General features: G+C 40.8%; 3 protein-coding genes across 5 annotated transcripts; all 3 read right to left on the reverse strand.

The window, feature by feature from the left end:
• Positions 1-6,943: 6,943 nt before the first annotated feature.
• GYG2 (glycogenin 2) lies at positions 6,944-22,269 on the reverse strand. Its single transcript, XM_086740526.1, has 9 exons — positions 22,248-22,269; positions 16,365-16,506; positions 14,134-14,308; positions 13,324-13,486; positions 12,632-12,758; positions 11,590-11,812; positions 10,317-10,457; positions 8,470-8,580; positions 6,944-7,105 (listed from the first exon to the last, which is right to left on the reverse strand). Exons 1-9 carry the CDS (start codon positions 22,252-22,254, stop codon positions 6,944-6,946), a joined length of 1,251 nt encoding a protein of 416 aa, XP_086596652.1. The 5' UTR covers positions 22,255-22,269.
• A 4,594-nt stretch (positions 22,270-26,863) lies between these two features.
• On the reverse strand, positions 26,864-39,966 carry XG (Xg glycoprotein (Xg blood group)). Its single transcript, XM_086754197.1, has 9 exons — positions 39,951-39,966; positions 36,367-36,408; positions 35,971-36,027; positions 32,575-32,610; positions 30,099-30,164; positions 29,136-29,192; positions 28,432-28,470; positions 28,025-28,144; positions 26,864-26,880 (listed from the first exon to the last, which is right to left on the reverse strand). Exons 1-9 carry the CDS (start codon positions 39,964-39,966, stop codon positions 26,864-26,866), a joined length of 450 nt encoding a protein of 149 aa, XP_086610323.1.
• A 13,340-nt stretch (positions 39,967-53,306) lies between these two features.
• LOC147602296 (CD99 antigen-like) lies at positions 53,307-88,118 on the reverse strand. Of its 3 annotated transcripts, none has more exons than XM_086768526.1 (11): positions 87,954-88,118; positions 64,260-64,295; positions 63,847-63,897; positions 63,324-63,356; positions 61,782-61,823; positions 61,592-61,633; positions 60,047-60,118; positions 58,732-58,773; positions 58,058-58,168; positions 57,168-57,221; positions 53,307-55,193 (listed from the first exon to the last, which is right to left on the reverse strand). In XM_086768526.1, the coding sequence occupies exons 1-11, from the start codon at positions 88,012-88,014 to the stop codon at positions 55,168-55,170; spliced, it is 570 nt and encodes a 189-aa protein (XP_086624652.1). In that variant the 5' UTR covers positions 88,015-88,118; the 3' UTR covers positions 53,307-55,167. The 3 variants fall into 3 exon arrangements, with proteins under 3 accessions (XP_086624652.1, XP_086624642.1, XP_086624661.1); XM_086768516.1 differs by having other exon boundaries at positions 57,168-57,224; positions 87,954-88,114; XM_086768535.1 differs by having other exon boundaries at positions 57,168-57,224; positions 64,229-64,295; positions 87,954-88,061.
• Positions 88,119-125,743: the final 37,625 nt, after the last annotated feature.

Here is a 125,743-nt window from a genome sequence, read left to right on the forward strand (position 1 = left end):
CCACCTGGCCACCCCGTTTATACACAAGAACACGCCCAGTTCCAGACTAGGCCACACTAGAGCGTTTACCAGGGGATGGTAAGGTGTTCAAGCACGCATGCAGCGCGTAAGCATAGGTCCAAGCTCCTGCTGACAGAGTGGGAAGCCCAGTATACCAGGAAAAACCCTGAAGTCTAACTCCAAACATAGCATGAATGCTTTCAACACAAGTTTAAAGTCAAACTAAGAGCTAGAAACATGAGCAGAGTGTTTTTGCAAGCCTGCCCTTCACCTCACAGGAAAAAAAAAAAATCATCCCGTATAAAATTAAACACTAAATGTCTGTGCAACACCTCACTCCTCCGAAAGATAAATCTTCTAAACTGCCGTACAGAATCATATGCTAAGGACTCACATGAATTTATTTGCTGCCTTCTTTATATCCAACCCAGATTTTTTTTTTTTTTTTTTTTGGCTGGCATCTGTGGAAAGCCAGAGGAGCTTTCAGGCAGGAGGAGGAGGAAACAGGCCTGGCAGAGTAGAGTAACCATGTTTTGTCATGTAACTCTTGGAGACCTCAACCAGGCACAGGAAAATGGGCATCTTCCACACAGTGAGGGCAAAAGAGGGCAGACAGTAATTACAGAGGTAATCTGTAGAAGACAAGGAGAACAAAGTAACAGGAAATCACTGAATAGGTTGTCACTTAAAAAAAAAAAAAAACAAAACAACACAAAAACCACTGGGGAGAGATAGAGAAGAAAGAATGCCCTAAGCAGACTATTTTCACTCCTAAATTCCTTCCACTGTCTAAAGCTAAATGTATCTTAGAAAATGCAGATTTTGAGGAGACAGTGGAAAGCAGGGAAAGGAGGTAAGCTATTTCACCTGTTTTCAGCAGATTCTTACCATGGAGTGGTTGCTGATCTCTTCATCTGTATACACTCTAGCCAGAGCACGCAAGCTCTGCACAAGCTATTGTTCTGATCTCCTGGGAAATGTATATTCCCCATAAAGCATGTGAACCCAACATCATAGTGCAGAGTTGTCCTTGTGCACATTTCCACATAAAATACATTAATAGGTAAAAAGCTGTTACAAAAATGGTTTGCATTTGAGTAATACTGAAAGAAATAAACCCTTAAGTCAGTTACCTAGGTTTGCTTGAAAAATCATCTATAACGATCTCTTGCAAAATATATGAATATAAGAATAAAAGCTAAATTATATGCTTTCTCCCGTCTTTTCTTGTGGGCTCTCCTTTCGTAGAAGGGAGCAAGCACCACATAAAACATCCTGTTGAGAAAATCTGAGACAACTGACAAATGTCCAAGCCACTGTTAACCACAGGAGAATGTGCCTATGTATGGAGAGGGAAGCATTACTCTGTAACAAATGAAGTTGTTTTTTAGTGAAAGAGCAGTGGCTGAACTGTGTAAAGTTTGCCAGTCATGTTGTATGAAGATAACTTCCATATAAATAGTTTGATCATTATTAAATAACATTTGGAATCGCTGCATTAGACTGACTCAAGAAAGTAATCATCAAGTCTCACAGTAGTGAGACAATAAGCTTCTAAGAGACCTCGCTTCACCGTGTTTAAATATCAGACACGTTGCTTCACGCTCTGCCAGGACCCAGGAGAGTGCCAGCGCATGGATCATAAGATGCCATTATTTGAGGATGCAAAATAGTGGTGTAACAGGTACACTGAAAAAAATCAATTTGAGCTCAAAGTTTATCCAGCTTGAAATTCCTGGGGACTCTTGAGTATGTTTGAGAAGCATTTACACAAATGACCAAAACCAAAGAGTAAATATCAAACAACTTTTGCTCACTGTCAGATTGTAGGTTAAAATACACACACACATATATAGTGTTAATAAAATATTGGAGGTTTTTTGTAGAAAGTTCTGATTGTAATGTTACATCTAAACAACTCTGTAAAAATCAAATTTATTAAAAACCTAGTTTCTCTTTGCATTACCATACTACTACATTACTAAGGTTTTTTGAAAAAGTTAAAAAAAAAATAGATTTATAAAACCCAACCCCACATTTCTGAGGTAAATGGAGTTATTACAGGTTCCAAATGACCCTGGCTTCTGTTCTGCCATTTGTCTAAAAGCTGTAAGTAAAAGGGCTGGAAACATAAAGAATTTAAGGAGATTTAAAAAAAAAAGTCTGACAAATAAACAAAACACAAAAGTGTACCCATCCATCATATGCAATCAGTTTTGTTCCAAGCACTTAATACTATGAGAAGGCTTTGAAAATCATAGTTCTCTAAAATGAAATGAATCGCCCGTGTCTGATATTACACATCTAAAGGAATATCACCTATATTTATCATGGTTCAGAACCCTGTACTGTATCATAAAAGGGAACAAATGCTTTTCCAAGGCAGTTAACATCATGCCATCCTGAAGTGGGAAAAATATTAAAATAATCACATGTCAGAGACTGGCTCTCTTGGAATTTTAATTTTTTTTCCCTCCAGTTTGTAGAAGTTGAAAGGGTTCTGAAAACAGTCAAAGTAAAATTCAGGAAAAATGCTTGCAACTGTGTTTTTTTTTGTTCTCCTGTATTCATAATATATCATTGACAGTCTTCCAACAATTAGTTTTTATAATGTTTTAAAATAAATTATATATCAATGAATTTTTTTTAACTACCTTTGCTACGATTATGGTATGCTGTTATTACAACAGGTTGAAGGTTTACACAAGGATGCAACATATTGCTTGAGTGTCACTCCTTTTAACTGTCAGCACCGAATAAACTATTATTTATAAGCCAGTCAACTCAGGATGAACAGAATTTCAGCTGAAGCGTTTTGCAACCAATAGACCGAAAATGCAGACTATTTCAATGACTACTATTAACTGACATGTATTTTTGCAGGCTATTTAAGAATTGACTGCTATTCATTTCATCTCATTTACAGGGCTGATTTAAAAAAAAAAAAAAAAAAAAAAAGAAGAAGAAGAAGAAAAGATAAAAACCACAACCACAGAAATAAAATCCCAAAATGATGAAGAGAAAATGGGGAGGAAAAAGCAATCCAATATATAAAACATTTTTTCCATATAATGACCTAAATACCTTTACACAAAGGTAAAAATATTAGAGATGTGACTTAAGAGAACAGGCCCGTCTCATGTTATTTTCAAAGTTGTATGTATCAAAACAGTTTAGATATTAGCAAAACAAGACAATCAGACCCATTAAGGAATGAATCGACATGCTGCAGACTTGTTTCTGTTGAACAAGTAGACAACCAAATGTGTAAAGTCACCTTCTACTAACCCAGCCTCCCATTCATAAACAGAAAAAACAAGGTTAAAAAAAAAAAAAAAAGAAATCTAAGCATTTTTTTCAAGTACCAGCCTTACAAAACAACTGATGTGAGCTTACTGAACTAGAGATACAAAGAAAATTTCTTCTTTCCCAAGAACAACCATGTTGGAAAGGTCCTCACAAGACACCAGGCAATAAGTAAATTGGTATTTCAAAAACAACAATCTCCTTTTCCTGTAGGCTAGGAAAACGCATTAACCCACATGTCTAAAATTCTCAAGAATTTTCCTTGTGGCACACCCACCACCTCCTGTTTATACATGAGGAGCACCCAATAAAATTGTTTTATGGCAAATGTACATAAGTTTAAGTCTAGCTGTAAATAACTCTAAGCAAATGACAGAAAAAAAAGAATCAGCATGTTTTGTTTTAAAGACAAGCTGTCCTCTTTAAATACAGTCTGCCACACAGCAGTAGGTCAGAGTCTGACCTTTCAAAATCCTTACAGCTGCTTCTCAGGTCACTACAGCTTAAACAATACTGACAAAACTCTCAGTCACACACTTGCACAGACCAGCTAGTAAAAAGATCTTCAGTGGTTCTCATTTCACCATGCCGTTTTTCCCCCATTTCATTGAGGTTATTATTCTACAGTCCCTTTCCAAATTGCCAAAGTGAAAATATGTCTTGTTTAAGGAGGAATGGTGCTGCCAGAAAGCTATATTTCTAAACTTTCTTCAACCCAAGAATACCTGTGGTCACTTTAACCACACTTTAACATGGAAGAAATTCTAGGTGACGATTGGTAAGGTTTTTTTTCTAAGTCACATTTCAACTTAGCAAACCTCAGCCCTGTGGTTCACGGCAACATGCTGTCTTTAACACCCCCAGACCTGCTTGTTGCCACAAGTTTTCAGAATTATGTCTGTAAGAGCAAAGAATACTGCCCAAAGCACAGCACTTGTAAATTCCGGATTCACTCACAAGATTCTCCCTTCTCACACCCCGGTGACAACAGTACTGTGCAAGAATCCACTACAGCACTACATTACTTGTAACTAGTTAAACATTCTTTGTATGAAGACAGTACACAAAAACTGAGGTAGGGTTTTAAGCATAGCTATACTTTTCCATGAAATACATTAAACCAACTACTCTTGTGCTAATTCAAGAGACCCTAAAGCTTAGGATTATGTATGTATGTAGCAATAATTATAACTCACACCTTTTAATTCTGCTCAGCTGGTAGTGCTAATGTCTCAAAAGCCATTTAATAAATTTTTTTAAAACATATTAAAGTAACCAGTCAGTCACAAATAATACTGGCACAACATAAACAACCCGTAACCCCACATCATCTGATAAGCACGACTTCATACATCCTTTCCGTTTCTATTTTATTTCCATGACATTAGTGTACTACATCTCTTTGCAAAACATTGTATAATCCACACATAGTACCATTTTACATTTCAGCACTTTCAATTGCATTCCATGACAGCTCCTTTTACTTCATTCACATGCCCATTTTAAAATTTTTCAGTTACTGACACCATGTCAGTAATTTTTCTCCCATAATCTAATTACTGTGCCCAGTAAGATATAGTAGTTACTGTAAAAACTACAGCTGTACGAAGCATGAGTTCACATTGTTGACTACTGTTTTATATAGTCTTCAAAAACTGTTTGAATTATATTAGCAATAATACTTATAAAATAGAGAACCTTCTCAGAAGGGCACAAGTTCTCTAAGAAACAGGGATAATCTGCAGATCAAATGCCACATGAGTAAGGGTACACTGCAGCTGCTATAATCTCCACATAGTGCTGCACTGGGCCGTACACAACAAGAGGTAGAATGCACCTACCTGTGTTAACAAGCAAAGGTTACCCACCCAGGAGAGGCAGGCTGTCGAGGGTCCCTTTATGATCAACAGAGAAACTGAGAAGAATCATCTTCTGGGCATCTCTCTCTTCGACTTCAGAGCCCCTAAACATCTAACTTGAACTAGAAGCTTGAATTCAGCAGACCCACCAAAGAGATTCCCACTTTATGAGTGCTTGGAATAAATGAGAAATAAAGAACTAGATAAAATCAGAAATATTTCACAAAAGTAAAAGCAAATCCACTACTGTGAATATTAGAAAGCTATTCTAAAATAAAGATAATTTTTCTTCCTTTAAGGGACCTTTTGACTCTCATTGTTTTCCTAATTTGTACAAATTATCCCCCCTCTCCTTCCTTTTTGATGGAGGAAAAAGAAACAAAAATCCTTCTCTCCTACTCTGCCTTTTTCTCCACTAGCATCTATGGCAATCCCTCTGATGCACAGTGTTACATCATTGCTTTTTACACAGAATTCCCAAGTTATTTCACTAGGTATTTCTGTACCAAAATTGGTGACATATTAAGACTGAAATGTGTTTCAAGTCCTGCATCAGCACTGCAGAATTCTTATTCTAATATTAAGTGGCATTATGAATAACTGTGTCAAATCTGATGTCATATTAGCATGCCTGTCAAGCTTCTTTGTTGCAAAGTGTTTCTTTTTCCTTGTTTTTTAAGATAAACTTGCTGAGATTTGTCAAATATAAATACCCAAATTCACCAAGCAATCCCCAATAAGTATGCTTAATATAATGGAGTCTGATCAGTAGATTTTTCTGGAGCTACCTTCACAGATTTATTAGTTCCCACACACAGCTATTGTTTAAAAGATCTTCAAAGGGCCTGTTTACTAAAACAAGTGCCAATTGTGTTTTCAGTTGCACTCAAACTGCCTGCCGATGGGGCAACCATGTTAAACGAGAAGAATGCCTTTGTCAACTGCAGTTTGGGATACTGTAAACAAATATATATATAAAGCACCAGAAGGTTTACACCATAGCGTCAGCATTTCTTCCTCTGACTACACAACTCTGAATATGCAAGTAAAGCTAACAATATTTTAAAAAAACAACAGTGTCCTGTAGCAATATAAAAGGTTAACATGCATCATCAGTCTATCTGGAGACTTTTACACCATTCTTCATCACGCTAGTGATGAAGCTGAGCAGCTTCCAATAAATTGGGAGAACATCCACTAGTGATCTCAGACAAATTCTGAATTTCTTCTAATCCTAAGTATACTTAAATTTAAAAGTTTTGTTGTGGACTCCTGTGAGGTCAGGATTTAGTCTTCTCACTTTTTTCTCATATTGAAGCCTACACTATGGTTGCTCTTGAAAGTGTTAACTTGGTTTCAAGAACAAGGTTTTCATTTAAATAGTTTTATAGTGTCTTCTAAAGGTACTTTTGAAACTTGTGAAATAATCTCAACTTCCAATATGTTTCACACTCACAACTGTTTTTGCAGAATGCTACGGGGAGAAGCAAGGAAGAGTGATAAATATGAGAGTTCAAACTCAGAGAGTACCATTCATTATACTTCAGAAGGCACTATGGGAGAATAATGAAGATGAGACACATATAACAGTAAAGATGAGGCACATGTAACAGTTAAAAAACAAGAGTCTGTATCTGTTAATCTTCCCCCAAAATATATGAAGATCCGTATCTACCTCTAACTTTGGTGTCAAATAAACTATAAAGATAGCCAAGTATTCAAGGACTGCATTTATAGAAGAAACATAGATCGTGATGGCCATTACAGTACACTCCATCTTAAAGTAAAAATGTATCCAATTTCTTTTTGATATGTTCAAAAGCATCTTTCCCCATGTAGTCCATGCGCCCTTCCTCCCATTTTCTCCTTTCATCTTCTGGACTTGGTTCTTCTGGTTTGAAGTGAATAGACAGCTCTGAAACATAATGTGTGACCTCATTCTGTGGGAAGAAGCAGAACAGTGGGAAAATAGTCATTTGACTGTTCTCATTTTAGTGCTATGAAGTTAAACCTTAAGTGTCAAACTTCTGCTTCGTATAGTCACAGCCTCTAAGAGGCTTCAAGCAAACAATTCATCTGATGTTATAAACAAAATTGAAATAAACCAGAATGACCTTCCAGTGAAGCTTTCACAAATTCAGTATAAGAATATTTCAGAACAGAACTTAATGGGTAGGAATCAGTGGCTTAAACTACCTAAATGCCCTGGAAGATCCATTACATCTGCTGATTTGGGGCGGATAAGGCACAGGACTTGTGCAAGACCTGCACCTGCAGACCAGGTAAGGTACTTCAAACAGCCAACGTGACACTACATACCTAGGCAACTGCGTCCTTCCATCTCTATCCCCACCTGGGTCCCACTGCGTACATGACTTCAAACATTAATATACACACTGAAGAGCATGCTTGCTCCATATATATGCAAATATGCAACAATACTTGGTATTTAATTTTCAGGCTTTGTATACACATAACTTCAGTAATGCATGATGATTCCTTTCTTTACCATTGGCAAGACTTATCACCAGCTTTGGATGCCATTAACAAGAAGACAGGAATCATCATGTTTTTATAAACAAAAAATTTTAGCTAGGGCCCAAACACCCCTGGCTGCATAGGAGCTACAGCTTCACCTACAGTTTTGTTTCTCAGTCTTAAAAGTATTACACTGTGGTACTTCACAATCATACAAAAGGTCTCATTAGGAAAATGGCTGTGTTGTGTACCTTACAAGGTGCGAGTCCTTGACACCCTGTCACCTATATCAGCCCCAAGTCTGGCACTGCTGTCACACTGCCCACAGATAAATGCAGCACAAGCTCACAAAGGAAAGCCTAGTAGCTTAAGCTCCATACCTGGCTCACTCTACATTCATATTTTACTTGCTTGGAAACGTCACCTCAGCAGGTTAAAACAAAACAAAACAAAAAAAAAACAACAAAAAAAAAAAACCCCGAAACAAAAAAAAAACCCACCAAACCAAAAAAACCCCACTGAAACAAAAAGGAGCCAACTCTATCCACCCCACCAAAACAGAACCAAAAAAAACCTGAAGAGCTTTGCTTTTATTAGTATTGGAGAGCTAAAATTAACACCATGCTTTTGTTACTTGGGGGCTAGCACAGGAAAACAGACACGTGAAAACTAGAAAGGGATCATACCACAGTACCGGAAGCAGTTACGGAATTACATAGCTAAAAGATTAATTGCATCATAATTAGTTGAGATTTCCCAAAATTATGTTGGCAGCAGACATACATGCAATTACCAACAGATGTACAATACAGAAAGCTACATATACCAGATCTGAGGTTTCCTGAAACGCAGGATGAAATACAAGTTGTTCTGAAGGTCTGTCAGGCTCAGCGAGATGGACGTTAGAACCACTTTGTTCAACTTCACATACAGGTTGCTAAAATACAGCCACTGAGGTTTTATTAAGAGAAATTTTTGTCATAGTTTCCTTATCATCAGAATTCATACAATACAAATTGATTTCAGTCTTGGGGTAGGGGAAAGCAGTGGATGGGAGGAAAAGGAATAAAACATGTTATCACCAAGGACAAAATTCATCTCACCCAGCTTTAGCTACCAAAATGGCATTGAATTTAAGCTCCTACTATAATCAATCTAGGATAAGTACCTCCAGAGGACAGCTCATCTCATCCTAAAGTAGGTTCAAGTGTGGCTGTCATTCTTCAGTGACTACAGAAACAGCCTGGAAAGGTAGCTTACAGTAGATGCCTACCATTCATGAGGCCAAACTTCAGTAAGAAAAATCTCATTTTAGGACAATAGTTTGCTCTGTAAGTCATGAGCTTTTATATGTATAGAACGAGAGCAGAACAATGTATTCCAAAACAGAGGAAAAACAGATTGCTCAAAAAATACTGCCCAAAATATTTGCCTTTCCCAGATATTAAAACATAAATGAGTAGACAGACGCCATTGTGAAGTTTCTTCCCACTAAAACCAAAACAATCCCACAAGACTGCTGAAGCTAAGCAACAAGAAGTGGAATTATGGTGTTCCTAAGTAAGAAAAGAATCAGGCTATTTATTTCTAGTTAATATGATCTTCTGATAAACCAATCCTACTGTACTGTAATTAAGAAATAATTTTAAAAAAATGGAATAATACTACTTTAAGTGAACATTATTATTTTTTTTAACTCCACACAAACATCTTGAAAATGTGTCCCTATTTGGTTTGGGCTTTTCCAATGGAGTGAGATGCATGAGGCGCACAAGATAACACATCCTTTGCAAATAAATTATTCTTGTGTTATATAGCTGGAAAGTCTGCAATTTTCCTTCAGCCCTTCCACACTCAGGGTGGAAAAGAAAGGAAGGAAGGCTACAGTTTTACTTTATGGACTAACTATAGTCTAAAGGGATGAAACACTGAACATAATAAAAACTGACTTCATCTTACTAGAGAGTAGTCCACAACAATTTACAAGAGTAGATGACATCAGAATATTAATTCTATTTTCTCCCAATTGTGCCTCGCTGTAGAATGCTTTATCGTATAACACGTAATGTCTTACACCTGCCGAAAACTTGTGCTATTATGTCCAACTTAATTCCTGCATAAAATAAGAGGAGTCAGTGCAACAAAAACACCTAAATACAAACACATAAATACAAGAAGAGTGACAAAATGATTAGGACCCCTGCAGTGCTCATCAGTGGATTGTTTTAAGACACTTCTTGTGACCCAGATCACAGAAATTTGGGGAACAGTTTTCCAAGTCAATACTTTCAGGAAAAGCGACAGTAATTTCTACAGAGGAGTGATAGAAAGGATTCTAGTTTTAAATATATTAATCCACAAGAGTATTGATATCCAAAAGATTACTCTGGTAACATATTTTTTTTTTGTTCTACACTTTATTAAGTACCTAACAGCTTTCAATAAGCAATCTTCGTAAAATTCAATGAAAACTCTTTCAATCTCCAGTGACATCACACAGGCGTGACTAATGATTAAAGAAAATAAAATCTTTAGACTATTTCTGATGCTAGCAAGAAAATTAAATAGCTACAGCTAAACTGAAGAACATACAATCTCAGTATAATTTTAAAATCTCCTTTTAGTATACCATTTAACTTTTTTACTGCATATAGTAAAATACAACATACTTACAGCTTTGAGAGTGAGTTCCTCAGGTGAATGCGCTGTGGGATATACTTCATACGTCTGTTCTGGAAGCACAGGCATTTGCAGCGAATTGGCCACAAAAGGACTGACCTTTTTCAGAGTAATTTCAACTCCATTGAAAGTGTGCTAAGAAAAAAAAAATTAACATCTCACCACTGAAATACAATTTTGCAGGAAATTAGTATCTTATTTACAACAGTTTAAATTACTTACAGGGATTTTACCATTAAAGGAATACATTAATAAATGCAAAAAAAAGTTTGTGATCCCATATTCAGAGCATGTTGCAGTTTAGATGTTTGCAATCATGAGTATGCCAGCATCATCAGGAGGTAATTCCACCTTCATGTTAGCATAGCTGAAATATTTATTTACTGCACCATTTCTTAAAAATTAAAACATGTTAAAGCATGAGATCAAAAACTCATTCCTTTCTTTGCTTTCTAGTTTGTCATGAGGTTAACAAATCAAATTCCTCTCTGGGGCTTTGATGGTAATTGTCCAACTGATCTTATGGGACTATGCAATTAGTTCAATGATGGTAATAGTCTAATACTAAAAAAAAAGTGAAAGTGATCTAAGTTCTCATCTCTAGATAAAAAATTTAAAATCATACTTCTCCTAATCATTACTTTTTGCTGCTAGTCTCCAAAAAAATCATTTATTTATCAACAGATTTTTTAATTCTAGTCATGGAAATCATACCTTGCTGTACTTCCTTTGAAGGAAAAAATAAAAGCTCAGTAAATGCTTGATGATGTATTAGTACTGTATATAACATCCTAAATGTAATTAACACTGCCTTTACAAATCTGATTTATTTACTATGACCCTCATAAAACCAGTTATAATGCAGTTCTGAAAAGGTAAATTTTACTATAGTTCAAGGGTTATTTTGACAGTTTACATCAACTTAGCTTCCAAAAGTCAAACGTCTGCTTGTTTCAGAGCCAGATTATCACCTTCTCTAACTAATATGTATCATACTTTGTGTTTAATTTGCAGAATCCATACGCATATATTCCCATACAAACTCTTCATCAAATAAGAAGGCAGCTGGAGGTAAAATCTTTGGAAAGCCAGAAGTATTAAAAATCCTTCCTAAACTGCTAGTTTTGATGTTTCTGGAAGCAATCACTGCTACTACCAATCAACAGATATTATGTTTTTCCATGTAATTCCTTCCTCTAGCAAACACATAATTTTCAGAATTTTTGTTGTGATTCCAGCATATTCCTCCTAGCTCCTTATTAGTTACCTTGCATTCCTCAGATTCTGATTCTTCCATCTTTTGAAGTTTTTCTAACAAAGGCAATATACTGGCACTGTATATATTCCACCAGAGGGCAAGAAATGACAGCTGATGAAAAGATGCAGAGGTGGTGCCATCCTGCATAACTCTCTTTGTTTGAAGGTTGTATTTGTAGTTCCAGGGCTTTGTTGCTCCCAAGAAGTGAACAACTTTGGCGTCTCTACCAAAACTATAGAGATTAAACATACAGGTCTATACATTAAATATTTTTTTAGCCCATATAAACTGCTAAAGAAACATGCTTACTCTCACTAGTGAACTAATTTTGACATTTGACAACAGCAACACATTCAATATGAGTATCTATATTAATATTTTTTCTATCTCATTAGATACTTTAAGGTATCTTGTTTAGCATACAGAAAACAAAAGGCTGCATTGCCATTTGCTTCCAGCTGCTGATTTTAGTAGCAAAAGTTCATGAAGGAAACTGACAGGCTCATGCACTACCTTTTCCAGTCCTCCTGCATGCTCTTTTCACAAACAAATAAAAACCACTTAAAACACTGAATCAACCAAATTGGTTATTACTGATGCCATATTAAAAATTACTAATAATTACATTGTCCTAATTTCACCTTCCAGTAAGAATGTTTTGTGCAACTGGAACAGTAATTTATAACACCCTAAATCCAGCTTGCCTTCTGACAGAAAAGTTTCTCTGCTAACAGCATTGTCCAAAGTCATATAATTACTAGCACAAATTTTGTGCCATGGAAGAACCTAAGAAATGGTTTAAAAATTAAAAACAACAACAACTGTTTTCCAACATATTGGACAGTGCAGATAACTCTGGGATTCACTCTGTGTCAAAGTGCAAGAGATTCATACTGTAGTTAAGCTTCTACTGCATGATTTTTACATAACACCGCTTGTGACTACTGTAATTTATAATCAACACAATATGCCATTATTATTATCTCTTATAATAGGATGTTTGTTAACAAACTACAGAGGTTTGCAGTCAGTCAGAAGCGTTACTACTTACTGATTGAAAGCAGGAACATAGGTGTATACAGCACTGCTGCTTAAGTTATAGAGGAAAGGTAAGTGTTTGCCAATATCTGCTGTTGCCCAGTTGCTGAAGAAGCTATTCAACAAGCCTTGATCACCCCCTAAAGAATATATAAAATAATATTAGCATACTTATGTGTACACTCAAATTTATGTCAAAATTTCACATCCAAGGATGGGAGTGAGACTGGTGTATTCACAGGACTGAAACTTGGACTTGACAAAATGGTAATGTGAGCAGGCAGAAGCAAATAACACCTGAACCACTCCGGGGCAAGTTCAGGGTAAATGGAGTCCTACTGTAACATATGAGGAAAGGAGTAGGAAAGGGGTTTGGTCTCCCTCAGAGCAGAAGACTGAAGATCAGCTGTATTTCCCTCTCCTAAACCAGACAGCAAAATTAAAACTTACTGAGCAAGACTCAGACACAATGTCCCTTCACTGCCCTTTTCTGGGAGGCACAGCCAAAAATAAGTCAATAGGTCTTAACTATAGTGTAAGAGGCAAAGGTCTGCACCTTCAATTTTTGTGAGGGCACAACTACGTAAAGCCCAGACAACTCCTGCCTTCCTCCATTCTGCCAGACAGCATGGAAGCTATGGACAAACAGCTTACTGAGAAGGAATTGAATGTCTTGCACTTCATCCCTTACGCCTCGCCCCTTACCATCAAAGCTGCCATGTTCGGCAGCAAACCGGAGCAGTAGGTTGTAAGTTTTCAAAGAAGGTCGGAACACAAATACACCACTATTAAAGCAGTCAGGCCAGCCAGAATCAGGAGCTGCTGAAAACTCTTCTCGATCAAACAATTCATCAACATTGCAAAGCACCTTAGAGAAAGCAGGAAAAAAAGAAAAATTGTTAGAGCAAATGTTTTTCTGGAACAAGAACAGCTAAATCAGTACTAATGGAGTAAATTGCTAGTTGGGCCAAGCATATGGCTTGCAGAGCATGAAAGAAGTGGCAATGAAATTATGCTAGGGGTAAGAACCTCTATTTTTAATATAAATAAGATAACATTAATTGTGGTTCTCCATGATTTCTCTGATAAAAGCACGAATCCTGTGAAATTACTTCATGAGCCTCAGAGACCCTGCAGAAGGTCCCTTTAGATATTATAACACACCATACTTCCATGTTAAAACTGTCCTGCCTTCCTGACCAGAATAAGTCCAAATGAAGGGATATGACAGAGATCTATTTTAAACATGTCAGAAGCCCATTTGCATAGAGCATGTTTGTGACCTTTCGAGGACAGTCCTGAGGCTACTCTCAAAATAGGAGTTACTTCTATGCAGCCAGCAAAACTGTGAGCATTGCCAAAACATGCCAGCTGGAGCTCCTGCGACCTTGTGACCACCAAGCAGCAAAATCTGGTCACTTCATAGGCCAGTAGGCTGCCTAATGAGGAAGCATCCCACACCCAGAGTAGCTCTAAGACAGATGCAAATGTTTCCACGGTTCTCACTCTACTCACCAATGTGTCTGCATCCATGAAGACACATTTGCTATAATGAGTAAGAGTCCAACAGTGAAGCTTAGTGAAGGTTACACCCAGTTCTGGCCTCTGCATCAGAGCCAAATGGACTGAGTCAGCACTGTCAAGCGTATCCACCTCGATTACTTCGTCAAACACGCTGCGGAGAACAGACCTCCCAGAGCAAGCAGTGGAGAGAAAGAAGGGAATTTAGAGACGTTCATCAGAGTTCACTTCTGGCATGAAAACAGTGACACATTTTTTATTACAACATTTTTTAATGACCATAACAAAGGCTAGATTGATTTATTAGAATGAGAAGTCAAAAGTGAAATGTTCTTGTAAACAGTCTACTGAAGTGGCCGCTATCAATCAGGCCATAAACCACTGCCTCTTCCACTATGGGGCCAGCACATCTCAAAAGCGACAGGTGATGTCTGGCGGAGAAACCGATCCTTATTTTAGTTACTTAATCATAGAATAGTTTGGGTTGGAAGGGAACTTTAAAGGTCATCTAGTTCAAACCCCCTGTAAGGAGCAGGGACATCTTCAACTAGGTAGTGGCAATAGTTTAGCTAAAAACATACACAGGCAAGCTTATTAAACAGGTTATTCCTGCCAAGATGTGCTATTTTGCTATGGTTAAATTTACACATAAAAATCACTGCAAGGCACACAACCCAGAAGTAGATAGCTGGTGAGCTGCTCTGAGTTGTGTATTCAGTTGCAGGTGTCGCTATGCAAATGAACCAAGAATATATGCTTTTATGCACTGCCACCTATAGAAACACCAACAGAAATAAAAGCAGCTTACATTCTGCACAATTCTCTCTGAAAAACACCATCATATTGTGTTCCGTGTGCATTGCGCAGGATGCAGCATGCACTGTTAGCACAGTTACTTGCACCTACTGTGCCCAAGTAAATGCAGCTTCAAAACTGCACCTTTTAAAACAGGCAACATAGACTTGCTCACTACTACAAGTTGTCTCAAATGAGACTTAGGAAGACATATTTTTGCTATGCATGTCTTCCATGAGAATTTTATAGGTGATAACAAAGTCAGTCATTTAGCTTCAGGACACAAGACGAAAGTCTTTTAAACACAGCTTACTTGTTTACATTACACTATTAACTACAAAGTCCTGGATGTCATACAAACACAACAAAGAAGAGCTTGTGCTGATTAGCTAGATTTCAGAGTAATTAGCTTTTGCTTGACTGATCTTCAAGGGTCAGGAGTTAACTGGGAAAGAATCAAGAGTAGGTACAGCTCTTTTCGAACAATATTTCAGTGGTGTACTTTTTTAAAAATCCTCCCCTTGATTAAAAAAAATACTAGAAAGGTTTTTCCCCTCACTGAATGGAGGTGAAAAAACTGATTGACTTCATAAACACCCAGGTAACAAAAATATACAGCATTTCCTCAGGAAGGTTGCAGTGCGCTGACAAAATCAATTTTTTAAAAGCCTGTTAAAACAGATTTATGTACATCTAATTACAGAAAAAAAAATGGGAAAATATATTTCTTGAGCCAGATGCATTGCAAATACTGTCACATGGCATATAGAAAAAAAAGGAGCTTGCACACTTCCTAAGCCATAGGAGAAGAGTTTAAGTACTTATGGCATGTCGTGTTCCTTTTAATAAGCAACATAGTCATCCAAATAACAGGGCTTGTGTTCAACAGATCTAATGAGATTTCTGTACATGCAACTCTGTAGTGCCTGTAAAATCACAACTCAAATTGGAAAGCGATTAAAAAAAAAAAAAAAAAAAAGAGGAATAAATTAATTTCTCATCATGACAGCCATGCACCAATATTTTAGGAAGATCAGTCATCTGAAACTGAGCCTCTAAGGTTTTTGGAGAGTTCTGATGTGACATATCTTGCTTTTTCTAAGAAGAGAAACACTTGGGGAAAAAAAGAGTACTGCCTTTATTTTGGCTCAAAAGCAAGACAGCAAAACCTTAGTTCACAAACTTTCAGCTTATGTTCCAAATTACGGGCTTACAACGACTTCCAGCCACAAGCTGTACTTCTGCCAGTGAATTCTTATTAGGCTTACAATCTTATCACAGATATTATTTGGGACTTCTCTCAGAAATCGCTAGCCAAGGGGCAACTTCTAGACGTAATGCTGTAAAATCCACAGGAAGCCTATTAAAATCTTTCATGCTGTGGCTTATTCTTCCACAATATCAACCTCCAAAAATACATGAATCCTTACCTCATCCCGTTGGAAACCTCTGGTGTAATTAGTACTGCCAATTTTCTAGATGTCCTATGGTTCCTCAATGACTGTCCAAGAACCAGAGCACCTTGACAGTACACATCATCGGTAGCAAGGGTCACAAAGGCTTGATCCGTTACTGTGAGCAAATATTCAGAAGAGTCACTTTACAGCTTTAACATAAGCTCTTTTGGCAAGTTCCTACAATCTCCCTCCTCCAGCTAACCAACAGGCTACGGCTTATAACAACCTGCAGTTCCTGTGATAAGCTCTTGTCTTTCCCAAACTCCCCCAGAAGACACAACTGAATAGAAAATCCAGTGAAAGTGACTGCAGAATGTATGTTTCTGAATCTTGTGGGGTTTTTTTTTTGTTTGCCTGATTTACATAATAACAGGTATGAAGTTTTTAGACCAGCTTTGAACAAATAATTCCCTAAGTCTTATTACTTAAACATAATGTCAATCAAAAAAGTCGATCTGTAAGTATTTGATTTTACATTTAACTAACATAGTATAATCCAACTGATAAGGAAAATGTTCTTGTTTCTACAGTGCCAAAAGCTAAGGAAAAAAACATGCTAGCCAGAAACATCCTTCTTTCCTCAACTTCAATGAATCAACACAATAGGCATTATTCTTTGTTCTGTCCTCTTTGTACTGGGGTAACTGTTGCTGGCTGAATGAATGCAGAGGAATTGCTACTGAGATTGGTACATCTCCCAGAAGCCAAGTATCCCTACCTCAATTAACTCCAAGAAAATCAGGAGTGTTCCTCATTGTCAAGAAACATGTGGGAAAAAAGTTACAATAAAAAAGAAAGCAAGCTACGCTCCTGCACAATAGCAGATATAGCATATTTTGTAGAGATACCAGGCCTATGGCAGTATCACCAGGGGTTGGTTCTTCAGCTCTGCCCTCTGACAGAACCACCATTATTGGGGTTCCTCTGGGGAGGGTCAGAACCTACAATTCAGCAAGGTGAGCAGAAGGAACAGAAGGAAGACCTCAGCTTTCTAGGCTGCAAAATTAACCAGAACAAGATGAGCAGGTCACGCAGATGAGGGGAATTCCACTGAGCTCTACAGAGCTTCAATAAATACTTGTGTTGAACTACTTGTTTAAAACCATCCTCATCTTAAGGGACAAGTAATTATGTTAAATAAATTAAAGCAACCAAACACTAACAACAACAAAAACATCCTGACATACAGTTTCCAGGCTCTGAGAGAGACGCAAGGAAAGAATCTCACAGGACGAGTTGCAGAGAACTCAACAAATGACCTCATGGCTGCCTCAGCCAGAGGCTGCCAAAATGAATGAGTTCAAACCTCTAACCTACCATCAAGATAGGCAATGAAGTATGGTTGGTGCCAGTGACAAGCTGTCAGGTACTAAATATTTTCATTTTTCTTGTCCTCCAAATCCAGAGCAAAGCACATACCCACTGGGTGTGCTATCTTCTTCCTCCCTTTTTGCCCTGCCTCCCACTCATCTCCCACCAGACCTGAATTCGAATCAATGTCTGTGGGCCTTGCAGGAGATCCCTGCACCTCAGGAGAATCCCAGTAGCATTAAGCTTGGGGAAAAAACTTGAATCATGCATCCAAACTTAAAATAGTTTGCAGGTCCCTCAGGTCAGCAAAGTCCAATAACATTTTAAATTACAATTTCCAGAAAAGGCAAATGAAAAAAAGAAGTTTTGAAATCTCCCATTATCGAAACAGCTCGAGCAAGTTCCAGAAAACAATGTATCGGGGGTAGCTTACATGGAGTGATTTAAAAGGAGAGTTTTGCACTAAACTGCTCATACTGCAATTTTTCCAAAAGGTTAAACAAATAAATACAAGCATACATAAAAAACAAAACAAAAAAAAAACACTGAAGGCTACTTCAGCAATGAAATTATTCTTGAAAAACACACAGAGTCAGCAAAGAAAAGCACTTTTGTGTTAGGCAACAGGCATCTTCAGCCAAGTAAAGGTAATAAAACAACTACTGAGAGGAACGTGGGAGGTAGATTAATACAAAAAGCAAACTGTGAAACAAGTGGGAGTTTAAATCTTGAAATACTGTCTTAAATAACAACCACAAAACTGAACACATAATCTTCTTATTGCTTCTGCAAATTCTTTTAGCAACAGAAGTTGAATCTTTATATAAGTAATACATCTAAAAATACACAAGCTACTCGTCAAACAGTTCAGCAAGTTGGTATGGCAAATTGCCACATCCTACATACACCTTCCTGCCCTGTACCACTCAGGCTAAAGTTGTGGTCAGAACCACAAGGAAGGAAACAGACAAACAAATGCAGCTTCTGAGAAACTCTTGCTAATACCTCACACTGAAAAGAAACCACTTGTCTATTTTGAGAATCAGATGTGGGATGCATATTACGGCCTTCTTAAAAGAGTGAATCATTACAGAGATAAATAAATAAATAAATAAATATTGACTGAAACCATGCAACATTAAAATATTTCTGCTACAAAGACAGAAGCGTATCCTAGCTATTTTTAAATCATACAGGGGCATCACTAACCCATTAAGGATCCATAGAGGGTTTAAAATCAAAAGGTTTTATCATTACTTGTCCTTTCATCTAATCCCTGTTTTTCAAGGAAAAAGTGTTACTTGACTTGCCTCATTTATGATGTTCTTTGGAACTCTGTCCCTATAAATAAATGTTTTATTTTTTATAACTGAAAGTTAAGGATCAGATTTTCATATAAACTTGTGAAAGTAAACAGTTTACCTGAAAATTCCCATTTAGTTGAAATCAAGGACAATGCTGCATTAAATCTAACTTACACAGGGCTTCACTCACTGACTTTAAGCTGCAAAAGAAGATTTGATCTTTTAAGTTTGAAAGCCAAAGGTGTAGGTATTTAAAATTCATTGCAATTGGATTTTTTTTAAGCATCAAGTGCAGCTTTATGCATAACTTTCAATTCTTTGTGCTGAATGACCATAGGATTTTTCATGGAAAACACCTAGTGTGAACACTATTAAGTTTTTAAGCAAATTGTTTTCAAGCTGTGGAACCCTATGGCTAGTATCATTGACTCTCAGTGAATTATGAGACAAGTAACTCTATGACTAGAATCATATCAAAGCCACGTCGTATGAATTTATAAACTTACTCATTTCCCTTGTGTGGACAGCACACGAAGATGCAAATTTAGAAATCATTCTCATCAGCAGTGGGTCCTCAGCTTTAATACCTAACAGTAGTTTCTCGGAACAAACCAACGATTTTCAAGCTAATAACTCTGGTAAGTTATTTTAGAGCCTGCTCTGCAGCTACAGAGAGCAACACAGAAAAGACAGCAAAAGTAATGTGAATCGCTACCGTCAGAGTGATTTTATGTGAAACTCGTTACAATCTTTTAGCCAAGATTACCAACTTCTTATGCTACTTACTCATAGCTGTAGTACCCCTGATGACACCACCGGAGGAAAAATTCTTCAACAGGCCTGAAAACCAATTCTAGGGCAGCTAAAAGCCTTACTTGGAATCCACACTAGCAAGCAGACAGGGTGGTGTCTCACTTTGATGTTCAAAGTGAAGAAAAAAAAAGAAAAAAAAAAGAAGAGAGGGAATGAACAAACACCAGGTACCCACTGAAAGACTCATAATAACAAGCCCTGAATGAACCACATGCACCTGACAGCTTCAAGACAAGTTTAAGTAGGGTGGTGGGGTTTTTTTTCCATAATCCACTAGACATAGCTTTTTAAACATATTTTGGTCTTTCTTCTGATAGAGAAAGGTTAGATGTGCTTTAGCTGTGGCTCCTAGAGTAACCACTCAAATTTGCCAAGTTACTCACTCCAAAATTGCAATAGGAGACCAGAGACTCATATGCCACAACTTTCCTACAAGTATTTTCTAAATAACACACTGCCATCTTAGGCGTAAAAATAAAAGTAGATAAACTAATAGCTAAAAGCCTCCAACAGGCTGGATAGGTCCCCACTGTGTACTGCCGTTCATATTAACCAACACGGTACCATTGCTTTCGTAAATTCCTCTCTGGCACCATCTGTTGCTCTTTTGTCACCTCTCCTCTTTTACTTCAGACACAATCTGCAGGATGGGCAGGCTGCAGTCTGGACCTGTACCCGCTGAGCCCAAAGCACCCGTCTGAAATCCCAAGCAACAGTGACATAACACAGCCCCCACTCACATCACATTTCCCAAAAACAATTTTGTTACTCCCCCTCCCACACATAGGTCCCTGTGCATCTTCCCCCAGAAGCATGTCTCAGTGAAGATGTGTTAGACCACTGCAAAGATAGATAGAGCTACAGGTCTTCTCACTTCTCTGACTTAGCACGACCATATCAGAAGCACTTGGAACAGAAAGCTCTGCTCCAGCTGACACCCGCAACCTTAAAAGCAGCCAAGAACTATCTTGTTATAAGTAGGTAAAATGAATAATGAATAATGATGTCAGAAAACAATAACTTACATCAGGCCACCATCAGAAATTATTATGCAAGTTTTCAGAAAAAAAAAAAAAAAAAAAGAACCAATTCCTGTCATAGTAAATAAATGACAGCTGTCAATTTTTATTCCCATGCTTCCTAAGTCTGGGTCCAACAGTAGAAACATTTACACTGCTGATGAAGATGACAAAGCCAACATCTTTACATAGACCTTTTTATAACAAATGTGAATTGACATTTGATGGCATGTAATATTTCTCTTGGTGTAATGAAGTTCTGCCTGATCCAAAACCAAATTCTCTCCTATCCTTTGTTAAAACAATTCTGAATTTTAGTAGACAGGATTTCAACTGTAAGCTTGGAAGGCTACAGAAAGAGGACTTGTTTCTCATTTTGTATAGCTTTTACTATGTATCTCTCAGTTAAGAACAGTTACATTCTGCTTCAAGACCCTGCAATTTGTTATTCAACAGACAGTACTTGATCTTTAGGAAACATCAAACGCAACTGTATTATAACATGCAAATAAGCGTAACACATAGCACCCAGAACTAGTTCCAAAACAGAAACATACCAGTTTGAAAAAAAATTAGTGATAATTGCTTAAGCCATTCAAAGACAGCACAGAGGACTTGCTATGTTAAGCTAAACGTTTCCAGTCTTTCCAAAAAAAAAAAAAAAAAAAAAAAAAAGAATCAACCCAAGCAAAACCACGATCCTCTAATCCTTTAATTTGCAGGCTCCCTTTCTGCATCTTCCTCTGTCTCTGAGGTGCCACAGACATTAACGCAAACTCGGGATACAGCAGGCCAAATACCCGAGGAAGGTACATCTGCGGCACCCTTCAAATGGTTCAGTGAACCCAGCGTCAGGGGTCTACCGCCCAAATTTCTCCCTCAGTTGTGGGAGCACGTTCGAGAAACGGAACAGCACCCGCACTCACCCCAAGTGGTTAGCCCAAAATCAGTCCCTCATAGCTTTAAGGATAACCTAATAAAACCAATACCGCTGCTACGTAAGAAAGGACGTGAGAAGGGTTTCTCTGAATTGGCCTCAGACGAAGGGAGCCCACCGCAGCCCCTCACCCTGCAGATCCCAGGGAAAGGCACGGAGGCCTGGGTAGGCCAACCTGTGCCTACAAGCAGAGCGCATCAACGCGTTTAGCTCTTTCATCCCACCGGCCAGATGGTTTAAACCCTAATCTGAGACTGCTAATTCCCCTCCAGTGCTCTGCTGATAACTAAACAGCGGAAACCCCTACCCGCGTCGGGGTGGCGTGGAGGGAAAAGGCCCTGGGGTAGGCGGGGGGCGAGAAACTGGCCTGCGCTGTCCCCGAGAGGCCGCTGCACACAAGGGAAGCGAGGCCCTGCGAAACGCGACGGCAGCCCCTCGGGCAGAGCCCGGCGGCCGGAGCCGCGGTACTCACCGGGCATCCTGCGGCAGGCGGGGGCCGGCCGGGCTGGGGCACGGCCCACGGACCAGGCCCACGGCGCCCACCTCTGCCGCCGCCGCCGCCGCCTCGCCTGCTCGCGGCGGGGCCGGTAAGTCTCGAAATGGGATTAGCCTCTTTCCTGCTGAAGACAGTCGTAGGTGAATTATACTCGCAAGGACTCCTGCGCAGCGGCAGAGTAAACGGCATTAGCGCCAGAGACCATTTGGGAGGGTTGGCACCACCCACCCCGCCCGCCGTTCCCTGCGCCGGCTTCACTGCGAGGGGGCCATCCTCCTCTCGCCCCCTTGCCCCGCCGTGCGCCCCCGCAGCGTCCCGCCCCCGAGGCAGGGCAGAGCCCGGAGCTCGGCCCCGACAGCCGCTGTCGTCTGACACAGGCCCCACACCCTGCCCGCCGCCCCGCACCCGGCGACCCCCCCCCACCCGCGGCGGCGACGGCAGCGGCACCGCAGCGCCTCCTGGCGGCGCAGCGCGCCCGCCCCATTGGCAGCCGCGGCGCCTCCGCCGAGCCTTCCCGTCGTGGCGGGGGTGAGGGGCGTCGCCTGCCCTCATCTCCTCTCTTCTTCCCTCCCGTCCCGTGCGTGCTGCTCTCGGGGGCTGTGGGTTTCAGCAGGAGCTCCAGAGAGCTTCTCTCAGGCGCCTTCCCCTCGGGCCACCCACCCGCCCGGCAGGCTGCCTGCGCCCTGCCCGGGGACGCTGGGGAAGGAGAGAGACCCCGTCACCTCCACCTCCCAAACGCCTTTGACGGTGAAGATTGTAGGGTGTGGAAAAAAAGATCTTAGAGCAGGAGTATGACGACGCCGATCTGAGTAACCCAGATCCACGGGGTTCACCACCAGGTAAGGAAATCTACCCCCAGCTTCTCCGGAGCCACCATAACCCCTGCGGATACACACAGTCTGAGAGCTTGTCACCCAGACCCATAAATAAATGCTTTCAGAAAGCTTGTGCTGTTCAGAGTGCTATCTATATTTTCAGAAACACCTATTTAAGTGCACATATATTCGCATAGCATGTTTTTGCCAGTAACTCAGGTAACCGTCCTGTAATTCCGCCGCACAATGTCTCTGCAAGGTGGTTTTAGGCTGACGTGGTTCAGCCGAGGCATTTGTGCATCGAACTGTCCTGTGAACGTCGGCAACTGCTTAGCAGAGGACAACAGTTTGAGAGAGTGTGCCACCGGAGAAAATGCACACACCACTCGACTGTTTAAACCTTTATTTCCAACAGTTTGCAGATGTTGCCACTCTGAGCTGCAGCATTTGTTCTCTCACACACTGGGAGCATCCTAAGGGAAGAGGATGTCATTTTTCCAGAGGTGGCAGACATGTTTAAGGAAGGAAGGACATAAATGCATAGGAAATCAAGTTTTACTTACCCCACCAAAACAAAATTCTCAGGAAATGCATTCATCATCTGCTTATATAGATGGGTCAACTAAACAATATGCTTATGAGTAGCAAGATCACTGTTGTAGGTAATTTTACTGGCAGATCTATTTCAGTTGTGGGACTTTATAATCAACAAAAGTAACAAAAGTAAATAAAAGCGATGTCTATATCTGGATGATTTTCTGTTTCATTTGTGTGCCAGCAACTTTTTTACAGTATAGAATAGATTTGAGATGTCACAGCCAATAATACAAGCCAAAGTTCTGATGGTCTAACAGCCAGTTTGTATTCCTTCCACCTCCCTCAGATTTAAATACGTTAGAGCTTCCCTACATAAACCTCCAATTATCTGAACAATTATACTAATTAAAAGGGAAATTAACACTGAAAAGTGTGCCCACACACTGGTGTGTGGGTTATATGTTGATGTCATTAGACCAAAGAGCTTCCGAAGGTTCAACATTTGGGGTTGAGGGGGACTGGGCAGGGTTTACCAATTTAAGTTCATGGTTTTTCCTTAAATACTTCATAACAAAATCTAGGTTTTGGCTAATAATACTAAAGCAAATAGTTTCAACTGAGCAAGAAATTATTATGAAAATACTATGAACAGATTTAAATAGATTTTTACAATATGTCAAAATAAAAAAAAAATCTTAATAATGCATATAGATTCTTCTCTGGATACTGCTCCTGGAAAAAAAAACCCAAAGATTCTTAAGCTGTTTTTTTTTTTCTTTTTTTCCTTAATGCCTTTAATTTGAATCATTTCTTTCTCATCCCTAGCAGGACACAGATGAATTTGTATATAAAAGGTATCAGCCGGCATGCTGGAAGGTAACAAACAAAACAAATACAACTCAGATAATCTTAGATAACACACAGTATGTGTTTATTAAAATTGTTCAAGAGAAAAAAACAAAGTATGTATTTTCCTTGTTAAACAAACAACTGAAGTGATAACTGCAAAACATTTTAACATTACATTAATCAAAACTTTATGTCAACTTAGCAAAATAAGTAGGAATCTGTTTCACCTATTAACATGGAAAATTAGTATTTTTAAAGAAATACCGAGTATCCTTGAAAACCATGTTAAAAATATGTTATAATTCGTAAGTTAAAAGTCATAGCCACAATGGTGTTTGTTCATTTGTGTGTTGTCAAGATGTTTCCATATTTAAGCTGATGCACTTTATAATTTCTTACTTTCAGGATCAAAATAAAGATTACAGCAATCTCTGTAGGAAATTATATATACCAATTTTGAATATAATGTAGACAGAATAGTGTTTTATTTTATGAAAAGAATACTTTCTCAGATTATGTCTTTCTCCAACAATTTAATAAACACAAAATCATGTTTGCCTACATCTACATGGAATTTCAGTAGGAAAAAGCATGCTTCACATATAAGATGAAGATAAAACCACACAGATTTCCTCTATGCTTTAAAGATTGTTGGGGGCTCCAGCTCTGGAGTCCCCAACATAAGAAGGACATGGACCAGTTGGAGAGGGTCCAGAGGAGGGCCACAAAGATGATAAGAGGGCTGGAGCACCTCTCCTGTGAGGGCAGGCTGAGAGAGTTGGGGCTGTTCAGCCTGGAGAAGAGGAGGCTCCGGGGAGACCTTATAGTGGCCTTCCAGTACCTAAAGGGGGCCTACAGGAAAGAAAGGGAGAAACTCTTCAGTAGGGCCTGTTGTGATAGGATGAGGGGTAATGGTTTTAAAATAGAGGGAGGTAGATTCAGATTAGACATTACAAATTTTTTTTTTACGATGAGAGTGTTGAAACAGGTTGCCCAGAGAGGTGGTTGATGCCCCATCAACCACCTGTGATCCCCTGGAAACATTCAAGGCCAGGCTGGATGAGGCTCTGAGCAACCTGATCTAGTTGGAGATGTCCCTGTTCCTTGCAGGGGGGGTTGGACTAGATGACCTTTGAAGTTCCCTTCCAACCCAAACTATTTTATGATTCTGTGATTTAGCTAAAATGGCTGAGTTGCAGAATTATGTCAGTAAACTACTAGTTTTGCCAGCTTTCATCTGCATTTCACTCATTTGCTAGTATTTTGATTCAGTTAGCTGAATGAAGGCAGAAAGACTGGAAAAGTGTTAGGTTTTGTTGAAAGACTTGTCTACATGAGGACCTTTGTTAGCACAGCAAGATCGATTAGGAATAAGGGGAAAAGATGAAACTGCCTTGCTAGCAAAACTGTATCAACCATACCTCTGCATACACATGAAGTTTAGAAGTTGGTGTAATGTAGATTTTATACAACAAAGTGTCAGACTCATTCTAAATTATTCTGAAAACTTTGTACTTATTTTGCCTTTACAGAAATTATGAATAATATGCTTCCTAAAAAAATGGCCTGCCAGATTAATGCCTTTAAAAGCTCCTAGAGCAGGACATAAGTTTTCAGAAGAGAAACAAAATTTACATCAAATTCCAGTTCCTGGAAACACCATTTCAGTAATAAATAAATAAATAAATAAATAAAATCAGCATGTGTTCCTCTCATTTTTATTTGTTTTTTTTTAAACAGTGGTTTGTCAATGTACATATTCCTTTAATGCTATATTTTAAAATTAATAATGAATTTTCCATCTATATCTCAGTTCACTTTGCTAGAATTCAGACATAAATACAAAGTAAAAGCATTCAAATTTTGAATCCTCTATACAACTTCAAGTTTTCCTTAAACATTATAGGCAATACCGAAATATGCTAAAGAAACCCAGTATGTATGAATGGAAACAGCAATTTCCTTATTTCTATTCTATCAGAAGGATTAAGTATTTTGGCTAATTTTGTGAACAGGAAAAAAAAGATTGTTCAGTGACTCAAATGCCCCCAAACTAAAATCTTTCCATTTTTAGCTTTTATTAAACTTGTTTTCTTTGTTGTTTAAAATAACTTACAAATCAAAATGTGTATCCCACCATTATGAATGCAGGTTGGATAGTTCAATACCATCCCCAGATATTTTAATCAAATCTTTACGACATAAAGCTCAAGGTGCAAGAGTGACCTCAGGTAAAAGAAAGCAGGATTGCAATGTCTCAACAAGACATTCATTACAGGAAGATTTTCTTTTGTCTGAATAATAAAGCAGGAAAAAAACTGTCGGATCTGTGGGCTGAATGTCACCAACCAATGGAGCCTGTCATCAGCGAGCAACTCTTCTTTCAATGGTTTACACTGTAGCCCCACCTGAAAAAGGAAGATTGAACATTCAGCATTTCCATCATGGATGTCCTTTGCCAGCTTTTCTGGGCTTTTCTCGGTCCTTTTGAGGCAGCAGGTGGGAACCTCGTATCCCCAGAGACATACAGACAGCCTTCCCCTTTTTTCTCGCTCCCTTTTTCCAGAAGGCCGCAGGATCATGGACCTGGTGCTTTAGTTACACTCCAGCCATAGAAACAGAGGAAAACAAGTGACTGTCAGACTCTGAGGGCACGAAGAGCCTTCATGGGCCTGACTGGCTTCCTCCAGGGCATCCTGGCTGGATCTCTTCTCTGTAACCCTGCCCAAACCTTCTCTGCTGGGCTGAGGCTTTCTGAAGCACCAGGGGATCCCATATCTCTCAGAAATGCCTGTGAAGCTTTTCTACACAGCTCCTGAGTTTTGCTCACGTTTTCTTAGTTGTGAGTACCATTATAGAAAAAAATAACAATAATCAGAGGTTTAAATTGACTTCTGTGGCAGCTAAGGGCCAAGGCTGGGCTGTTCCCAAGAGCTGGGAGCCAAGGGCAGCTGCAGAGGAGCCCAGGCCGTCGCCTACCCAACAGTGAACACACATAGAGGGACAGTGATGGCAAACAGGCCCCATGGATGGGCCAGCCATTGTCAGATGAAGATAAAGCAAGCAGCCCATCCAAGGCAAAGCCAGGAAATCCAGACAGCCATCCAGGCTCATGGCCAGGGCAAGTGTGCAGGGATGTGGCACAGGCTGGGGCAAGAGACCCATCCAGACCAGAGCAAAAATGGGGGCCCCGGTCAGAGGGTACATGGGGATGCCCCAGGTGAGGTTCATCTGGGCCGTGCAGACTGGTTTCCACACGCAGGGCCACAAGAGTCAGTCACCTCTGTGGTGGCAGAGACCTCGTGTCACATAATCCCCTTCATAAAGTGACATACATCCATCTTCTGGATATGTTATGGCTTCCTATAGTTGTCCTTGATGGAGAATATTAATTACCAATATCTCTTACAGACCAGTGAAGTTGTTTAGGACAAAATTTTCAAATGCCCTCATCCCTTGACCTATCTCTGCCCCCACTTAAATTGTTTCTAAAATTCTCATCTAATTTAGCATCAAATCAGCTCAGAAAGTGGGAAACTGGCTTGGTCTTACCCTGTGGTTTGAAACAAAGCTTCTTGTTCTTGTAAGCAGAGTAGGCTGCTATCGATCCAACAACTAATATTACAAAAGCGGTAATTACAGGAGATGTAACTCCAGCTATTAATCCCGAATCTGTGGAAAAAGAGAAAGGTTTTTTTCAGAGGCACTGAAATGGTTTGACTTAAGCATATTCTCTACTAAGGTGTGCTTTCGACAAACTATGGCAAGAGTTTGGTGAAACATTGGAAATTCGTTAAATAGAATTAAGCAGAAGACTAGAAATTATGTTACATTACAGCTGGTGTGAAAATAGTGTCTTAAAGTCTACTTTAGTGTAGGTACTACTTTTATAAGGCTAAGATTTTCTTACTATTTTATGGTGATCAGAAACTAATTCTAGAATAAATTATTTACTATACCCGTGTTTCCTCCATGATTGAAATGATGCTCCTCTTCACCTGGAACAGAGGGTGAAGTTTGATCAAGAAATGTCTTTCATCTTGTTTTGAGAAGAAAGTCTTTACTCAGCAAAGTGTGATTTTGTACAGAAGGTGAAACGAGGCAGCTCAGCATGACTGTGAGAGAGGAGCTCCCCTTCCAGTCCTGACCGATAGCTGTGCTGGCCAGAGGAATAACCATCCATCTTCCTGACACTTGGTTTTTGGAGAAGAATATTATCTTCTAAAAAAAGGATAATACTTAGCAGTCTACACCAAGCTGATTTCACAGGGAGTCAGAGGCCAGTATATTCTTGCTATTGTCTACTTCCAGACAATCAAATGATTTATCAATAATTTAAGTCAAGATCATAGGCCCAGTGCATCTACTTCCAGTTCTCAGCAGAAGCCACTTGCTTTGGGACCATCCTAGCTGAATTCAAAGTGATTAATTCCACAAGGTTCTGGCATATGCCAGTACACGGCAAAATATTTAGGAATATGTTTCAAGTTTGAGCTTCAGGCTCAAAGCCATAGTTTGTGGAGAAGGATAACTAATCTAAACAAAAATAGCAGAGTCTTGTCCTATACCTTCAGTGACAAAGAGATTACTGCTAAAGCAAAACCAGCCAGCTCCGAGTTACATGTATTAGGGAGAAGCTGCAAGGAGAATTGGCAAATACTACCTGCTACGTGTGGTGGTAAAGGCTTCCCGTCAAGGAGATCTGAGTCATCAAAACCTCCTGCAAGATAAAGATTAGGATTCCTGTTGGAAATGTATCTGATCAATGGTAAGCCCTTCAGCTCCCTTGTCCAGTCTTTTTGTAATGTACTAGGGAGGAGTGAGTGACCCTTGAAATCCGGCGTTTATGGCAGATAGGTCAAGTATGTTGCACTGAATGGTCACCTATTCAAGTTCCCCTGGAAGCTAGAGTGCTAAAACTGTTGGTGTCTAGCCGTTCTGCATCTGTATTGGCACCTGTGGGATTTGTAGGCTTGAGCTCTCAGTAGTACAAATCCTTGCATAATTTGGACATCTCAAATCCCAGCAGTTCCTGGAGCAGGAAGTCAGTGGATCCTTTCCAGGAAAGACTCCAGAAGAACCTGTCCACGGCTCACCACTACAATCATACCAGAAGTAAATACGGGATACATGGTGGTATGCGGGATAGATGTGCCGCTTCCACTTTATGCAAGTGGGTGTCTGGGACCACACTCAGCAGCAATATAGGCTTACATCTATCTCCCCAGTTCCACTTGTTGTACGCCCCAGGGCCATCTCAGATGCACATCTCAGTATGGATTTGAGCATAGGCTTATCCATGCCCTGTGGCTAGATGTCAAATTTGAACCTTAACATGGTTCAGTGTATACGTACTCAAAATGAAAAGGGAAACAAGGGACTGTTAGTTTCATGCCACTTAGGAGTCAACATCCCACATTTTGGGCAGATAGAAAACCTTTATGGTACCAACATTAAAATTCAGAAAATCTTTCCAAACACTGGGTCAGGAAAAATGACTACAAAAGGGAGATGGAGGGAAGGGATGAGAAAAACTATTAATAATGAAATAAGAGAGCAAACTATTCAAAATATCTGCTCTGAACAGTTCATAGTGCTACATCTTCTCAGGAGAAAATATTCTTACCAGAATTAATATGGCTTCCTGGTCGTGGTGGAAGAGGTGGGTATAAAGGCTTTCTTGGGATGTCACCTGTTGATAATTAATATTGTTAGATGGTTGGACAGGCAAACCTGAGAGCTGTAAATAAAGATTATGATAACCTGAGATTTTATATCTGTTTCTAATTTGTCTTCCAGTGAATTAGGAAAAGGACTACTTAAAAAGTCTTGAGCTCTGTATCAATAAATAGCTAGCTACTAGAATTACTTAGAAAGTGAAAAAAAAAAGAACACTTTCAAAGTGAAAATGAGAGAAGAATTCACAAAAATCTTGAAGGAAAATATTTCATGTATTTCTGGCAAGTGCGAACATCGTTTAATGCTGAGAGCTGGGAAGCACAGTGTGTTACTGTAAGTATCAGTGCTGCAGTTATGCAGAGCCGATAAAGAAGCTGGTGTTCTGGCCTGGGCAGGAGGCACCAGGTAATCTCTGTGCCATCAGCAGGTATTACTAAAATCAGGAGATTAGTTTCATCTAACAGATGCTGAATTCATCTAATGCATGATGAATTTTCTACTCTTGAATAGTGCAAAATGAACTCAGACTTCAGCTTTGTTGTTTAGGACTTTGTGCTGGTACTTGGCCTTATTTTTTTGCCAAAATATTAGGAAGAGGTGCATTGGATAGAGTGGAAGATCTGAGAACTAATAGCAGTTTCCAAACTGCATGTACACTTGCCAGAGTAGCAAGAGCTGACTCAAGTCAAAACCTGCTGAAGTTAACACTTAGGGCTGTTGCTCTGCATATGTAGAGTAGGTCTCCCTCTTGCTCTCCTTTCTCCAACCAGTTCAGCCATTTATTCAGCTGTTCTCATAGCCAGACAGTGAATTTAGCTCTGAATAAATCAAAGTTAGGTCACAGAAATAAATACCAATTTCCCTTCCTCTCCTTAAATCTTTCTTTCACCTTCAGTACATGCCAGATGTCCTTTTATCATGTTTTCTTCTTGCCTAGCTGCCAACTATAATGCTTATGTTTGTGAGTAACATTTAGGTTCTGATTCAGCAAGTTATTTAGATATATGCTTAACTTCGTGTGAGTTTAGCTTACTGCAGTCCATGGATTTTAGGCAGAATTTTAAAGCTTTGCTGAATCAGACTTTGCCCAATTAATTCTATTCAATAGAAGAAGAGACTTGCTCTGTTCCAGAACTGTGTGTAATGAACTAAGACTCACTATGGCACAGAAGCAGAAAACGACCGATCTCTATTATGACGCTGCACTCATTCAGTCTTCTCTAAGCATAATAAGATATAGTCTATGGCACAGCTAGTGAAGAAATAATGTGTTCAGAACTGTAGATAATGAGGTGCATATAGTTAATCCCAGTATACCATGTATGAATGTTAATTGAGAACCTGAACTGAAAATGGAGCAAAGAAATAAAAACTGACGGAGACATCATTTACCATGCTCTGAATGAAAAGATGAGTTTTAGTGAAGATACTTAAGCTATTCGTTAATAATTTAATCAACGTACTAAACTCATCCAGACATAAAAGTACGCATTAAAAACTTGCAGGAATGGAACAATTAGTACCGGCAGGAAGAAGTGACAGTATAAACATGGGAATTAGAAACAAAATTAGATTCAGCTTTATAAAGTGCAATATAACAATGTAATTCAAACACAGGCATAAAATGCCACAGGGGAACCCAGAAATGCAAAAAGACCTGAAAATGGGAAAAAGTAATATAGAAGTTATGATTCTCAAAGACTGAAACATAAGTAAGCCAGACCACTGCAACTGGGGTCATAATTCAGAGGTTCTGTGCAATGGGCTGAGAAGTAATTTTTCTTTTGTGTAGCCTTGATTCAAATGGAATTTTAGGCTTTGATTCAACACTGCTTGCATTGTAGATAATTTCAGTGTATAAGAACCTTTCTAGAGTACTTCACATCCTTGGTATACTTGTAAACACACTAAACAAAATGTGGTGCAAAAATTCCCGAAGTCAAGGATTTCATATGTCTACACAGCTCAACACAGTGTGGTGAGCTTCCTGTCACCTCTGCTTCCTAATCTTGGGCAGACTCATTTGATGTAGTTGAAGAAACTACTGCCATCGCCTGTTGTCTTCAGCCTTCTGCCAGAGGCCACCACCCTGAACAATCATGGCTGAAATGGGCGGTACATCCTTTTCCCAGTCATGACCATGGTAGCCTGAAATGGTAATGTAAACCGTAGCTGACTTAGTTCACGTAGGTAGGCCAGCCTGCAAGCTTCCGTAGCTGGCAACCAGACACAACCCGTTTTGCTGTCCCTGCTCTGCATGATGGCCTCTGGCAAAAAGGCTCCATGTACGTGAGTTGTAATGACTCCTATTACTACGGTTCCTCCTACAGTCTTGAAATCTCTTTCCACACGTTAGGCAGACTTCAGAAAAAGACTATGAAAAAACGCAACCATTATATTTGGGAAAAGAACAGAGTACTCACCCCCATCAAAAGCATCTCCTAAATGCAGATCATTGTCTAAAAAAGAAAAGGATGAAGATGTAGAGAAGTAAGTTACATAAAATCCTTGAGGGAAGTGAGATGTTAGTTTTAATAGAAAATGTACAACTGAATGTTTCACAAGCAACTTTTTCAGGTCAGTCCCACAAATTCAAATAAGTTATTACACTTTTTTTGAAAACACTTACAGAATTTAGTATTTGCCCACACAATAATTGACAAATGATACAGTAGTTTCTACTCAAAATATTAAAGATTTATTCCTGCTTTAAAAAAGATCAGAATAAATCTCATAATGGAATTAAGATCAATACCTCTTCAATGTATTTGCAAGTACATAAATAAAACATGCTATGTTAAGATATTAAACTGTATCTATTTTTAAAATAAACTTTTAAATTAACATTTATATCTGTGGTTAAAATTGGTATATGCATGTTTGGCTCAAGTGTAATTCACTGAACTGCAAAAAATGAATACCCATTTCAAGAACAAATACTGGGTAGTAATAAGCCTGCTTAGGGAGAGGTCATTCAATTGACTAATTTATGTAAGGGTCATGGTGACATAAAAATTTTTGCTTCAAGCCTCTTTGAGGTTGGGTGACAGCCTGTTTTTCTTTGGCTGAGCTATGAAGGTTTTTTAATATACTTAAATATCTGCATGTGCATGTTATGCAGTGAATCAACAGGCTATTGCCCTTCCCCCAGCGCTGTACATGTGTCACACTGTACCTGGGATGGAATTTTCCTTCCTGTGAACAATTTGTCAATGAGCTGCAGATGCATAAACAAGAGGAACTCCATTTCTAGCATGCAGGTGTGCATATGAGTGTGTGGGTGATATTTTAGAATGTGTATGGAATGAGAGTGAGCTCTGAAAGGTCACTGAGTAATAGGCAGAAATATGTTAGATAGATGTCATAACACCGAGGATCCCTTTCTTCCTCCTTATTAATGTGGAGTGTTGGAATGGACCAGAAGGAACAGCAAAATCTACATAAATTTTGATGCCAATGCTTATTGCCACAGAAAAATAGTTAAACATTCAATTAATTTTTTTTCTCATTATATTTGTGTCAGAATTCCCCAAACCCAGGAAAATCCTTCCAAATGCATCACTGTGCAGAAGTTTGCCTTTGTGTGTTCTTTAGATCCAGAGGGAGTGGGAAGCTGCTTTTGCACAGTATCTATTCTCGTTTGTGTAACAACTCAGAATTGCTCTGATGTCACCAGGAAACCTGGAAGGAAAATAATCAAATTCGTACTACATGACTTGGTTTGTTCATGTCAAGCCAGGTGGACACCTGGCCAGCAGAGAGCTGCATTTCAAAAATACCTTTGCATAGACTCATAAACTCATAGAATAGTTTCGGTTGGAAGGGACCTTTAAAGGTCACCTAGTCCAACCCCCCTGCAAGGAGCAGGGACATCTCCAACTAGATCAGGTTGCTCAGAACATGTCAAATGCTAACATTGTTAGAAGCAATAAATTGCAAACTGGATTATGTTTATAACTGAGATGAAGAATTCAGGTAAAAGGCAGAGTTCCACTCTGGAGCGTTCGTGCAGAGATTTGTTACAGGAATGTTAAGGTTGGTATAATGAAATACAAATGGAAATGTGTGTGTCTGTATGGACCAGAAGAAACAACAAGCAAAGAGTTAAAAGAACAGACAATAAAGGTCATCATTCCCAGCAGTAAAATTGAGAAATGTGTTGTTTCTGTCAAAACCAGCAGGCCTGTGCTCAGATAAGACGACAGCGCAGATGACTTGCCAGCAGCGGAAAAGCAGAAGGGCACTCTAAAGCCAAAGGTCACAGCATATCACCTATTCCATTACTTTTCCTGTTCGCCCACACAGAAAATAGACTGTAAACATCATCTGTGTACCCCAAACAAGCAAAACCAGACAGTAGGCAGCAACCTGGCCTAGGGTTCAGACATGCTGAACTAAGTACAATCATGAGGCAAAGGACCTCTTCATGATAGCTGATGACTCCTAAAGGGCATAAAAGTTCTATACATAAACTCGCTTGTCATTTCTGATCGAGAATAACCACAGAGACATGATAAGGACTCAGTAGCTGACTTACCCTGTCCCACGTTTCACATGACGCTCACCAGACCACCTGAGCACACACATCTTGATGCTCATTGAGTATGTGGGTTTGAGAGTGTGGCTGAGTTAAATCAATTGCAGGATGAATATGAGGGGGTAAAATTAACTTAGTTAGAGATTTTGTAAATAAACATCACCTTCTCCTTCCATTACGTTTTGTGTTGAACTTTGTTACACCAGATGGGAGGTGCCTACGGGAGAGTTTCTACTCAGGCAGAGGCTTCTATGTGGGAAGTGATGCCCAGAGGACATGACCTGTACAGTTATTGGCTCCAGCTCAACCAAAATCATCATCTCAGCCAGCATCATTTCTCAATAATACTGGCTGAATGAGACACAGAGAAAACCTTGTGGTTAAGATGAAGCATCAGGCAGATGCTAGGACATACTTTTGTATCATCTTTCTGCACATGTTTACAAATCCAGTAATAGATTTTTAACAATGTTTTTTAAAACTATATTTTTTAAAGGAAGTCAGGACAGCTAGCTAAGTAGAGGGTAGTGGTTTGGCAGTACTTTACAACGGGCATTTCTGATCTGGGCCAAACACAGATTTTCTTTGCAAAATGAAATGGGAAGGAAGAATGCAACCATTACAGGATTTAGTAGCCACCACATTTGCAAAATACTGCCTTGTTTGTTCAAAGAGGAAGCCAGAGAATTGTGCGGAAAATGTAGCTACTTCCATGTACCTAAAGAGTTATTGCAATGTTTATCCAGAAAAAGACTGAAAGTTGTTGTGTGGGCGAATTTTATCCAGCATTACCCAATTCAAGCATTTTGTTTGATAACCAGAAATTTCTTTCAGTGGAGGTTAGCTAAAAAATCTCTGTGTTATCATAACATGTTTCATCATAAATGCACGTGTGCTTTTTTTTGTTGTTTGGGGTCTGGGTTTTTCGAGAATAACAAGTGTTCATTGGAAATCATCATTTGTCATCTTCAGGACTACAGCTAAAACCTTCTGGTTCTCTCCACTGTTTAGAGCCTTTTTTCCTTTCGACACAGGTCTTTGTAGCAATCAATACTAGGTAATATTATTATATATCAGTGGTCAGTCATGTTCTAAAGCCTTACTGGAAGTAGTAAAGACATGTAATTGGCAGTTGTCCAAAAAACCCTCACAGAAAACAGCTAGTAATCACATAAATTATCTCAGCTACAGTACCTTAGCAAATATGATCAAGAATCTCATGAGAGACATTTTCTACATATCTGAAATCAGTTATGACCCATTTGTTGTCTTCATTACTTACTCAGCACTGGCCTTGTCGGTCTTCTGATCACTATAGGCTTCCTGGTGATTATGTCATCTATGGGACACCATGACATACCAATAAACAACAGCTTAAACTTTTTCAACTTATCAAAAGAAGTTATCTGCAAATCTAGAGTGCTGCATTCAGTAAATCTTTACATACCCTGACAGAAGCTAAATATGAAGGGATATGTTTTCAAAGTCATTTTTTGTTTGTTTTAAAAAAACAAAAATTAATTTTATGACAGAAACATTGAAATCTAGCATTTCTCAATTCCATATATCTTTAACTGAAGTACTAGCCACTTTATATTCCAGTCCTCAAGGAAAAGGACTTAAGATTTATTATTGAGTCTAAATGCCATGGTAGAAAAAGGACAGGAGATTTACCTACCTGGGTGATCAAGTGCATCAGCTAAATCAAAGTCACGTTGACCTAGAAGGAAGGTGACAGAAGGAAAAAGACTATTTCAGTGGGCAGATTTCCATGACCTCCATGTCGGAGGGCTCTGGACAAAGCCAGAACACCAGTAAAAGGCAAAAGAAAAATCCATGCAAACAGGAGCAAGCTGTCAGATGTTGTTCCTGTGCCATGCAGTCCTGAATGACCATATGAGACAGGCTCATTTAATTCTAAGAGGCTACTCATTCACATAGTGCAAGAAGAAGCTGCTGTCTCGTATTATCCATATCCAACTGCGGTGCAAACACGCCTTTGAAGAACACAGGTTGCCTGTTACAGGGCACAAGGGCTATTGCCAGGAGACGGCTGAAAGTAGCATTCAGCTCAGTACTTGCAAGCCAGAATCATTAGGTGAGACTTATTAATATCTTCATTAATGTTTTACTAGCTCAGCCTCAGAGAGCAGCTTTACTTGAAAGTCTGCCTTGTGATCACTTGTAAGATTAATCAACTTTTTTTTTAGTTCTTCCTGTAACATGTGCCAGCAGTAAAAGGTATAAATATGTGTTTACCTAATTTAGTTTCCACTGTACTGTAAAAAATGTGGAAGGGGAGAAAAGAACTTGTCCTGTTCTGTTTTAGGTGACAATTATGTCATTAAATGTCACAGCAGGGCAACTAGCATACTGACCTTTGAAGTTAGCAGGTAAACAAAACTGGAAAAAGTTTAAAATGTATTAAACCAAAGCATATGACTTTGAACTGAACAAACATTCATGTGAGTTTTACTTTCTACTCTGTAGAATATGCCACTTCCCTTTTAATACACAGCCTTCATGAATCACCTCTTTGCAGAGTATGTATAAATTAGTTTTCACTAATTGGTAGTCTGCACACCAAATACGAGATCAGCCTGCAAAAACCCCTAAAAAGTCCTGACATGTCATGCCTTCCGTAAGCAGAAATGTTTTACTGTGCTCTGTCAAGTAAATCTCTTTATCTGCATCTATTTATTATCCTGTCTAAAAGGCTTAATACCTAACTCTTCTATGATGTGTTTTTCTTGGTAAGTCTTGAACGCGCCACAGCAAGAAAGGCATTATTATTCAAGCAGGGAAACTGAGGAACGGAGAGAGGTCATTGGAGGTTCTCCAGAGCAACAATGCTCTGAGTTGAGCTCAGCCCTCCCTTCTTGGTAGGTGCTGTCCATTTTCATGGCACTCTTCACATTAGTCACTGCTCCTGAATAATAGCTCTTGCCTGTGTCAAAGAGCTCCTGGAAAGATTAATTATCAGTGGTAAAACACTATGCGAGCTTCAGATAAAAATCAGTGCAGGAGCATAAAGTAGAAACGTTTTGGTTCCCATGAGGATTTTCATGTAAGTCTGTGAACTTAATTATAGCTGGTGTCTGATGGAAAAATATAACAAGGTTGGAATGCAAAATAGTGAATGGCTTCTAAAGCAAAATGTCCCTATAAAATATTATGACAAACCCATGTTTGGCAAGGAAAAGCAGATAACAGCGTAAGACTTTTGCAGTCATGTTATTAGAGTAGCATTTGAACTGATCTTGGAGTGTCACCTCGTTTGACCACCTCTGCCTTCACCACACAGCCAGCCTAGCTAAGTCCAGTCACCTTTGGACTCGGTCCTTAGATGGATAATATTCCAGGACCCTGACAGGTTATTTTTGCTATACGAATCCATTAAAATACATAAATACATAACATTGACAAGTGGCTTCCTCAGAAAAATATTTCCTGCCAGAGGCCTAAGGACATCACCAGCTCTTACTGGCCTTGAGCCCCTACCTGTGAGCCATGCTGCTGCCCGGCCAGGGGACCAGTTGATCCAGATGCAGATCCCTACTTGCAGGCTGACATCCTAGTATTACCTCAACTAATATGGTCAAATTATATTTTTCTGAAACATTTATTTAGTGCCAACTAAACAACTTAAGTTTGACTGCCCTTTGGTTTTGCCCTCTGGATTAATCTTCATGCTTGATTGACATCCTGAGTGCTGAAGGAGGCTGTCTGACCTGAGCCCTGTTGCTGCAGGATACTGCTGGCAGGATTCAAATAATTTCTCATCAGAGTGAGTCATCAGAAATAATTTTGTAACACTGAAGAACTGTTGGCCAAACCAGCTCCTTTGTTACAGGTCCTGACATGCAGGAAGAGAAAAAAAGAAGCCTGAAAATCCTCTGCAGAAATTCTTCAGATTGATTTTTTAAAAATTATTTCTCATGATAAACCAAGTGATAAAATATACAGACACCAACACAGAATGACTGATTGGGAGTAAGACGGGAATCTACATTGAAATATCTTTGCTGTGTAAAGATAAACCTTGACAGATGGGCAGATTGTACATGGACATCTGTGGAGCACGGTAAATGATATTCCAGTAAACCAAAAGATTGCTTGGACTTCAATCGTGACTTCCTTCGATAATAACATCAAATGACCGCAAGGAGTAAGGTTTTGTGGAGCAGAATTTTAAATGCTCATTATCATTTCTGAGACTGCACCTAAACATTTTAAGAATCTAATTTTGGAGGATAACAGATGGTTAAATAGCTGAACAGCCCAGATTTCATCTGCAAAATTGTGAGTATAAAAACAAAAACACATTACAGACTCAGAGAATATTTAGTTCAATAGCAACTGCAGTCACTTCAGGGAACTCTAAAGATAAAAGACAATGGAAATAAATCAGTCAAACTTCTTCACAGAACAAACAAACTGAAAGAAATTCATTTTCCTCGTATAGAAATTACCTTTTTTTTTGACCAGTTTCCATAATAGTAACAGCTGGAAATATACTGATGAAGATGAGAATGAAAGAAATTTCTGTGGAGAGAATAGAGCTTTGTTCCTTGGGGTTTTTTATTTGGTTGAGGGGTTTTTTTGTGCATCGGTTTGGTGGGTTTGGTTTTTTTTTTACCTGGAAAAAGTTATGAAGAGATTTAGCTATGAAGGAGGTATTATCTCAGAGTTATCTCTGTTATTATTGTTTTTGGCTAGTACAATATTTCTTGGCACCACTTCTAGCTTTCCTTCTGGCAGTATCCCTGGCTTTACATAGAAATACAATTATTTTAATAGTGCTTTTTGTTGGGTGGTCCACAATTCATAACAGAGAATTTGAGAAAAATGCTTGTAAGCTCCTGCCTGACACCACAGAACAGTCCTTATCTACAAATAAGAAAATGCTAAACTAAGAAAGCAAGCCTTCCAGATGGATACACAGTCTGTATCACAAGAGGACCTGTGTTAATTGTGTTTATACTAGCTGCTCAAACACAATGAACTATACTAACAGCAGGACTTTTGCTGGCACTGCCAGCCTTATTTGGGAAGCAATTCCCTCATGTCCACCCAACACATGTAGTGGTGCCTGTAAAAATCTGAAGTGTAAACCTGGCTTGAACAGCTAGAAGTAGACTTCACTATAGCAGCCAGACGGGGAGAATAGACTCCATAAAGCCAAGCACTAAAATATAGTAGCTTAAATTTCAAAGTTACATCTATTTTTGCAGGTGCGATTCTTTCAATTAGTACTCTTACTTTCACTAATGCCCATACCTTCTGTGAGCCTTTTAAATATAGTGTGTGGAAGGTCGGTGATATAAAATCCTTGTTAGTCCACTTGCTCTACTATGGAGACGGTTATGGTTGCTGTTTGCCACAGAGATACTGAGCCAGCTTTTAGTAAGTTCTCTTGAATATAAGACACATCCTGCTGAAGCACCACAGAGCTGAAGTCATCTTACCCCACCAAGGCAGTCCTCTGCACAGTCCTGTCCTCAGGCACACGTGCATTTAATGTTTGCAAACTTCTGCCTATATTAGTTTTCTGAAAATGTGACCCAAATATCCAGCCACTAAAATGCTCAAAGTAGCATCTTTTGCCTATGGTTTTATTTGTGACCTCAGTGTTAAATGGATCCATCACCCTTTAGCTGTGAGCTGATTGATCACAAGGGTCTGAGGTCCCTCAGTTTTTGAGGAGGATTAGCGAGGAACAAGGCTGGATTCTCCAGGTGGATGTTACCTGTTTGTCATTACGACTGTAGAAAGAAGTTTTCTGACAAAAGACTACCATGGCATCACTCTGCAATTTTTGATCTCCATAAATAGGCTCAGTCCAGCACTGGACCCATATTAACACAGCCTGTGGCCGTTAAAATGATGCACATTTAAACAAGACACTATGACTATTACTAAATGAGAGTCAGGTTATGTGGCAAATAAAATGAACTTCTCAGGCATTTAATATGCATAGTCTAGTAATAAAAATGAAGCTAAGATCCATGAGAAAACGTGGGTATATGTGTATATACATGTGTGTGGACATATATCTTCAATGCATAAATATACATGTGTGTGAGATAAATCCTTTTGTCATTAATATGACTAAATGAATGGGCTTTAAGTGCTTTCCTAGAAGACATATGATTGGGATGAGATACCTGTATAATAAATAAATTAGAAGCAACTAACTTAGAAATGGGAGCTAGATAGAAAGGGAAAATAAGTTGATTTTACATCATTTAAAAACAAGAGCAAAAATGATTTCTTCAGTGTAATTAAATAAGAATTGTTTTGTGAATACAATGATCTTAAAACATTATGAAGCTTACTGAGACAGAGGAAGAAATGGGTGACTCAAAAATGAGAACAAAAATTTAAAAAAAACCAAATGATATGTTACCAAAATCGCTTGTGGGACCCATTTTATGTTCTTTTTAGCTGAAATGGTAAATATCTATTCTTTGTATAGATAATTCCTGAGTATTATACAATCATGAGACATATTTCCCCTGTAAGGAGAAAATAGGATGTATTCTCCCAGGTGTGTGATTCAGAACATACCTGTTTACTGGTCCAGCTTTATTCAGGAAGCAATTATGTTTGTTTAAAGGAAACTACTCATGTAAGAAAAGTTGTAGGAGAACATAAAGATTTATGCCCCAGAGCGGACACTTTGGACAAAATCTCAGTGTACGGGTACTATTTCTTTGATGTAATACTCTCATGATCCATATTTCCTGATGAGGTTACTGTAGGTTTTTCTTCCATCATGACCCTTTCGTTCCATAAACAACAATTGCCATTATAACCCCTTGATGTTGGGGTCAAAAATGAGTATACTTTAAAATCTGTAATTAAGATCTACATTCCAGTCTATAGGCCACAGCATATGGACCTGATTATTGGCTTCATGCTTTTTTTTCTAGGCCACTTCCGTTTATAGTTTGAATTCAAGGGAAAAGAAAAGGTCTCTCTGACTTATTCACACAAGAATACATTTAAATAATTACTAGCAAATAAGATGCACTAATAAAGCAGCAGTGGCAGTATTGATTTAGGTCTGTGCAGCATAGTCTCATCACACATGAAAGAAAATCTTCTAGTTCGATGGTGTTTGCTTTGCTGTGGAAAAATAAGAGCTGTTCAAAGGTAGCTGCTGTTCTTTATGATACAATACACCCTGCATACATAAACTAAAATGTATATAGTTTTCTGCGTTTTGCTTCAGAGTGAGCGCAGAAGCAGCTGGTGTGTGCTGTAAAATTGCAGGCAGAGCAAAGGAGTTGGGATCTCTGATGAAGCAGCACCATGTCTGTGCATTTTACCGAAACAGGTTTTCATCTTCATGTCACAAGGAAGAGTTTTGGCTACAGCGTGGGATGTTTAGCCAAAGCTTTTCTCTTTGTCCCTGTGTGGTTCGCAAAGCTGTCAGCCCTTCTCAGCCATTTGGTCTGAGAGTGTCAGACTTAATGCTGGTCATGTTACCTGAGAACTGTGGTGGGCTCAAACAAGAGATCTGTGTGAGTGTCCTACTGAAACCCTGCAGCGTGGCACAAGCAACATCTGCGCTGGGCTCTCTGAGTGACCACTCACTGCCTAAATACCAGCTGGCTAATCCACACTTTCCCCAGCTGGTACTTTAGAGGCAACAGAGGGAGCTGAAGATGATGCAGGAGGTCAGGGAGATGCCAGGCTTTGTTATTCCTGTTGCTCACAGAGTGTCTTCTAGTGTTCCTCCTCCCACCTTCATCCCAAGTACACTGGTAAAATACATCCAAAACACCTTTATCTCTTCATTATGGGTAGCACAGATCTCTGTAGTGTTACTGTGAAACTTAACATGAAGTTGAATTTTTTTCGGAGATTTTGTTGTACAACTTATCCTGTGCCCCCTGAAGTCACAGCAGTCCATCAGCATAATTATTTATATTGCTTCCAAGTGGATTAGTAATACTGTCAAGTCAAATTAGATGATCAGGGCGTTCTGTACACGTTCTTTTCTTGCATGTTTAAGATGTAAGACAGCAAAGAAGCAAGGCCTGCATCTTCTCTATTTCATGACACTAAGAACATGTTTTCTAGAAAATAATAATGCTGAAAAGAGTTGTTGGACATCAGCAAGTGGGTCTGTTCAGCAACAAAGTCTCTGCAGAGTCTCAGGAACTACCTCTCATCTCATTTGCAATTTTGCTTCCTTTGCAGAGATGAAGAAGCTTCTGCACATGTAGCCTGTCTGAACGACCATGGGCAAAGGCTGATGGAGCATCAGCTGGTATCTGAACTTCAAAAGCAGGAGACTCAGAAGAGGATCTGGTGGCTTAGCCTTCAGAGGGAACAGAAATCAGGTCTTGGCATGCAGAATGCTCTGCAAACCTGGGTTGGATTTCTGAACAAAGAGCCAGCCTTCTTTTTGTTACCATTGTTCTTAGGAAACAAAATAGCCTGTATGATCTTTGTGAACAGAAATATCTGGTTCATGTCTCAATTTCTGCTCCTTGCAGATGGTAACCTGCAAGGTAGAGTTGCAGTTTTGACACAATATAGTCTGGGATCTGGGAGGCTTTGTTGCTGTTAACTCAGGATTGTTCCAGGTGTGGAGTGTATGCCCCTGGTTCTTTCACCACTGTTGTTATAAGACCTGGGACTTAGGAAGGACTTTGCTTTAATTTGTCTCTAGTCTTAGTGCCTACTCTGGCCTTTGTTTTCATTTAATCTGGAGCATTGTTGCCCTTTGAAAAAATATTGCTGTGATTCAGCTTTTAAAATAAATTCCTCAGGATTTAAAAATGCACTGATGACAGGCAAAGCTGATACCGTGGAAGTGAGACTGTTATATTTTCATAACCTGTTCAAGTCCTTCCTTTCAACTGGGATGGCCTGTTTGCCTTCAGGAGATATTGTACTACAGATCTAAAAAATCTTTTAGACAGTATTTTCCCATAACAGTCATAGATGTCAGCCCCGCTGAAACGAAGAAACAAAGAAATACTCTGATCAACACAATCTGAATCTCTCTTTTCCTAACCACATGGTAAAGTGCCACAGAAAGGCATATTTTAACGGATTTTTAATCTTGAAAGAATTATGACTTTTTTTTGTTTGTTTCTTTATTACCCTCCATGGGATGGAAAGGGATTGACAATTGCTGATGTCAATGAGGGAAAAAGATATACTGAAAACAGGCAGTTTGGGCACTGCTACCAGGCTTACAACATGGCAATAATGTTTGAAAAGTGAACCCGAGAAGCTGCGTATCCACAGCAGTTGTGAGCTCTTCCCAAGCTCTGATGTTGCAACAGCTCTGCTCTTGCTAGCATTTCAACCAGTTCAGATATGTCTCTTTATCAAGGTGCCATCGCAACCTTGGATGATAGCACTGACATTCCTACAGATGAGAGCAGCTCTGGTGTTGGGAATGAAATGGTTTTGGCACCGAGCAACAAGAGAATTAATTGTCTGATACAGCCCTGCTGATATCGTGAGTGCTTCGGCACGTACACAGTGTCCTCCCACAGAGCGATAGCAAGGACTGGAGCTGGATGGAGCAGTATAAGAAAAACAGATTGTGTTTGTGTTTTTCCTCTCTTCCATTCTGTCTTTTAACTCCAGTGAAAACTACATTACTCATAAAACTAAGTCAAACAGTGTCTCAAATCCAAACAGGTCTGTAATTTTCTCCCCATAAAGTGCCTAGCTAATTAACCAAGAATACAATTAATTTTGAGTCAACATCTTTGTAAGCTTTAGCTGGAGAGTGGTACATGGTTTACTGGCTAGCAATAACTGCTCTTCCCTTTACCTGAGTAGCATGCCATATTTGATGCAGTGTAGTTAATGTGTCTTAAACATCATCAACCTTTGCACTGTCTTTGTTACTGATTAAACATGCGATCTATCAGTTGGTCTGGAAGACCATGGATATGTAGATGATCTCTATCTTGGAAGCCTGAGGAGCCTTTCTGAGCAGTCAGGTCTGAGTGAGAGTTTCAGGTGCTTCCCCACTGCGGGTACACACACAGATGTATGGCCCAAATGGGACCTGCAGTATGTTTCAAACAGGTGTATGGTCTCAGTTACTGGGGGACTAGGATCTAAGCTGTGTCTTATCACACTCTAAGTGGACAATATAGACACAGCCAACACTAAATTATGGCACGTCAGTCCACCCACAGTGGGATGTTAGCATGAACTTCAGTGGAAGAAGCTTCTATGAAGTTTCATTTGGGTTGGGCTAAAAGCTACTCGGATAATTAGTTGTTGCGGCTCAACTTATATGTGAGACCTCATGTAACCTGCATAAGCTTGGAAATAACAAAAGCCAAAGAGTGTAGATAAAAGTATGGAAGACTGCAGTGAGCATGCCAGATTCTGAACTACAGCGGGTCTCACTTCCCTCATGCAATGTGGTCCTTCATCATGCCACACTTCTGTTGAGATGTGTCCATCTCAACAGAGATGGACAGGTAGTTTAGCCAACTAACTGAAGATAGCTGGACATAAAAGAGATGTTAGATGGTAAAGGGGAGCAATGTGATCTGGCTTGGCCATGGTGGCTCAGGAGTCTCTAGAATCTACCACAGGTGGTAACAGCTTAGATAAGAATTAAGGCTGCATAGCCTAAAAAGGTGACTCATGCCATAGGCATTCTGATCATGAGGACTTAGACCAGCTTTTCACCAGCATGGACAAGCCTTTCTCATATGTTGTCTTGGTTAGAACTGAGAAGTGGTTCTTGTAAATGTCCTCTGAAACATGGTAAATACATGGATGATAAAATTTAGTGGCTGTTTCCATAGACTTAAAACAATTCATTTTGCTTTTCAAAGTGGATTAAATAGTTTACACAGTCATAAGACTGTGCCCAAAGCCCACAGCGGCTTTCAGCAATGACTTCTTCTCCAAAGCAGGGCCTGAACTGTCTCTAAATTAGCACATGTGTAAAGCAAGAATGGTTAGGCTGACTACCCTTGTAATTAAAGTGACAGAGTATATGGAAATCGGCTTGCCCATGCTCAGATTGATTGAACAGAAATATTCAACATAAGAGAGTCTTCCCGAACAAGAAAGTCTGCATGCCAGTGCTGAGAGATCATGTGAATCATCGCTGTTCACAACATACTACAGGATAAGTCAGCACAGTCCTACTGGTCTGCTGTTCCTATGCCACCTTACTTGCTGAAGACCTCCAAACAGCTCCTCATTTGTTAAAGTGGAACTATGGCACTAATTTAAGGCAAGTTTTTTTTTTCACTGCCCATCGCTGCAAAATCTCCTAGGGACTCCATTTAAATCAGGGTGGTGGGAGGATGAGCAGCAGCAGCAGCTATTTTGGGACTAGTGGTTAATGACTGATTTCTTCCTGCAGTCAAACACCATGCTACAAGTTTTTCGAGTAACACTAATACACAAAAAGAAAATGTTACAAGTACACTACATGGCAGATGCACATGGGGATGATCCTTTTTTGGTTTGATATAAAAAAAAGTTTTACACAATGTTTTGCTAAAAGAAAATTATGTGAGAATACAGAAAAACAACTCAATATGAAAGGACTACATTTTCCCAACTGCTATTCATTCGTCAAAAAAGGTATACAAAATGTATTCAATTCTTCATTCATCCTGCATGAAAAAAAAATATGTATGCTTGTGTGTGGGTTTTACATACCAGGAATATATTGCTAAATTTAATAAATTATTAATTTATAATTATGAAAGCATGAGCACCAATATGAAAGCATGAACATCTTTACACTGAATCAGAATGTGTTTTTACAGTGTAACTAATATATTTCAAAATATCAGTAAACAAGAAAAGCTCTAAAAACATGAAGTTATTATTTGACTAGGGATCTTTTTGGAAAGTTTAAGTTTCCCTCGAAGCTCTCATTTCACAGCTTCCATTTAAAAAGTTTATGTGCAAGTCCAAGCTTGTGAATAATTTTAGGGGAGCAACACTAAAGAGAAAATATAGAGAAATTATAGCAAACAAACTCCAACTAGTATGGCTATTATGAGTGATCATTCAAAAGAGATATATATCTTTAGAAACTGTAGAAGTACTTATCTAAAAACTCTTGAATGCTTCTCGTGAAACAGTAGCAACAAAAATAATGCCAGCAAGAATTTCTATATAAAAAAAAAAAAGCACATTTTTTTTCAGGAGTTGGGGTTTAGGTTTTGGGTCTTTTTTTCACTTGTAATAATCTTGCCCTAGAAATAAGTCAACTCAAATGTTACTTACCTCTTACATGAACTAGAAGAAAGCCAAGGCACAAAAGAAGGATACTTCTGAATTTCCCCATGGTCTTCTATGCAGTGCCTTGATTGCACTCGTTGTTTTCTTCCAAGCGATGACGGTAGATGTTGTAACTGCAGTGCCAGGGTTTGAGGGAGACACTTGGAATCAGCAGCTCTGTCCAAAGAGTTCCCTCAACATCACACTCAAGCACTGAGGAAGAGCGAGAAGTCCCTAAAAACCTCTTCTAGTACAAGACAGGTGAGGAAAGAAGGAGATCCCTCTACGGCCAAGCCATGAGCAGCACCGTAGGTGCCACCCACCCTCTAAGAAATGTATTTATCCCCCAGGCAGGGAGCATGGAGAGCTGGGGAACCAGCGGCAGCACCCAATGAGAAGGGAGGCAGCGCACCCTGAATCCACCTCCTCCCTGGAGGGAAGGCCAACCTGTTTGACATCCTCGCCTTCAAAGCAGGGTGTGGTGCTGCGGGAGCTCAAGTAGCTTGTGAGAGGAGATCAACTATCTGTGAAGCGTACTTGAAAAAAATCTCTCAGGTGTTCTCTGTCCCCAAAGCACTGCTTTCCCGTTCAGTTTTTGGCTGAGCAATAACTGCTGATAAAGGAAATTCTGTCAGAGTCCTAATTGCTAGCTCAAGCCACCACGTTAGGGAAGTGGAGGTCAAGAGTCTGCTTTGCAGAGACTCGGGAATTGTCTACAGAGGGATGACAAAAACCTCTAATTTTATATACTTAAAATGTGATGCTGGACTACTGAACTGAAGCATGCTCAGCTCCCCAGTGCTGGTTATCTTCACAAGGTGAATGTTCTGTGTCATGATTTTTTCCATTGGATCTAAATATATTTTTAATATAAATATCCATACCTATCCTATATGGAGAGAGATCTCAGACAGTGTCACACCACAGCCCAAGCATGAGAACACAAAGCCTTGGAAAATGAACAAAAGTCATGCATCCATCCATATATGAACAAATACTAAAGTCACTGATGCCATTTAAATCCCATTTTGTCACAGTCTCTCTCTAGCAAACACATATGACAGCACACTTGGCTCTTGAACTGGACTGGCACCGTCACACTAGTGCCAGCAAGGAGACTGGTGTGCATCCTCCTTTTTTTTTGCTGAGTAGTAAGCTGCAGGTGTTTTTGTCAGTGCTGTTTTGACCAGGGCAGCAAATAGGCTCAGGACTCTGCTACCATGAATGGCCGATCTCTATGCTCGTGGTGTTACTGGGCAATCCACTCTGATGTGGGGCACAGGCTGGCCCCAAGTGCATTTCTCTTGAGTTACCTAGAACAAGTGCACTGAACTCATGCTTTTATGTTAACTAACAGGAAAACTGACATAACAGTATAAACTAGAGTGATAAAACCCAATGATATTGGATCTCCAGGAAGCTTGAAGGTGCAAGCAGGGACTGCGAGAATGAAGAACTGCCCATTGTACTCAAACAGCAGGTTCGGGATCATCTGAGAAACCTGAAGGTGCTCAAGTCCATGGGTCCTGATGAGATCCATCCGCGGGTCCTGAGGGAACTGGCGGATGAAGTTGCCAAGCCACTGGCCATCATATTTGAGAAGTCGTGGCGGTCTGGTGAGGTCCCCAATGACTGGAAGAGAGGGAACATAACCCCAATTTTTAAAAAGGGGAATAAGGAAGACCCGGGTAACTACAGGCCGGTCAGCCTCACCTCTGTGCCTGGCAAGGTCATGGAGCAGATTCTCCTGGAAACCATGCTAAGGCACATGGAGAGCAAGGAGGTGGTTGGTGACAGCCAACATGGCTTCACCAAGGGCAGATCGTGCCTGACCAATTTGGTGGCCTTCTATGACGGGGTGACGGCATTGGTAGACAAGGGACGAACAACTGACATCATCTACCTGGACTTGTGCAAAGCTTTTGACACTGTCCCACACAACATCCTTCTCTCTAAACTAGAGAGACATGGGTTTGATGGACAGACCACTCGGTGGATAAGGAGTTGGCTGGATGGCCACACTCAGAGAGTGGTGGTCAACGGCTCGATGTCCATGTGGAGACCGGTCACGAGTGGCGTCCCTCAGGGGTCCGTGCTGGGCCCGGCCCTGTTCAACATCTTTGTCGGCGACATGGACAGTGGGATAGAGTGCACCCTCAGCAAGTTCGCCGACGACACCAAGTTGTGTGGTGCCGTTGACACACTGGAAGGGAGGGATGCCATCCAGAGGGACCTTGACAGGCTGGAGAGGTGGGCCCGTGCCAACCTCATGAAGTTCAACCAGGCCAAGTGCAAGGTCCTGCACCTGGGTCATGGCAATCCCAGGCACAAATACAGGCTGGGCGGGGAATGGATTGAGAGCAGCCCTGAGGAGAAGGACTTGGGAGTGCTGGTGGATGAGAAGCTTAACATGAGCAGGCAATGCGCCCTTGCTGCCCAGAAGGCCAACCGCATCCTGGGCTGCATCAAGAGGAGCGTGGCCAGCAGGTCGAGGGAGGTGATTCTCCCCCTCTACTCTGCGCTGGTGAGACCCCACCTGGAGTACTGTGTCCAGTTCTGGAGCCCCCAGCATAAGAAGGACATGGACCAGTTGGAGAAGGTCCAGAGGAGGGCCACGAAGATGATAAAAGGGCTGGAGCACCTCTCTTATGAGGACAGGCTGAGAGAGTTGGGGCTGTTCAGCCTGGAGAAGAGGAGGCTCCGGGGAGACCTGATAGCGGTCTTGCAGTACCTCAAGGGGGCCTACAAGAAAGATGGGGATAGGCTGTTTAGTAGGGCCTGTTGCGATAGGACGAGAGGTAATGGTTTTAAAATAGAGGGGGCTAGATTTAGATTAGAAATTAGGAAAAAATTTTTTACGATGCGGGTTATAGAACACTGGAACAGGTTGCCCAGAAAGGTGGTGGAGGCCCCATCTCTGGAAGCGTTCAAGGCCAGGCTGGATGAGGCTCTGAGCAACCTGATCTAGTCAGGGATGTCCCTGCTCCTTGCAGGGGGGTTGGACTAGATGACCTTTGAAGGTCCCTTCCAACCCTAACCATTCTATGATTCTATGATTCTATGTTCAAGCTCACCCTCAAATTTGAACCAGTAGAATGGTTTATAAAGGTCTGGCTTATTGTATCAAACAGCTTAACTATTTTTAAGCCAGTAATAGAAGCTTTAAAGCTCAATTTTTGTATCACCATTCTCCTTGTGAGGGCAAATTGCTCAATCTCAGAAGAGTTAACGACACTTAGGTTTAAAAGGTGATTTTGTCAGTCAGTTGAAACAAGGATTATACCACGACATGAGCAATCTCATAAGTCCACTGTTTATTTTTTTCCAGAATAACAAAAGCAGGCACACAAATGGTAATGTTTGCATCAATGATTAATTTACCTGAAGGGAACAGGAAAGTTAGCAAGGCTATGTACTAGTCCCAGGCAAGTCCAAGCAGCTCACAAATGTTCAGTAACTTTACTTCAAAACAATTCTTAAAAGTGAAGTTTTCCCAAAATGTGTTCTCTTGCCTGTTGGCTGATACTAGTTCACTGGGAAGATTCTTAAATCGAGTTTGAAGATGATGCACCCCTTGTCCAGTTCCTCTGAAGCCAGCTACTGCTCTGTCTAGCTAAATAAAAACAAAACAAAGGTGGCACAGGAAAGGAGAACTGAGGGAGTGGACCTAACATTGGGGTTGGGATGTCTTGAATAAGTATTCCACCTCTGTTCTTACGGCATCGCAGGGACTTCTTAATCTGAGATTCCCTCTGTTGAAGACATGCAAGTGATTGCCTGAGGTATCAAGTAAACAATATTATCTATTAAAAACATATATAACATCTGACCATAAATAGCAGTTTTATCACTTTGAAAAATCATTGACTCACCTTTTTTGATTTAAAGGGAAAACAAAGTTTTGCCTAATATTCACCTGACAAGGTGGACAACTTGCCCAATTTTTTTTACGTGCTCTTTCAAGAAAAAAAAATCAGATATTTAAGAAATAGCAAATGAGTGGAGGAATGGAGCCAGTATGTCTGCCTATTCTCTACACCATATATTTTTAGCCCATCATGCCTCCTTCAGATGAGGTGAGCTAAAAGAGAAGGACGGTCACAACTCACCACAGCTGCAGCCCCACCCTTCCTGTGGGCAGAGGAGAGACATTGTTCTTGTCGGCACAGGTGACCTGCTGTGTGAGTCTATCGGAGATGAAAGAGCCAAAGTATACACTGGAACTATTGGGAAAACCCACTAATATCCTACAGTATTCATCTTTTGTCATAAAAATGGAAGTATTTTAATTAAAATATTGAAGCATCTGGTATTATTGGACATTAATTTAAATATAAGCCAAATACACAAGAGAATTAGTGATACAACTTCTTGGCAATGGAAGGATACAATTACTACATGCTAGCTAAAATTTCAATGGTTTTTCACAAGCAGATGGAGGAACATGCATTTCAGTATTTTATCCTTGTGGTTCTTAAAGTACTCCAAATGCAGGGGCTGTATTTTTTCTCCTTTCAAGTGCTTTTCCTATCCTAATCAGCTCTTCACTTTCTTTCAAGTGTGTCTTTTATATCTGTGTAACAGAAAAGAGGAAAAAAAAGTATTTTCAGTTTATGAAAAGGTTAAGGTTTGTTCCATCTTGCTAAGTGAAAAACATACAGGGAATAGTACAGTTTAGATAGATAGTTGCCTAAAAATAATTCATGAGAAAAATACCAAAATGCACAATTGGGAGTGTAATTTAGCCCAACACACACTGAAAGCTGAGTACACTAAAACAAGTTTTCCTCAGCATTCAACATTTGGCATGGATACTGAAATGAGCTTGAATAGGAGCAACAGTAAAAAGCTGCCAAATCTTATGCTTAAGAATTGACTGCCTGTTTTCATTTCCACAGCCCAGTGAATTCGTTTGGATAAGTATTCAAAATGGACGTCACACTTGAAAACTATCAAAATATTTTTGAAGCAGCCCTTTCACTGATAGTTAGGATGAACTAAACTGCCACCTCAGCTCTCTTGTAGAAGCTACTATAACGTGTTATTCTACAAGAAGATCCTGTTTGTTTTTTTCCCTCCTATTATTGAAGGTAACTCGTCCTCTTCAAAGGAGGTAGACTGCAGAAAAAAAACAGAACTGAAGAGGGTGTGCCACAGGAACAGCATAGAGCTCTTTGTTGCCATCCATTTAAACTCAGTTTAATGGTGAAGGTATCTCACCAGGAGTGAACTTGCAGTTTGGGTCTTTCATTCCACTGTACAGTGTGATTGAAACCTGTATGAAAAGGAGAACGTTAATTCTTAAACTGGGATCTGAAAGTCACCAACAGCCCTTAAAGTTAAGATGGGCAGCAGCGGATTCATGAGAGATGTTCAGTCAGGTGACAAACAATTGTTAAGTGATAATGTTTCTTGACACAATGAATATGAGAACTAATGAATTAGGATATTCAGTTACACAATGCAAAAGCAGTTGAGCTAGGAAGGCACAAGATCCAGTCCCAATGGATAGTGAGGGAAATAGTAACATCACAATTAATACTCTGATAACTGAACAATAAGTGAACTGCTAAATTTTATCCACAGATAAATAACAAACCCTCAAAAATAGGTAGTTTCATTCTCAGGACAAGAGAACAACCTGAAATGTCAAGCCTTCTTTTTAACCTTTTCTTCCTAGGTGGCAGCAGCGAGTCTTTCTTCCTTCTCTCACAACTCCAGCCTATGAAGCCATGAACAGACAAAGCCTGAGGAGCGGTGAGCCGCTGAAATCAGCATTACCACAGCCATTCCCTCCAAATAGAATTTTGAAGTTTGTCTGCTTTGTGGAGTGTAGCTGTGCCCAAATTTCATGCAGCAATCTACACTTGTTCAGACTGAAAAAAAGGAGTAAATTTGCTACTATTCAGTCACGTGGCTACCCCTGCGTTGCCTTTTCGCTTAGTTATCATCCTCTCCCATCCAAAGGTGAGTACGTGGCCCCGCAGAAATGTCTACTCCTAAAGGCTGCAATGACAGCTGGATGAGGAACACAACACAAACACCATTAAGTTTGCCCATCCTAAACGTTCTGTACATATTTTCAGTAGATTATGTGTTACCAAATCTATGTGTTCTTCAAAATCCATGCCTGTCCTTCACAAAACTAGACATCTTCTCTGCACTTCACACTGGTAAGCACGCTATGAAAGCAGCTCACAGCTTTGTTGCTACTGGCCAACTTCCTTCTAAAATGATGAAAATGTCTGTAAGAAATAAACCTGAATTGCTGATGGAGTAGTAAGACAAACTCCCTTTGAAGACTGCTTCTCCAATAGAGCACCAAAATTTTTGTATTTCTAGGGCTATTAAAGAAGGAAAATACATAAACAATTTCTTTTTTTTTTAAATTTATTCTTAGAAAAATCACAATGTTGAGAGGAGGTTTTAGTAAGTAATTTTTAGGCTTGCAAAAGCTGAAGGAAGATTCAACAGTCTGGTTAGCTAAAAGCTAGTATGAGCTTCCCCCCTCATTCCATCCCTAACACACACTGGCTTATTTCTCTTTTCTCTACACTTGGCACTGATATGAGATACCTGTTTATTCATGCAGGTAAGTAGTACATTTCATTTCTTTGTATTTACACAGATCAAATGTTTATATAAAAATCACTTTTCCACCCTCAAACACACTTAAAGGTTTTAGCACTTTTATACTAAAAGCAGAACTGGGGCAAGAAGGTTTACGAGTTAATTCCATAACAAAATACTAAAATCTGTGTAAAGCTTTGTTGCAAGCTAAGAAACATGTACAAGAAATTCTTAAATGAATTACCCTTGGCATACATTTATATTTGAATGTACAGATATATTTACATGTTTAATATCCAAATTCATAATGACTTCTAAGATGTTCCATGAAATATCATCTTTCTATAGATCTTTACCAGATGGCTGAAGCACATTAGTAAGTCACATATTGTAGAATTGCATGAAAATTGGGAAAAAACTAGAGTGAAAGCCAACAGAACTGGTTAGACTATTCCTTCCAGACAGAACTAGTTATTATTCCAGACTTAGTCCTCTAGCTGTTATGAGTTGCATGGTTTTCCATGTTTTCACAGGTCCTTGAAACCTTCTTGTGGCTTTCAAGAGCCACAGCAACGCTCACAAGTGATTTCAGTCGAGGATGCAATCATAAGTCCTCTTCCCCATGGCAATCCTTTACAAGGGCAAAAGCATTCTTCACCAGTATGCTATTTAATCTGTTCAATGTATGCTTGTGGAGTGAGGCTGGGTTGTTCTGGTCAGTCTTCCAAGTTGTTGTACTGCTTCCATCTTGTAAGTGCATACGATAAACTTCCGGAATTCAAAGTATCACATTATTTTCTGTTAAGTTTTTGGTTACAGAAGCCTGAAGATGTTAATCCCCACTCCTCAATACTTCATCCACAACTGTTCAGACAACTGCCAAACATCAGTCTCAAAATCCAATTATGTTCTGATTTGCAAATTAAGATTTTCCACATCTGACCAGCTCAGTTCTTGCTAAGCAGGAAAAGCCAGAAAGGATGAAGGGTTTGTGTGCACTGCTTTGGGTGTTCTGAATCTGTACCAGACAGATATAATTAAAAAATGCAAAAACAAAACTCTGAATTTTTGTCTCTTGGATGCTCAAGAACAAGTATCTCTTCCTTGGTGGCTGACCCAGGCAGCTACATAGATTGTACTAGCAGCACCCACGCCCAGATCCATTATCCACAGACAGTGAGCCATTTGCTTTCAAGTGCCCACAACATACACTGAGTTGTTTGGTTGGTACACTCACTGTATACAGGATACTAAAAAAAAATGTTTGCACTGCCTGAAAGCAATGGTGTAACAAAACATTAATTGCTTATTGGTTTTGAGAGGTAAGGAAAAAGTTAAACATACTGAATGCAATTGAGACACACTCATTTGTCACAGGAGCAAAGAAAAGAAGGTAAAGGCACAATATACTTCCACACTCCTGTCATTAAGGCCATATATTGGTGTGCGACAATGCTTCACAGGGCTAACCATACAGAAGTACTCAGGTCTAAGTCACACTCCCAGAGATGTTTAAAATAAGAACTGTTTTCTCATACAACTTCAGACTCTGCTGTTTACATTATGCTTTTTTTGTTTGTTTGTTTCCTTTTGAATTTTTCAGGCAGAATGCAGGCTCTCTATCCAGTTTCAATGGTCTGTTCTTCGTCGTGTTTTCTTTAGTTTAGTTCTCCAGAAGTGTGCGCTGAACTAAAAAGTGAAAAACAAGATTAGTACTCTTATTAATATACAAGTTACAAAGTATACATTGTAACAGTATATGTGGACAACAGACTTTTTCCATAGGCATTTGAAACTGCGGGATAAATTCAGGTAAGCAGAGGCTTCTTGATTCTGTGAAGCCTGTATCCTGCATACCAAGGGATATTACATCCTAGATTTCTCACTCAAATAACCACATCCTACTAGAACCATGTAGCTATCTACATTTGCAGTATCACCCACGATACAGTTTTAGACTTGCAGTTCTACAGATGCAAAAATGAAATGGAGTACACTCTCTACAGCTGATGGAAAAAAACCAAGTTATTGAAAGAAAGTGCTAACCTAGGTCATCCACATTTTCAGGAAGTCAAAGATAAGTCTACATAAAATTTTAAAAACGTAAACCTGGTCTGCCATGCCATCTGACCTGGCTTAATGCAAGACTGAAGCCATGTGGGTACATCGACACTGGATTACCAAAAGCAGAGCTAATGTCTCCTGATTCCCAGAACTTAGGTCAGGAGTAGCACCATGCTGAGCATGGCTGCCCAGTTTCTTGGCTCTAAACATGCTCCTACTTGCCTGCAAAATATCACAGAGGCATGGAATTTGGGATTTAACACAATATCAACATGTAGGCAGGAGTAATCATTTATGATAACATCTCAGGTTTGACTTTATCAGTTAAAATAAAGTATGAAACATCTGATGCATTTCACACCTGAGTTCTGGTGAATCATGGCCAAAATTTTAGCATATCCTGATTCTAACTCATATTAACTGCCTTTGGTAGAAGTCTTTGAACAATACTGCTTGCTTCACTAAATGCATAGCTGAATTGAGGATACCTGCCTATCTCCAGTCCTGACTTAAAAGCCAGTCACAAGAAAATGTTTTCTCTTTCAGAGTTTTATATATTTAACAGCTTAAAGGAAAAATGCTTATAAAGAGGATCATGAGCCAGAGGGAAGTTTATAGCAAACTGATGAAACACCTGAAAGAAATAGGTATACAAATTTCTTTAAAACCCCAGAACTAGTTCTGTAGGTTTAAGACTAAGCTCACAGAAGAATATACTGCAAATTTGTATTGCTTTGAGATTTTAATATTCAGTGTTTCAAAGACACTCAACAAACTTCAAATGAGGTTGTACTCCTTCTTCCTTTACCGACCAGTCACAAGGGGTAGAAGCCCAAGCTTTCACCTATGCTGTTTCCTCCACATCTTTCTATGGCTTCATTGGAGTTAATCATCTGTTCCATCAGCCAAGTACCCTAGACAACCATACCTGGGAGGGTGAGGTTGTTAAGGTTTTTGTTGCTTTAAAAGAGATGCTTCCACAGCTGTCACTATTGTGGAAAGACTTATTATTTGATGATTCTTTCATACAAGTATCATTCTGTGTTCAGAACAGAGAATGTTTTAGTTACAACAACATGCTAGTAAGTTCAGTCCTCCTTGCCTCCAGAATAGTTTCATCTGTGCTCAAACACCAGTAACATTTTTAAATATGTATTCTTGCAGAGTTCCATACGGGTTTACAATCAAAAAAGGTACCAGATTCCAATCAGACACAAGATACACTAACAAAACACCTGTCAGTTAATTGCAGTTATGTATCACACTAAAGGAGCAGGCTTGAGTTTCATAATTGTCTTTAATAATACTTTTGCAGAGAAAATTCAATTGTTTACTTTCTCTAAGTTCCTGTATTTCAAGGACCCCTCAAGGCAATAAACCAATTTATTCAGAGAATAAAAAACTAGACAAGAGCGGTCATATTATCAGAACTGAAGTCTTGATTCAGTTCTAAGTTAGTTGTCATGGTAGTTACAAACATTTTTTTTAAACAAAACAAAACAGAGCAAGTAATTTTCTCCACTACATTAGATGTCAATAAAGTGCATTTAATAGGATCCCCACCAAAGACCTGATCTTCCAGCTAGATTCTTCTCTTACCAGGTGGCTCAGATTGCGCTCCTCGATTGCTTTCCATATTCACATTCTCTTCATCTGCTGGGAAACAAACAGACATTTAGCATTCAAATTCTCTTATCTTCAAAGTTGTCCATTAATAGAAATAATTTGAGAGAAGAAACAGCACTGAAGAAACTGGGCTACTGATGGTAGTTGAGTTTCCCTGGTGTTGCCTGAATGTTTATTTTAATGTGCATGGTAGACGTTACTCAGTTTCCAGTCTTCCCAAATTACAAAACAGCAGTACCTGGCTAGATTGCTGCTCTATCATCTCCCTTCACCAAGCAGTCACCATGACTAGAAAGGATAAAATGAAAGCTTCTGCTTCACCTATCACCCACAGTACTTCCCAAGTTCTCTGTCCAAGTTGTATCTTATTTAGATGGAAAGGAAGTAGAGAGCAAGCAATAGACCACTACAGGAGAGAAAATCATTTAGGGAGGAACATCTGGGTAGTTGTCAGAAATCTAACATGTAGGCAAGCATCTTATGGAGACACAAAGGCAAAATTTATAAAAGTAGAAATGACAAAGTAATTCCCAGCTTTAAAATAGTCTCTAATCCCCAATCTCCACTCAATTTTCCTTAGAGAAATGTTCTCGTGAAGTCTCTCCTGCTTACTATTTAGAAGAAAGTACTTCTAAGAAATACAAAGCCTCAAGTCTGTTTGCTTCTGAAAGCCTAAATTTTGGGCAAGGCATTCTTCAGACATCCTGTCTTAGACGACTAGTAAGAGAGGTTACTCCCTGCGAACACAAATTCACTGTGCTATTAAAACTACCTTATGCATAAGATCAATTTCTAGCCTCCATATAAATACAAAAATGTATCCCTTTAGACAGTAGAAAACCAAACTAATTTAGAACTCTTACCGCTTTGTTTGAAACAGAGTTTCTTCTTCTGGTAAGCAATGAAACTAGATACTGCTCCAATTACAGTAGCAACCACAGCACTTACAATTCCAGCTATTGCTCCCTGAGAACCTGGAAAACAAAACAAAACAAAAACCACCACCAATGTTTGTACAACATTTGTATACATGTTCAGAATCAAAAGCAATGTCAAACTTGTATCATCTCAGAGTAAACCCTGTGAACATTTCTGGAAAACAATAAACTGAAATTATTACAAGAAACTGTAGTAATCGACTCTTTCTGTTTTTGTGAATAATTAAAAGTGAATTTTCTAATTTTATAACCATTGATTTCTTAGCAATGCCTATTGTTAAGCAACTTAAACATGCCTGCTGTGAGTTCTATTTATTAAAAAAGCAACCCTTTCACAGCCAAATCTAAGTTGTATGTATGCAATCACTGCACCATCATCTCTGAGACGTTAACATTTTTTAATCATTTGCAACACAGAGATTTTAAAGAATTACGAAAGAAGATCTTGAAAGTAAGAATTCCAGATTCCGAAAAAGTTTTTAAGCTGAAACCCACTACCAGCAGCGACCATTCTCGCAGAATATTAGCAATGCAGAAAAACCCAGAAACAAAGCTTCAGACATGCAGACTCCACCATACACACAAATTTATGCATTTACCCTCAGCTTCTTGGCCGCCATTTGAACTTGGGCCCTTTCGTTCTGTAAAAATGAACAAAAAGTTTAGATTTTTACATGTCTAAGGAACAGTCATATCATAATTGACAATCTTTTTGTCAATTAATTGTGCAAAATTACAAGTCATCTATTATATGCATACAGTGCTATGCTCTGGCACTCAAAATTTCCTATTTTCAAAGCACAGCCCATGGTGATGCCAACTTCAGCCTTGGGTGCTCAGCACTTCTACAAAATGAGCGCAGCACAGCTGTGAAATCTGGTTGAAGCAACTAGCCCACCACCACCAAATACTCAGTGAAGAGGAACAGCATATAATTTCAAGGTAGCATTCAACTGTATTTCCATCTTGTCCTAAAATCTCAGCCTTGTTTACTAAATACCTTTGCAATTCTCTTAGCAAATAAGACAAAGTTCTACAAATACTATCCTTACTTGGTAACCTGCACCACTGAAGCAGGAACCTGTGCAGATGAAAATACCATACAAGTCTCAACAGATGCTTCTTGCTCCTGCCAATTTTCAAGTTACTGCCCCAAAGGAACCTCGGAAGGTGAAAGCTTCCCAGAAAATTAGCATTAGTAATCTCTGAAGAAGTCAGTAACCAGCAGCACATCTCAACATCACATCAAGATACTTAACCCGACTTGGAAACAGTAAAGTTGCAGTAATGCACACAGGGACAACTAACCCCATCCTAATGATGACCATTACTGCAGCTTGTTCCCAATGACCATCTCTGTACTGCGCTGCACCACAACAATTAGACATAGCAGACTACTCAAAACAAGTTTAGTTTTTATACTGCTCACAGTAGATACAATCTACATCACTTGGGAGTCTAAAGATCAATTCATCCTGGGACACAGATGAAATCTTTGAGAATACAAGGTGGACCCTCTTCTGGCCCATCCCTGGGCTTTTCAACCACAAGAACTACAAGAAACTGAGAGTATGTCACAGATCTGAAAGTAACAGCTGAATGCCTTTAAGAACTATGTTTGTGGTGAACTTTGAAATAAGTACCACGTTCACATCTCTGTTTTAAAACTCATCTTTCTTAGCATAACAGTGAAAATAATTGAAGGATCCTAAACGAGTTTTAAGTTTTAATTATCTTGTGGTTTTTGGAAGAGACAGAACACATTGCTTTTGAACTGGAAGGTATGCTCTTAAGCTTCAGACACCAAAACCAAAGGTGTTACAAGTTGGACCATGTTAACCAGGTTGTGAGCAAGCTTTTATCAAAAGCTCAGGTAGCCACAGGATCAATACAAAGCATAACCTACTATCTTACCATTGCTGCCACTGCCATCGCTGCCCCCCTTTGGTAAACTGCCATCATATAGATCTGAATCATCAAGGTTGCCTACAAAAAGAAAATAAAAATATTACCTTACATGTTTCAAGTTCAGTGAAAAGACACCTCAAGGCACATAATGACATGGAAGTTTTCTCTAAATCTTTCAGCTGAGTTCGTGGTGGTTTTAGGCTCAGTGTCACAGTCACAACATGTTCATGTTTCAAAAGCCCTCCCAATCTCAAGTCCCTTCAGCTGGGTGCTATATAGTTTGACAGTAGCTCTGGACTTCCTGAACAACTGAGAGAAGTCAGTGTCCAAGAGCAGGTAGTACTGCACAAGTCATTGCCAAAGCAGGCAAGAAGCCCTGTAAGCTACTTAACTGGAACAGCCCAGGTCTCACTCTCCTCCTGTTAAAGCAGAGAAAGGACACAGACAGGAAATGAGCATTTCTTCTCAAAGCTGCAGCTGTGAATGTTTCTTCAGAGTTGAGTTACTAAGTTACAACCAGTATTTTGAACCTCTACAACACAATAGCTAGGCTGGGCTGTGAGGAAAAGAGTTCAACATGCCACAGTCTGGTGGCTGCAGTATTTGCCTGACAATAGGAAGATCCAGATATAATTCCCTCTTTTGATTTATTGTGGGACATTGAACCATTCCCTCTCCATTTCAACCATACCCTGTCTCATGGGGTCTGAGTTCTCCTCCTTCCCTCTGCTGCCAAATTAATCTTTGGTTTACGCAAAGCAAATCTTGCTTCAAGCAGCAAAACTAAAAGCATTGCATCAGAAGATGTCTTAGTTGGGCAACAAAAGCACTGTACTGAAGCATGCAAGATTTGAATTCAAGTATCTGCTGCAAATGAGGTAGGAGAAGGAACAAAGACCAGGGCCTGCATTTCAGGTAAGGACTCTTTACCACCATATTCCCGGATAATGGCATCATCATAGCTGCATCCATATGAATTTGCTTTGTTCTGAGTTAGGCAAAGACAGAGAAGATCTCTAAAGCACAACAGGCAGGGAAGGACATGCATTTTAAGCCTATCTTTCAAACACAAATGAAATTTATTTCTTAACTGAGGCCTTTAAAAGAAAAAAGGAAAAAAAAACCCACCCTTTAACTTTGAGCTTTACCTTTAATTTAGATGCTTTAAGCATACAGTTCACAGGTAGTTACTGCTAACTTTTTAGCAGGGATTCAGTTAGTAAAGATGAAAGGACTCAATCCAATACACAGGTACTCCACCACAGGCAGCCAAGAACAGCACTGCCCCATGCGCACACACTCTGTCCCATCCTTCCTCCTCCCCACACGACCCTCCTTGTAAGTGAAAGGAAGGTGACTCAACAGGTTTGTTATGGAATTTCAAGACTGTTGCAAAGCTTATTTCCAAGACAATTTTTCCTCAATCCTCAGTGTTTATCCAGTGCAAAATCTGGGATCCACAGCAGCCAATTAACAAGGTGTAATTATTTTAAGTTTAACTGAGACAGAAAAATCGTGTCACGATTCAGGAGTTTGTGCTAGAAGCCTTACCACTGTCCTTAGGATTGGCAGGTGGATCGTGCTTGGGGTTATCTACACACAAAAGAGAGAATTAGGAAAAAAAAAAAAAAAAAGGTTAAGAGAGCAAAAGCAGACGACAATGCAGTAACTTTGAAAGGGACTAGGAAAGATTAACAAATACTTTTCTACTGTTCAGAAATTCCTCTTAGGTCAGTCTTACCAGTGTCTCTAGGATTTGCAGGTGGATCTGGCTTGGGGTCATCTGTAGACAGATAAGAATAAAGTGACCAAAGTTACAAGTGTGGAGAGACCAAAATCACAACAGATAGTGACCTCGAAAGACTATCTTCCCCATGACATTTTCCTTTCCTTTCATTAGCTAATGCTGTATTTGTTTGGTTATTTTAGGTTAAGCACCGCACTTCAATGCAATTAAGTGTTTCTACTATGCTAGCCTGTATATCAGACCCCTGCTATAACTGAACGCATACAGAAGAACTCACTAAGCTTTATGCAGCATTTCAGTTTGCACATCTGATTTCAAGAGCTGAACTTTAACTTCTTCTACCAGGCACAAATTACTAGGCCATTTCCTCTTTCAAAACTACCAGATTTTAACCAACAATACAGGCTAGTACCTCACTTAGAAAAAATAAAATAAAATAAAATAATAAAAAAAACCCCACATGATAGAACTAGAAATATAGTCCTAACAATGGAACTTCATTTAGCTTGCCACAAAACAAAAGAATAAGAGAACTCAGTAATTATCTCAGTTCTGTTTAGTCACAGTCTTTGCTGCCCACATCAAATTAACACACCAGCAGTGGTTTTCTAAAACTGTCTTCAGGAACAGCTGAACCAATCCAGTGGCCCATTTCTTCTGTATGTTACTTCTCCTTGATGTTGTATGGTGTTGCCTCCTCCCAGCTGTAGCACAAGTCAGATCAGGTCTTCTTAGGCTTGCTGTATATTCAAAGCGAAGAGGCAGGCACCTCCAGAGCACAGTCCTAACACTCCAACTTAGGCTTGTCATCCTATCAAGGATCCTCTCTCTTCACTTACCTGAACTATCTGATTCATTTAGCCAACTGTTTCTCCATTAGCCAATTCTGTTTTCAAAAATGTTAGCAGTTGGAAACAGACTGCTTTACGAGACAAAACCTCAAAGGGCTAAACCAAACAGGCCAGTAACCAGTGCTACTGTCCTACAACCGTATGCCCTGTATTAGGAAAGCCGTCTATACTGCAACAGGTCTACTGATGGTACTCAAAAAGTTACTGTGCATTATCTGCCTAACTGGACGCACCTTTTACCAGCTGAGTGAAAACAATACTGCAATTTCTACTGCTGCCCACACTGTAGAGCTGAAGCACATCAGAAAGGGTACCTTCCCTTAACATTATTTCAAACAGATTAGTGTTTCCCTATGCTACTAAAATTATTTCCAGAAAAGGAAGAGATTACTTCAGATTTAAACACTACTTTCATAAGTAATATTTTATGGAATTAGTGCCATCTAGTGAAAACACAGCAACGAAACAAGTAGGACTTGGCTAAGAAGTGAGTCAAATACATACAGTTTTTATGATTCAGGCCCTTAAAAATAAAGGTAAATAAACGTAACTAGACTGAAATTATTTTTACCTGCAGTCTGCTACCTTAATCGACTCAGTGCCCTTGTTACATTTAGGTAATAAAGGACGGATGGCCATTGCACAAAGTACCACTGAGCAGTATCCAGGAAAACATTACACTTACCAGGATGAAGAGCATGTTCCAAGTTTAAATCATCTACAAAGAAAGAAGCAAAGTTTTAAATGTAATGCAAAAACTGAAATAGTTTCTCAGAATATTTTTACACAAAATGCACCTCACAACGTTCTCTCCAAGAATATAATGGCATACTCATTCAACAGTGGCCCATGGAAGAGCACCACAGAGTTACCAGGCATTATCTGCCAAACTACATGGTGCTTTTGGTGATCACGGACCATGCCAAGGGCCAGCTCAAGGTGAGCAAGCTCAAAACATGCAGATTGAAAGCCAACAGAAAAGACTCTCACAGGGCCTTTAGCCTGTGAAATCACACAGCAAATTTGTGAAAGCACTAGCAGAAGACTCCAAAATACAGAAATCCTTTTGCTATTAGGGAATTGCTTTCTTTTATAGAAATATCACAACTCTGTGTGCCACTAACTTGAAAACTTCAGGCTTTCAAATTAGTATATACAACTATACTTGACTTCACAGTAAAAGGCATTACAAGACAATTAGATCTCACCAAAATCTGATGGTGCTGGCTTCCGAGATGGAAGAGGCCTCTTTGTAGTTTCTGTCAAAGATGGTTAGAAAAAAAAAAAAGTTGAAATACTATTTAATACACTGTTCAGAAGACACATGAAGGACAAATTTAAGCCTATGTTTATACAATCAAAAGCACAAGTTCAATTCTATACAGCAGGACATTTTCCCCTGAAGAAGAACCCTTGAGTGTTCCCAAAGACAAATCTCAATTCTATGCAGCCAACGTTTTGATACACTCATAGCTAAATTGTTCTACTGAGGTTTAAGTAAACCATATATGGGGAAAGCATCATGCTTGGTCATGCAGTGATACTCAGAAACAAACAAGTCAAAAGAGCAGCCACTATTTTCCCACCTACCTCCCAAAATTTGCAAGAATGTAATAATTACCAAGTGCATCTTCTAAGCTGAAGCTGTCATCATTGCCTGCAGAAGATGAAAGCAACAGTAAGAACACTGGTTTTTCTTACTCAAAACCAACACTTATTACAGTCATAAACATGTCTTTGATCTCTCTTGAGGTACGTTTCCTGCTTCCTGCGTCAGACTAGAAGAATGTTTCGAGTGAGGGCTGAAGATGGTATTCTTCTCTATTTCTCCAGACCACCATCCACACATCAATTTAGGGGGAAAAAAAGGAATAGCACTAAAAATTGTCTCCATAGAAAGGATCTGGAGGGCCAGAACACGTACTCCTACAGCCAATATAATGCACTTCATTCTTTATTCTTGCCACTGCTATTGTATGCTTTCTTAGTGCCATCCACAGCATATTCTTCCCCAGTCTTCTTTCCACTGAACCACAAATGAGAAGGGGTACAGCTCCCATTCATAAGAATTTACAAGATTCAAGTGTGAAGAGTAGCCTTGGAGCACAAAGGTCAGTATGAAAGTTATATGATGGGTAATGGATTTAATACCTTGGCATTACGAATTAATTTTCATGGGTTTACAAGACCTTCTCTTTTCCCCTAAAACAGGTTAACAGTATGAAGGTGGTTAAGTTATTAGCACAGATGATCTTGAGCAGTCTCTTTAACTTCCTAAAAGACAGCTAAACGCAGCTGTCACCACTATGGGCTCTCCACTCCAGGAAAATTAAGTTTCATTTTCAACCCTTATGAAGAGAACATTCTCTACTGCTAGATTAGGTCAGTTGCTAGAGGTACTGCTGCTTTCCCAGCCAACTGCAAACACACTAACTCAATACATTCATGATACAAACCGGTTTCACAGCATGGACATAGCAGTGTGATCTCAGCAGCAGAGGCTTGTAAGATAAATGGACAGCTAAAACAATTGCTTGGGATACTTCTGGTTGTTCATCATTCCTACGTTCATTGAAGCATGGAAAAAGGCATGAAAGTAGATACCAGCCATTCAAGAAAAAGACATCCAAATATATTGCTCCAGCCCCCCCCAAAAAATGGATGATTTTTTTTCTACCTACTGAGTATCAAGCCAGCCAGAGCAAAACTTAATTCCAGTCAGAGCTATCTTAATTCAGAAGACACACGCATAAAGCATTGATGTGTCTGGCTTTTCCTCTTGGAAGGTAGATACAGAAGAGGAATCAGAACTGGCTACTGCAAAGTCTGAAAAGAGGAGTAAAAAACAAACCTCAAAAATCAAACCACAAGCAGAATGTTCCTTCTGCTTACGTGACAGGCCAAGTTAAGACAAGGACAACTGACAATTCTAGTACCAGGAATGACGGATGCTCGTATACTTTGTGATGTCTTTCATCTCAACTGAGGTCAAAACTGAAATCACTTTTCCTTCTCAGATAAATGCACTAATAATGCCACTTTTTTTCCTAGAGAAGAAATGAGACTGAGATAGATTTTATTTTTTTTTCTTCATATGGAAGCAAGGAATGACAACTGGAACAAAAAAAAAAAAAAAAAAAAAAAAAATCAAAGGCAGGCTTGCAGTTTCCTGAAAACATTCTTCAAGCTTGTCTTGAGTTCAGCAGAAACTGAAACTTGAAGTCTAAACAGCAATTCCCATACTGTAACATTTGAACTGAGTACCACCTTGCTCACAGCCCAGCAGGGAGGCAGCATTGCCTGGTCAGTGATGGGCTCCTTCATGGAAACAGAGGCAATTCATGGCTTTATTGTGTTGCATGCGCAAAGTGCATTTAGAATCTCCCGGACGAAGTAATTAAGCACAGATCCTGGATAGAAAGCAAGAAGGTATTTTACTTGGTGCTCTTCACTCCAAGTGGAGATCATAAAGTCTTTTATATATTTAACTCATGAAAAACTGTTTCATAGAATGGAAAATATTTGCAGGTTGTTTATCTGAAGCCTACACCACCTTGCAATACAATCTTAAAAACCTCAGTAAAATAAGCAGTTGCTAAGACCCAAATCTCAGTTACCTCCAAAGTTACCCCTTTGTTTAGATTACACCAAGAAACCTCCATATTAACAGACAAAAATATCAACACACTCAAGAGAAATTTAAACAGATATTTGCACAATTGTTCCTCAAACTTGAATTCTGGTTTGTTTCCTCAAAGACATATCCCTAAGTCAATTAAGGTTACATTGGTGGGTGTATTTCAAGAGTAATTCTTCTTTTTAGATGGAGCGGTAGAGGGAAAAACAAGCACATATAGTCAACATTACGCTTTGGCGCAGCTGAAGTTTTACCTGGAACAGAAAAGAGGCTATTTGAAGAGTCTCCCACTGCCACCATGAAATTTAGTCTGAGAACTCTGAATGGTTCCAGCTGCAGTGGTTTCTCTCAAGAGGAGGAAACCAGAGCAAAAGATTGTGCATTCAGTGACATTACTATTTTAAGGCATTGTTTTCACACATTATCTTCATGGAGAAATAATTTAGGATGAGACTGCTGACTGTTCATCTCACATAAGGCATGCTTTGAGAGAGCAATAAACAAATTTGAGAGTTAATAAAAGAAAAAAAAAATCATTCTATATTGACTGGAATTACTCAATATTCTGCAACCACAATTCTGTTTTCCAAGCATGCAGCAAGACATCAGAGTTTTCAAACACGTTACTTTATCTCAATAATGGTAGCAGAAAATGACAAAACCTAGCTTATGAAACTCATTACAATAATCTGCACTCTGAAATTCTGGAAATTTGCTTTCCCAGCAAAGGCTGCATGTTTCTCCACTGTTCATGACAAATCTTCACATGTCTTTAAAGTATTTGTTTTTACAACTGTACTCGCTCAGCTTTTAGCATGGGTAGGTCCAACTAAACTAGAAGTTCAATTACTTAGCCTGAAAGGAGAGAGGCTCAGAACGAGGGATTCAGCTGGTTCCAGGGAAGAAACAATCAGACGACCGAGATAAGGCCACAGAACTAGTAGCAGGATCCAAGAAGAAAAAGTCAGCAAAAATATGCTGTACTCCCTAGAGGTTTAAGGAGCACTCAGCGTAACTGAACTTACGAGCATTTTCTTAGTCTAAGCAAAGGTAATTACAAATAAAGCAGATATTGCATTGTGTATAAAGCACAATACAGCAAGTATTTCTAGCTCCGAGGGGCATGAGCAGATTCAAAAACATTTCAGAAGTGTCCACACTATTTTCTTTCCATGTCCGTAGCTCAAAATACGAGGATCTCAACAGACAGTTCCTCAGCAGGCTGTCCCCAGTAACCTGCATAGTTGGTGTCAAATAGGGGAAAATCAGCAGGTAAAAATGACCAAACATAAGCTTCTGAAAAGCTGATGAGCTCAAGAGAGCCAAGTAACTATGCAAATGGGAGTCCTTCGCAGAGACCCATCACCACTGTCAGATACCTACTGCTATGGTATTAGGTTAGTTATATCACATTCCAATGCAGAAGCCTACATGAGCTTTGGAAAGCTCCTCCACTTGTGTATGGTGACACACCAAGAAAGGAGACTTGTGATGAATCACCACAAACATAACTTTCCAACTTGAGCAAGAGACTGCTTGAATTTTGGTTTCCAAAAAATGTTGGTGGTGGTCTCCTTCCCCCTCTCCCCAGCACCCTGCACACCACAGGGTGCCACAGAGCCTGCATGCTGCAGCTGGTCTTCCAGTTGTAGGCCTACAGACCAGGTGACAGTGGTCAGTTTGTCCCTGTCCCATTGCTGAATGCTACCTGCCACTTCATCAGCAGCCAACTAATTTACAATCATAGAATCATAGAATATCTCAAGTTGGAAGGGATCAATAAGGATTATAGTGTCCAGCTCCCTGCTCCTCACAGGACTATCTAAAACTAAACCTTATGGCTAAGAGCATCATCCAGATGCTCCTTGAACTCTGACAAGCTTGGTGCCATGACGACTTCCCTGGGGAGCCTGTTCCAGTGACAGACCACACTCTCAGTGAAGAGCCTTTTCCTAATGTCCAATCCGAACTGCCCCTGATGCAGCTTCATTCCATTTCCTGTGTCCTAGCACTGGTCAGCAGAGACAGGAGATCAGCACCTCCCTCTCTGCTGCCCCCTTTGAGGAACTGGTAGACTGCAATGAGGTCACCCCTCAGCCTTCTCTCCTCCAAACTGAACAAACCAAGTGACCTCAGCAGCTCCTCCTAAGTCTTGCCCTTGAGGCCTTTCACCATCTTGGTTGCCCTCCTCTGGACATCCTCGAATTGTCTGATGTCCTTCTTACAATGGCAGTGCCCAAAACTGCACACAGTGCTCAAGATGGCGCTGCACTAGTGGGACAATCACTTCCCTTGACCAGCTAGCTATGCTGTACTTGATGCACAGCATCAGGGGGTTTTAAAATTGAGAACCTGAAACGTGAAAACCCAGGATACAGTTGGCCCTTTTGGCTGCCGGGGCACACTGCTGACTCACAGTTAACTTGCCATTGACGGAGATTTCTTTCCACAGGGCTGCTGTCCAGCCTGTTGTATTTCAGTTTGTACGTATAACCAGGATTATCCCATCCCAGGTACTGAATCTGGCACTTGCTCTTGTTAAATTTCATACAGCTGGTGACTGTCCAGCTTGGGTCTGTCCTGCTGCTTAGCCCCTCACTTTAACGAAATCTGCAAAAATCTTGAGCTCAAGGAGGCCTCTCATCTCTGTAGAGTTTACACAAGATTGGGCAACCCTCTTGGGGTATGAGGATGCTGGTAGCAACAAAGGCATAAATTCTTGGGTAACCAGATGAAAAGCAGTCTCTCCAACTTCCAGCAGGGAAACTGAATTATATACTCCCGTGTCTTGTGCTCCTTCCCCTTGTGGGACTGAAAACATGAGGAGTAAAAATATTCAACACCTAACCGTAACACTAGCTGCAGAAAATACAGGAACATAAACATATTGAAACTTGTTCATTAAACACTTTAAATAACAGAACAAAACCATCACATCCTTCACAATTGTTTTCTAAGCTTACCAGCACTTGATTCCAATCCAGGTTTTGCCCCACCAGCATTTCTGACCTACAATAAAAGACTTCTACTCCTCAACTAAAACTCTGACAGTTATTTTCCCACATGTCCTAAGCAGGCAAAACCAAGAGGAGCAATTTAATCACACAAAAAACTAAGAGAAAGGTGACTTGGTTGTCCATACCTTGCCATAAGAACTGCCTTCCTAAGGTTTTAAATGGAGATCCTGGAACATAAAAACCACTCACTGAGGGTAGAAAAAAGTACTTAAAACTATACTCCTCCTCTCAGTCAAGGCAGAGGTTTGCAGAATAGATCCATCCATGTCAGGAAATGCAGATGGGATGTTTACTTCCACTGCCAAGCAGCAGTTTATAATTAGCCCTGCCTGGAGTCTTATGACATTAAAACCCCCAGAGTTGGTTTCAAACTCTGTACCTCCTACAAGTACCCACCTATCGATGGTGTTTTTCAAGTTTAGTTTCTCTGCAGAGCAAGACAAACCAAAAAGCTTTGCATAAAGTTCTATTCAGAAGAACGAAGTCCCTTCCTACCTAAAATAAATATGTCCCAAACACAAATAACAACTGTAAATCAGCCAAAAAACAAAGATATTTTTTACATCTGGGCAGTATCTGCTTTCTGCACATCTGGAGTGTTCACTAATGTATCTGATGGGAATAGTCAGCTAAGCCTCTGCTGCAACGAATAAAAAGATTTATTTCCTCTTCAAAAAGACGCATGACTACCCTAATAACTATCACATTTAATTTTTGTACAGTGATCCAAAAGCTACTTCCCTGATATGTTATTTTATTTGCATCAATCTTGAAAATACAGTACAGAAAAAAAGTTAGGCAATTATGTGGTCCGATCTGACTGCTAGAAAATAGTTCTTAGACTAATCTGTGATTTATTTTAATAGTTGAATTACTAAGTATTCCTTAGGGAGGAGAACCAGAGCTGGTGGCCGCTATGGCTGGGGCACTCAGCTGGGATAGATTACTAATTAGCCAACAGCTGGGATAGTTTACCCAAATTAGCCAAAGGGCCATTCCATCCCATCTGACATCATGCTCTGTATATAAGTGAGAAGGGTGATGAGGGCAGCCTAGGAAACTGGACATTGGGATTTACAGTGAGCTATTGTACTATATTTGTTTTCCATCTCTGTTTTGTTTTCTTCTGTTATCTCTCTCAAATTTATTTTTTGTTTCATCTCAACCCATGAGTTTTGCTGCCTTTTGTTGACCAATTCTTCCTTCTGTCCCACTGGAGGGTGGAGGGAGTGAGTGAGAGACTGTGTAGCTTGGTCCTAAATGAGGCTAAACTACAACACACCCAAAAATGGCAATCTAATATTTTAAGAGAGCCTATGAGGTCACATTTTGACTCAAAACTATTTTCTTAAATAACTGTAGTCATATGAGTGTTTTTAAACAGAACATGGTAAAAAAGACACTTACTGAAGAAAAAAAAAAAAAAAAACTTGCGTTTTCAAGCACAGTTTGAGAATTTTGTTTGTCTAAAAATCCCCTATGCACTGGGTAACTTCTGTTGCCCCTTTGAGCAGTAGAAAGCAGGAAAATGCAATGGTGCTCTAAACATTAGCTATAAGCCGAGCTTTCCGGGGAGGACTTGATGTAGGAATAAGAGAAGTGAATGAATAGCTCTAAATCAGCAGAAAGCACACAGAGGAACTGAGTCAACCACAAAGCTAGAGTTAACACAAAGGCAACAGCCCTGCCAAATGCTGAGCTGCTTATCCAGAAATGAGAGGAGGTAATGAGAACCACATCACAGTCCCAAAGACCTAAGAACTCCTGTGAGTCCCTTCAATGAAGCAGTGAAGATAAAAGCAAATATTTGGTACTTTAATCACAATCTGCCCAGTGACAAGTTGTCTACCACAGTCTTGTTGTTTTCTTACTATTTGTAATTCTGCAAGTCCATAACCGATGTCACCACTTCCCCTCCAAGCAATGGTTTGGATGCTTGGTGATTCTCTTCTGGTTACAACTCTTGCTGTTAAACCAACATCAAACATTGAATGGTAGAGCCACAGGTCCCAGATCTCCTCCTTAAGCTTAAAAGAGCTTCCAAAGCACTACCAGCAGCTTGGAAAGAGCTAAAGTATTTTCAGTGCTTCAGGGAAAGTTGTTTCTTGGAGAGAGTACCTCCCCCACCTATTCAAAATATTCATAACCTGGCTGGCCACGGTCATGGGGAACCTGCAGTGGCTGACCCTGCTGGAGGAAGAAGGGGTGGTATTAGAAAGTCTCCAGAGGTGTCCTCCAGCCTCAGCACCCTGTGGTTCTGTGACGTGGGCCAGTTCTAGTCAGTGGACTAAATTCCTTGTGCTACAAAACTCATACAACTACAAATAAAATAAATCACTCTGTCCCTCTGCAATTCTTTTCACAGATGAGAACTGAAATACACTGCCCTGCCCCGTAAAGTCTGTAAGTGGAAATCTAAGCTACACTAACACAGGCTGTTACAAGAACATTTGGGTGACAGAAGCATGGCACTTGCATCAAGAAATGACAAGATCCCAGTTTTGGGATCACTGGGATAGAAGTGGGAAGAGAGGAAAAAAGTTTTGCAAAATATAACAAAGGTGCTGAATCCAGATGGCAACAAGTAAAAAGATATTGGAGATATTGATTTAATTTTTGTTCATTTCTTCTTACCTGTAACTTCGAGAGGACCTGACCACGCTTCAAAACTGCAAAGACCATATACTATGCTTATTGCTGTTTCACCTAAGTACTTGGCCTTACCAAGCATAAATACGTTACTAAAATTAGTGAGTATTTTAATAAAGTATTTTCTAGGAAGCAAATACTAAGTTTACTTTTGGGTAAATTCCAGGACTAATGCAAAACACAATCGGCAGACAGAAGACTAATCTTGTCTGCATTCAAGTGCAGCACACCCTTGATGCAGGCTGCAGGTCTTTGATTAAATATTGCCTAGCCTTACATTATTTAAAGCCTGCATGTTGGTATTTGCACCTGCAAGTGCTAGGCACACTGAAACTTTCAACCTTCTAGGTAACTGCTCTTGAGTTCTTCGTACTCTTCCTTTTAGTAGTCCTAAACCACAGAGGCGTCACTCTGCGGGTGAAGCATGAAGTTACTTGGTATTAGCAACGCCAGTCACCAACTGTGCAGTGTCACCCACCGCTTGGGACCACTGCTGCCACTCTCTTCTCTTGCTTCAACACAGCATCTACATAAGGCAGGCCTGTACTGCCTTTGGTGCATGCAAGGACCATCCTCTGCCCCACTTCCCAAGTCTCAGGTGCTGGCACAATCACCATTCCCCCGGGGAGGCTCATGGAGCAGGCACAACGGGCTGCTCTCCATCACTGCCTTTTCAGAAACCTGTCCCAGGGACTGGACCAGGAGCTCTGAAGCAGTCTTAGGAAACTCTGTTCTCAAATCTCACAAAATGGAGAGGAACCACCAGCATCTTGTTTTGTCTGCATACTTACTTGCTCATACTCTGCACCTCTGGTAGCCTCTTGGATTGGGGCAGGGAGGCACAGAAGGAAAAGCAGTCCCAGAGGGGTACTCGAGGAAAGGGAAGTGCAGCAGCAAGGCTCATCTACAGAAAGGTTAGCGAGATCTGCACTAGATGAAGGATGATAAAATTTTAGCACAAGGAAAAAGGAAATATTAAGATATCAAGATTTGCGATCTGGCAGCCAGTGAAGTAAACGCTCCAAAAATTTCAGTTAGAGTGGTAAAGAATCCCACTCTGATCAAGGGAAAAGAATTTAAATTATAACTTATGATGAATAAGTACATGGAACCTGGCCTTCCATTTAGAAATCTCTTCTTTAAAATAAAATTTAGCTGAAATACACACTTGCAAAGTGCACAGAACTAAGTCAAGAATACCCTTATTTTTACAGCAGTACACCAAAATGATGGCTTGTAGTAATAAGGACTGGTTTATGTCTGCTGGTACTTGTAAGCTACCAGTTTCATTTCACAGCCTGTTTCTTTTACCTTCCTCACTAGAAGCCTTACCAGTTCAAAACAATTTGTATACTAATAGCAAAATTCAAACAAAATCTGTAATCCAGTGTAAAACATTAGCTATGGCTAAAAAAGATTTTTCAGTCTTTTAAATCTGCATACTTTTGCTAAAAGAAAGAAGAGGAAGACTTGGGGTTTTATAATGACAGTTTCCTGTAGGGAAGGCGAGGGTAGAGGAAACTAGACCCAGTACAGTGGTTTGCAATGATTCAGCTCATGTTTAATCCATTCCTCTGAGACTGAATCAGTTCTGGCATTAGTCAACTCATTTTATAACAAAACCTATTGTTCTGCTCAAACTTCAAACGTTGGCATGTTTCAGTAGCACCAAGGACACTTTTCTTCATGCAAGTATTTACCTTTAAAGGATTAACTGAGACAGAGCTGCATCAAGTGACAATTCAGTGGGCCAGGATCTCACAGCTTGTGTTCCACTGCATCACACCAGCATTGGTTTGGAAACGTGTAGGCTAGCTTCAGCCACAGGACACATGATGTAACAGCAGCCTGCTTCTCTGGGAGATGGGGAACACTGGAGAAGGCTCATTCTTTCTACTTCAACTAACTTTGCATCATGTATGCAAAATTACTACCTAAAAAAATATGTTTGAAGGACAGCCACGCACAAAGAGATACTGCATACACCCAAGTCAATGTTATTGGTTTCAGTTGCCCAAACCAAACAGATAAAAAACTAAGTAGACTAATTCAAATCCAACTAAGTGGCAGCCACAGACATATAGCAAGTCAGAAATCTGTCATAGGTTTCGTCAGATGAGGGTTTATGTTTTGTTTCTTGTTAAAAGTAGACCTGTTGGGTTTTTTTACTTTCCATCCTTCACTATTGTTACTTGAGGAACAAGATAAATCTTTCCTTTTGTACCAAGGCTATGTTCTTAGTTGTTCCAATGTGTTCATGTGCTGAGCAAAACATCTGGAACATCTTCACAGTGAAACCTTAAGCATTTCTAATTCAAGTGCATCTTGTGAAAGTACTTCTATTCTGCTATATTTAGACAAAAACTTTTATCAAGAATTCTCCATGTCCACCCTAAGAAATAGTTTCACCATCTCCACTCCGTTTCTGTATCATCTTCTTGCATAAACTGTGCATATTCCAGCGTTATCACTTGCAGGTAGCCATTACACACTGCACTATACATTTACTCATTTTGTAGAACACCACAGGAAAGCCATAGGAGTGGATGGAAAAAAAAAAAATGTCCTCAGGACAGGTAAGGAATTGCAAGCTGAAGGGAGCTGTGCCTGGATAGGACTGGCAGTGGAAACAGTGCCAAAGATGCAATAGCAACACCCAAGGGAAAGGAGTAGAAGAAGCAGTGGGCAGGGAAGAGGAAGAAGCAGACAGAGTCGGAGAGGTCTGGATGTAGTGAAGCTGTCAGCTCACTACAGCCACAAGCTTCAGAGTCACAGCTCTTGCCTGAAGTTTTGAGGAAAAAAAAGCCTACATCTCTGCTTAGTTAGCACAGTAAAGAGCTGACCTTTACAGAAGGGCAAAATAGCAAAAAGGAAAGATGGAAGTTTTTGTGAAAAGGGGAGGGGGGAAGGATGTCGTAAATCAGATTGCAAACTTTCTGGCTAAGACAAGCAGGGACAGTTCTGATACAAAGAAGTGATGTCTGTATAACCATTTGCAATGCCTGGGAGAGAGGGCAGGGAATAGTTGGTGAAGTAACCACTGAATTTGTAGTTCAATCACAGGATGCCTGGCATCCAGGATGTACCGAGAAACACAGAGGCAGAGGTTTCTGGCGTCAAATAGGGAGAACACAGACAGGCATGGACAGCTGGAGACGAGGGAAGAAACAGAAGATTCAAAAGATGAAGATAAAAATATAGAAAAAGATAGCCTTATCCAAAATCTTTCATTATAGACTTCCTCAAACTCTTCCCCCAAACCTTATACCTTATCCTGAAACTTCCTGTTTCTAAATTTAACAAGGACTTGTGTTCCTCCAGGGCTGTCTGCTTTGTCCAACAATAGCATCGGCTCTAATTAAAACTGTATACTACCTCATGCATTCGCCTCACTTATTTTTAATTCAACACATCACACTACTACTACTGTCACCACTAGCCCCTTCCCTTTTCACACAGGTTCAACACTTTCCTCCAAATCACAAGGAAGAAACGAGTCCTGGTAAAATATAAGTCCAACACTGTAATTCCATTTTTTTTCCAGATAGAAAAGGTTCAGAGTATAGTATTTTTGTGGCAGTAATAAAAACAGTAATGCTACAAATACTGCAAGGTGTAACCAGACTTGCAGAATTTGCTGTTTAACAAATTTTTCACTTTCTTTTTTCTTCAAAATATTGGACTTCTTCACAAACAGAAAAGATGCAAACAATATTTTCTGTGGTTAAGCAAAACATAGTTTTATAATTAAAATCTGAGGAGATTTTTATCAATGAAAGATTTACCAATTGACTCAATGGGCATATAATCAAACAGAATTTCTGCTTAATGGAAAGATTAACTTGTATGCTGAGTCATAACATTTACCTGATGAAAGAACAACTGCTATCCTAAAACCAAAGTTTGATTTTGCCTAGATTAAAACTCTTTGGCTCAAAGTGAAACGAGCTTTGCAGATACTTTACACATACATCAAGAGAATACCATTTCTTGTGAAAAATTTTGAAGAAACAAGAGATCCAACAGGAGTTTTACAGGACTCAGGCTATGAGGAAGAAGAGCAGAATTAGCATCCATAGTTAATTAAGAGTTACCTCAGTCAACAGGTTTTTCTTTTACAAGTACAGTTAAAGATGTAATTTCTTAAATGTTTATATGATGTGTACTCTTCACAGGAGACTGAAATATGTATAAAGGAAACCAACTGCATTTGTTATGATGTGTGATGAGATCTGACTTTAAATGTAAATGTTTTCTTTAAAACTGATCTTTTCTCCAAAACATGTGAGAATGATTCCTGCATTTGACATGTTAATTATGTATTTTAAAGGAACTGCTCTATATTTAGAAAAACTATTGTAAACAGGCCTTACACCATAAAGAACTAAGTTCTTGGACTGTCACAGGAATTTGCCTTAATGACTTTTTGGAATTCTTTGTAAAAAAATCTTCTGGATCTTATTCTTCTGGACTCACCAGTCACATCAAATATAGAGACTAAACCAGTTTAAAAGAAGTTTGGGATGAGTTCACTGCAGTAGTTTTTATTTTCAACAGGTGAAAAATGTGCTTTCCTGCAGCAAGCAGGGAAATCTTGCCCAGACTAGAATTTGCAAGCACATAGAGAAAGCAAGACTTTTTTATAAAACAAAGCAAACTAAAACTAGTTTCTATGATACCACACAACCTTCCAAACATCACCTTTTGCAAGTCTGCAGAAAAGCTGACTCAGTGCTGTTGTTGTCACTGCGCGCTTTTGCAAGGCAGCACGGAGACCTCCTGCAGCAGCTGATAAGGTACAGACAGACAGGCAAAGGGCAAGCCACACAAGTTGGAGCACTGTTTCTCTGTACTGGAAAGGGGTAGGAGTGGGTGATAACATGGTAGGACCCCTGTTGACCAAGGAATGACCTACTATGTACCGTGTTCCTTGCAGGGGGTTGGACTAGATGATCTTTAAAAGTCTCTTCCAACCCTAACTGTTCTATGATTCTACGCTGGAGGGAGCGTGCCGTAGGATTAACAGCAAGGCCAGAAATAACATCGAGATTGCAGCAGTATGGCAAATCTTGGGGAAAAATGCCTGGAAAGAATGGGAATTCTGCATGCCTCTGTCCTAGATGCTCAGACTTACACATGCTCCTGAACGGAAAAGGAGAGGGCATAACTGAGTTGAACAGAAAGCCTTTCAGAGATGCAGCATTGCTAGCTGAGGAGTTGTGAGCCCAGGGCAGAGTCAGAGCTCAGTTCGACCATTGCCTTCTGCCGCAGCCTCCAGACCACATACTGTTCTGACAACCCATCTGAATTCTCTGCACTGGGGGAGACCTGCTCCTGACCTGGCAGCAGGTGCCGATAACCGAATTTATTGAGTTGTTTGGGTAAGGTGGCCAGGTGTCACTTAACCTCATGTAGGTCATGCCCTAATGGATACTGGTGCTCAATGCATCTTACTGCCCTTGTGTAGCAGTGATGAATGAGTGGTTACTCACAGAGTAAGTGGAGAAGACACATACCTACCTTTGGTGGAAGAGAGCTGCAGTTTGAATAGATAAGACTGGTAGTCCCTACCTGTTGCCATTGCCCCTGCTCTCCTTGGGCTTGACTTTCCTGGCCACTGTAGATGGACAGATGAGACAGAAAGGCATTGGGCTTTTGGTATAGGCAGTGTGGTTTGTACAGGAGGGAACCAGCTACAGGGTTCTACTGATCCCAGCAACGTTGCATGCACTTATAGAGACCCAGTCATTCTTCCCTTCGCAACCTAAATAACTTGCTGAAAGAGCTACTGAACTGATTAAGGGGCTGCTGCTGAGATTTAGAAAATAATTAGTAACTGATTCCCTGGAAAAAAACAAGGGGAGGCGGGCTCTCAAACATATTTTCCTTACAACAGTCCTGTTCGGCCTGTCCAGAAGCATACTGGAGAATGACAGTTAGCAACAGACGTCAACAGCTTTAAATGACACAGCCTCTGCATTAGTAGTACAGCTGTAGTTCCAGGCATGCTGCAGCTCTTGCACGAGCCAGAAACCAAAAAATATACCCGGTATGTTACATCTGATGTTGCAAATGCTTTCTTTTCAATCCCTCTGAAGAAGCAGGACCCCAATTACCTTCATCTGGAATGGTATGCAGTACGTCTGGAACTGCCTGTTGCAAGGCGTGGAAACACAGTCCTACCATATGCCATGGTGTTATCCACAAAACTTGAAAGCAACATATCTCTAGAGAATTTTTCCACTGCACTGATGATCTATTGATTAGTACTCAAACTACTAAGTAATGAACAACAGCTAATCTTTACCTTTCCCAAGACCCGTGGCCAGACTGAACTCCTCTGGCTATAAAATGCCCCAGGATATGATGAGTTATATGCTGAAAATAAGCAATGGAGTTTGTTTACTTATGGATCCTGTAAAATCACAGCATGAAACAAGGCTCCAAGCAGGCTGCAGCCCCTCCACAGGGGAGGCTGCCCCCTGCAAAGGAACAAGAGGCTGCCATCAGTTTCCAGAAGTAATGGCCTTCAGAGTCGCCTTGGAGCACACTCAGGAGCATCGGTGGCCCTGAGTATACATATACAGACTCCTCAGCGATCACTAATGCGGTGCAGAAATGACTTAAAGACTGGAATCATGATAACCAGCAGCAGTGAGGAAAACCACTTTTAGTAGCAGAAGAATGGAAAGTAATACAACAGCTACTCTGAGAAACATTTCCTTGAACACATGGTGTTAATGCCCATATCTGAAATTCAAAGATAATTTGAGAAACATAATAACCAGGCTGACAAGCTAGCTCAACTTGCTGGTGTAGCTTCAGGGTGTGAGCACAGAGGAAAGCTATTTTTAGCCAGGTGTCTCAGGAAGCCATAGTGCAAGCAACTAGGCAGTGAGAGATCTGTGGAATAATACGACGCACGTGGAAAGTATGAATGATGAACCAGGATGTGCGACGGGAGAAAGGGAAGTTTGAAGAAGCCTGGCAAGAAGATCGCCCCCCTTCTCTCCAGCAACACCAGCAGGCACTGTGTTCTCGCTGTGGCAAGGCTAGAAATGGGTTTCTAGAAGCTTTTCTACTTGAAAAGAAAATGCAGGCAGCACTCTAGACGGAACAAACAAACTTATTTGTTGGCATGATGGAATGCAGCCTTGGCTAGACTTAGATAGCAGTAGTCATTTCAAAACCACAGCTGTCCAAGAATGAGGGGAAGATTGCAGAGCAGAGTGGGTGTATCATATTCCCTCTAATCTCCAGACATCTGGAAAGGTAGAACCAATACAATGGCTTACTTGAAACTGCACTCCAGGGAAAAGGAATTTCACCTCTACAAAGCTGGGGAGGAGCTAGTTAACATAAGAGTAAGAATTCATCATAGCAGCCCTGTAGAAAAACCATTTACCCCAAGTTCAGCTGGGTGACAAAGTACCAGCCAGCCCTGGGGACACCAGAATTGAGACACAGGTTCATGTCTATCCTCCTGTAACAATTGAAATCCCTAAGGAAGAAGTCCTTATCACTTGAGGACTAGGAATTACCTACTAGGTGGCCTTTGGAAAAGCGACAATTAAATTAAGTATGTGCTGTTACAGATGATAAATAATCCTATTTTACTTCATAAACTATGCCGTGTGTTTTGGACACACAAGACTTATGTCTCTACAGGCAAGATGTACGTCTAAACAGCTCCTAGGTACATGTTGCTCAAGGATGTACGGGGCCTGAACTGGGTAGGATTTCAGCAGCAGAGGGCTGCAGGGTGCCCTGTCTGAGAAGAGGCCATGAACTGCCCTGCACTGCTTACAATTGCATCCGGTTGGTACTGACACCAATGGCGCACACCAAACCTTCAACTGGTCTGAGAGTATTGCTGCTTGAACAATGTAAAAAAGAGCATCAGCCAGCAGTGATGGGAGACAAGTGAGGAGATGGTCTGAGGGACTGGCAGAGGGAGAGGCTGCAGAGGGGACACATGGCTGGAGGTGTTCCTACCAGTTCCAACAGTGTACGTCCCTGAGGAACTGCAGCTATGAGCAACATGCATCAGGGCAAGGACACCCTGAGGGATTGCATCTGTGGGCCACTCACATCAGAGCAGTGACAGCCCTGAGGGACCATAAGCGACCCTCACTGGGGCAGGGACACCAAAAAGCAAAGAGAAGCAGAGGAAAATCAGCAGGAAGCAAGGAAGAGCAGCAGAAGGAAGCCATTAAGCTTACAACCTTCCTGCTCTGCCCGTCACCTCACCGAAGGAGCAGTGGATGGGCTGAGCACAACCTGCAGCAAAAAACAGGGAAGCCAATATGGGGTGGGTAGGGGTGTTTGGCTTAAGTTGAAAGGAGGGAAAGGGGAGGACTTTAGGGTTTTGATTTTCTTTCTCTCAGTTCCCAAATTCAGGACTAGAAGTTTGTGTTAACTAACAGTAAGCTAATTTAAGTAGAAGTTCCCCAAGTTGAGACTGTTTTGCTCATAACACTCTCTCAAAATGCTTTTATTAGACTCCAGAGAGTAGACTCCCATGCCAGTGCATGGAAAAGTAATCTGGCTAAAAGAAAGAGGCTTGCCCCAAGCACGATGATCTTAACTGATGAAGATAACAATTATTACTGCATTTCACTAACACAGCTGTCGCCTGATGAAATACAAGTTGATTGCAGTGAGAGGTTCAAGACAGCAAGAGTTAAAGCAGAGTCCTTTCTCAAGCACAGACGATCCCATCACATGCATCACAGTAACATCAGGAAAATATTGAAATTGGTCTTGGCTGGATGGCAGTAGACTGAGTCACGCTTAACTCTCGCCAAGTTAAATCACTGTAACTACGGAAAGCTTAAGTGATGTCATTTTGATGCAGCAGTGCAGTGGCCATTTTATATAAATAACACGTTTTTAAAAAACCCTCTTAACCTTTTCAAATTAGACGAAATAGAAAGATGGAGAAACATGTGCTGCACTTTTCAAGTTCATGCTGCCATGTACGCACACTAGCACTGCTATTAAAATTCTTTAACTGAAAGAAAGTTGTGTGGTTGGGTTTTGTTTTGTTTGGGTAGGTTTTTTGTTGCTGTTGTTTGTTTAGTGGGTTTTAAAAAAAAAAAAAAATCAGATTTAAAAGGCAAACAACTCCAGAGCCCACAAAGCAGAGCTCAGTCTCCAGGAGTCTCTGCACTACCTCCCAGATGAAAACTCTGTCTACTAGATTACAGACAGGCTCATTTCACCATCTTTCATCCAAGTAGTCACCTTTCCCAACACTGACTTGTCTCAACAAGAAGTCAGCGGCACAACTGTTTCCTCATAGCACTGTGATTACAGCGATCTTATAAATAAGGGATCTCCACTTGTAATTCCCCTTAGGCTACTGATCTTACAACATAGATACCTCAGCTTCCAGCATGTATTTTGCTCACCTCCCTGTGTTTCTTGTGGCAATTGCGTTTTAATCAACAAGCTCTACTCAATTCTTGCAAAGGATACTCACAGCATATATTCCTGAGTCCTCAGTAAGCAGACAGCTTTGCAGGCCTTGATCTTTCTACAGTAGATAAGGGAAACTTTTGAGCCTTGTGTCTGTGTTCACCAGTTTTCTGCCACTTGTCATGTATAGATTTTTTTGTTTAATTTTCCTTCTGCTGTGCTTTTTATGTAAATTGTACAGAAGATCTGCTGTCTATATATTTTTCCTGTTGTATTTTTAAAACCAGATGCCTAAAATTAGACGCTGGGCTAACCTGGTGGTTTTGCAGATGTAAAATGGCCGAGCCAGTCTCGCACGAAGCCTCCTGCCCCCACCTCATTTCCACTGCATGATACTGGGCCCTGCCACTCCCTCGCGCTGGCTCTAGCACCCATCAAATGTGCCGCAGAGCAAACTCAATGCATCAGATTAGTCACTCGCTGCCTTATCAAGCTGAATCATCTCAGTACGGGCCCCGATGGGCACCAGACCAAACACGAGAGGAAATGGAGAGATCCCATTCCTCAGCAGGGCCAAACTGTCAGACTGCCTATGGAAACTGATGATATAAAAACTCACATTCGACCTTCCTCTGGATCCAGCCCCAATGACACCTATTTAGATATTCAGATATTTAGACAAAGCTGGAATTTTCCAACTTTGCCTGACTTGCAGAGCTCACGCTTGGCAAATGAGACAACACCTGAATACCAGTTTTGAGATTAAAACTGCAAGCTCCTTTTCTAAGCAAGCTCAAATAACAAAGTTGCTTAATAATACATTCAAATCCTCAAGATTTGAATTGCATCCAACCCATCTCATCCAGAAGTTCTCAGTCCTGAGGCACAGAGCGGTCCCACTTGAATCAGGAAAGCAAGCAGTCCCAGTGAAATTAGCCCCCTCCAAACCATCGCACAGCAGCTGAACTGCTTAGAAGGTAAGATCCTTAACTTTCTATAGCAGTTTTATAGCAAATGCAGACCACAGATAGCCTATCAACAGTGAAATTAAAATTTTCAGAAGTATGTAATTCAGAATTTGCCTTTATTTTAATTCAAGATTGCACCACCACAAATCTGAAATTCCCCTGAAGGGCCCCACCCTCCCCAGGCTGACATTCTCAGCGGTTCTTGAATTCCTACTCATTTTGTGTAAGGAAAAAAGTGTCCAGATGAGTCATAACCTACCTATTTGCTTGTATTTTCAGCATTAACCAGTACACAGATACATTAATCAGCTTTTTAAGAGCAATCTGTTAAAAATGTGGCATCCTTTTCCTTAGGATCAACACTGCCCTGAAGGCAGATTTTGTGCAACTTTACCTCCAGCAAAGCAAAAACTGGATGGACTCTTCTCACCTCCAAAGTTCCTGTCAGCAAGTTTAGAAAGACTAGTTTTGAGTGAGTCCAAATATTTCCACCTTGTAAGAGCATCACCCCAAAGATCCTGCTGTCCATGACCATGAGGATTGCTTGCAGAGGTAGAGGAGCAGGTTTTCATAGAATCACAGAATATTTAAGGTTGGAAAAGACCTCTAAGATGATCAAGTCCAACCATCAACCTAACACCACCACGTCCATTAAACCATGTCCTGCAGTGGCACATCTATGTGTTTTTTGAACACCTCCAGGGATGGTGACTCCACCACTTCCCTGGGCAGCCTGTTCCAGTGCCTGACCACTCTTTCAGTAAATAAAATTTTCCTAATATCCAACCTAAACCTCCCCAGACGCAACTTGAGGGCTTCCTGATACAAGCCAGGATGCTGTTGGCCTTCTTGGCCACCTGGCCACACTGCTGGCTCACGTTCAGCCAGCTGCCTACTAGCACCCCCAGGTCCCTTTCAGCCAGGCAGCTTTCCAGCCACTCTTCCCCAAGCCTGTAGCGTTGCAGTTATGACCACAGTGCAGGACCTGGCACTTGGCCTTGTTGAACCTCATACAAGTCACCTCGACCCATCAATCCAGCCTGTCCAGATCCCTCTGCAGAGCTTTCCTACCCTCAAGCAGATTGCTACTCCCACCCAATCTGGTGTTACCTGCAAACTTACTGAGGAAGTACTCAATCCCCCCATTCAGATCATTGATGAAAACGTTAAACAAGACTGGCCCCAAAACTGAGACCCAGGGAACATCGCTTGTGACCAGCCACCACCTGGATTTAACTCCGTTCACCACAACTCTCTGGGCTTGGACATCCAGCCAGTTTTTAACCCATCGCAGGGTACACCTGTCCAAGCCATGAGCCACCAGCTTCTTTAGGAGAATGCTGTGGGAGATGGTATCAAAGGCTTTGCTAAGTCCAGGTAGATAACATACACATATGGCTTCACTAGGTGGGTCACATGGTCATAGAAGGAGATGAGTTTGGTCAAGCAGGACCTGCGCTTTGTGAAACCATGCTGGCTGGGCCTGATCCCCTGCTTGTCCTGCACATGCCAGGCGAGCACACTCAAGATTAACTGCTCCACAATCCTTCCCAGCACTGAGATCAGGCTGACAGGCCTGCAGTTCCCCGGATCCTCCTTCCAGCCCTTCTTGTAGATGAGCGTCACACTGACAACCCTCCAGTCATCTGGGACATCCCCTGTTAACCAGGACTGCTGATAAACGATGGAGAATGGCTTGGCAAGCTCCTCCGTCAGCTCCCTCTGTACCCTCGGGTGGATCCCATCCGGTCCCATAGACTCGTGCGTGTCCTGGTGGCACAGCAGGTCACTAACTGCTTCCTCCTGGACTGTGGGGGATTCATTCTGCTCTCTGTCCCCATCTTCCAGCTTAGGGGGCTGAACACCCTGGGGATAACTGGTCTTACTGTTAAATACTGAGGCAAAGAAGGCATTAAGTATCCCAGCCTTTTCCTCATCCTTGCTGACAATGTTCCCCCCTGCATCCAGTAAAGGGTGGGGATTCTCTTTGGCTCTCTTTTTGTTGTTAATGTATTTGTAAAAACACTTATTATTCTTAACAACAGTGGCCAGGCTGAGTTCTAGCTGGGCTTTTGCCTTTCTAATTTTCTCTCTGTATGACCTAAAGAATTCCCTGTACTCTTCTTGAGTTGCCTGTCCCTTCTTCCAAGAGTGGTAGACTCTCCTTTTTTCCTTGAGTCCTAGCAAAAGCTGCCTGTTCAGCCAGGCCAGTCGTCTCCCCTGCCAGTTCGTCTTACAGAACATGGGGACATTCTGCTCCTGCGTCTTTAAGATTTCCTTCCTGAAGAAGGCCCAGCCTTCCTGGACCCCTTTGCCCTTCAGCACTGCCTCCCAAGGGACTCTATGAACAGGCCAAAGTCTACCCTCCAGAAGTCCATGCTAGTGGTTTTGCTGGCTCCTCTCCTTACTGCTCCATCAATAGAAAACTCTATAATTTCACGGTTGTTAAGCCCAAGATGGCCTCCAGCCATCACATTTCCCACCAGCCCTTCTCTGTAAACAGCAGGTCAAGCAAGGCACCTTCCCTGGTAGGCTCACTTACCAGCTGTGCCAGGAAGTTATCTTCCACACACTCCAGGAACCTCCTAGACTGTTTCCTCTCAGCTGTGTTGCATTTTCAGCAGATGACCAGTAAGGTGGACGAGAACAAGGACTAGCGATCATGAGACTTCTGCCAGCTGCTTGTAGAATGCTTCATCTACCTCTTCATCCTGGTTGGGTGGTCTATAACAGTCTCCCAGCAGGATATCTGCCTCCTTGGTCTTCCCCTCCATCCTTACCCATAAGCATTCAACCTTACCATCACCATCACTGAGGTCTATGTAATCAAAACACTCCCTGACATATAGAGCCACCTCACCGCCTCTCCTTCCTTGCCCATCCCTTCTGAAGAGCTTCTAGCCATCCATTGCAGCACTCCAGTCATGAGAGTCTTCCCACCACATTTTTGTGATGGCAACTAAGTCATAGATATCCCACTGCACAATGGCTTCCAGCTTCTCCTGCTTGTTGCCTATGCTGCATGCATTGGTGTAAATGCACTTGAGCTGGGCTATTGATTTCACCCCCAACCTTGGCACATCACCCTAAGGCTGCTCTCTAGGGAGCTCGCTTGCATCCTCTTCCCCCTTTGAGACCAGTTTAAAGCCCTCTCAGTTAGCCCCACCAGCTCATGGGTGAGAATCCTGTCAGAGACAGCCAAACTCCGTCTGTCGCTAGCAGGCCTGGTGCTGTGCAAACCTCCCCATGATAAAAAAAAAAAAAACAGAATTCTACTGATGGCACCAGCCCCTGAGCCACACATTAATCAGTTCAGTTTTCCTGTTCCTCTCAGTATACTTCCCTGCCACTGACAGGACTGAGGAAAATACAACCTGTGCTCCTGATCCCTCAACCAATCGCCCCAGTGCCCTGAAGTCCCTTTTGATAGCTCTTGAGCTGGCTTCTCTCCACAACCTCACCGCTGCCAACCTGGACAACCAATAGTGCGTAATAATCAGAGGGGCGTACCAGACTAGGAAGTTCCCTAGTAATGTCTCTGACCCGGGCCCCCGGGAGCAGCAGACTTCCCTGTGGGATGGGTCTGGTCAGCATATCAGGCCCTCTGTTCCCTTCAGAAGGGAATCACCTATGACAATTACCCTCCTTTTTTCTTAACAGTGGCAGTCACAACGCGTGGGGCTCACCCTAGGCAACCCCCTGCATAGACTTTCACCTACACCTTCATTTGCCTGGCCCTCAAGTTCCAGAGCCCATATATGTTGTGCAAGGGCAATTGGGAAAGTGAGGGAGGCCGGGAGGGGATTCGCCTGCTGCCACAAGCAGGGATCTGTTTCCATTCCCCTCCGTCTCTTAGGTCCCCTCCTTCTGCATAGCGGCAAGAGGACAGGGGATCCTCTGCTCCTCATGGAGCCTCCATCCGCTGCCGTGCCCTCAGGGATGGTAGGGTGTGGCTCCACCGATCTGCCTCCCTCTTGCACTCCCTGATACTCCTCAGCCTTTCCACTTCCTCTTTCAGCTCTGCCACGGGGCTGAGCAGATCATCCACTCAGTCGCACCAAAACCAGCTGTTATTCCAGTACGAGTGACAGGCTCAGGCACTCCCTGCAGCCGGAGGCCTGGACAACTGCGTGTTTGCACGGGAGCACTGTCTGGGTCGCCACATTCCTTCCGGCGATGGCCTTTGGGCGAGTGGAAAGCATAGCGGAGTCCCCTCCTGGGAGGGCAGTGACCACCAGTTGGGTTCTTGCTGGGGCCAGGAGAGGGGACTGCACCCTGCCCACGGGCCCTAACTGACATGCCACACCCTGTTCACCGTGTTCCTTGTGGGCTCCGGTGTGCGAGGGGGGTTTGCTACTTGGTTTGGTCACTCTTGTCCAGCTCCTCAGGGGCTCACTCTTGCCCACTTGAGGAGGGGGGAGGGGAGCGGCAGCCTGAATAATCTGTTCAGTTTAAAGGCGGTTACTGTGAAATTGTACTGTTTTTCCAAGGGCTCAGCTTTGCTAACCCAGCAGTAAAGACCGCAGTAAGGCCACAGCAGAAGAATGGAATTCAAACAGGCTCAAAGCCAAACTGCTTATCGAGCGTCCTGCATGAGAAATCTACAGCTTCCAGTCAAAGCCAGGAACAGGTATTTTTCCTTCTCTCTTACAGTGAAGAGACAGATATTTAAGTTTTGAGATGTTGCTTTTACAAAGCAGCCGAAAGAAAACACTAGGCATAGCACCACGTATGCTTATTAACATGGTAAAAAAAAAAAAAAAAAAAAAGTTTCTTAGAAATGAGTCATACAACTGACAGCTGGCACTGCATATTCCATGTGTTCCCGAGAAAAACCCGGTATTGGAAACTTTGTTACTTTTCTCCCTGCCCAGACCATTTCCTTATACCAGATACGAACGTGCTATTTACATACACACCGTTTTGGTCAGCGTTCAAGAAAATCGTTTCGGTCAGGCTTCAAGAAAATCGTCCCTGACACACAGCCCTGAGAAACTTCTCAGAAAATACACTGACGCTGCCGTGTTTTACCCTGCTGTTTTGCCACGATAATATTTTTTTTTTAAAAAAAAAAAAAAAGGCTACTGATGTGACGGCAGACTTTATGGCGAGTAACCCTCTGATGCCCTGGAATCGCCGTAACTCCGCTTTCTTTCCTAAAATGGAAGCCGAGCTCCCGCAGAGCTCCCCGCCGCCCCGAACCCCCCTCCGCGCCTCCTGCAGGGACCCCCCTGCACCCAAGGGCCCCCCCGGGGCCAGCACCGCGTATCCACCGAAGAGATTAAACACAAGACGGGGCTTCCAGCGCGGGAGGCGGGCAGAAAGCCCTGGAATACTTTTGCAGTTAGTTTTTTTTTTAAACAAACAAACAAACAAACCCCAACCAAACACCAAAACCTACAAAAATAACCCAAAGAAGGGCTGGAGGGGGAGACCGCCCTGTCCCGGCCGCGGCTCTTTTCGTCCCCGCGGCTGCTCCGCCACCCTCTCCCCCTCGCCGCGTCCGTGCCGAGCGGCAGCGCCCGGCCCCCCGTCCCAGGGACGGAGGGCAGGGGAGCGGTCCCCACCCACAACCCCGGAGGGGCGGCGGGACCTGCCGCCCACCCTTCCTCCTTCCTTCTCACCTCTGACAGGGACCAGGAGGGCGAGAAGCACCGCCAAGGGAAGGAGCCTCCACCGCGGCATAGCTGCTCGTCCCGCACACGCCGCCCGCTCCCTGACAGCCGCTCCCAGCACCGCCGCCGCTCCCGCCTGGCCGAAGGGCGGCAACGCCCCGCCCCGCCCGCCTAGGCTGGGTGTGCCGAGCTGCCGGGCTGGGCTGAGCCGAGCCGTGCCGGACCGCCCTCGCCCACCTCCTCCTTCCCCAGCGGCGACGGGGACGGCGCCCGCCCCTCCCCGCCGGGGTCGCTCCTCCCGGGCCGGAGCCGCCCCCTCCTGCCCCGCCTGACAGCGCGGCGGCAGCGCGGGGCGGGGGGCGGCGGTGGGAAGCGGGCCTGTCCTCGCGCGTGGCGGAGGTAGCGGAGCTCCTGTGGCTGTAGGTGGGGCGCGGCCGTTGGGCGGCCGTTACCCGCCATTGCCGAGGGCGGCGGCGGAGCCCCATTCCCCAGCGGGCTGGAGGCGTCGGGCGGAGGCCGGGAGCCGGCTTTTCCGTGTGGGCCGAGCCGAGTCGTCCCGGTTGCGGCGGGCTGGAGAAGGAACAGGGCTTCGGGGCGTGCGGGTTGATGCCGCTCAGCCCTGACCGCTCCTGCTCTGCCTGCCTGCAAAAAAAAAAACCAGGGGCACCGGACCAACGAGCCCCGAAAGGAGTCCCCGTTTGCTGGGCGGAATGAGCTGGGACTGGCCACAAGTTTTAATAGCGGAGACTGCACGCTCTTGCAGTGCTGCCTTCTCTTCACCCAGGCACTTTCTTTTCCTCGGGAAAAGTTGTCTGACACTGAACATGCCAGGACACTTAATAATCTTGCCCATAGCAAGCTTGATTTTCTTCCAGTAGGACAGAAAAATCAGTAAAACGGCTTTGAGTTTTGTATTTGTAAGCAATGCCACACCTGGCCCATGTCTGAAGGGTACAAATAAAACCCCGTGGGCAGCATGACACTAAGTTTTCCTGAGTAATTTTGCTGGCATGGGAAGATGAATGTCAAAGATCCTGTTTTTATAGAAATCCTTTTCTAATGGCCATTTCGTGTCCTGTATGAGACGATTTGGGAGTGCTGGTGGACAACAAGCTTAACATGAGCCGGCAATGTGCCCTTGCGGCCCAGAAGGCCAACCGCATCCTGGGCTGCATCAAGAGGAGCGTGGCCAGCAGGTCGAGGGAGGTGATTCTCCCCCTCTACTCTGCCCTGGTGAGACCCCACCTGGAATACTGTGTCCAGTTCTGGAGCCCCCAACACAAGAAGGACATGGACCAGTTGGAGAAGGTCCAGAGGAGACCCACAAAGATGATAAAAGGGCTGGAGCACCTCTCCTATGAGGACAGGCTGAGAGAGTTGGGGCTGTTCAGCCTGGAGAAGAGGAGGCTCCGGGGAGACCTGATAGCGGTCTTCCAGAACCTCAAGGGGGCCTACAAGAAAGGCAGGGAGAGGCTGTTCAGTAGGGCCTGTTGTGATAGGATGAGGGGTAATGGTTTTAAAACAGAGGCAGGTAGATTTAGATTGGATATTAGGAAAAATTTTTTTACAATGAGGGTTTAGAACACTGGAACAGGTTGCCCAGAGAGGTGGTGGATGCCCCATCCCTGGAAACCTTCAAGGCCAGGTTGGATGGGCCTCTGAGCAACCTGATCTAGTTGGGGATATCCCTGCTCCTTATAGGGGCATTGGACTAGATGACCTTTGAAGGTCCCTTCCAACCCTAACTATTCTATGATTTTATGATTTCGGCTGAGGGCCGGTCAGTCCCCCAGGTGCTGTCGTAGCAGCCTGCAGTGCTTCTGCTGCGGGTCGGGGTGGGAACCGTGTCGACACAGTTGTGCTGAGCTATGCTCAGGGGCACGTGTCACAAAAACACCTCTCCCGAATCCTGATTTTCCACTTTCCAAGCGTGTGCCAGTTATTGACTGGATAATAAATAGTTCAGTGACGCACAGGCTGGGACTGAGAAAGTAACTGGTGGTGGGCGGCTGACTTGGATTCACTGGTCGTAGGCCTAAACCTTCCTCGGAGAGGTCTATGTCTTTCCTCTAGCACTTGTAGGACCTTGCCAGCTGGAAAAGTGGAAAGTCACAGAGTCAGTGAATCACTGTCACCAGTGCATAAATTGATAGTAATATTTTTTCCTCCTTGATGGTGCCTAGTCAAGTAATTTTTAGATTTAACCTGAGGCAATGAAGAGTTTCACTGCAGTAATAAACTTAAACACACTTAATCTTAAAATTAGGCTGCATTTTAAATTAAGGATAAGCTTTTCTTTTAAAATATTTGAGTTTTGCAGTAGTACTGCAGAGCCCATTGAGAACTGTAGTCAGAAGGGCCCGAACAGCAGGAGGTCATTATCATTTAAGAAGCCAACATTACATCGTTGTTAGCAGCTTCCTTTTTTTCTGGACTTCAAGCCTAGGAGGTAAGATTGAATATATGCACATGCAGTGTGTAACGCAGCAGTATAGATCAGTCGTTAATGCTTTGTGCACATACACAGGAAATTATTAATGTTGCTGAAAGGATGTCCTTTAACAGAGTGTTTGTTTATAGCTGTTGTTAAGCATCATCTAAGAAGTTGCTCTCGTGACAAAAAGACCAAGAATCGGTCCTCAAAGTAGTGCGCACTTCTCTATTTAATCACGTCATACAAAACCACTTTTTTTTTTCAGGATTGCAGAACTAACAGAGAAATCTAGGTGTCTCACTGGAATTGCCACGTCAGATCAGGGCTCTTTAGCTTCCTGTTTCCAAAATAAGTCTTTATCAAAGTTACCATCTTCAGATGAGGTAAGAGCAACCTTATGTTAGAACAGATGTGAAATAACTGCGCTTTGCACTAGAGCTAGTCGTTTCCACTTGGCTTGATCCATGAGGCAGGGGTTTGCGAGCGTGAGCCACTTCACAGCTAATAAATTTTCCAGATTTATTAATATCAGGTAATTTTTAATCAGTGTTACTAATCTTTTGATCTGAAGATTTCACGGACCTCTTGTGAAAATTAGTTTCATTATTTGTGGTTACCGGCTCTTCTATGCATGGAACTTTCATTAGAAAAAACCCCAAGCTTTGTCATTTCAGATGTAAAACCAACTCATCTGTAAAAATAAAAATGATTTAATACTAGGGCTGCTTATCTGATTGTGTGAGTAATATGCATAATCCAAGACCTACTTCTTCCGATAGCATCTGTCTTTGGCTCACTTAGCCTTCGATGGTTGTCCTAGCAGGTCTTTCACTCTGTGCCTTTCGCCTGTAGCCTTTGCCAGGAAGCCTCTGCAAACAGCTTTGGTGTTTGCCTGATCTAAGGATGCCTCGGAAAGAGAGAAGGTTACGTCAAGACTTATTTCTAAAGAACAGGATCTTTAAAAGACATGCACAGTCTATGATTTGGTCTGGAGAAAAAGATGACTTATACAGCAGCACAGTGAGGGCTGGAACTTGTAAACCCGGATGAAACTGTTCAAACTTGAACAAACTCAGTGATGTGAGCAGCTAAAGAGCTGCCTTTGCATCTGTCTGTGAGCTATGAAGATAAATGCTCCTTCTTCTCAGTTTCTTTCAATTCCTCTTCCAAAGTAAGATTCTTGCAGCTCTTATCCTGCCTTGGCATAATATTTTGTCCCTTTTACCTATGAACTCTCAACCTTCCCAGAAACAGCATAGCTCCTCAGATGTTCAAAGAAGCAAAGGAAAGACAAATAGCTTTTTATTTACTAAAAGCAAAGTCTTCATGGAGCCATTAAAACCTTACTGTTCTGTCTGCCAAGGATGCCTTTTGGAAGAAAAGGTCCACAGCCACTGCCAGCGGATGGTGAGGCAGACAGGCAAAGAGACAGCACTAAGGAAAAAAGAAAGGAGATCGGCAGTACTGACAATAGAAAAATCTGTTCTTTGATGCAAACCTGCGTTTGGTTACTATGACAAAGTTGGTATGAATATGAAAACAAGCCTGGAAATTATGTTGCCCTTTTTTTGGTTTTACTATTCACCAGAATGTGGCAATGCTCTGTGATGATGCTTCCTCTTTCAGGTGCAATGTTTCTAACACCAAGACAACTCATATATAAGAAGTATATTTAGGTGCGTTGATGTTGTGGTTGTGGCCTCATCTAACAACATGTATTGGAAAGCTATTTGCTAGAAGCATCTGTTATTTTTTTTCATCAATTGGAAATCAAACTGAAGGGCAGAGTTTCAGTGCACCTTTCCATCATTCCATCTATTGCAGCATTGGTTCTGTTCTTTATGTTTCTTCTTGGTGTGAGGATATAAAGGTACACATTTATCTTCATTTTTAAATAAAAGTCAAACATGTGAAACCTTATTTTCTCCCAGTGTTTTCCTAGTTGAGCTGTGAGAAGGAGAAGGGGCTGGTTGCACCAGCAAAGTTTCCTGTAAATAAGTGTAGTATTTTAGCAGCAGGTTTAAGTTTTAGGGCCACAAACAAACTCATATGGTATAGTCAGTCAATAAAATAATGAAATTATTTTAAAATAATGAAATATAAAGCATGTATTGCAAACATAGTTAAGACCCATTTGATCTTTGGTTAAAGATTATAAAAACTGCATCAGGTTTGGGGTTTTTTTTTGTTGGTTTGGGGTTTGTTATTTTGTTTTGTTTTTTTTTTTAAGAAGCAGCAGTATTATTTCCAGTTCTAAGAGTATATCCAAATGAGCCAAAGAGGCTTCAGAATCTGCTGCGTAACCTCTGCTGGCTCCCCTCTTGTGTGCGATTTTCTGATGCTCTCTGCTTTGCAGGACAGAAGAGACATCGAGACATTGCAGCCTAAGGGTTTCTTCCTAAGGAAACAAACTAGATACCTCTACAACCAGCCTGCTCAGTAACAAAGATCATTTCAGAATGGAGTTTCCGTGGAAGATACATAGATCCTGAACAACCTCTGCAAAGGCCAATTAGTTAGTCTGAGTCACCCTCAGCTCTTCTATATGTAAATACTCTCTCTTTGTGGGTACCACTTGTTCCCTTCCAGTAGCAATGATTATGGCCGTATGCCTACATGACTTAAAGCACTGGCATGGATAGCAAGGCACCAAGGTCTATGGCAACTGAGAACCCATCTCCTTTAAAGCTCATTCCATTTCTACTACCCTAGAGATTTCTACTACTCTAACTATCAGCTGGGTATTGTTTTGTTTTCAGATTCTCTCCAAATAGCTTTATACTTTGTTGTGTTGTTTTTTATCTTCCAGTAACATCTATACATACTTTGACTACACTTCCTGCACACTACACAAAGACCTTTCTATGTCCAAAGACTATTGTGCTTTTTCATAGCAGTTCATAAAGGCAAACATCATTTTATAGATCATTTTTCTGCATACTAATCTATATTTGAAGAGATATTAGGCAAAAAGTTGTTTAAAAAGTAACTGTATGTTATATGACATGGATGCCATTCAAAGTTTAATTCCATAATAGAACATGCAGCTTATTGACAGATTAAATAACTTATTTCTAATATTTTTAAAGCATTATTCTATTTTATCAGAAACAGAGGGATAATTTATTTCATACATAACCCCTTTCAAGCAAATACAGCCTGCAGCAACAACTCTTAAAGTGTTCTTCCTTGGTTGTATGGAGCCTCATCTATGCTTTTATGTGTACATCAGGAGGATATAGGAAGGCTGTCAACCAGATTTGTGGTAGTTATACACAGGAGATTTAAGTGCATTAATCTTATTATTTATAATTGTAGATACTCGCTGCTAATTCTTTTCTGAGCTTCTTTTCTTAATCAATACATAGATCTTGAGAAACTAACTTTCCTACAGTTTTCTGAGCAACTTCTTTACTATTTTCCTCCTCTTCTTATTTAATATATGCAACTGCAACTCTTTTCCTTTAAAGCCAATTTCATTTTCTTCTATAATAACTCACACCTGTAGAATTGGAACAAGTAGCCTTTTATTAGGATAAGGTGTTAAAATAGCTAGCTGCCCATCATCTAGGGTGTTGAATTACTTATACATAAGCGGTGCTTTTCTTAAGATGTTCTAACAGTTCTTTCCTGTAAAAATGAGAGGAAGCAGTCGTACATGTCACTGCATGTGTTCTCCTTCCTTTCCTTGTCTTGGGAATGCAGCCTTTAGTGCCTACATCTTGCTAGGGCTTGCTCTCCTGTGTGCCCTCTGATCCATTAATCCAAAGCCTTCTGCAGTGTGAGCCACAAGACCACCTGCACGAGAGATGTGAGTTGGACCATTTGCCTTGAGGGGCAGTGAGTTTGACACTGAACTGCATGTACTTTAAGATGACTAGGCCTTACGAATTTCAGTGGTTATCCAATGAGACAACCCCAGGTTATGCGCTGTGCTCAGGGCTTGCATTAGAAACAACTGCTTTAGAGCAGAGAAGAAAGCTAAGGTTTAATGAGAGCTAATTATGCTTCAATGGGTTGTTGTCTTCTATGCCTCCACCTTTGTTATGTAGCACGGGTTATGTGACTGCTTAGTTTCATAAGCACAGTGAGGGTGTAGCTGGATTCTTGAAAGAGGCCTGCAGATCTGACAAATGTCGCAAGAATTTAGCAGCCATTTGTGAAGGCATTTTGTTCATAATGGTTTTTGTGTATGCATGCTAGATGCATCACATGAGGGCAAAATCTTTTGAGCTGCACTGATAAAACAAAAACATCTCTGTATTTCTTGCTTAGATCTTCATGTAAGAATCCTTCATTAAGACGCTATGGAAAATGCCATCTACAGCCTAGGACAAGCATAAGCTATTTTAGTTGTGTGTTGCCAAATAAAACCGGCAGCTGCTCCAGTGTGTTATGAACTGTGCTGTTGTTGCACCTGTCACTAAAGCATCTAAATGAATGCTTCAGGCCCAGGCATAGCTTGAAAGACAGTGGCCTCCATCTTTGCATGGCCTGGCTATGGACTCAGTGACCCAAAGAAGTTCAAGTCACTAAGTCATGCTTATGTATGGAAAGACACTCAATTTGGTGTTTGTGCCCCAGGACAGGTAGACACTGTCCATTCTTGAAAAGACAGAGCTATATAAATGAAGGCAAAGTCATGGCAGCAGAAAACTTGCAGTGCTTTAAATGTGGGAATACCTGGAATCAATCTCCTTTCACACACAGGAGAACTACAAGCATTGTTAGTCATGAATGGTCTTAGGAAAAAACAAATCCAAATAGGCAAATGCCTCCATAATGTTAGTGGGTGCTTTAAAAGGTGGGCAGGAAAACTTTGTTCTTATTCCCCTTTGAAAACTTTAAAATTCTTCTTTAAAGAATAACCTCCACCATTAAAGTGAGTTTCCAGCTTTAGGATCTTTCTTGTGGTTTATCTCATCTTCTGTTTAGGAGCAGATGACAGCCTGTGTCTTTGTGCTCCATGATACCTATTAGCCAGCTCACAAGGCTGCCCACTCAGCCCATAGAGCTTTTTTTGGAACATGACACAGAAATGCATTTTGTTGGTGAACAAAGTTATTTCCTGAGCTTGGTTCCCAAAAGATGACTGTTTGTATCCTTTCCCTCGCAGCTGTCTGTACAGCAGTGGCAGAGAGAAGGGTGTAACAGTTGGCAAGTTGAGATACTTGCCTGTGTTGAAAAAAAGCAAGAAGTTGAGGAGCTGCGCTGCTGATATTGATGTCATGGTCCAGCTCAGAAGAAATCAAAAGCAGTTTAAATTATTCTATGTTTCAATTTACAGTAAGTGATAATATATTTCACAAATTAATCAGTTGACTCTTTTTTTTTTTTTTAAACTTTTGATTTAAAGTCAATTGAAGGTTGGGAGTAACATTATGGTTTGTTTTTTTTTTCCCACAGTACAGAGGGAAATAGTTTTTCCTCCAATTCTCTAATAATTATTTGGTTCCTTTCCACTTCTGCCTTTTTGCCTTCACGGGAAAAAAAAACAAACATATAACAGAAAGGTATTTACTAAGACTAAATAATTCAAATTCTCCTTTATTATTTCCTTAATTGACAACTTATAAACAAAAATTTACTTATTTGTATGTGATTTTGTTGCTAATGCTGGGATCAGGGGGGCAGATCTGCACTGTAATTCTGAACAAGAACATTTGCAAAATTGCATTATTATATTTTTCTCTTATTAAATAAAGGAAACAAATAGAGAAGTGCAGCTTACTTAAGTAAACTTATAATGTTCTTGATTATCTAATTTTTTAATGCTTTGCAAAAAAAAAAAAGAAATACAAGGCAAAATGGTATGTATGTGAAAAACAAACCACACAGCTGGAACACCCCCTTTTCCTGTCTGTGTAGTTTAGGAGAAGTCATTAAGTCAAACAATACAGCATTTTCCATTTAAGAACATAAAATCTGAGTTCATAAAACAAGCTAGCATTACTATACCTGCCTTGGGAACACTATCTGTGAATAACTTCAGAGAATTTAAGAAATGTGGAAAGCAAGCGTCACTTGAGAAAAATAGCTCATGCATTTGTCATTCCCACATCCATTTTTCTGACTCATTTATTAACACTGCTCTTTTTGTAAGTGCCTAGAGTGCTTCCAGAAAGCTTAAACAAATGAGAGCAAATCCTCCTGCCTTTTTTGGTGGGGGTGGAGTGGGGAATTGGAGTGAGGTCTCACTGGTCTCGATAGGGCCAGATTTTCATATATGGGGCTTGTTATTACCAGGTTTAAAATCTCACAGCTATTACTGCTTGCCTTTCATGTTGTTGCTTCACCTTCTTTTCACAGAATCATAGAATCATAGAATGGTTAGAGTTGGAAGGGACCTTCAAAGGTCATCTAGTCCAGCCCCCCTGCAAGGAGCAGGGACATCCCCGACTAGATCAGGTTGCTCAGAGCCTCATCCAGCCTGGCCTTGAAACGTTTACAGGGATGGGGCTTCCACCACCTCTCTGGGCAACCTGTTCCAGTGTTCTACAACCCTCATTGTAAAAAATTTTTTCCTAATATCCAATCTAAATCTACCTCCCTCTGTTTTAAAAACATTACCCCTCATCCTATCACAACAGGCCCTACTGAACAGCCTCTCCCTGCCTTTCTTGTAGGCCCCCTTGAGGTTCTGGAAGACCACTATCAGGTCTCCCTGGAGCCTCCTCTTCTCCAGGCTGAACAGCCCCAACTCTCTCAGCCTGTCCTCATAAGAGAGGTGCTCCAGCCCTTTTATCACCTTTGTGGCCCTCCTCTGGACCTTCTCCAACTGGTCCATGTCCTTCTTATGCTGGGGGCTCCAGAACTGGACACAGTACTCCAGGTGGGGTCTCACCAGGGCAGAGTAGAGGGGGAGAATCACTTCCCTCGACCTGCTGGCCATGCTCCTCTTGATGCAGCCCAGGATGCGGTTGGCCTTCTGGGTAGCAAGGGCACATTGCCGGCTCATGCTGAACTTCCCATCCAGCAGTACTCCCAAGTCCTTCTCCTCAGGGCTGCTCTCAATCCATTCCCCGCCCAGCCTGTATTTATGCCTGGGATTTTCCCCATATACTCTTCCATTTTGTTGCCTTATCTCTTTCTTCTGTATCTAGGTAATTGGAAAAGTTGTTTAAGCTTGCCCTTGCTGTCTGCTGAGAGCTCTAGACAGGAGCCAGCAAAGGCATTCACCATGCCCTTAGCTTCAAGCAGCTCCAGCTATGTTTAGTGCTGTGGGGTCAGAGAAGAGACCATGTGGAGAAAAGACTTGTGTTCCTCACACTCGTTTCCTCACACCCTTGTAATGTAAAATCTGAAGCTTTATGCTTGCCAAGATTTAAAAGAAGCTAAAACTACATAGCGGTATCAGATGTGCATGTGAATGCATGCATTGATGAGGCTTTTCATTGCTACTGACTATGCTGTATCTCATTTCTTGTGAAAAAAACAGACCAAACCTTAGTGATTAAAGTAGTTTGTTATGCTTCAGTCTGCACTTTGCTGAGGGCACTGACAGACTTAAGTATTTTAAAACCAGCTAAGAAAGTGGAACATATCAATGTTGATCACATCATATCTCAGAAGAGAGGTAAATTTTATTGATATGTCCAGGACATTTCTGCCATAATTATATATTTTACTATAGACTGTCCCCAGTTCTAGTTGACAACCTCTGATATACATGCCGAGGGAACCTTTTTAAATGTACAAAATACTACAGAAATCTATAATTTCTTTCTTCCTGCTCATTAGTAAAAACTAATTGTGTGTATGCTTCTGTGCTTTGAGTGACAAATATCCGTTTGATCCCTCAGTGCCCTCTCTCCAGATGCATCCTGTTAGCATGGGTTCCTATAGGAGACTACCACGTAATGGGGCACTAGGGACAGGTGTGGCCTATGGTTTAGATTAACTTCAGCAGAAAAGCAGAGAAAGGTGCACTTAGCCTCTGTCAGTATTGTGTGAGGGACTGTGACTATGGGGAATGAGCTATCCGTTTATAATTAAACTAGCCAATGTGCCACTGCCTTTATATTAGAGTACAGAATGCACAAAATTATTTTTGGTTTGTGTAAAAGTTCAAAGGAGGACTTTCCATATTTTCAACAAAGATAGCAATTGTGTAGTGATGCAAAAAGGGAGCTTAGTTGTTTGAGATTCCTGTTTCTACTTCTGGTTTGTGATCTTGAAAATATCAGACTCTTTCTCATGTTTCTTTCTGTAGCTCTACAAGTGGACTGATACCCTTGAAACTACAAAAATTTAGCTCTAATTTTTTTTTAACAAGGTAAAATGTTCAGGCTGAGACCCTTGGATGCAGCCAACACCAATGCAGTGGATGATTTGAACAGACCACAGATGGCATGGAAGTAATTTCTGTCTTCCTGGATACAGAACCAGGAAGGCTACGTTTCAGCCTTCGCAGCTGAAGTTAGCACAGCTGAAAAACTGACTAAAACTTTATTGCAATATCCTTGCAGAGGTTGTGCGGTCAGCAGCACACTGAGCCTCCACTATGTCTTGTTATATTCTGGTGCTGGGGGGATTGGGAGGCACAAAACTGACACCAACAGAAAAAACAGATGTTTACAACATGTTGTTTCTTTGACATAGGAACAACAACAACCCATTGATTTCCAGAGGTTTAACTCTGTACAAAAGAGAAATCAGGTCTTCTGCACCCTTTACCAGCCATTCTCTACGGTACCTTTTTAGTCCACTTCCTCTTCTGTGCTGCTGAAGACAGCACAGAGAAGAAGCAGGTAGAAGAAACTCTTCTTACTGTCTTAAGCACAGCTGAAAATGTTCCGAAACACCTTTGATCCACAGTATTTTTCTCTGCTGCATTAACTCTACTCACCAGCCTTAGTGTTCGCATCCTAAAGCTGGCTAATGAGAAGGAAAGTCAAGCTTTACTCATCTATTGGTCTTATAGTAATGGATTTTCTGCTTCAGAAGTAATGCTGAGCAGGAGAGGATGCATGAGGACCGTGAAGTGCCGGACAAACATGCATCAGACCTGACAAGTTCTGTTCTGGCCCAGTGCTTTAGCAATGAACTTTTAAAACTTGACACAATGGGATTTAAAGAAAACATCAGCTCAGCACACCAGTTCTACTGTTTTATTGTTCTCACTTGGCAACAGCTGAATGTCATGGTTGTACTGTTCTTGCACATGCCTCTTTATACACAAATAATAATTTATATAACTTCCTTTAATGTTTTGTACAACTCTTGAAGATAGTTATGACTTGCAGCATTTATTTGTTTAGAAAATTAATGGCATTGTAACCTCTCCCCTCTTCATCTAGCATATTCCTAGTTCCTGTGAGTTTCCAGGTATGTTTAATTACCAGCGTAACATACAGTATACCATAAATTGTCTTCTCCCCTGCTATCAACATTCCTTTAGTGAGGCATTTGTATAATGATATAAAGGATTTTACAAGTATAAAAGGTGGAACTGATACACACAACTAACTTGATATAAAGTCAGTTATTCAGCTAATACAACGTAAGACCAGAAGACTGTAAGTTTAAGTTTACTTCCTTCTTCAAGTGTTCTAGTTTATCAAATGGGAAGGTAAAAATGAACACTTGATAACTTGTTCAGATTCTCAGCCTTGCAGACCCTTGATTTACTCAACAGCATTAATTCTGGGTGAAGCTATTTAAGAGCCCAGAAACATACCTTAGTACAGAGTGGAAGACTGGAAGAAAATCATTAACTATACATCCTCACAAGTGTGTTCTTTCAGAAGCTGAGGTACGCCTTTTTTTTTTTTTTGCAAGGAGAGGCAGATGCATTTTTGTGCAGCTATGCATGCATTACTGATTGTGTCTTTGAGTCTGTTTTTAAGGAAAAAAAAAATCGTTCATTTGTGTTGCCATCCTCATACACTATTTCTGGAGAAGTCAAGAGGAGTAGAAATGAACTGAAATCTGATCCCCTCCAAACTGTAGGAGAGGTTGCCACTGCTTTTCCACAGAAAGGTGTTTCCAAACTGCAATCACTGTATTGGTGATCCAACATGCAAACATTAGATGCTCGATTTCATTACTTTCTTTGTTAAAATACAACTGTCTAGCCTGTATGTTAAAAACCAAGCAACCAGCTCAGTTATTTCCATTTCTTTGCAAAAACTGAGAAAAGAGGAACAGGATCTGCAGCGGGCACAGTACACGAGCAAAAGGATCTCAGCGAAGCTGTAACCTAAACTGTCTATAGAGACAACCCAAGCACAACTCCATAGTTCACTTTAAGAGATTTCCTGCTCGAGATTTTCAGCTGATCTGCGCTGCAGCAGTATCTAGTAAAGAACAACACTGTTTCTTGGGTAGGGTACATGTCCTGTGGCAGAACTTAACACAGAAGCTGAAGCACATTCTCCACCCCCAGCTAAAGGAAACTGCCAGCAAAGCAGACGGAACAAAGATGCCTATGACTCATGAAACAGATTAATAAGGTTTTTCCAGCATGCCTAGGTTGAGTTGAGTGTAAAGGATAAAACATATCTCAGACCATCCCTGGTGAATTAAGCAAATGCTGGATTCAGTTGTGGTTATGCTTGCCATTCACATTTGGAAGCTGATTTCTGTTGGAATTTATCATATCTGTTGTTTTTCTTCATAAAATCTTTTTCAGTGTAGCCAATAGCTCTGGGCGAAAAAGAAGGCATGCACACATACAAAAGCCGTGGGCTGTATTTTAATAGGGATCCCTACTGCTTATCATTGCTGTTTTATGTAATTGTCTGGAAAAGGTCAGCATAGTTTGTGATGTGAACAACTGAAGCTGAAAATTTAGATTTTTTTTTTTTTTTGCACTGGACTTGTAATGTTTTGACTAAATGCACTATGAAAAAGGAACAGTTGAAAAAAATGAGGCAATTCCAGCCTCAGGCCATTGCACCTTTGTTCTTAAATTGTTGTGAGTCTTACTAACAAAGCTAGTTCCAAATAACAGTTGGTTACAAAATGTTTGGTCTGAAACAAAAAATATCTTCAGATCTTTAGCCCTAAGGCCATCCTAAGGCCAGTGTTTGGTTGGTTTGTTTCTGTATCTCTCTTATAAATTCTATGCTAGAATATCTATCATTTTGATTTTACTTGTCTATACATATGCAAACAGTCATCTTCAGCGTGACTTTTTCTGTTGATTATACTTCTCCAATTACTTCTGTAAGTTTAGCATAGATTTTAAAGTATTTGCTTTGCTTTTAATGTTGTGTAGTTGTTCAAAGCAGCTGGCTGGTTGCTTAAATCCATCTCAGAGAAGGATAGGACTGAGGGAGGGCTGCTGGTGTTGGCTGAGTGAAGTTGGCCTCTGCTGTCATGAGGAAGATCATGAAGAAAAATTCAATGACAGTTTTTATTTGAATTAAAGAGCATGCTGAAGAAGGCTCTGAAAGAGATTTGGGCATGGCGCTTAGTCCTTGAGGGATTAGGCAATGAAGCCAGCTCTCATGTTAGACTGATGAGGCATGCTGACAGCTCGCCTGCAAAGCCAAGGCAAACTTCTGTTTGCTTGAGAAACAGGGACCCAGAAGTGACCGCTGGAAGTGGAGGTATGTTATGGAGCTGCAGTCTGAGGAAACTTAGAGCAATGGCAACAGGACTGAAACTGAAACCAGTCTAGAAGAAGGCAGTGGTAGAGAGTACCACCCTTAAGGTTCTTCAGCACTTTTCTTTCTCCCTTACCATTTAATATGTATTAGACAGAGTGCATGGGCTTTTCTTCCAGTTTTCCTGGAGAAAGGAGTATTAATTTCTTAAGTTCAAATTACATTGTCAACACTCAAAAGTACATCTTGTTAGTCTTGCTGTCTGGTTTTGGGAAAGCAGAGATATACAGAGATATGCACAACAGAAACATAGCTGAATTGTTACGAAAAGATGTACTTCTTGATGAATAATGGGAGCGACTTCTTAAACCCACTTTACTTGCAGAAGTTTTTTCTCAAAAAAAAGATTAAAATATTTCCATCAACAGTCTCCCAAGCTGTGTTTCTGCCAGGGGAGCCTGGGAATGTTTCTCACCCTTTGGCTTCGGATGTACCACTTAGCATCATCCCGGTATGGAGTCAGGTGAAGACCCAGATACACATCTCTCCAGGAAGGTTAGGCATGGGAGAGAGTTGCAGCATTTTTCAGGAGGTCACATAGTCAGGGTGACTGGGAATCAAGATATGCTGTGGTCGTGCTGTGGAGTATGTCTGTCCTTTGAGGTAAACGAAGTCACAGATGCTCAAAAATCGAAGGTGTGGTTATTGTGTAAGGAGCCCATCTACACAAGTAAGGAGAAAATGGTATCTAGGAGAGTTGCTTTGTCATTGCAGAGGCAGCCATAAAGAGTGCTTTTGACACACCTGATGTTGCTTTCATAAACTGTTCCAAGAAGCTTGTGAATAGTGAGCTGTAACTAAAGCAAGCAGCAGCACTCTCTCAGTGAAGGGAGATGCATGCCGGATGTACTCATAGCAGCAGAAGCTGCAAGACACCTGTCCCGTCAGAGTTCATCTAGAAATGAGGTCTTTTTTTCAGTAGGATCTATGTATTGGTTTGGGAGTTATTTCCTCTTTGTTGTCTTGTTTTACCCCCAATTAGATACAATAAAATAGGTTAATTATTCACAGTGTGTTTCGTAATGAGCATGGCTTCCTGGGAACAGGACACCTGTGTGTACATTAGTTTCACTTAGAGAATAATGAACCTATAAATAGGGCAGGCAATCCTACTTTCCCTTTTCCTCCTCTGAGGTTTGTCTTACGATTATCAGGTATTTGCATGTATGTGGCTACAACGGTGCAAAGGCCAGATAAATGTCTGTAACATTACCTGCTGCACTTGTGAAAAGGAATACCCTTCAGCAGATGTTGGTCAGGACCTTCGTAGACAACACAGGTTTGTAGACACTCACACACCTAACAGAGGTCCTGCTTCTCCCACCAAAGCCAGAACATGCAGAAAAGCACAAAAAGCTAAAAACTCAGTGCTGGCAGGAGAATGCAATCCAGAGTTTTTCCTAGCAGGAAACTTTCCTCGAGATAAAAAAAAAGAGGACCCTTAACTGAGAGTGCAATTACGGGAAGAAGATTGGTCATTCAGTGCCAGGGACAGTCCTGCAGTGAAATGCAAAGGGGCCCTGCAAGGTAGGTAACACGTGCTATTGGTGATGTCTTTGTGCTGCCTCATGAGCTTGTCTGCTTGTTCTGAGTAAGTTTGTGTCCCAGCAGAAAAGCCAGAAGGAAATACAGGGACAGAGTTTAATTCTCCGTGTATAAGGGAACAAGGCTGGACTCTGCATAAGACATAGGGAGGATCTGAAATTAGTCATGACACAAAGTGGCTTTTGTGTGATATAACCAGCTCATCTGTGATTGCTAGGACAGCACTTCAGCTATCCTAAAACTTCCTATTCCAGTGCCTCACCACCCTCACAGTAAAGAATTTCTTCCTGATGTCTAATCTAAATCTATCCTTTTCCAGTTTAAAGCCATTACCCCTCGTCCTATCACTACATGCCCTTGTCAAAAGTCCTCCCTAGTTTTCTTGTAGGCCCCCTTTAGGTACTGGAAGGCTGCTATAAGGTCTCCCCAGAGCCTTCTCTTCTCCAGGCTGAACAGCCCCAACTCTCTCAGCCTGTCCTCATAGGAGAGGTGCTTCAGCCCTCTGATCATCTTTGTGGCCCTCCTCTGGACTCGCTCCAACAGTTCCATGTCCTTATGCTGGGCGCTCCCGAGGTGGATGCAGTACTCCAGGTGGGGTCTCGCCCAAGTGGAGTAGAGGGGCAGAATCACCTCCCTCGACCTGCTGGCCATGCTTCTTTGATGCAGCCCAGGATCCGGTCGTCTTTCTGGGCTGCAAGCGTGCATTGTCAGCTCATGTTGAGCTTGGTGTTGTCATCGAACTTGCTGAGGGTGCACTCTTTCCCACTGTTCATGTCGCCAACAAAGATGTTAAATGGCGCCAGTCCCAATACCATTGAAAAATCAACATGTTAGAAAAACTACCCTCTGGAAGTGAGTGAGGGTATGGCAAGATAAAATATGAGAAAAGGGCAGTGTTAAGTAAAATGCAAGGAAGTAATGCAAGGGTGTGTGAGTGGCAAGTGTTAGTCATCGGTTTTTTCTGTGCTCCTGCTACACACCCTGGTAAATCCCGGCTGCCTGCTTAGGCCAGATGCAGCTGGGCACTCCCCAGCTGTGTCTGTGGAGGGACTGAATTTTCTGGCTGAACATAAATTGAACTTTCTTGCCTTCCTCCAGAGAGCTTCACTTAGCAATGGAGCAGCTTTGCAGTACATGTTATCCTGACAGCACGCAGGACTTAACTTGACACAGGATTTCTGCATGCTCTGGATTTGGTAGCAGACTTCAGAGCAAAACCTCAGAACCTCAGTCAAGAGTCAATATTCCCAGAGGCCTAGGTGGTACTGACTAAATGTCTGCTGAATGGCACAATGCCAAGCATTACAGTTCATTTTTTTATTGCCTTGGAAAGAGATTTGTTCCTTTATGCAACTATGAGACTTTAATTTGTATTAGTGTAAGTCTTTGAGAGGCTTTTAACTATCAGAAACCTGGAGTACTACACTGGTTGACTGGATTCTGAGATATCAGCAGTGAGAACAGCTGCTAATCTTTTCCTGGGTTATGATTTATTTATTCATAGAGGGTAAAAAAGACCAGATAACTGGAATTCACGGACCATCTATTTAAGACTGTAATCTCAGTGAAGAGATAAATAAGCCTAGCCCAGAAAGTCTTGCCAGGGTGAAGGCACACTTTCTTTCCCTGTTGCAGTATTTATGTATGGCAGAGCCCTAACTTCTACAGCACCTACAGTTTGTAAAGCATCTTGACCGTCCAAGTCCCTAGCACTGCTGCAAGCAGGTGCTCTGTGAAGACTGCTGAAGACCAGCATAAATGCAGTGCAAAGGCTTTCTATTTCTGTCCTTCCCAGACATCACCGAGATAACAAAAACAATTTATTACCACCTGATAGCATGGACAAATCACTGGTTTATTTTCTTTTTTTTTTTTTTCCCCTTAGGTAACAGGTTTGGAAGAAAATCATAAACACCTGTGTCCAGATATGGACTTGCCCGTGAAGGAAGGAGATCTGTTGTCCAGTGGACTCTTGGTTGTATGATACAGCCTTTTTTCTCTCAAACTGGAGCTGAGCTAATTTTATGTTTCCAGGAGAAGCGTGTAGCACACTGGGCAGAATACAAAAATGCTGCTCTTAGGTAATAGATTATTAAGTAAAAGCCTGGCTTCTTAGTGGCATTAGCAAGCTGAAAACTTGGTGCTTGAGGCAGGATTAGGCAATAGCAGCCCATTTCCACTGCAGTTGGTCAGATTCTCTTTCAGTTCATGAAAATGAATGATGGTTGGACTTGATGATCTTAGAGGTCTGTTCTAACCTTAAAGATTCTATGATATTCTATAAAAATCATATTTTAAACCTTAATTGCTGGGTTTCTAGCTCTTCCATGCATGCATAGCTTTCTGGTAAGCTGATATTGTTGAGGCTAGTGAAACACAGTACTAAAAATGTATTTTGAAACTACAATGACAGACAAGCTTTTAGCAGATTTTCAGTACTAAGAGTACTGACTCAAAGCATTTCTGACTCCTGAAGATGATGTTCCTAAAATGTGATTCAAGGAAGTAGAGTCCTAAATATGGGTGTATATAAACCTCTGTCTTTATCAGGTCCTAATTATGAAATCCTGAAATATTTATCTGTTACAAATCAGGGCAAATCTAAGTCAAACGTCCTGGGACCTATTGCTTTTTTCATCTCATGTCAGTGTGATTAAGGAAAAAGCTAAGAGAGTAGTTACACCAAATGAGAAGTTAAAAAAGTCATGCCGAATAAGCATGCCCATCTGTCTTTCGTTAGTGTGCTATGACTCACAGAGATGTCTGGGAGATCATCCCGTTTCCTTCCTGCCCTGAAATAGAGATTTTCACAATTAGAATGTAGCTACCTTGTTTTAGACTTAGTTTTGATTTCTGTGCAGGAAATCCATTCTAGAGAAAATAACATGGATGCCAGTTGCTATCTAGTTAAGGAAGAAAGCAGAGTAAGGAAATATACTTACTCTCTTACCTTTTATCTCTTTCTATACATTGCTCCAGTGCTGCTTCCAGAAGCGTTCAGGAATACTAATCTAGCATGACATGTTTACTGTTCCTCATAGTCTGTGTCTTATCTCCTGGATGTAGGATGGAGGAGAAGTACATTTCAAGGCTTTATGAGGAAACTTCCCACAAACTAGCCATGGATGTAAGAAATGCAAGTGACAGAGAAGGGATATGTTGGTAGGTTTGGAGCTTTTAGCCTGGAGGAGAGGTCAGGGGAGGTGTTCCTGCTCTTTGGCCTGTTCCTGTGTTTTGTGTGAAGCAATGACTAGATAAAATGCAGAACGGCTCTTGGAAATAGTGCTTATGCCTCTTCATGAAGCTGACCTGTAGCACAATAGAAATCTGTGTATTCAGATGGTCAATAGACCAGAAATATAAATAAATCTATCATAAAAGTGGAGGGAACAGCTAACTTACAGTGATTCTATAGCTGCTTTTGCATGGTAAAAATAAATGTTTGTAAAAAGAACTGGCAGTGATTATTAATAATGAATAATTATTAACTATTTGTGATTATGATTAATTTTTCATGGTTAACAGAAAGCAAATTTTACTTCATAGATAATGATAAACTTTGAAGAAGTATGGTAGTGTAGTGTGTCGGAGAGAAACATTTGGCTTTTAGCCATGTGTTAGGAATTACAGTGTGTTCCCAAGACGCAAGAGAAAGCATTCTGTAAATATTTACCACCAATGAATTGTTAACACTTGATTAATGTGAATGGACAAGAGACAAATGTTGATTGTTCTGTTTAATGTTGTGGTCCTTGTTCATTTATGCTACTTTGTCTTACAAGGAAAAAGGACACACAAAGAGAGTTTAAGAAGTTTCAAGCAACGAAGGTATCGTTGCAGCTTGAAGAACCATTCTGTTTTTTCAGTAAAATGGTAACATGTGAACACTCTGACTAGATGAGTGGCAAATTAGGCAGATGTCATTGTGTAAGACTTTCCATATGGATATAATGAATGTGTCAAGTAAAACAACTTACCATTTGACAGATTATGGTTTTCAAAAAGATTACTGCATTCACATTACTGGGTTGCTATTGGAAGAGCTAGATGAAGCTGATGCAGTTCCAGATGCTAAATATGAAAAGTTTATTGGAAAGCTCAACAAATGTAGCATTTACCCCCATGGACTTGCTGCTGAGGTACCAGCTAAGTGGGTTTTGTATACTTTTGATGTTGAAGCACTGCAATGCACAGCGTAATACATTAGGAAAATGTTAGTCTTGATGTCTTGGATACACATTCATTGGCAAGTACTCAGTCCATAAAATAAGGACTGTTTCCTTTAGCCATAGATATATTTTCTTTATGGCCAACTTCAATGAGCATTTAAGTTTACATAGCAAAGAAATAAGTAATATCCCTGCAAGCAGCTGTGTTAAACAGTTTGAGTAGCATTTCAGATAAAGAGAACTGCTAGTGAAAATGCTGAAAGATGCTGACATTTGGTCTCAGGTTGTGACCTTTCTTTCTGTGTGTTATTTAGTGGAACATGAGAATTTGAAGTAATGTCCTTGGTTTTGAATGAAAGAAGGGGTAAAATATATTAATTTAAGATGATCAGCAAGTGCAAAATGTTCCTCACAGCTTCTTGACTGCTGCTCACCCCTCCCTGCAAGCCATTCATTCCTGAGGCTTGTGGTTCTGGCAGAGCAATTTTTCATTAGCAGGTTCTTGACACTCATCTGTTTTATGAATAGAAAGCACCTACCTACAGGACAGGTTTTGTGATAGCCTAGGATTTCTATAAAAGGAAGGTGGAAACAACTTCAACTGATGTATTATATTCTCTCAAAATATTGTCTTGGCACTTGGCATTTAGTATGATACCTATGGATGCTGATCTCCAAGCTTTTTAGACCTAGTATTTCTCTCCTGCAGGATTTCTTTCCTTGGCAATCACTATACTGAACATATTGTAACATCCTGTAATGAAAGAATTTTTTTTTAATTGTATATGAATAAGATTTCCTTTCTCCTGTTCTCTAGAAGTACATTACAGCCTCAAGTGTGCTTCATAGAGGTATTTGCGTTCAAAACAATTCCCCATGCTATTATCTTAAAAAAAAAAAAGTAATCTGAGACTTGCTGGTAAAATGCATGCAATCTGACCAATCGAAGGCAAGTGGGCTACTCTTCTTAGTCCTACAGTGCTCAGAGCTGAAAGAAAATGCTGGAAAGAGTTGCCCTTAAAACTAGCGGTACATGGCAGACCACTGTTTACTTTTTCATTAGAGCTCTGAAGCCAGTGGTTTCAGCAACTTAATAGACACCATGAAGGAAATATTTTTAAAAATGGCAAGGTATGATTACTTACTTTAAATGTAAGCTGTACTGTATGATTTATCTTTTCCATAGGGTGCATAGTGCGACTGAATCAACTGATCTCTTCCTGTGTTTCAGGTTCAAAATGCTCAGGCTCTATAGGTGATCTACTCAAGACATGTCAACACATGGCTGCTTGAGAAAGCGATGAGTTAAAGCGGTGAGTGATGCCGGTGTCCTAAGAGTCTTCTGCAATACTGTGCCTCTCACAAATCCACAGAGAGACATAATCACTGTGGAAGTGGGAAGTGGCAGGCTTGCACATGAAGCCTTATTTCTCAGGTCTCACTGCCTCCTTGCTGGAAACGTGACAGAAGAGAGGCACATAACTACTTTTGAGAGAATTCGGAGACTGGCATTCATACTTTTCCTGCTTGTCACTGACTTAACACAATTAATGAAATGCCATCTTCCTGTTGGCTCACATTATCATTCTGACACAGGCATTTAAAATAAATTCATACAGAGTAGAAAAGAGCAAGGACCATCTGTGTGTGTGTGTGTTTGTGTGTGAGGGAGAGTGTGCGTGCAGGCACTCACGCACAGGGGGAAGTTTTTCGGAAATTATCGGAACATAGCAACGGAAAATAGTTCTGTTTACTGTTTATAAGATGAACCCCTTTTTAAATGACACTGAATGTCTGACATTGCACACACAGAATCACAGAACTGTTGAGGTTGGAACGCATGTAGTGAAATCATCTAGTTTAACCCCCCTGCTGAAGCAAGGTCAGCCAGAGCAGGACAAGCTTTATTCTGATCATCAAATAAGTATTGGATTACCAAAAAAACTATGGTAGTGGATTAAAATCATAAGATCTTTCTAAGTGTGTTTTTTCTTATTGTATTCTGTACTTAACATTCATGGTTCCTGTCTTCAAGTGTTTCTCTGAAACCTTGACAGTGAAGAATTGTAATTAAGAAGAGAGCTAGAGAGTGTCCCTTAGTCACATGATTCCAAGAACTGAACTTTAAGACTTCAGGGGTCAGCAGGGATAATTCATTTAGAGGTGTCCTCCTCTTTTCTACAAGCATATCTTGTCATTTCTGAGAAGGACGACATGGTTTTAAAAGTTCCCATGGTTACTATGAATTCCTTCATGTCACATTGTATTTCCAACTGCTAGCAGTCATCAATGAAGACGTCTAGTAGGTCCTATTCAACCAGATGCTATTGCTTTTGAAAAAGGCTTTTTATGCCTTATTAAAGTAAACCTGATCTGACTTTGCAAGATTACCTGTAGGAGATTTTTCACTAAAAACTGGTTTACTTCTGGTAGGTCCTACTCCTATTTATTTGCAGATACAGGGCATCTTATTTTGAGCTTTGTTTAGAGGATTATCTCTTCTTCTAGAAGTTTCCTCTTTTACAACCTGAATTTCTTTGTGTTTTCTTCTTTTTAAAAACAGAACCCCTCCAGATTCATGCTGCTCTAATCCATTGTTCCATAATACTGACAAGAGAGAGGTATAAGTAAAAGAAAGATCTGCAAATATTCTTGCTTCCTCTGTAGCTCGTTATGGAACGAGCACATCACCGAGTATTCTGTTTTCATGGGTACTTGCACCCTTCCTATCTATAGCTGTGCTGTAGAGCTACATAACCTCAAGAGTCCTTCTAGACAGTAAAAGCACCAGGACACATGGGTCAGAGGTGCATAGTCCAGATGAAAACAGGCCTAATGGCCACCAAGCAATTATTATTTAATGATGTACAGGATGGCAGAGTTTAATTTGGATTTGATTTTGGAATGTTTGGTTTTGATGTATAGATATTTGTGGAAATGTTTACACTGTTGGTTGGTTGTTTTTTTTTTTTTTTTTCCTGAAAATAACCGTACTAAAACCATTCCTGATAAAATCTGAACTTAAGGAGTAAAAGTTGGTTAGCTACTAGAAAGTGTGTGTTGATCAAAAGACACAGCTATGTTAGACTTGAATGAACAGGGGAAAATAAAAAATTACAATCAATAAACACTAGCTAACAAAAATAAACCTTCATTTTAATAGTAAAATTTTACAATAAAATTTGTAATCTGCCAAGTGGAATTAAAATGTAAACTCCCCGTATTTCTGAAGTTGCCAAGATACTTAAAATCACAAGAGCATGGTAGCAGAAAAAATAGACTTTGAACTTCCGGCTTTGAGGAAGAAAACACACCTGTGTGTTGACTGATACCTTCACTCACATCCTTTTCTGTTATTTATTACCAGGAAGCTGGAGTATGTGACCTAATTCCTGGAGACAGTCCTTCTCTTTTCCTGTTAAGCATACTAGTCCAACAGAGGTAAATCTTTAGGAAGCTTCCTGAAGCCTCACAGAAAGGAGAAAGGTCATCCTCTTCATCTCCCCACTCCAGGGCACCTTCCCTTATATCTCCTCTGGGCAGTGCTCCTGTCCTGCTTCTCTATTCCACACCACTTGAGTCTTCCGAAGTTTAATCTTGTTTCCATTTGACTAGAAGAAACAATCAAACTGGAAGCAGGAACCTCAGAGAAAGAAGATTAGTGAGCTGCTTGTGTCCTTGTCTCTCATCAGATATCTTGCAGTTGGATGTAGTGGGTGCATTGAACATGTTTTGCCCTTTACAGACCTAAAAACTATAACAGATCTTGGTTATAAAACATAAAAATCTAGGCTGCAAACTGCAGCCATTCGGGAGCTGACCCACGAGCAGTTCAGATTTCTGCTGTAACAAAGGGAAGACAGTCAGAACACAAGGATGTGCTGGGTTGCTGGTGGAGAAGGAAGGGGCCTCTGGTCACATGATGGAGGTTGGCATGTGTGGAGCCATGTGCTGTGGCTGAGCAAGAGATGAAGCTGTAGATGGTGACGTGTGACAGTGGTAGGATGTGGCAAGTCCATGACATGAGGTGTGGCTTCAGTTTCTTCTCCAGTGCACCTCTTTTCAGAGAGCGGGCAGTGGAGGGATAGACCAAGGAGACTAACTCTCTCCCTCTCTCTCCCACGTCTCTTTAAGGGAGATCTTGAACGGCCTTTACATTTGTGGTCACACTATGTACTCATGGCTGCCTCTAGACTCTGTAACTTGAAGAGCATTGCCGTAATTAAATGGATATTAGTAAAAGGTGCTCCAAAAAGCATTATAGACATGAATTTTGCCAGTAAGCTGTGACTATGTAAAATGTATCTGTTACCTGTTCAGTGAGCCTGGAGCATGCTGAGGTTATCAGGAAGCCGCAGCTGGCAATGTTAGATTTCTAATCAGGAAACACTCTTAAGAATGTTGAAGATAACAGAGACATTCTGCTGGGAAAAAAAAAAAGCAGCCAGCCATTGTACAGAGATCACATAACTTGACCATGTAGACAGTAGTTTGTAAAAAGCTGAATAGGCAGAGCCTGAGTATTTAAGACTGTGATGTAAACCACTACTTGTGCACGCACTCTTGCTTCAGCACTGGGTATGCAGAAATGTTCACTTGCTACTTTGTATCACCAGATACTTAACTAATATAAGATCATTAGGGGGAACAAATGACCCATGCTTGTTCCTCACAGAATATCCTCACTGAGGCTTTGTTCTAGTTCAGCTACAACTGCCTGTCATATGTATAAAATGAAAAAAAAAAACTCTTTGCAGCCAGGTAATTTTTTCTTGAGCTGAAGGGCTAAACAGGCCTTAAAATTAGGTGATGACTTCATTGCCTTTGCATTTGTCACCATTGGCAAGTGCAGGGCCTACATGATAAATAATTAATGATGGCTTCTGGGAGGAGTGAGGGTGCATTAAAAAAATCATGATTAATTTGCCTTTCTTTTACAGAAAGTTATTACACTCCACAGCACTGAAAGGAAAATCACAGCAAGGGAACAGCTGTTAACTCATCTTTATACAAATCACTTTAGTGGCCTGTTAGGTAAAGCTCTGGAAGAGTGATAGAGGGAGGAAATAACAGTCACAATTTTGTACAGCAAAATCTTGTTATGAAAAGACTCCAGGACAAGATAATGATATTGTTCTTTGTTTCCTAAATACAAAAGTTATGGCTTTCCTAGCATGCATCACAGGGCCAGCACTTAATAAGACATGCAGTCTCATCTCAGCTGCAGTGTAGAACCTATAATAAGGGACTAGCAGGGGAGCTAGCCGAGAGGTCATGTTAACAGTAATCCTAACTCCTTGGAGAACAAGTAAAGAGTGAAAGGGCACACAGTTAGAGTTCTGTGTAAATGAATGCATATTGCCAAGGGAAGTATTGTTGGGGTTTTTTTTATGATCTTTTTTTATACTGTCTAGCTGTAGCAGAAGTGTAGCTAGGCTGCGCTTAACAGAGGTGAATGCTTCTGTTGGTTGGAGAAAGAAATCTGCTTACTAACATTTGATATGGACGGGCTCTGCTTACAGATATACAAATTCTTCTGTATTTAGCCTCTGAATCTGAAATTATCATTTAATCCACTTCATAAGCAAAACTTGGTTCCAGGTAGCAGATGGTATTTAACAACCTCCCAAGTTTTTTATACTTAGATAACGAAATCACTGAAGCAACTGGTCCTGTCGACAACGATCATGAGTGATCAACTGATCTCTTTGTGAAAGTGCAGTTTGAAGGAATAGGTCTATGAAGAAATGAAGAACACCAAATGTCTTTTGCTGATAGCATTTCCCTTCCTCTTCTTTCCCCCACCCCCGTTTTTGAAACACCAGCAGCATTAGCTTCCCATTGTTGTGTTGCTCAATCTTCCTTTTCATTAATTCCTAGCTCATCTTCTTCTGAATCATGCCAAAATTTAACCCAGTGTGAAACTTTATGATGAAGCTGCAAAGTAGAAACTTAGCAGGGGAAGATGACATCAGCATGCAAAAGAGTGTACACAGTCCTTTTCATCTTTTCAGGGACATTTCTGAGTGGCAGCTGTCCTTATCCAGCTATAATGCATTGGAGATTAAATGAAAAACATAACAGCAGAAGAACCCACTTCCTCTATCATTCACCCTCTGCTTTCCAAACTGTAACTGGCTTAAAGCTGAAGACTCACTGTTCTTTCTTCTAAAATTAGCTTTTCCAGTTTTACTAACCTCACCTGCTTCTGACTGCAGTAATAGCAAATTTTAAAAATGGTTCTAGTTCCAGCAGAAGAAAATGTATCTGGGCCAGTGTAAACAATATAACTTACTACTCTAAGTGTTGTCATAGCTAATTGTGTGCTAAGTCTATCAGTAGTGTTTTCTTTCTCCCTCCCTTCTTTGTGTTTAGCTAAGGATATACAATATCTCCTCCCAGCTGGCCTCACAGTTTATATTCTATATGTAAAATATCTTTATCAGAGTATTCCTTTGGGCTACCAATGAGCTGGACAGCCTAGCAAGTTTTTTAATAATGCTTTGAAATAAAATTTCCAGAAATACAGCTCTGTCAACTCTCCCAACTTCCTGTATCATCCTTATTCTTCTTATTTTGCAGCTACTGATAGCTCAAGACAGTGTTTTATGTGGAGAAACTGAGGCATAGAAATGCTGCAGAAGATAGATGAAATCAGGAAGAGACCCAGGAACTGAAGTAGGAGGGTGGTCTTGGCCTTTCAGCATATGCCAGGGAAAGCAAAGGATGTGTGGACCAATGAAAGGAAAAGAAAAAAAGGCTTTCTACCAGAAATGGAGCATTTATCATACTGGCTTTTTAATACGCTGGAAACCTGAGAAGAAAAAGCGCTGATGATCGTTCCCTTCTCTGACTTTCCTCATGAAGCAATCTGAAGAAGACCAGTCAAAGGAAGCTGAACCAACATTTCTCACCTACTGCACATCTCTCATCAGTGTGCAGGAGGCTATCCTTTCATGGTAAAACTCTCGTTGGCATCTTTTGAAGTTGTTTTTTTCTTTTTTTTTACTTCATATGGAACAATTAAAGTTCCTTGTCTTCAGAAAAGAGAGCCCATGTGCCTCTTGCAGATGCAGCGTGCAGGCTTCTGCATCACTCTAGCTTTGATTCTCTGTCCTATCCAGTGAAATGTTCAATAAGCTCTAGCAAAAGAGGTTGAGAGAACCTTACACGAGTATATCTCACTGGCCAGGGTGCACTCCTGGTATATGAGCGTTTTGGGTAGGACATTTGAACTCTAGCTCTCTGTAGATCAAGTAAATAACTCCAGGAACAAAGAGTGCTACCTTATACTCACTCTTCTTCTGTGAAAGGCACTGAAAGCCTTTCCCTCTAAAGAAAAAAAAAAAAAGTATGATCTGCAGATTCTAAGTAGAGTTAGGAACTTGCCGGCATCTCCTGTAGATAAAGATTATTCTATGCTTGTACTTGAAGACTGGCATCTGTGGCACCACAAAGTACCTTATTCTCTCTGAAGTTTACTGGGAGAGCACAAACAGCACTGAGCATTATGCTGAAAGACTTTTGCATGAATATTTCCCTCCCTACAGTTCAATACAGCCATTTGTAAGAATATATAATAAGGATACTCCTTTGCATGCCATTAATCAGCAAAAGCAATAAAAGAAATCGTGTGTTTTGTGTGCTTTTAGTCCTGAGTCCCCTGTCAATGAAAACGAGATGGAGGTGGTTGGGCCAGGATCTCTAATGTCACAAGGAACAGGATAGAGCTATCCGTAATAGACACGGCACACAGCTATACATAATAGACGTCTCCTGTTGTGGTGCCACTCAAGTTGCTGTGCTCTTCTTTGTAAAATGTGATTTCCACTGGCCCTTGATGCAAGAGAAAAAAGGATCCTTAGTCACTCACCATGGGAAAGCATAAGGGCTGGGAAACTGGCTAAATAAATTTTCAGCATGTTTTATCTCATTTTCCTTTAGAAGTATGCCAAGTCTTCATAGACTTACATTAACACTGACAGAGCAGCACAAGACAGTGCATAGCTTTTTCAGTGCAAAGCTGTGAGCAGCTTTCTAACAGGGGAAGATGCTAGTTTTTGGACTTGCAGGATAAACACAGCTGAAAAGTTAAAGTTTGTTTTCATCAGGATAATCTTCTTTGTAGTTTAAAAAGACTGCAGTTTTTGTCTTGTCTTGTCTTGTCTGTGTGAATAAGACAAAGGTTTTCAGTAATGCTAACCAAATTGTTAATGGTACTTTGGTAGGATTACAAAATTACTGTCTCAAAAATAAAGATATACTAGAGGTGCACATTTTTGCAGCTGTTAAACACTGGCTTGTGCCCTTTGTGAATCTGCAGCATGATGTAAGTCTTAAAAAGATTGTTTTTTTCCCTCACTGGTCCTGTGTATTTTTCTGTGCCCAGGGCGGGTGGAGTTACTTCCCAAGTGTCTATTTCCTTCTTTGTCATCGTGCTGTTCTGTGGGAGGCCTCTTCCCTTGTTTACTGGTCACTATCCCAGCCCAGCTTGCATGATGCATGTGTTCTCTGTGACTCCTTCTGTGTTCTTTGATATGGTGCTTTGGGAGACGGAATGTTCCTGTGGGAAACGGAGATGATGTCCTTCCCATTTGACCAAGAAGCAACAGAGATGCAAAGGAATTCAGGGAAAATCTTTCTCCTCTTTTGGAAAGTGCAGCATGAAACCTCTGCAGTCTGATTTCTTGAGAGCACCTTATATTAGCAATTCAAAGAATAGCTCTTGGTTTTCAGCTGTAGTTTGCAAGAAGCAGAGTATTAATATTCGCTTACCAGTTTTGATGATAAAATAATTACAGGCATACACAATTTCAGATTCTGTGGAAATACTTTTTAAAAACAGCACTGTAACAGTGCATTGATACTTCAGTGACTCAGTTGGCTCCACTAGAGCATAAACCAGGTATTATATGAAGAACAAATTATACCCTTTCTACCACATATTTATAGAAATTTGTTCTTATGCTAGCACAGATAGAACAAGTCTCCAAACTAATAATCAGACTGCTATCATGAAGTTCCCTAACTCCTATGTGCCATGCTGTCCCAGGCTCTATCACTCTGATGATAGCTATTTATCTTAGATCTCAGCTCTCCTAGACACAGTCTAAATTATTTGCCTTTCAAGAGACAGCAGTCAGGCCTTCTGCAAGCAATAAAGAGGAAAAATATGCTGATCAAGTGCAATACACATTTGGGAACATCCATTATTTAAGCATATTTCAATTCTTTTAAACATATCACTGCACTAGTCTTTGCTTTCAGTGGCTTCATCTTGAGATCCTTTTTACAGACTTGAACAGCCAACTTTTATGTCTGGGAGGGATTATAGAATTACTGTATTGTTCCTGTGGGTTTTCTATTTGTTTGATTTCAACCATGTGTACCTTCAACCCTATTGTCTTCTGTTTTCTTCCGTCTTCTCCATTCTGACAAAAGCCTTTGATCATTCCTAGTGGTTCCCAGTGTTAGGAGCTGCTAGTGGAAAAGCGTTTAAAAGATACTTAGCAATTCCTTGAGAAATTAGAAAGCCTTGTCCTTACCTGATGCATACAACTATGAAAAATCCATCCCAGAATAGCCCACAATAGCCTGCAGTCCTCTGAGCAATGTGGACTTCTGGTCAGAAAGCCAGGAGTGAGGCACCTCACCAGCGCGGTCGCAGGCATGTGGGTCAGCTTTCTGGAGTCCTAGAGATCCTGCACAGGCCTTTAGACAGCATCTTTTTTTTTCTGATTTGGTTGAACTCCCATGCTGTGTTGACAGTGAACTGAACTAAAAAAAAAAATCATCCTTACATCCACCTTTCACCCTTTCCTAATGAGATTCTCCTAACACCTTTTCTGCAAGATTATGCCAAATAATTGTCACAGTTGTTGCTTTCTGTTCTCCTGTATTCCTTTCTAGCCCCCAGAATACCACTGGGTGAAATTATTTGCAAATAAGGATTTGTTTAGACTTTTCCCACAAATGATAGGCTTTGTTTCCTTCCTTTTCTTCTCAGTTGCTGTGTCCTATATTGCTTAAAAGATAGAGCAGCTGTTGGAGATAACCGTTTCTGTTTACAGAACCTGCTAATGAAAATAAGCCGAGAAGGACTAGATTTCTGGAGACCTTGCTGTTTACACACCACATCTGGCTACATACCTTTAGTCATGAGCGAGCTGCATTTTATGAGTATGCCAAGATCCTGCAGACCACACTTTTCTAAGCAAGGGTTTTGGGGACAGTAGCAAGTGCGGTGTGTCAGCACGGCATCTCTGCAGCCCACTTGTCCCGCAGCAGCCAGTGTACTTGGGGTATCTCCTGGGGCAGCCAAGTGTGCATGAGGATGCACTTGCAGTCCCACACATAGTCCTCGATATTATGCTCAAAATTCAGGCTGAACAGAAGAATATGCATCCTCTTTTAATCCTCTAAGACAGAATTTTTTTTGGTTTGGCACGCTGCTCGAGGGCTACGCATTCAGCAGATGATAGCAAAATGAAGGAGAGGGGATTCACAGAAATGTGGCACCTTCGCCACTGGGGAAAAAAACCCTCCTGGAACTGATGAAGTGTTAGAAAGAAGAAATCAAATATCCCTATCTATTAATATTATCTTTCCAAAGAAAAGAAGTCATACAATAGTGACAGAAAACTTTTGTTAGTGAGTTGTTTTCCCTCCAGCTTATGAGATTGCAGCAGCAAAACAGCTCAGCAATAAATGTTAGGGTTATGCTAGCGGCAAGATACAATTCAGAAGGGATCATCTGTAAATAAACAAAGATTAGAAAAAGAAAGGAGTGATTGGTGATCATGTGATGATGAGCAAAGATTATTCCTGACTGACTGTGGAAGCAGAACTTTCCAACCCAATCTGATGTGCAAAGCACTGGGAATATTTTTTTCCCCCTTATCTTTATCTCTTATTGCTGCTTAAGAAGAAAATTGTGATTTTGTCCTCATTTTACAACAAGTTTGGAATAATTGGTTAGCAAAATGCATAAAGCCGAGTTGGAGGAAGATTTACTGACGTGTTTTCAGCTGTATCCTTACAGAGTGCCATCTAGGGGTAACTTACTAAAACCTCATCGAAGGTTGAAAGCTTTGGTCGTTTTTAAAAATCAAACCAGACAATGCTTCCCCCATATGATGTTCAAAGGTCTTCCTACTGATACTCAGCACGCTGTCGAGAGTACACAGGGTGGCACTAAAACTATAGGAAAAGAGACTGGCAGGACATTACCAGAGGATCCAAAGGAACTAGGTTCAGAAAATCATTTGCCCACCTCTATGAACTACCTGGTATTTACAGCCAAATCCTCCCGTGCTGTCCAAGTGACTGGCATTCATAAGTCAACTTATTGTCCCGGTTGTGTTCCTTTTGTTTATTGGCCTGAGTATGAGAAAAAATATGAGCCTTAAAATCTTAACTCGTAAATGTGGTGATTAAGTTGATTAAAACAATTAGTTTTTGTTTGATTTTCTGATACGACAAAAAGGAAAACTATAATTATTACAACACGAGGACATTAGCAACCATATTTACCTACATTTTTATTTTATTTTGTTGTTCTGTTTTGATCCCCTATTCTAACTTTACGTATTTTTAATCAATGTGTGTTTAGAATAATACGATCAAGTTCATAATTACACTTCCGCCTAACATTTCCTTTACTTGGCTTAAGGAAGCCTGGTTTTTCTCCTGTCTTTCTGGAAATTATGATAGGCAACCAAATAAATTCTGAAGGTCTCGAGGCAGCTAATTATGCTGAGATACTCTGATGATGCTTGAATTTCTACCATTATTTAATTTCCTAAAAGAAACTTGCTAAAGAAAAAAAAAATAATTTCTTTTTATTCTTTTAGACAGACTCTTAAAATTCTTTTAAGTTTGAAGAAATACTCAGAAGGGCCTGTGCCCTTAGGGCCAACTCTCCACTCTTCAGGCATGAAGCCACATGCAGGCAAGGTCCCTTTCCCCTGCAAGAAGCAGCATTTGTTCTTTCCACCATCCCTCTCTTGCCTGTTCCTTTGTCATCTCTTTTTGGCCTATCATAGTAAAAAAAAACCTGTATCATACAAATGCTTGTCTTACAAGGTGTTCCATAAAAAGGTCAATTTTAGTTTAATATAATTGCTTTATCCACTGCAGCATATACATTTCCTATTTTTTTTTTTTTATAAGGAAGTCTCCAAACTCTATATACCTCCTAATCTAGTCACAGTTTGGTCTATGGCTTGGGTTCCTAGGTGCTGTTAAAGATACGTATCTAGAAAACTTCATTCTGCCTGTGTCTCTGATATAATCCTTGCATCATTATGTTCAGTTCTTTTCCTGGAGGGAGCTGCAATAAACTGGTGCTATGTTAAATCAGCCTACGCTCAAAGAAGCTGTTCTCATTTTTCCTTGAGCTGCACAATGTTTTTTTCTTTACAGTATTGATTTTATTATTTATAAATATTTGATATTTACAAGTACTGATGTAAATAAAAACTGTTGGCAAATGTATAAATGTCATTGTCATTCAGTCATCCCTCTCACATATTCCTAGCACCTCTTTTATAAGCAATTTCCACTCTCTAAATCCCATAATTTCAACAAAAGGATAACAGTCATGTAAGCATGATTTATAAAAGGGGAGGATGGAAATAAATTCTAATTACAGATAACACACTAAGAAAAACGACATGGACCTATGATACTTGGAAGAAAATGAGTTGGTAGAAATTGTGTAAATGTTTAACAAGTATTTAGCGTGTTCCTGTTCTGTTTAACACTTTTCACATTACTGAACTGGAAAACTCAAAGAGTTAATCATGCCAGTGGGTGAAATTCCTCCCAGTTTCACTTCCTTCCAAGTCCGTGTAGAAAATGTATTCATTTTTATAGGTCTCATTCTCAGGCAGTCGCACATAACGCATGCTTCACTTTTGTACATACCCAAGTATGCATAATACTTACGTAAGCATACATATTACTGAAGCCCAGAAACGGTAAAAGATTTTAGTTTTTTTCCAAACTAAATAATAGTGGGTGAAGTTGCGCTGTGATTTATTTTTTCCTCGGTAGCTAGCCCTCTAATGCAAGGTTTCCTTCCTCCCATTTCCTGCTTTTAGTAGAGAGGTGGTGTTATTTAGCAACTGGCATTGTCTGCTCTACTCCATGCTAAACGGACAAATGTAGAAGAATAGTAAAAATAGCCAAAAATTGCAATGATAACACAGCCATTTCCTGCCTTTTAAAAGAACTGTACAAATATGAACAAATCATCCATAATAGCATATGATTATCTTTTACAGTATCTACATTATAAGAGAAATAAAAGCATAAAGAGCTCTAGAAAGGTAACAATGAGGTTTGCAGTGCTTTTTATTTTGTTGTTCAAAGTATATCATACTATATAGAACAGAACTAGTATCTACTAGAAGTATATAAAAAGAAGGGAATCTTACTTTTCCATACCGGATACAGCTGAAATCATTATTTACTATTGTTTTTAATATTATTTAGTTGTTGCCTGGCCAACAACCTTTTTGCTTTCTGTTTCATTTGTCTTGGAAGCATTCAAGCTCTGCTGCACCTATGGACAATTGCAGGACATTTCTCATTCACCTGGCACTAAATTGCAATAAAGCAGTGTTTTAATCCGAATAATCTATCATGGAAGTATACTGCATGTTGGTAAGCCCTCCTCTCCCTGAAGTGTTTTAAGTTAAAATGCCAAGATGGGAAATTGTATTAGCCAAATATCTCTCCACCTGCCAGTAGCTGCCTTGAGTGGAAATCAAGTGATGTGAAGAACCTGAACCGGGGCAAATCCCATCCTCAGTGAGAGATTTGGTACGCAGGCATCTTGTCCCTTTCTAATTAGCTCTAGCAGCCACTGTGCCTGTGCTTCAATTAGCACTTTGTAATTGTAATTTCATTCTAACCCTATTTTTGATCTTATATAATGCCTCAAGCTGGCTAAACTTTTTTTCTTCCTGTCAGAAGGGAGTTACTAGCAGGGAGCTGGAACGGCCCCGCCAGACCTCCCCTGGCAGCTGCTGTGCCTGCTATGTCAAAATGTACATTTCACCCTTCAGCTAGATCTAATTTAGAAATCTTTGTGCTCTTAATGATTTCCTATAGTTTGGCCTAATTGAATCTAAGTGCTTTTGCACTGAAACTGGAATGCCCAGCTGGGCTGAAGCTAAAAACCTTGTGACCCTGAAATACAGCGCCAGAAATGTGACCTCTCCTCCATGTTGACAGTTGCCATCTACTGCATCAAAGCCACAGCTATTTTCTGTTTCAACCTAGTGGCTAGACTGCAAAAATAGTTTGGCTAAGACCAGTCTTCTGCAGAACTGAGTTACCACCAACATATGCAGCAGCTGCCCCATGCAGTGAAGCCGCTGCAGCACGAGGGACTCTCCTCTCCAACATGAGTGGCACTGCTGCAGGAGCTGCTCCCACCGCATCGTGTCCCTCTGTGAGGGAAAGGAGCTCTGCTGCCACTGGGGAAAGTGTCATCTGGGGAGAGGGGCGAAGCAGGGAGCTGGGCTCTGGAGCGCTCCTTTCAGTCTGTGACTTGAGACTGATGGGCAGGTCCAAAGGTCTATATGGAGCAGATGCATCAAGCCATGGAGTGGCTAATGGTTTTGGGGAATGCAATTCAGGAGTCAACTGGGCCGGTGCCCTGCTGAGGGAGAGACATGACGGCAGACTCGGCCAAAGCATCCTGGGCTCTCCCATCCAGGTCTTCCAGAGGTGTTTGCTGTTGGGTTTTCTCTACATCTATTAAAGCCACTAGTGAAATCCCATTACTTTCCCTATGAAATCCTCACCTTGCAGACTTCTATAGTAGAGGAACGTATACCATCCAGGGCCTGTCCCTTCTCAGTCTTTTTTTTTCCCCTAAATCTGCTATTCTCTTTAATATTCAGGCAGGAACAAGAAATATTTGCATCATGCCTCTATTCAGAAGCCTCTTCTAAGTCATACAACTGCTGCACAGTGCAGCACCTGTTACCGACCTATTAACAATCGTAACAGTAACATTAGTGTTACTATCCAGCACAACTACAGAATATGAACCCATGAACCCAAGCTAAGAATGATACGCATGCCAGTATGAATAATATCTAATAATAATCTAGACACTAAAATTATATACCTACAAAACTAGACAGACTTGTTTCTTTTATTTTAAAGACTAGTTCTAATTAAGAGCGCTCCTGATGTGTCTAGGAGTTTAGAAGAGCTTGGGTGATTGCTGTCATACATTCAAAGTAAATCAGACTGTTAGGCTCTAATATTTACATTTCACAATTTCTGGCTTACTAAATTGTACTCCCAAAGTCAATACCATTGCAGTAGAGGAAATTATTTACAAAATAAGAGCTAAGGAAAGCTATTTTGTCATTTCTATTTTCATCAAGGTGAAAGCCACACTACTGCACACATCTGATTGGGCTCAGTCCTATGCTCCATTAGCAGGAACATTTTCCGTTGAAGTCAGAGTAGATCTTGCTTTCATAAGAGAATTTTGTATTCTGTAGTAACACCTCATCTTGCTATCAGTAAAGTCAGTGGGAGATGTGCTTCTGAAGGTAATGGTAGTAAAATGAGGTCTTCTGTGGTGTTTTGTAGTGTGCTACATGGGCAGGAAAAGAACCATCGATTTCAGGAATCATGGAGGTTCTCATCAAAGAACAGATTTGCTTCTGGTAAAGAAATACATGGGAGATGGGCCTGAAATCTAAAAAACTTCAAAGTAGCCTGCACTGCAAGGTGGGAAGAACGTTAGACCTTACGCATTTTAATAATCCCCATGAGGACAAATCACCTGATTCATTCACGGACTTCAGTGTTCCAGGTAATGTCAATATGCATTCCACATAGCACCTCAAATTGCCGATTTTGAATTTTGCTTACATTTTTAAAATAAAACTCCCCTTATCTTCCCTAGAAATGTCTCAGAAACTAATTAAACTTTTTGTTCTAAATAAAAGATGTTTCATTTGACCAGGCAGCAATGTTCTTCTCAACTTTTAATTTAGCAGGAAGCAAGAGAATCCTCAGTTTTATCCAAAATGATGTCATTTTTGACTGTGATTTGTTTCCTCTTTCCTACTTATAACACTTTCATACATGCTAAGCAAAGCTCATAGGTGACCTTCTGAAATATATTATAAGTCCATTTTGGCAGCTAGAGACAACATAGAGCTCCAAAACCACCTCTTCAGTCCTCATGGGATAGTATGTAAAACTATCTTTCCCCTTCTATCATGTACAAAAGTCCTTGGAGCTCTCCCTAGAGATGTTCCCAATGTGCAATTAAAGAAGAGTGGTGCATAGATCTCACCAAACGTTCTGCATATTTCAAACTTACAATATTGTCTCTGAACTTAAGCCAAGGAAATAATTTAACTTCTCACAGCAGACAATTTTTGTCTTCAGCATAGTTGATACTCCCCGAATAATTAAAAAGATCAGCCTACAAAGCTATTGGCTTAGAAGAATCACTTAGGGAAGTGATTGTGCTCCTGCACTTGGCACTGGTGAGGCCGCACTTCAAATACTCTGTGTAGTTTTGGGCCCCTCAGTACAAGAAGGATGTTGAGTTGCTGGAGCACATCCAGAGAAGGGCAACGAAGTTGGTGAAAAGTCTGGAGCACAAGTCTTATGAGGAATGGCTGAGGGAACTGGGATTGTTTAGTCTAGAGAAGAGGAGGCTGAGGGGAGACCTCATTGCTCTCTACAACTATCTGCAAGTAGGTTGTAGGGAGGTGGGTGTTGGTCTCTTCTCCCAAGTAACTAGCGATAGGACAAGAGGAAATGGCCTCAAGTTGCAGCAGGGGAGGCTTAGATTGGATATTAGGAAACATTTATTTACTGAAAGAGCGGTCAGGCATTGGAACAGGCTGCCCAGGACGTGATGGAGTCACCATCCCTGGAGGTGTTCAAAGAATGTGTAGATGTGGCACTTCAGGACATGGTTTAGTGGGCATGGTGGTGTTAGGTTGATGGTTGGGCTTGATGATCTTGGAGGTCTCTTCCAACCTTAAGATGCTATGATTAGAAGAAATAATAAATGAATTAACAGAAGTGTATTACAGTAATGTTACTTTTAATCAGTTTAATCACAAAATTCTTTCAATTCTAAGTTTATGCAAAATATAATATTCATTGGAGCAGATACACAATTCTAAGTGTTCACCTTTTCCATAAATAACCAGCGGAAGAATCTACCAGTTGTTCATAGTTCATTGCAGACATTCTTAAATGCTTATAAATGTTATTACAAGATTGACTGATTTTATAAAATTTATCAATACAAAAGAAATGTTCCCAGTTTATTCTTCAGTTTAAAGTGCCACTTGTTTATAGAGGTTCAACCTTGACAAATTTTGAATTAATGATAATTCATGAGCTGAATATTAAGATTAAGCATGTAACAATAACAATAGCTTTCAGGATTCAGCATAGTTTCTACATGATTGCTTGCTGCCAGGCACCCCTTTCCTGCCTGACCCTGCAGTAGGGCACTCAAGTGACATTTACTCTAGGCTGGACACCAAGCCCACATCTGGGCTGTTCACACTGAACACACCTCGGGAAAGTTTCAAGGCACCACTTAGGTTGTTAAATTTTTAAAATGTTTCAGGGCATGGTTTTAGCCTGACTAGGTGCCCAAAGAATTTGCAGGTATGGTTCAGGGGTCAGCACTGGCCACTATTTGGCCCAAATATGCAGGGTGCATGTAACCACCCTCCTCTCAGTGTCTGCAAGCTCAGTGGGCGCAGGCATTCAGTGCCAGCTGGCCTCTGCCAGGGAATGATCCTCTGCATATTCCACTTACCAGCACAGGCAACGCTTTAGGGGCAGCAGTACAGCTAAACTAACTTTCATGTCAGTCAACAGTGGATAAAAAATTTATGCAAAGATGAAAGAATGAGCTTAATCTTTAAAACTCAGTTGACTTCATACGTGTATTAATTTCCTCTTTCTTAAGTAATGATTACAGCACTTTTTTAGAATTTTAGATCCTTGGTAGAAGAAAAGCAG

The sequence above is a fragment of the Chlamydotis macqueenii genome, chromosome 1 (assembly GCF_036417535.1).
Source record: "Chlamydotis macqueenii isolate bChlMac1 chromosome 1, bChlMac1.mat, whole genome shotgun sequence".
NCBI lineage: Eukaryota > Metazoa > Chordata > Aves > Otidiformes > Otididae > Chlamydotis > Chlamydotis macqueenii.

Excerpts from the sequence above, each read along its gene's own strand:
- GYG2 (XM_086740526.1), bottom strand. Across the intron at positions 12,759-13,323 it reads CGAACATGGCAGCTTTGATG|GGGGTGATCAAGGCTTGTTG; the intron begins GTAAGGGGCGAG and ends TATATTCTTTAG. Across the intron at positions 8,581-10,316 it reads AGGAACTCACTCTCAAAGCT|CAACCTGTATGTGAAGTTGA; the intron begins GTAAGTATGTTG and ends GCTGTATTTTAG.
- XG (XM_086754197.1), bottom strand. Across the intron at positions 36,028-36,366 it reads TGATGCACTTGATCACCCAG|ATGACATAATCACCAGGAAG; the intron begins GTAGGTAAATCT and ends GGTGTCCCATAG. Across the intron at positions 30,165-32,574 it reads AGGAGATGCTTTTGATGGGG|GTGACATCCCAAGAAAGCCT; the intron begins GTGAGTACTCTG and ends AATTATCAACAG.
- LOC147602296 (XM_086768516.1), bottom strand. The coding sequence starts at position 88,014 with ATGCCGCGGTGGAGGCTCCTTCCCTTGGCGGTGCTTCTCGCCCTCCTG. Across the intron at positions 63,898-64,259 it reads CAGCTTAGAAGATGCACTTG|AAACTACAAAGAGGCCTCTT; the intron begins GTAATTATTACA and ends CATCTTTGACAG. Across the intron at positions 63,357-63,846 it reads GCCAGCACCATCAGATTTTG|ATGATTTAAACTTGGAACAT; the intron begins GTGAGATCTAAT and ends CTTTCTTTGTAG.